At 44.3% G+C, this 132,500-nt stretch overlaps 11 non-coding genes and 1 pseudogene across 11 annotated transcripts; 9 read left to right on the top strand and 3 right to left on the bottom strand.

Annotated features, from left to right (window-relative positions):
- Nucleotides 1-4,625: 4,625 nt before the first annotated feature.
- Nucleotides 4,626-4,741, bottom strand: LOC149436444 (U2 spliceosomal RNA; annotated as a pseudogene).
- A 39,948-nt stretch (nucleotides 4,742-44,689) lies between these two features.
- Nucleotides 44,690-44,760, top strand: TRNAG-GCC (transfer RNA glycine (anticodon GCC)). The gene has a single exon. It is a non-coding gene; the product is annotated as a tRNA-Gly (tRNA).
- Nucleotides 44,761-49,941: 5,181 nt separating this feature from the next.
- TRNAR-UCU (transfer RNA arginine (anticodon UCU)) lies at nucleotides 49,942-50,026 on the bottom strand. The gene is given in 2 exon segments: nucleotides 49,942-49,977; nucleotides 49,990-50,026. It is a non-coding gene; the product is annotated as a tRNA-Arg (tRNA).
- Nucleotides 50,027-59,992: 9,966 nt separating this feature from the next.
- Nucleotides 59,993-60,063, top strand: TRNAG-GCC (transfer RNA glycine (anticodon GCC)). Its single transcript has one exon. It is a non-coding gene; the product is annotated as a tRNA-Gly (tRNA).
- A 465-nt stretch (nucleotides 60,064-60,528) lies between these two features.
- TRNAG-GCC (transfer RNA glycine (anticodon GCC)) lies at nucleotides 60,529-60,599 on the top strand. Its single transcript has one exon. It is a non-coding gene; the product is annotated as a tRNA-Gly (tRNA).
- A 21,644-nt stretch (nucleotides 60,600-82,243) lies between these two features.
- On the top strand, nucleotides 82,244-82,317 carry TRNAT-AGU (transfer RNA threonine (anticodon AGU)). The gene has a single exon. It is a non-coding gene; the product is annotated as a tRNA-Thr (tRNA).
- Nucleotides 82,318-90,067: 7,750 nt separating this feature from the next.
- TRNAG-GCC (transfer RNA glycine (anticodon GCC)) lies at nucleotides 90,068-90,138 on the top strand. Its single transcript has one exon. It is a non-coding gene; the product is annotated as a tRNA-Gly (tRNA).
- A 2,380-nt stretch (nucleotides 90,139-92,518) lies between these two features.
- TRNAG-GCC (transfer RNA glycine (anticodon GCC)) lies at nucleotides 92,519-92,589 on the top strand. Its single transcript has one exon. It is a non-coding gene; the product is annotated as a tRNA-Gly (tRNA).
- Nucleotides 92,590-95,253: 2,664 nt separating this feature from the next.
- TRNAG-GCC (transfer RNA glycine (anticodon GCC)) lies at nucleotides 95,254-95,324 on the top strand. The gene has a single exon. It is a non-coding gene; the product is annotated as a tRNA-Gly (tRNA).
- Nucleotides 95,325-97,949: 2,625 nt separating this feature from the next.
- TRNAG-GCC (transfer RNA glycine (anticodon GCC)) lies at nucleotides 97,950-98,020 on the top strand. Its single transcript has one exon. It is a non-coding gene; the product is annotated as a tRNA-Gly (tRNA).
- Nucleotides 98,021-107,062: 9,042 nt separating this feature from the next.
- On the bottom strand, nucleotides 107,063-107,133 carry TRNAG-GCC (transfer RNA glycine (anticodon GCC)). The gene has a single exon. It is a non-coding gene; the product is annotated as a tRNA-Gly (tRNA).
- Nucleotides 107,134-120,696: 13,563 nt separating this feature from the next.
- Nucleotides 120,697-120,770, top strand: TRNAT-AGU (transfer RNA threonine (anticodon AGU)). The gene has a single exon. It is a non-coding gene; the product is annotated as a tRNA-Thr (tRNA).
- The last annotated feature ends 11,730 nt before the right edge of the window (nucleotides 120,771-132,500 follow it).

Raw genomic sequence — 132,500 nt, forward strand, 5'->3', positions numbered from 1 at the left:
ATGGAGATCATATCCCCCCCCCCCTTATTATACATGGAGATCATATCCCCCCCCTTATTATACATGGAGATCATATCCCCCCTCAATCTCCTCTTCTCAATGAGATAATAAATTCAGTTCCTCTAATCTTTCCTCATAGCTGATCTCCTCCATGCCTCTTATCAGTTTGGTTGCCCTTCTCTGTACTTTCTCCAGTTCCCCAATGTTCATTTTGTGAATTGGTGCCCAAAACTGAACTGCATATTCCTGATGAGGTGTTACTAATGATTTGTACCGGGGAAATGATCTCTCTCTGGAGTCTATACCTCTTTTAATACAATAGAGGATTTTGCTAGCTTTAGAACCCACAGCTTGGCATTGCATGCCATTATCAAGCTTGTGATCTACAGAACTCCCAGATCCTTCACCATTGATTCCCCCAGATGTACCCCCCCCCCCAGTATGTATGATGCATGCATATTCTTAGCCCCCAAGTGCAGAAACCTTACATTTATCAACATTAAACCTCATTTGTCTACGAAGAATAGGTTTTTTTTTGTCTGTGTCCTCATTGGATAGACAGGAACCAAATGAACATTTTCACTGAAGTTGGGTTTTAAAGGTTATGCATTACTATTTCTACATGCTTAAAGGGTCAGTTTGGCTGGGCTTTCCCCTTAAAAATCAAGGCAAGGAATATATTATCTGTCTGCAGTCACAGAGGCCTGCCTACACATAACCATCATAGGAATGTCTATGAAAGATGCCATACATGCAACGGTAACATTTTCTTTGTGGCAACAAGTAGACCTCAGATTGTTCTATCAAATGTTGGAAATTTTATTTGCAAACTTGACAAAAAGTTGACTTTAAGATTCTAAACTAACCAGCTTGATTTATGATAGCACATTTAATATGGAGAGGCTACCGGCTAACCCAACATGAAGAGGAATCATGAAGAAAGCCATGGCTGAGCTCTACATCTAAAAATGTTAGTAGCCAGACTGTCATACTGGCTTTAATACTTTATGTCAGAGAAAATTGACTCATCCCAGGGCCACAATGTACTGGAGCTACATGGTGGTCAGGTTAGTAGTATTTTCTGAGGGGATAGCAATGGCACCAGATTTTTGGGAAAGGTTCATGTCGAAATAAATTAACCCTTGCAGTGGCCTGTCCCTCACCTGGCATTGCAAGTGTTTGTCAAGTCTAAGAGCAGAGAAGCAAGGACAAAATGCTTACCCAATTCTTCATTCCAGCAGGCTCCCCCAAGCGATGAGACCAGTCCCCTATAACACCTCTGTAGGCTGTTACTTCCTCCAGTCACATTCCAGTCCCCAAAACGTACAATACAGGGACATTAAACATGTATTGTATATGACGATGCTGAGGCTCTGCCCGAAGACTGGAGCTTCGGGGGGAGAAGAAGAGTGCTAGAGATGACCAGAGCCCGGTAGTGAAAGCCTCTGATGAAATCCCCTAGACATAATGTTCCATTAACCAGTGGTGTGTTAGGTTTCGTGCTGCCCTAGGCAACACAAAAATTGGCTCCCCACCCCATGGAGATACCTTGACACCAACCAACACCCCCCTCCCCTACAAAGAGAGCCTGACCTTGACCGACAACACCCCAGCCCCACCCGAGAGAGCTTTCCACTACCACTGCCCCTCCATACACTGGCAACCACCACCCCGGCAAGAGAGAAGACACTCACCCTCAACTTTGGACATCCCCGGGAACAAGAGTCAGGCTCTGCCTACACCATCTAGCAGTCCCTCTTCCACCTGGTCTCCACGCTGCCCGTGTCCCTTCTTCCTTTACTTCTTTCAGGGGATGGCGCTGCCCCCCTGAAAAATGCTGCTGTCCCCCTGAAAAAATGCCATCCTAGGCAAATGCCTTGTTTGCCTTGTGGTAAATACACCCCTGCCATTAACTCTTGTAGTGCAGGGGGGCCTACTGCAAGAGTGGAATTTTTTTACTCTCATGGAACTAAGCTTTAAAACGACAAACGCATAAATCAAATTATTACAGACGACAAAAGTAGACAAATGACATGAAAGGATAAACTTTGTTCTCTGTTGCCTCTTGCCAGCTGAAAAAAGTTTTCAGGCAAAAATCCTTACTCTTTCAACGTGATAACCAGCACACAGATATGAGTTCGTTGGATAACCTGTTCTTAAAACATGGACAAGCCACAGAGTTTTCCTGCCCTTTGTGGATATAACAGCTTCCACTCTTCTGGAGTCTTTTCACAAAATTATGGAACCTGTCTGAGAATTTGTGCTCATTCAGCCAAAATGTCATTTATGAGGTCAGGTACAGATGTTGGATGAGAAGACCTGGCCTTCCAATCAGGGGCGGACTGACAACTCATGGGGCCCCTGTGTCCTTGCCCAAACTCAAAAAGCCTATGAAAAAAAGGTACCAGAGGCATCTCATGGGGCCCCCTACTGACCCCAGACCCTCGGGCAGTGCCGAGTTTCCAAATGGTAAGTCCGCCTCTGCTTCCAATTTATCTGAAGGATGTTCAGTAGGGTTGAGGTTGGCACTGTGAAGATCAATCAAGTGCCTCCACACGAAACTCATCAAAACATGTCGTTATGGATCTGGCATTGTGCACAGGGGCACAGTCATGCAGGAACAGGATGGGCCTTCCACAAACGATTACCACAAGGTTGGAAGCACACCATTATCTAAAATGTTTTAGTATGCTGTAGTATTACCACCAGGGGCAGACTGACAACTCATGGGGCCCCCGGGCAACAGGGGGATCATGGGGCCCCTGTGTCCTTGCCCAAACTCAAAGCCTATATAAAAAAAAAAAAAAAAAAAAGTACCAGGGGCATCTCATGGGGCCCCCTACTGACCCCGGGCCCTCGGGCAGTGCCCGAGTTTCCAAATTGTCAGTCCGCCCCTGAACAACACCCTTCACTGGTAACACCTGAACTCTATAATTTGGAAGGGTGTGTCTGGTGCAATTTGAGCCCCTACAAAATGAATGGGCTCAAAACGCACTGCAAAGAACCACATGCAATTTTAACTGGAATGTGGTGCAATACCTGTCCGAATCACATGCATTTTCACTGAAGATGTGGTGTGATTTCATCCATTCATTTTGTATGGCATTGGTTTTAGGTATCAGAGCATTTGCACGAGTACAAGTACTTGTGCAAATGCTCAGTATTGGCACAGATATCGGTAACGGGGCAACCCTAATTTTTACTCTTACCCTACAAGAATTAAACAAACAGTAAGGGCTTGAGTACACAAGGCATTTGGAAAACTCTTCTGAACGATCAAAACTGACTGCTGGACAACGTAGGTTAAAAAAACGTCTGTTTAGCCACATTTGTATACCGCATTTACGTTCAGAAGCATTTTTTTTTAAAGATGACCTCAGGAGACCTTCCCAAATGCCCAGAATGCACTGAAAAAAAAAATTGTAAAAAATGAACTATTTCAGACATTTTGAGAGAAATAGAGAGCAGAAGCAGAGAGCAGTATGTGTTGAGATGACCTGTATTTTCTGGTTGTATTCACTATGGATCCCATCATGAGCATAATGCGGCGCGTTCTACCATTGTTTCCTTCACACAAAACCTGGAATTAACTGCGCTGGTGTACCGGGTCCAATTTGACTACATGGAAAACGCTTTGCATGCATTTCAGATGAGGAAGAAAAGGCTCTGGACAGCATCTGGACATGGAACAGTTAAAAACCGCTTCTAAACGCAAACGCTTATAAACATGGTCAACCGCGTTTACATGCATTTATAAGCGTTGTGTTTCAAACACCAGTAAAATCTACTTTTTTTTTTTTTAAGTCCGCAAACGTGCAACTATAACGAAAAAACCTGTAAGTGTTCACAAAAAATGTGCAAGTGCAAAACACCACACGAAAAAGTGCACTTAGGGGTGTGTTTGTCCTACCCCCGGAAGGGTTGGACCGTTCACCCGATCCCCCGGGGCACAAAGCTCCTGACAGGGACAAGGTTCCCATTTGGTCCTCCTGGCCAAAAGGCCTGGTGGACCACCGTTCCTTATTCCCAGCCGAAGCCGAACATCCAGTACTAGGCAAGGGGGTTCTCCCGAAGAGAAAACCCCCTAGGGATCAGGGGAGGAAGGAACCGTATGGCCACACATCCTCCCCCTAGACTTCAGGTAAGGCCCGAGGACCCACACCCTCCGTGAAAAACACACACATAAGAACAGAAAAAGTGACAAAACGTGGGAGTGATTAAATAAATAAAAAATAAAAAAAGTGGTACCGTGCCGAATAGTGCACAGACCAGGCCCTGAGGCCTGTAGCAAAAATTGCCCCGGACTTAGCCAAAAGACCTGGTCCTTAGGGAGCTGTGCAAAGAGAAGTGAAAAACAGTGGCCATGTGTCATCTTCACACCGTGGGGTCCCACACCCAAGTGTTACTAGTGACACCCCTGAGAGCGTCTTCCCCAGGGGGCACTGAGTTTGCGGACTTTTTGCGTCCCCAGCCCCAGGCCAGACCAAGGTAGATCCGTCCAAATCAGGAGGTACTGGGTCTTTCCAGCTTTCCCAGAGGAATTACTCCCAAGGTCCCAGAGCGTATCGTGGCGCCCCCTGGTTTCTGTCCCTCCGGTCCAGCCTTCCGGACCCCCATCATACCAGTGAGGGTACTATACAACAACCATCCCCGCAAAGCTAGAATGGTCGGGAGCACCCCCACTGGACACTGATAAGAACAGATACTACACTTGATCTTAGCCAAAAGGCCGAGAAGCGAAGTAAAATCTACTACTGAACGCAAGTTTGGTGCCTTCAAAAAGACGACTGGAAACTCAACTGCCTGTAAATGAAGATGTGTACATGGCAGGGGCGGACTGACAACTCATGGGGCCCCCGGGCAATAGGGGATCATGGGGCCTGTGTCCTTGCCCACACTCAAACCACACCCAAAAAAGCCTATAAAAAGCTACCAGGGGCACTTCATGGGGCCCCCTACTGAACACGGGCTCTCGGGCAGTGCCTGAGTGTTCGAATAGTCAGTCCACCCCTGGTACATGGACACATAGGAAAACATTAGGGAAAGTTCAGGGGCTGCTGGAAAAAAAAAAAAAAATGCTCAACAGCTCCTGAATGTCAGTTTATCAGCTGCAGTGTACATGAGCCCTAAATCAGCTCACTTTATGTAAAGAAAGGTTGTAAATAGTCTAGCAAATTTAGAACAATCTGATTTTTACCACAAATAAAAATTGGGGTATAATCCTTAATGTTATTAATGTTAGATCACACAAAGTGATGGGCAATGCCATTTTCAATTTTTGATATAGATTTTTTATATAGATATCATTTGCAATTTGGGCAGTGCTATTTTTTACAGTCATCTACATCTCCTTGGTTTAATTCAATCTTTAAACAAAAAAAAAAACGGTCCTGTCTATGATCATCCTCAGAGAACTAATAATGGATGGAGCTTTTTCAAAAATAAAGTTTGGAAGGATTTTACAATTATTTTTTTTAATAATTGTGTTCAGAAAAGAAAGATGATCAATTGTATTTTTTTCTTAGAAGTAATTTATAGCTGGAAGTTTTAGGCACAGAACCCCAGAAAAGAAGGTTTAGATGTTTCAGACAGTATTAGGTTTCTGTTTATGCTGGGCTGAGGGAACATCCCAAAGAGGACTTCAATGGAAGGAATACTAGGAAGTTACCTGTGTATATGAAATTCTCTCAGGTCAAAAATCAACCTCAGACCAGGGGCAGACTGACCATTTGGAAACTCAGGCACTACCCGAGGGCCCCATGAGATGCCCCTGGTACCTTTTTCATAGGCTTTTTCGAGTTTGGGAAAGGACACAGGGGCCCCTTGATGCCCTATTGCCCGGGGACCCCATGAGTTGTCAGTCTGACCCTGCCTCAGTATTACATCTGGATTATCAGCAGTTCAACTTCGCTAGATGAATTTTGGTTCATTTACCCTAAGGAAGGTTATGAAGGGATTGGATCCTTCTCATTCAGTGGTTTTGAGATCTTAAAAAACATTATGCCCATAACATGCATTACCACAATGCAACACCGTGAATCTGGCCTTAGTAAACCCATAGACCAGCCTTCCTCAACCAGGGTTCCTCCTAAAATTTGCTAGAGGTTTGAGCAGAGAGCAGTAGAGAAATGATCTCCTACCTACATTGACCACTAATGTTAGAGGAACACCACCATTTTTACTGTATGCATTTCTTTTGTTACTTTTATTAATTTAATTTCAAGTTTTTTACTATAAATCATGTTGTGCAGAGCAGGAGGATATTAAAACTGCACAGGATGTCAAATATGCTAGGAATGCCATTTAATTTTTCTATTAAAAAAAAAAAAAAAAAAAAAGGTTCTACGAGTTTGGGGATCACACTAAAGTGAACTTTAGGTATAAGTGTTTTTAACAGGGGTTTCCACAGAAAACATTACAAAATGTTCCTTTTGGGCAAAAAGGTTGAAAAGGCCTGTCATAGATAATTCGGTGACAATCTAGTTTCCACGTGGTAGCACAATGAGCTTGAACGCAAGGAATAAAATGATCAAGAAAAAAAAAAGAATACTTTGCTCAGTTGCTATCGAGTCCTTTGGCGATGGGACTGTCTTCATTTGGCCTCGCTCCCTCCTAAATTGCCTTAAATGGAAATGCTTGTAGACTAATGAATGGCCTAGGAAACATTGCATGACAGTTGTATAGTCAGTGTATTCATGTCCAACCAGGGGTGGACTGACCATTTGGAAACTCGGGCACTGCCCGAGGGCCCGGGGTCAGTAGGGGGCCCCATGAAATGCCCCTGGTACCTTTTTCATAGGCTTTTTTGAGTTTGGGCAAAGACACAGGGGGCCCATGATCCCCTATTGTCCGGGGGCCCCATGAGTTGTCAGTCCACCCCTGTGTCCAACTATTCTCTGTCTTTGACCTGCATTTTCATTCAAGGCAGAGCACAGGGAAGCCATGACAACAGTGCAGACATACTGCCAAATGCATCCACTGTGGTTGGTCATGTCATCTGTGATGTCAGTTGACCAAGTGCAGGGGACACAAAGGAAGTTCCAAGCCCTCAGTAGCTTTTGTGGGCTGAGGCCATCAACTAGTGCTAGGACAGAGTCCTTTGGCACTCAAGGCAAAAAGCCCCCCCCCCCCCCCCCACCTCCGTCCTCCACCACCATGACCTGTGAAACTACCTGTAACGGAACCAGACAGAGACAGCACTTGGGTATTTCCGTTAGAATCCAGCTTCCCTGTCCGGACACAAATCCCTGGACACCACCGCTGATCATGCAGGAAATAGACAGCACCAGACGCTTCTGAAGACAGGAAGTCAACTGCTTTATTTTTACACAAACACAAGATATATACACTGGGCGGGGAAATACAACCAGGAACAGGAAACACATCAGCAGGCCGACCCATCAGGAGAAGGGCTGCTGATAACACCCCCCACCAAACCAAGACACAATGGGATGCAGCACATGGCAGTGAATGACCAACCCCAACACCAATACACAAACATTACATCCCATAATAGTTTGCTAGAACAATGGGATGCAGCCGCATGGCAGAGAACAATAAACGCCCACACCAATATTAGAACATTTCACCCTGTCCCCTAACAGGCACAGGGTGACTGAAACATAAGAGGGATTTGGGAAGATACAGGGGTCCCCCCACCCCCAGAAGTCACTCCCGTCACACTCTCCGCACCGTAAATTGCAGGCTCTGCCCTTGTTGCACCCCACTCTCTGAAATTCCCAAGGCAGTCATCTGTTCTGGCCCAGCCCCGCCAGCAACTCTTAGAGGACCAGTAATGTTTGCGCTGAGTGGGCAGTAGAGGTGTAGGACTGTTTGCATTTGGGGGCACTAGAGATTAGGGTGTTTTGAACTGGAGGGCAGTACGGGGAGGCACTGTTTGCTCTGGGTAGGCAATTAAGGTGGAGAACTGTTTGCAATGGGGGCACTAGAGAAAGGGGACTATTTGCACTGGGGGCAGTAAGGTAGGGCCCCTTTTATATTGTAGCCCATCCCCAACACCAGTGTTGGGTGTTTTGTGCCCATCATCCCAGGACTTGAATCTAATTCCAGAACCCACATTGATATGAAGGGTCAATCCCTAAAAAGTGGAATATCACTTTGACACTTAAATCGTCTGACATCAGATGCATCAAAGATAATCTAACAGCAAGATCTCTGCAGTTGAGTTTCCATGCCTGCCACGGCCATTATGACCAGAATCTTTATTATTTTTCTTTGTATTTAATTTGCAGTGAAAAACGAAATGGGACTACCTAAAGCTAAGCAGGAGTTCATGAATAGTGCCAATTTTAGGTGGATTGGCAGTAAAGCTAATCTACCTCCATGTTTGGTGTGAAACAAGGCTACTGAATGTGAAAGCAATGCAAGGCAGTGAAAGGCTTTCAACACATAAAATAACCAGATTTTACTAGGGGCTCCCACTTTCCCGCTTGGGAAAGAGCTAAGAATCTCTCAACTGTACGTCAGTACTATTAATACTATTGAATCTTATTTTGCAGATTGATTTTATATTTGTTTCTATATTTGTATGAAATCCGCTCAGTTTGAAAACCAGACTGAGATTTTCAACAAGAAAGCCAAACTTGCACACTCACTTTCAAGACATCTACTGCACACAGATGCAGCCCTTTGCTTGCCTTTATCCAGCTCTTGAGGCACCATTTATCCAGCTGACACCAATGATGGGGCACCATGCCTCCCACTGACCATCAATGGGGAACTGTTCCTCCCACAAAAACCAATGCTGGGGCATGGTATACTTCCACTGGCTACAGTCTGCCCCCCTCAAAGCCTGAAGGCCACTAAATTGGCTTTGTTTAGGAAGTGTGGAGACCCCTGTCCTAGGTAAAGGGGACTTATGGGTGAAAACTGGCCTACGTCCCCCTTGCTGCTGCTATTAAAATAATAGCGGAAAGCCCCAAAAAAATGAAACTTTTTCCTGGAGCTCATGATTGCCCACTGCCTATTTTTAAGAACAGGCTTTGACTGATTGCCTTTGCCAGCACCTGTGCTTTGCTGAGAGGCCACAGAGGCAGCTCCAGAAGAAAGGCACGTATTTTGGCAGTCAGACTTTAATTTTGTTTGACAGTGGATAGCTTTTTGACCTTAGATTCACCCTTAGACCCCTTATCTCTGTCAGCAGAGAGGTAGGAGCCAAGTCCATCTTGTGAGCAGGGGCATGCTGACAACTCATGGGGCCCCCGGGCAATAGGGGGATCATGGGGCCCCAGTGTCCTTGCCCAAACAAAAAAGCCTAAAAAAAAAAAAAAAAAAAAAAAAAAAAGGTACCAGGGACATCTCATGTGGCCCCCTACTGACCCCTGGGCCCTCGGGCAGTGCCCGAGTTTCCAAATGGTCAGTCCGCCCCTGGTTGTGAGCCATCCAGGTCTATTTTAGCACAGCAGCCCTAAGAAGAATAACTTACTGAGTTTGTATACAGCTCCCCTGCTGGCTGCAAAGAGTAAGTTCAATTCAGAGGTGATATTTTACATTAGATTAAAAAAATATTTTTCCAAATTGTATTTTTTAGAGCTGAAAACGTGACAAAGAAAGGAAATAATTTAATATAATTTGCTTTAAAGGCAGATGTATACTAAAACTACCACATTTAGTTTACATGACCTGGCAACACAATGCCATGACACTCAATATTACAGCACCCCTCACATTTGTGTAAATATTTGATTCCCTATTTTCATGCGACAACACTGAAGAATTACACTTTGCTACAATGTGATGTAGTCAGTGTACAGCTTGTATAACATGGAAATTTCTGTCCCCTCAAAATAACTCAACACACCGCCATTAATGTCTAAACCGCTGGCAACAAAAGTGAGTCCACCCCTAAGTGACAAGGTTCAAATTGGGCCCAATTAGCCATTTTCCCTTCCCGATGTCATGTGACTCCTTAGTGTGACAAGGTCTCAGGTGTGAATGGGGAGCAGGTGTGTTAAATTTGGTGTTATCGCTCTCACTCTTTCATACTGGTCACTGGAAGTTCAACATGGCACCTCATGGCAAAGAACTCTGAGGATCTGAAAAAAAGAATTGTTGCTCTACATCAGTGTTTCTCAACTCCAGTCCTCATGGACCCCCAACAGGTCATGTTTTCAGGATTTCCATTATTTTGCACAGGTGATTTGATCAGTTTCACTGCCTTAGTAATTACCACAGCTGTTTCATCTGAGGGAAATCCTGAAAACATGACCTGTTGTGGGTCCATGAGGACTGGAGTTGAGAAACACTGCTCTACATAAAGATGGCCTAGGCTATAAGAAGATTGCCAAGACCCTAAAACTGAGCTGCAGCACGGTGGCCAAGACCATACAGCGGTGTAACAGGACAGGTTCCACTCAGAACAGGCCTCGCCATGGTCCACCAAAGAAGTTGAGTGCACATGCTCAGCGTCATATCCAGAGGTTGTCTTTGGGAAATAGACGTATGAGTGCTGCCAGCATTGCGGCAGAGGTTGAAGGGGTGTGGGGGGGGGGGGGGGGGGTGTTAGCCTGTCAGAGCTCAGACCATACGCCGCACACTGCATCAAATTGATCTGCATGGCTGTCATCTCAGAAGGAAGCCTCTTCTAAAGATGATGCACAAGAAAGCCACAAACAGTTTGCTGAAGACAAGTAGACTAAAGACATGGATTACTGGAACCATGTCCTGTGGTCTGATGACACCAAGATCAACTGATTAGGTTCAGATGGTGTCAAGCATGTGTGGCGGCAACCAGGTGAGGAGTACAAAGAAAAGTGCGTCTTGTCTACAGTCAACCATGGTGGTGGGAGTGTCATGGTCTGGGGCTGCATGAGTGCTGCCGGCACTGGGGAGCTACAGTTCATTGAGGGAACCATGAATGCCAACATGTACTGTAACATACTGAAGCAGAGCATGATCCCCTCCCTTCAGAGACTGGGCCGCAGGGCAGTATTCCAACATAACGACCCCAAACACCTCCAAGACAACCACTACCTTGCTAAAGAAGCTGAGGGTAAAGGTGATGGACTGGCCAAGCGTGTCTCCAGACCTAAACCCTATTGAGCATCTGTGGGGCATCCTCAAACAGAAGGTGGAGGAGCGCAAGGTCTCTAATATCCACCAGCTCCGTGATGTTGTCATGGAGGAGTGGAAGAGGACTCCAGTGGCAACCTGCGAAGCTCTGGTGAACTCCATGCCCCAGAGGGTTTATGTAAAGCAGCAATTCTTTTTTTCAGATCCTCAGAGAGTTCTTTGCCATGAGGTGCCATGTTGAACTTCCAGTGACCAGTATGAGAGAGTGAAAGCAACACCAAATGTAACCCACCCGCTCCCCATTCACACCTGAGACCTTGTAACACTAATGAGTCACATGACACCGGAGAGGGAAAATGGCCAATTGGGCCCAATTTGGACCTTGTCACTTAGGGGTGGACTCACTTTTGTTGCCAGCGGTTTAGACATTAATGGCGGTGTGTTGAGTTATTTTGAGGGGACAGCAAATTTCCATGTTATACAAGCTGTACACCGACTACGTCACATAGTAGCAAAAGTGTCATTTCTTCAGCGTTGTCACATGAAAAGATAGAATCAAATATTTACAAAAATGTCTTTTGTACTCACTTGTCTTTGGACTCACTTCTGGGAGATGCTATATACACACAAAAATGAAAAAATGATTACTTTAAGCAGAACTAGTTTCACTGCAACGCTCTGAGCAGGTAGGTATTTTTTATTAAAATAAAAGAATAAATCCACGCTATGGCCCAAACAAATACAAACAGCAGCTGACACTATACCCATCAGGTACAAAACAATATAGAAAGAAACAAAGTGCAGCCCCTGATGACGTCACTCGTGATGAAACGCATAGGGAAGAGCAGGACACCTGCTACCAGGCATGTATGCCATGTCACGGCCATATTGGAAGCTGGCAGGTTGGAAGTCTTTGCACTAGTAAAACTCTGTATGTTCTGCAGATCTTTGTAAGTGCATTTACCTAAATAAAGCTCATTTTAATTATGGATTTACACCGAGATCTACTTTTCTTCTGTCCTATGTGTGATGTGAATTGCTGGTCTTATTTATGTGGAGATAGTGGTGTAAACAAACGGCCCTGCTGTGTTGGGATATTATACCTGACATCTATCCCATTGGTTTAGAGACTGCGGAGGCTGGTGGCAGAAAGTGGGAGGGGCTATATGTAAAGAAAGTGCTTTTAGACTACTTAGTTTATTGGGGTCACATTTCATCCGGTAATCCTTACCTACACAGAGTATGGTATACTGGTACATGGCTCTCTGGATCTGGACACTTTATTTTAGGGACCAATTAAGTAAAAAGGGACTAATGCTCCTTTCTGTAAATTAAGGACTTTCTTCCATACCTCCACTGGAAGTTTAAAGGAACATCCCACATGGAATAAAAATATATTTGAAATAAATTTTAAAAATATTCTTCCCAAATATATTGCCATATATTTGAAATGCTACAATTTTGGCCATATTCAATATATTTCAACACACACCATGTTGAAATGCATTTATTACACAGTATATGAAAAATATTTTTAAAGATGCATTTCAAATATACTGTATGTTTTTAAAAATACAAATCTACATTTTTGGAATGCATTTATAAATATATGTAAAAATATATGTTAAAATGACTTTTTACATGTTAAAAAAACCTGAAGAATTTGTTTAAAAAATGTATGTTTTTAAATATAGTCTTCTGAATATATGTCATTAACATATTTTACATACATTTGTAAATGCATTCCAAAAATGTAGATTCATATTTTTAAAGACACAGTATATTTGAAATTTATTTTAAAAATACTTTTCATAACTTTTGTAATACAAATGCATTAATATATATATATATATATATATATATATATATATATATATATATATATATATATATATAATATGGCCAAAATTGTAGTCTCAAACATGGCAATATATTTGGGAAGAATATTTTTAAAAGACATTTAATATATTTTGCTTCCATATGGGATTGTACAGCTTCTGAAGTGATTTGCACCATTGTTGTACTGTTTGCAAGAAAAAGGTAAAGAATGAAAAATGTGCACTTTCAGAAGTATTTGCACATTGATGTTCTTAGTTATATGTAATATATTTAGAAGGTCAAATGTTTGAAAATGTAATTATGACAGATGATTTGTTCATTACTATTGAATCATTGATGATATTTATACTGTTTGCACTTAAGTGTGGTTTTTGGTTCATATACTCAAGGTCACAAAACCAGGTATCTGCTCCCCCCTAATAGGTGCCAAATATGGCAGTGGAGGGGGGGGTTAGGGAAACAAGCGGAGCTTTCACTTTTAGGTGGAACTCCACTTTAAGGAGAGTATTTATGACTTTAGTTCTTTAAAGTGCATGCAATCCCTGACAATGCTCTTCTCCTATTTTCTCCCTTTTGGTCTGCCAAGTATACCATTAAAAAAGTGTTGTTATTTATATCCGTTTTATAAGTGCAGAAAATAAAAAACTCTTGATTTTGGTAAAAATCTTGGGATCTGAAAACTCTGTGCTGTCTGCCTTTGTACAAAGAAGGGCTATGGAGATGAGGAGGGGGAAGAAAGATGATGAAGGGTTATGGAGATATGGCGGAGATCAAGAGGAGCCATGCAGATAAGGATGGGGGAGCAAGATGAAAAGGGGTTGTGGAGATGGGGTTATTGAGATGAAGATGGGGGAGGGAGATGAAGGGGTTATAAAGAGGAGGATGATGGGAGGAAGATGGAGGAGTTACAGAGATGGCTTTAGATAAGAGGAGCAGGAGAGAGGTTATGGAGATGAGGATGGGGAAGGGAGATGGGTTATGAAGATGAGGAGCGGGAGCAGGAACGGTTATGGAGATGAGGACCAGGCAGAAGGATAGGGAAAGGAGATGAGGGGGTTATGGAGATGGGGGGGGGGGGAGGGAGTTAATTAGGTTATGACGTGGAGGAGGAGGCGAGAGATGAAGAGGGATTATAGAGATTGATGAGGAGGGGTTATGGAGAAGGAGGTAAAATTAAGATAACGGGGAAGGTAAAAAAGAGTTAAGGAGAAAAGGGGGGAGATGGGTTACAGCAATGAAAATAGTGGAGGAAGATGGAGTGATTAGGGAGAGGAGGATGGCAAAAAGGACATAAGAAAGCGTTATAGAGATGAGGATGGGGAGGGAGATGAGGGGGTTATGGAGATTAGGATGGTGGAGAGAGATGAGGATGGTGGAGAGCAGAGACAGACTGACCATTTGGAAACTTGGGCACTACCCGAGGGCCCGGGGTCAGTAGGGGGCCCCATGAGATGCCCCTGGTACCTTTTTCATAGACTTTGAGTTTGGGCAAGGACACAGGGATCCCATGAGTTGTCAGTCCGCCCCTGGTGGAGAGAGATTAGGATGGTGGAAACAGATGAGGAGTGGTTATGGAGTTGAGGATGGTGGAGAGAGAGAGATGAGGGGTTATGAAGAGGATGAGGTAAAATTAAGACAAGAATGGGGGAGGGTAGAAGAGGAGAGTTAGGGCGATCAAGATGGGGGAGGGAGAGGAGGAGGGTTTATGGAGAGGAAAGGTTATGGAGAGAAGGTAAAATGAAGACAAGAATGGGGAAAGTAAAAGAAAAGAGTTATGGAGATGAGGGGGAGGGAGATGGGTTATGGTGATGAAGATTGTGGAGGGAGATGAGGATGGCAAAAGGACATAGGAAGGGGTTATGGAGATGAGGATGGTAGAGAAAGATGAGGAGGGGTTATGGAGATGAGCATGGGGTTGAGACAAGGATGGCAGAAGGAAATGGGGAACTATTATGGAGAGGATGGTGGAGAGGAAAGGATGGCAAGGGAGGTTAGGAGGGGTTATGGAGATGAGAGGTCTGTGTTCTTTGCAACCCATCAGAAATGATGTAGGCAGGGCTGACACCACATGCTTAGGAATTGAGTAATGTTGTCATGTCTAACAGGAAGTAGGAGCACATTATATTTCTGACACATCAGATATTCTACTGTACTTGCAGTGTGTTTAAAGGGATAACACATTGGGAAATGTGTATTGCAGAGATGTATGAAATATATTTTTTAACACAATTTGCTTTGACATACACCTTCATGTAACTCACTGCTTCTTATCAAGTATATCATTTCTTTTTATACCTTACTTTGGTGTTTATTTTGTGAATGCGCTTTTGGGGCACTCGGGGGGGGGGGGGGGGGGGGGCCCCGGAGCACTAGCGGGGTCCCGAAGAGAAAGATCAGGCCTGCTCTGTGCAAAACAATTGCAAAGAGCACGTAAGTATAACATGTTCGTTATTTTTTTTCTAATTATCTTTAGCATCACTTTAAGGATGCATTCACAGTTATCACTTTCTGTGCGTTTTGCTAACACAGGTATGTAAATGTGTGATGTGTTATGTATTAACATGCGTTCAGGGGCTGACTGAAAACTCATGGGGCCCCCGGGCAATAGGGGGATCATGGGGCCCGTGTCCTTGCCTACACTCAAAAAATCCTATGAAAAAAGGTACCAGGGGCATCTCATGGGGCCCCCTACTCACCCTGGGCCCTTGAACAGCACCCGAATGGTCAGTCCGCCCCTGCATGCGTTGCATCACGGCAGCCCATTCATTCTGAATGGGCTGCCAGAGCACAGGAATGAAACAGACAGTTGCAGCAATTCTTCCGATGCACCACAACACCCAGGAATGAGCAACGGTGTGTTTCAGCACTTGAAGTGTAACTAAAGGCAAAATTTTGTATAATTTGGGATATAGTGCAAAGGGACTAGAACCCCTGTCAGGTTTTTATTGCTGTCTGTGGCCCCCCATTCGGAAGATTCACCCTCTCTATTTGTCACATTTACCATTATCACTAAAAGTGAAAGATCGGCACAGGAAAAGACAGGAAATCCTCCCATGGGTGCACTAGTTCTGGTGACACCCCAGGATTTTCCCATTTTGGATGGATTTCCTCACTTCCTGTTTTGGCTATGGCACAGGAAGCATAGTGAAATCTCCCCCTAATGAGACACAGATTGGGGGAAAAAAAAAAAAAAAAAAAAAAAAAAAAAAAAAAAAAAAAAAAAAAAGAAGACAGTGGTTATAACCCCCCTTACTCTATCCATGTTATATGCTTTAACCAATGCATTAACCACCTCCCGTCCGGCCATTGTATATAAACGGCAGGACGGTGGCAGTGCAGGGTTGGGCGGTCGTTTATAAACAGCCTCCCCGTCCCCTGCTTATGTGCGCTCCCTGGGAGCGCGCAGCACCGCGATCCGGTGCCCGCTGTGTCCTCCGGAACACTGATTGTCAGATGGGACCTCTGCGAGGTCCCGATCATGTGATCACTGATTGGCCAATCAGTGATCACATGCAGAGTAGTAAGCAAGATGTCACTTCTGACATAATTGCTTACTACATGTGAAATCTGAATAATCACAGAGGTCACACGGTACAAGGCTATTCACAACAGTCTTGTACCATGTGATAAGCTGTGACCAATCACAGCACCATGGTGACACTGTACTGCTAGGGTGACTATGTAAAAAACCCCCATAAAATAAAAATGTAAAAAAGGTTTAAAAATTATAATTTTTGGTTATAAACCAATTTGGGTTATTTGTTTTTTTTTACTAAAAAGATAACGGAATATATTTTGGCCAAGATGTATAATGAAAGACTACTTCTGTCCAAAATTTTATAAGAAAAAACACTTCTCAAAAATTTTTGGACTTTCATTTACATAGCAAAAAAAAATAAAAAAAATCCTAGTGGTGGATAAATACCAACAAAATAAAGCTTTATCTGTCTCAAAAAATTCATATGGGTACAATGTTGCATGACCGCGCAATTGTCATTCAAAGTGCGATAGCGCTGAAAGTTGGCCTGGGCAGGAAGGGGGTGAAAGTGTCCGGACTGGAAGGGGTTAAGGTTGAATTCTAGGCTGATATAAGATACACAAATGAAGCTCTGTAACCAATATAGGAACCCACATGTGACCTGGTATCAGCCACTTGTAGTCCCTGTACAGCAGAGAGAAAGAAGCAGCAGAAGGAACCAGTGCATGTGCTGACAAGAAGCATGCTGATAGGAGGAGAAAGCAGAGTGACAAAGGAAAAGCAGCAAAGTGATGATCACTAACGGTCCAGTCACAGGCTGGGGGCTTTTCTGGGATGACCTGGCCTCAGAGGGAATTGGGTTGACTTCTGCTGGCCAGCACAGTGACGAATTGTGCCAGAGAAAAGTACTGTGGTGGAAATCTTTGGATTGAAGGTGAGCATTTCAGCAAAATCTGGTTGTGCATTTATCTTTTATTGGGTTATTTATTTTATCTTGTTACTTGACTGATGTATAGTGAAATTTAGGACATTGAAGAACATCAAAATAATGAAATATATGGATAGTGGCATGGGGGGGGGGGGACTGGGATGTGAATCCTATCTGTATTCCCCGTCTGCTGATCAGTGCTCTTAAATAGAAAGAATGGCTTAGAAGTGAAAATTCTCCAGGCCTTTCTAGTATGGGGAACTGTGCTGTGGAAACAGCCAGGCACACAGTCATCTCCACAACCCTGGATCAGACTGGGACTGGTGGGAAATTTTATCTCCCTCTCTCCACTTTCCCCCTCTTCCCCCCCCCCTCTCCTGTCTCCTCCCCCCCCCCCCCCCTCCTCCCCCTCTCCCTCAGTAGTGGGAAAAGTTGAGACAAGCTCTTGGAGATGTCACAAATCATGTCCACATTGGAAGATTTCCTCTCCTTTCCAGTGAAATGTTGGATTTGCGGTCACTTTCTGCATTTCAGACAATGGGCACCAATGGTCTGTATAGAGAGTGCTGTCCTTACCCCGCAGGGATAGCAATACAAACCTGCCATAGTTTCTAAACCTTGCAAAACCCAAAATAATTTTGGCTTCACATACAGTTAGATTAAGGAGTCTATTTATAAAACATTTGTTGGATAATTGTCATACATGCCGATGAAGGCGGCATGAATTTTGGCCGTATTTTCTGTAATATAACAGTTCCTATGATCCTCAGCTTCATCTAGTGGTCAAAATGCAGTATAGTTTTCCGAAATCCCTTAAAGTGATACTAAACCCACAACAGTACAATCAGTCTGTATGACGTAACGCATGCTTGTTATACTCACTGTGGAACCTAAGGGGTTAATGCTCTGCATTGTGTAAGACTGTTTGATCCTGTCTTCTCTGATCCTCCCCTTCTTCCAGAGTCTCCTGATAAGACATGTGGTGTGGAGTCACTCTGCACATGCTCAGTTTGGGGTGTACCGCCAGAGGTTTTTTTTTGTTCTTGGGAGAGTGCAAATGATCAGCAAAGAGCCAATCAGCACTGTCCAGACAGAGAGCCAGGGGTTCTGCATCCTCCTAGAGCAGAAAGAAACCACCTCCTATAAGCTTTAACCAGTGCTCTGCTGGACACTGATAGAAGTCACAAGACTGCTCTATACTGCTGAGAAAAAAGGTATTTAGCAGTTTATATTTACTAAAATAATTGCATTTCCATGTTCTGTGTACAGTGGGAGAGCGGCTACAGTGAATGCGGGGTCCGGGGAGAGCGGCTACAGTGAATGCGGGGTCCGGGGAGAGCGGCTACAGTGAATGCGGGGTCCGGGGAGAGCGGCTACAGTGAATGCGGGGTCCGGGGAGAGCGGCTACAGTGAATGCGGGGTCCGGGGAGAGCGGCTACAGTGAATGCGGGGTCCGGGGAGAGCGGCTACAGTGAATGCGGGGTCCGGGGAGAGCGGCTACAGTGAATGCGGGGTCCGGGGAGAGCGGCTACAGTGAATGCGGGGTCCGGGGAGAGCGGCTACAGTGAATGCGGGGTCCGGGGAGAGCGGCTACAGTGAATGCGGGGTCCGGGGAGAGCGGCTACAGTGAATGCGGGGTCCGGGGAGAGCGGCTACAGTGAATGCGGGGTCCGGGGAGAGCGGCTACAGTGAATGCGGGGTCCGGGGAGAGCGGCTACAGTGAATGCGGGGTCCGGGGAGAGCGGCTACAGTGAATGCGGGGTCCGGGGAGAGCGGCTACAGTGAATGCGGGGTCCGGAGCTTAGTAACAGTTTAGTGGCCAAAATGAGGTATATTTTCTCATTAGATGGATTGGGGATCATAGAAATGGACCTATTACAGAAATTTCAGCCACAATGTGCGCAGTCTGAACAAATGTGTGCGAGATTCATCCAATCATTTTATAAATAGACACCCAAGTGTGTTAGATTTAGGGTTAATCATAGGGGAGGGGCTGGTCTATCTGCAAAAATAAGTTTAAGTGCTGCTTTTAATTTGTCAGTTTTGGGGTTCATTTTTGAGTCTTAGTTCAGGGTTTAGCTTTGAGTGTTTTTTTCATAATGTTGAAAAGTATAAAAAAAAAAAACTAACCCCCCCCCCCCAAAAAAAAACCCCTTAATTTTAATACTTTTTTCACATTTAAATTTTCAGTCAGCAGGGGGCACTTTAGGCTCCTATTCACCACACTCCTTTTCTGTGCCCGATTATGGAGCTCAGGCTCACATGACACTCACGGCTGGATAAGTCGGAGCCATGGTTCCTCTGCCTCTTCAGACCAGTATCAGCTAGAGACCATCTGACAGTGACAGCTTCTTCAGGGGCCTCCATGTAGAAAACCCATCATGCTCTGTGAATCCTATGTCATGGGTGGACCACGTGTCACATTGTATCTATGATCAAAATGTTTCTAGTATTGGATGGAGTGAGGAAGATTTAGAACCCCCACCATGGTTTTAGTGCTGCATGAGTCTTTGCTGGGGAGACTCACCCTCAGGGGTGGACTGACCATTTGGAAACTCGGGCACTGCCCGAGAGCAGTAGGGGACCCCATGAGATGCCCCTGGTACCTTTTTCATAGGCTTTTGAGTTTGGGCATGGACACAGGGGCCCCATGATCCCCCATTGCCCAGGGGGCCCCATGAGTTGTCAGTCAGCCCCTGCTCACCCTCTATTTCCACCATCACCTGAGACTAAAAACGACGGGAAACCCAAAAATTAACAGGTGTCATCGGCACAGAAAAGGGAGAGGAAATCTCCCAAGAGGGCAGGGGCGGACTGACAACTTATGGGGCCCCCGGGCAATAGGGGGATCATGGGGCCAGTGTCCTTGCCCAAACTCAAAAAAGCCTATAAAAAAAAAAAAAAAAAAAAAAAAAAGTGTACCAGGGACATCTCATGGGGCCCCCTACTGACCCCGGGCCTTCGGGCGGTGCCCGAGTTTCCAAATGGTCAGTCTGCCCCTGAAGGGGGGGGACACGACACCTTTTTAGGCAAAAACTGTCTAAGGAGGGACAGTTGCCACCTAACAAGGTGTCCCCGTCCTCCTCTCCCTTTTTTGTGTCCCCAGGTTACCAAGTAGTGGGTAAAATCTCCCTCATGACCACAAAAGTTTTTATGAATAATTTTACCTTTATAATAAGTCTTTTAGCGGTCACAGTATTTGTAATTCTGTGTGGCTGTTCCTGTGATTGGCAGAGCTCTGTCACACTGCATTGTCAACTAGGTGTCACCAACATTCACTGCTGCACTTTGCAAGATTTCGGCGTTGTCAGCGGACTATGACCCCCAGTTGACATCTCTGCGGCCGTGCGACACACACACACACACACACACACACACACACACACCAAAAGTATTGGCCCCGCCCTCCAAATGTGATTCAGGTGTTCCAATCCCCTCCATGGACACAGGTGTATACAATCAAGCCCCTAGGCATGCAGACTGCTTCTACACACATTGGTGAAAGAATGGGTCGCTCTCAGGAGCTCAGTGACTCCAAGCGTGGTCCCGTGATAGGTTGCCACCTGTGCAATAAGTCCATCCGTGACATTTCCTGGCTACTAAATATTCCACGCTCAACTGTTAGTGGGATTATAACAAAGTGGAAGCAACTGGGAACAGCAACTCAGCCACCAAGTGGTAGGCCACGTCACATGACAGGGCAGGGTCAGCGCATGCTAAAGCGCACAGTGCGCAGAATTCGCCAACTGTCTGCAGAGTCAATAGCTAAAGACCTCCAAACTTGGTGTGGCCTTCAGATTAGCACAACAGTGTGTAGAGAGCTTCATGGAATGGGTTTCCATGGCCAAGCAACTGCATCCAAGCCTTACATCACCAAGTGCAATGCAAAGCGTCGGATGCCGTGGTGTAAAGCACGCCGCCACTGGACTAGAGCAATGCAGACGTGTTCTCTGGAGTAACCAATCATGCTTCTGTCTGGCAATCTGATGTGTCTGGCAGTTGCCAGGAGAATGGTACTTGCCTGACTTCCTTTTGCCAAGTGTACAGTTTGGTGGAGGGGGGATTATGGGGTGGGGCTGTTTCAGGGGTTGGGCTTGGCCCCCTACCTGAACAGGTGGGGGGCCAAGAGTTGACCTTAAGAGTTCCCTCAACTGAAGGGAACTCTTAAGGTGTCAGCATACCAAGACATTTTGGACAATTTTATGCTCCCAACTTTGTGGGAAGAGTTTGGGGATGGCCCCTTCCTGTTCCAACATGACTGCGCACCAGTGCACAAAGCAAGGTCCATAAAGACATGGAGGAGGCAGTTTGGGGTGGAGGAACTTGACTGTCCTGCACAGAGTCCTGACCTCAACCCCATAGAACACCTTTGGGATGAATTAGAGTGTAGACTGCGAGCCAGGCCTCCTCCCCCGACATCAGTACCTGATCTCACAAATGTGCTTCTGGAAGAATGGTCCAACCTTCCCATAGACACCCTCCTAAACCTTGTGGACGGCCTTCCCAGAAGAAATGAAGCTGTTATAGCTGCAAAGGGCGGGGCCAACTCAATATTGAACCCTACGGACCAAGACTGGGGGGCCATTAAAGGTCATATGCGTGTAAAGGCAGGAGGAGCAATACTTATGGCAACAGTGCGTGTATAAAAAAAATAAAAAAAAATAAAATTATATATCTATATCTATATCTATCTCTCTCATTTGCTTTTAAACATACATTTAAAAGCAAATGCAGTATTTATAATATATTATTTTTTTTATATACACACACTTTTTAATCTCCCTGACTAGTGACTGCATGGAGTCTAGACATAAACCATTTGTTGTGATAAACACACAATCAATGCAAAAAAATTGTACAGTTGATGATCGTTTGACAATTGATGAATGTCCATCACATATGTCACAGTCCCTTACATAGGTACTTTCTTCCATTCAATTGCTTACAAGGGACAATGCCCCAGACTATTACTTTGGTGGTTTTGTTTTCATTCCAACACTCATTTAAATGTATGAATTTCCAGGGCAAAAATTGCCATACTTCCTCTATTATGTGCGATTCCTATATCAGCACCACCTAGTGGCCATAATGAGTTTTTTTCTCCCCAGAAATACCAATCAGGAGAAAAACTTACTGTGGCCACTAGATGGCACTTACAATACAGAAATCACATAATACAGGAAGGTAAAAGTTTGCCCTGATTGGACAAATCCTTATCACATCCACACAACAAATGTTTTATACAAAGAAGTCAGGATTGGCATGGCAGCCAGTCACACAGTGCCAACTAGTGGCCATAATGTGTTTTTTCCAGACTTACCTCTAGCAGGAAAAATGTATTAGGAGCCACTAGATGGCACTGATGACATAAGGATCACACATTTCTATTTGAAGATCATCAGTGCCACCTAATGGCCATAATGTGTGTTCTCAGAAATACCTCAATCAGGAAAAAAGATTTATTGTGGTCACTAGCTGGCGCTGATGATACAGTATTCATAAATAATAGAGGAAGCATGGCAATGTTTGCTCTGATTGTGCGAATGTTTGATACTTAAAGGTCTTTATATAAAACATTTGTTGTGCGAACGTGACAAAGTCAGAGGACTGGCATAGCAGCCAGGCACACAATAATATGCAATATGTTTTTTTGCAGACATACCGCTATCAGGAAAAATGTATTGTGGTCACTAGATGGCCCAGGGATCACACATTCCTATTTGTAGATCAGCGCCACCTAATGGCCATAATGTGTGTTTTTCTAGAAATACCTCAATAAGGAAAAAATGTATTGTGGTCACTAGATGGCGCTGACGATACAGGAATCATACATTCCTATTTGTAGGTCATCAGTGCCACCCAATGACCATAAGGTGTGTTTTTTCCTGGAAAAAAAAAAAAAAAAAAAAGAAGTATTGTGGTCACTAGATGGCACTGATGACATAAGGATCACACATTTCTATTCATAGATCATCAGCGCCACCTAATGGTCATAATGTGTGTTTTTCCAGAAATATCTCAATAAGGAAAAAATGTATTGTGGTCACTAGATGGCGCTGATGATACAGGAATCACCTAATAGAGGACGTGCGGCAAGTTTTACTCTGATTGTCCAAATGTTTGTTTGTCACATCTGCAGAAAAAAAACGTTTTATACAAGGACTCCTAAGCAATGAAGTCAGAGGATCAGTATGGCAGCCAAGTACACAGCACCAACTAGTGGCCAGAATGCGTCTCAATCAGGAAAAAAAGGTATTGGCACCAGTAGATGGCACTGAGGACAGTGCCTATATCATTGGCGCCATCTAGTGGCTATAATGTGCGTTTTCCAGAAATATCAATGAGCAATAAAAAAAGAAAAAATGCATTGTGGCCACTAGATTGTGCTGATATAGTAGTCACACAATAGAGGCAATAGGGCAATTTTAGCCCCGATTGTACAAAACATTCCTTGTGGGGATGCGACAAATTTGCACGAAGACCCTTAAGTATTAAGCATTTGTCCTCTGCCCTATAACAGAAGTGCTGCCATGGGGCGGCAGGGCTGTGCAAAATCACGTAAAAATAAATATATATGTGATTTTGTATTTCTGGGTAGGGGGTGTGCACCGCCCTACCAGCGCCGCTATCGGTTTCTGGATATGTTAATCACCGGCGGCTGGCAATTCCCAGGAAAACACAGATCTCTATCCTGTGAGCAAGGACATGCTGCTTTGCATCTCTGCACAGCAGGTCTCCATTGTAAAACAGCACACAGTTAGCCCTTTGATCACCCCAGATGTTAACCCCTTCCTACCCAGTGCCATTAGTACAATGTCAGTGCTTTTTATTAGCACTGATCACTGCATTGGTGTCACTAGGGATGTCAGTGACACCTAGTAAATTCCCTCCAGTGTCAGCATGCCCGCCGCAGTCCTGCTATAAGTCGCCAATCACCGCCATTACTAGTATAATTAAAAAATTCAGTATATATACCGCCATCTGTAGACGCGATAGCTTTCACGTAAACCAATTAATTTACACGTATTGGGATTTTTCTTTAGCAAAGACATGGAGCAGAATACATTTTGGCCTAAATTTAGAAAGAAATTTAATTTTTTTATAGCAAAAAGTCAAATATATTTTTTTCTTCAAGATTGTCGGTTTTTTGTTTATAGCGCGCAAAAAAAAAAAAAAAGCAGAGGTGATCAAATACCACCGAAAGGACGCTCTATTTGTGGCTGTTCTCCCTGTGTGGGTTTCCTCCGGGTACTCCAGTTTCCTCCCACACTCCAAAGACATGCTCGTATGTTAATTGGATCCTCCTGTCTAAATTGTCCCTAGTATGTGTATGTATGAATGTGAGTTAGGGACCTTAGATTGTACGCCCCTTGAGGGTCAGGGACCTTAGATTGTACGCCCCTTGAGGGTCAGGGACTGATGTGAATGTACAATATATATATGTAAAGTGCTGTGTAAATTGATGGCGATATACAAGTACCTGAAATATATACTCAAGTTTCGTTTGGGTGCAGCGTTGCATGACTGCGCATTTGTCAGTTAAAGTAATGCAGCCCTGTATCACAAAAAAATGACCTGGTCAGGAAGGGGGGGGGGGGGGGGGTAATCCTCCGGATGGCAAGTGGTAAAAGTCAGACCAGCATGACAGCCAGGCAAGCAGCAATTCCAGAAGGAGGCCATAAATGACTGTCTTTCCTTGGTGTGATTTTCCTTTAAATGGATGAAAATTTACACAGCACTTTACATATATATTGTACATTCACATCAGTCCCTAACCCTCAAGGGGCGTACAATCCAAGGTCCCTCACCCTCAAGGGGCGTACAATCCAAGGTCCCTCACCCTCAAGGGGCGTACAATCCAAGGTCCCTCACCCTCAAGGGGCGTACAATCCAAGGTCCCTAACCCTCAAGGGGCGTACAATCCAAGGTCCCTAACCCTCAAGGGGCGTACAATCCAAGGTCCCTAACCCTCAAGGGGCGTACAATCCAAGGTCCCTAACTCACATTCATACATACACATACTAGGGACAATTTAGACAGGAGCCAATTCACCTACCAGCATGTCTTTGAAGTGTGGGAGGAAACCCGCACAGGCAGATCATGCAAAATCCAAGCAGGTGGTGACATGGTTGGGATTTGAACCGATAACACTAGTATTGCCAGGTAGAAGTGCTAACCACTTAGCCACTGTGCTGCCCAGACTGACTGTTGAAGACTCAGGAATAGCCACATGAATGTACAAATTAAAATCGATGTTATTCTGTCGATTTCGTTGCTGACACATTCACTCGACAAATGAATGGAGAATCTATCGCATTTAACTGAACAAAACCAAGAGCTGCTACTATAGCAGAGATATAGCCATGGGAATCCCCCGTTCCCGACAGCCTTTAGAATGGAATGAAATCCTCAGAGCCAGCAGATTGGTGTGTGCCGATTTTTTTCTAGGTACCCCTACCAGACAGCAGGGCCAGGTCTGTGACCGCACTTTTCCCCCCCAAGGAAAGGTAAGCAATACAGCTCGGTCACCCACTCAACTCAATAAAAGGAGGATCAAGTTACTGAAGAATTCATCACTCTGCTCTCCCCTAATACCAGCAAGCCCTCAGTGTTAGGCTGACAGTGTTCTGCAATGCAGTCGAGCGTGTTGGCCTGTGCAGAGGACCATAGAAAACGAATATAAAAGACACTGTAATTATTTTAATAAATAAGCAGCTGAATGAAGTGGTGCCTGTAGTTTCGATTTAAATACTCGCTTTTCAATTAAAGTAACGAAGAGTATTTTCAGTATTGTAATCATTTAAAGCTGACCTCCGGCCAGGGGCGGACTGACCATTTGGAAACTCGGGCACTACCCAAGGGCCCGGGATAAGTAGGGGGCCCCATGAGATGCCCCTGGTACCTTTTTCATAGGCTTATTTTTAGTTTGGGCAAGGACACAGGGGCCCCATGAGTTGTCAGTCCGCCCCTGCCTCCAGCCTTCCCCTCCTGTGTTGCAGTTGTACCGGCTCCTCTCCTGAACTGAAACGGCTTACTCTGATTTCACTGCACACTGAGCTTTCCATAATGTACATTGGAAGCTGCAGCAAGTCAGATAGATCCTGCCTTATTTCCTGGCTGGAGTACATCCAGCATCATCTAGCACTTTTCCTCACAGCCTGACTGTTTCTGACCTGCCCCTTTCATTAACTGGATTTCAATTCTAGCATTTATGGAGGCTCATCATCACATGTGGGTGTTATGTACAGAGGTCTGCATGCAAATACAGCCTGCCTAGGAACCCCCACCCCTCCAGACTGACATCCAACCACCAAGGCATTTTGATATTTGTACAACTCCTCGCAAGAGACATCCCACTACTTGCATCAGGCCTAAGGGCTCTGGGGAGGGGAAAAAAAAAAAAAAAAAAAGAAAAGTAGTGAGGCAGGTTGCTGTGATGTTTTCAGGAAGCTATGTACACTCCCCTGCCAGCCCCTCCCAGTCATGATCTGCCTGCATTGCATAGAGAATCACAGAGACCCAGTGATGACATCATTGGATCTAAAATAAAGCATTCAATGAAAATTAACAGGCAACCAGGCAAGGCAAAATGTAAGCAGATAAAACATCAGCTTTAAGGGAACTTTGCAAATTGTCACAAACCTGATTGCCAGTAAGCTTTAGAAGTAGGACCCTCATCTCTTCCAGGCTCCGGTTCATCCGATCTCGCCTCTGCTTCTCCACCACAGGCTTGAGGATCTATGGACAGAAAAAAAGTTAATGGAGAACACCAAAACCCCTCCCATATGGATCTATGGACAGAAGAAGTTAATAGAGAAAACCCAAACCCCTCCCGTGAGGCTCTACAGACAGAAGCTAACAGAGAACATCAAAACCCCTCCCTGAGGATCTACAGACAGAAGAAGCTAACAGAACACAAAAACCCCCCTCATGTTTTCAGCTCAGTTAAGTGTTCAAAAGCAAATCATTGAACATAGTTAATAAAGATACATTGTAGCTCGTATTGGTAATAGCTCAAGGTTCTGTATTATAACAGGTTCTCTTAGAAGGTAACAGAAGACATGTATGGCCTAGTCACACATACTTAAAGGAATTGTCCACTTTTAGACGACTTCAGTTTATCTTTCATTAACCTTTTGTCTTTTGAATAGTGTGTGAAAGGGTTAGAACCCCTGTCAGGGTTTTATCACTGTCCATGTTCCCACTGCCCTGTGTCCTGGTGACCATTTATTACTGTCTTTGTCCCCAATAGAGAGACCCACCCTATGTCTTTGTCCTGGTGACTACTGTAAAACCTCAAATTGAAAGGAAACATACCCAATGGGACAAAGGAAGTGAAATCAAATCTGACCACAGTGCCTTACTCTACCTAAAAACTACAAAAAAAAAAAAAAAAAAAAAAAAAAAAAAACTGGCTAGGGATACACTTTAAATACTTAAAGGGATCCTCCACTATGACCTCCACCAAAGCTGTCATACATGACTGTCTTAATCGTCTTTTCCATCAACATGGCTTATGATACCAAGCCCATGTATGAAACATGTACATGCGAAAGTGATTGTAAATCAAATTTTATTAAACAAAAAAAAAAAAAAAAACAAAAAAAAAAAACACATGCTATACTTGCCTGCTCTGTGTAATGGTTTTGCACAGAGCGGCCCCCAAACTTCCGGGTGCTCCCCCCCGCTCAGAGTGCCAATAATAGGGTACCACCCATCACTTAAACAGGGGGCCCAGCCAGTAGCCAGCTTCAAGTACATGTTCTATACAGGGGCGGACTGATAATTCGGTCAGGGGGCCCCATGAGAGGCTTTGTCACTGCACCTCTACCTGTTGCAGAGCACTGTTCATACTCCATCAAACTTTCCTGCAGAGCGGCCTCTGTTCACCGTACTCCCCCAATTTCCTATCAGTCCAGATTCTAGATCGGTGACATGTGATCGGTTCCCCCATCCTCCCCGGACACACAGACCCCATATGAGGATAAGGAGACAGTGGAGAGCCCAGTGTCCAGCCACAGAATAGGGAATGACCCCCCCCCCCCCCCCCCCCATCTCCTTCCCCCCCGTCTCACCCTCATTTTTCACCTCCCCTTTCACCCCCTTCTCTGTCCCCCCTTTTCCCCTCCTCTCCCCCCTCTTTCGCTCATCTCTTCCTCTCACCTGTCCCCTCTTACCTTCCTCCCACACCTCTTCCCCCCCAGGGTTGGGATCAGGGGCCTATCAGGTAGGCTGTACGGGGCCCCATAATTTCTTCTTCCTTACTAGCTGTGACTGACAGCAGCGAGAGCCAATGACTCCTGCCACTGCCTCTGAGCCAATTAGGAAGGAGAGAGTGGCGAGAGCCTCTGCTCTTGTGCACAGCGCTGTCTCACCATCGGGATCAGATACGTATAAGGGGGCCGGGGCAGGGGAGCTGCACTCCTTGTTACCTTAATATAGAGAATACATTAGGGAAGAAAAAACCCCCTTTCAGCCTTTAAAATCACTTTAAAACAGGATGGATGGCATTTTGCAGTATTACCTAACACCAAGTTTGCTGAATTGTTGTCTTAAAATGGATTAGTCCTTTAAATGGAATGTACATTATATTGTCAGGGAACATCCATTTTATATTACTGCAGTATTAACTACACTGTTTGATATGACTTTTGCCTCCATGTTTTTGGCATTGTATTGGACATAGATGGAATTGTGTAATCCACTGCAATCACTCAGTCCTCCTGCTTAAAGTGGAAGGCAAGTCAAACCCAAAGGGGAACTTATCCTTTAAACCTACCCCCACCCCCATTCTAAAGGCTATTCTATCTACCCCGTAAGAGGAAAAATGTCTGGACTTACCTATTCTGAAGTCACTCCTGCGATCTCCCCATCAGCTGGCTTCAAGGGAGAGGAGAGATCGCTGATGGCTGCAGAGCCTATGAGATGATGTCATCCATACTATGGGGCATCCATTGTTGGCTGTCCCCCCTCTACCCGGCGCTGGGACCCGATCATGTGACCAGACCGACTTCAGAATAGGTAAGTGTACACATGTACAGGGTAGGTAGGACAGGCTTAGAATTGGGGTGGGAGTAGATTTAGGATTAGTTAGGTCTTGACTGGAATTGCACTTTAAGAGGAACTTGTACACTTGTAGTCTGTCTGCCATGCTACCCAAAGACTTTAGAAGTTGCTGATCTAGAGCAAACATGTCCATAAGGAGCTTTGACTTGACAATTACTTTATTACAGGTATTTGTATAGCGCCGTCACTTTATGCAGCACTTTATATATTTATTGTACATTCACATCAGTCCCTGACCCTCAAGGGGCGTACAATCTAAGGTCCCTAACCCTCAAGGGGCGTACAATCTAAGGTCCCTAACCCTCAAGGGGGGCACAATCTAAGGTCCCTAACCCTCAAGGGGGGCGTACAATCTAAGGTCCCTAACCCTCAAGGGGGGCGTACAATCTAAGGTCCCTAACCCTCAAGGGGGGCGTACAATCTAAGGTCCCTAACCCTCAAGGGGGGCGTACAATCTAAGGTCCCTAACCCTCAAGGGGGGCGTACAATCTAAGGTCCCTAACCCTCAAGGGGGGCGTACAATCTAAGGTCCCTAACCCTCAAGGGGGGCGTACAATCTAAGGTCCCTAACCCTCAAGGGGGGCGTACAATCTAAGGTCCCTAACCCTCAAGGGGGGCGTACAATCTAAGGTCCCTAACCCTCAAGGGGGGCGTACAATCTAAGGTCCCTAACCCTCAAGGGGTGTACAATCTAAGGTCCCTAACCCTCAAGGGGTGTACAATCTAAGGTCCCTAACCCTCAAGGGGTGTACAATCTAAGGTCCCTAACCCTCAAGGGGTGTACAATCTAAGGTCCCTAACTCACATTCATACATACACATACTAGGGACAATTTAGACAGGAGCCAATTCACCTACCAGCATGTCTTTGGAGTGTGGGAAGAAACCCCAAACCTTAGTACTGCCAGGCAGAAGTATTAGCCATTTATCCACTGTGCTGCCCCCACTTTACATATATATTGTTCATTCACATCAGTCCCTAACCCTCAAGGGGTGTACAATCTAAGGTCCCTAACTCACATCCATACACATACTAGGGACAATTTAGACAGGATCCAATTCACCTACCAGCATGTCTTCAGAGTGTGGGAGGAAACCGGAGTACCCAGAAGAAACTACAAACCTTAGTACTGCCAGGAAGAAGTAGCCATTTATCCACTGTGCTGCCCCCACTTTACATATATATTGTACATTCACATCAGTCCCTAACCCTCAAGGGGCGTACAATCTAAGGTCCCTAACCCTCAAGGGGCGTACAATCTAAGGTCCCTAACCCTCAAGGGGCGTACAATCTAAGGTCCCTAACTCACATTCACACACTAAGGGCAGTTTAAACAGGATCTAATTTACCTGCCAGCATGTCTTTGGAGTGTGGAAGGAAACCGGAGTATTGGGAGGAAACCTACACAGGCAGAACATGCAAACTCCAGGCAGGTGGTGCCCGTGGTTGGGATTGTGAACCAACGACCCGAGGATTGCCAACCATTTAGCCACTGTGCTGCATTGACTTTCACTTGCTACATTCTTGTGTTATGTCAGCTATCGGTTAAGCAGTGAAACCAGCAATTTTTAAAGGACAGTTGTCAATGGTTGCGTGGTGCGTAAATTCTTTTAACACAGAGGGTTTGTTCACACCAAGTCCAGTGCGGGAATGCAGGAAAAAAATATGAGTTTTCCCACGCCACGCAAAAAACACGCTGCCTTTACAGATACGCATGAGTGCCATCAATTCATGATGGTGCATCCACGCATCTAGCAATTGCATGTGCGTTCGCTGAAATGCAACATACCAGAGTACCATTCATTTTGGTGCAGCGCAATTTAAAAAAAAAAATCTCGCCAGCAGCTTTTTTGCATAGGGAAGCCCATTGAATATAATGGGCTGCCCTAAAATGTAATGCACGGGAACATGCAAAAAAGCATTCCCGCACGTCCAGACCTCCTGGTGGGAATAAGCCAGTGAACTCCATGTGATCGCTCCTCTCTCCCCTTATCCCAATATTTAAAAAAAAAGTCAACTTCTACATACCCCTCCTCGCTCCAGCAATGTCCCCATCTTCTTCCATCCAGCGCAGCCAGTCTTCAGGCAGAGTAACAATCATATCATTCCTGTGAGCCCAGACAGTCTTTCACCCTGGGGGGTTTGCACATCATGCAGGCTGGGCTTATAGTACTCCAGGCCTAAGCAATGCTCAAAGGTCATTACCTGAGCACCACTCAGTTCAGGAAGAATGCCCACATCATGCTGCTGTGATATCACCAGAACATGAAGAAAGCAGGAAGGGAAAAAAAAAAAAAAAAGTATACTTAGAAAAATATATATATATTTTAAATTTATTGGAGGAATAGGACAAACTCAAAATGAACTATTCCCATATTTACTCTAATAGATTCATTCCTATGATCGCCAGCTCCATCTAGTGGTCAAAATGCAGTATGTTGTCATTGAGGTGGTTTAGAAGATTATACTGAATTTTGGCCACTAGATGGAGTTGATGATCACCAGCTCACAGACCTTCCACTGTGCAGTGCTGCAAAGCAGGAAGCAGAAACTGCACATTTAATATGGAAATATGGATACCCCGTGTACATTTATAATTAGAGATTATAGAACTTCTCAACTTGAAAGAACCAGGACAAGATTTCCATTAAGTTTCTATATTTTACATGTCTTAAATGAAACAACTCCAAAGAACTTTGTTCATGCATGTAGATTACCTGGTGCTATGTCCAGGCTACATGCATTATAATGGACTGTATACAGGTACTATGCCCTGACTACATGCATTATAATGGCCCTTACACCGGTACTATGCCCTGACTACATTCATTATAATGGACTTTATACAGGTACTATGCCCTGACTACATGCATTATAATTAACATTTGATGGATATATTTGGTTGTGGACACACGGGGCCCTGCATTGTCATATGTATTCAATGTTTTTTTTTTAAAGGGTATACAATTCTTTAATATAGACACCTTTATTTCTAGAATACAACAACAAAGGTTTTTTTAGCCTTAATATTTGGATTTGCGGATTCCTCCACTGATGTCACACTCACCATTGGTGACATTCCTTTGTTTAGTTCTTTTTTCCCTTAAAGTAATTGTAAAAGTTTAATTTTAATTTATATAACAAACATGTCATACCTGCTCTGTGCAATGGTTTTGCACGGAGCAGCCCCAATCCTCTTCTGGGGCCCCCTCTGCCGGCACTCTTGGCTCCTCACTCATGCAAGTTCGATCCCAAGCCGTACCATGTGCGTCTATTGACACACAAAGTGTGACTTGGCCCTGCCCCCAATCCCTTTTTTACAGGATTTGACTGACAGCAGCAGGAGCCAATGGCTGAGAGCGAGGGGAGAAGAGAGCGAGGGGAGAAGAGAGCGAGGGGAGAAGAGAGCGAGGGGAGAAGAGAGCGAGGGGAGAAGAGAGCGAGGGGAGAAGAGAGCGAGGGGAGAAGAGAGCGAGGGGAGAAGAGAGCGAGGGGAGAAGAGAGCGAGGGGAGAAGAGAGCGAGGGGAGAAGAGAGCGAGGGGAGAAGAGAGCGAGGGGAGAAGAGAGCGAGGGGAGAAGAGAGCGAGGGGAGAAGAGAGCGAGGGGAGAAGAGAGCGAGGGGAGAAGAGAGCGAGGGGAGAAGAGAGCGAGGGGAGAAGAGAGCGAGGGGAGAAGAGAGCGAGGGGAGAAGAGAGCGAGGGGAGAAGAGAGCGAGGGGAGAAGAGAGCGAGGGGAGAAGAGAGCGAGGGGAGAAGAGAGCGAGGGGAGAAGAGAGCGAGGGGAGAAGAGAGCGAGGGGAGAAGAGAGCGAGGGGAGAAGAGAGCGAGGGGAGAAGAGAGCGAGGGGAGAAGAGAGCGAGGGGAGAAGAGAGCGAGGGGAGAAGAGAGCGAGGGGAGAAGAGAGGCTACAATTGGGCACAGCACTGGATTGGGCTCAGATTCCGGTAGGGGTTTAAGGGGGGGCGGCAACATTTGAAAGGTTTTGTTTTTTACCAGAGAACGTATTGAGATAAGAACCTGTATGCTTTTATAGCCACTTTGACTTCCTGTCTTGGTGACACAGCAGGAAGGGAGAGGAAATTTCTCCCAAGTCAAGAAAAAGCCAAACAGGAGACAACAATAAGAACCCGAATAAAGTCATAACCCTTCCACACTCACATCCAAAATGAATAAATAACAAAAAAGATAAATACAAAATAAATAGAGAATAGAATTAGCAAAAAGTGAACCTGTCAGCTATTTTTAATCCTTTTAAAAGTAAATGTTCTGCCCAAAATTAAACTGAACACCATACCTGCTATCATCATTGTTAGCCAGGAAAGCCCCTCTGTGTGCCTCTCTGAAGCTAGTTTCAACAACAAGCCAGGCCAAGTTAAGCATTACTTGCTGTCCTGATTTACCATGATTATATAGTTAGTCTGGCTGAAAAAAAAAAAGTTAGAATTCTATACTCACAGTTGATACAGAGGAAGGCACAAAAAAACCCCAGCAAAGCATGATCCAATGTGCTCCTGCTGGGAAAAAATTCCTTCCTGATCCCCCGAGAGGCAATCGGATGTTCCCTGGATCAACTTTACCTATAAATGTTATATCCAGTTATATTCTGTGTATCTAAGAAAGAATCCAGGACTTTCCTACAGCAATCCACTGAGCTGGCCACAACCAACTCTTGAGGGAGTCTATTCCACATTTACAGCTCTTACCTTTCAGTGTTTGGAGATTAAATCTTTTTTCCTCCAGACGTAAAAAGCACCCCCTTGTCCTCTGTGATGACCTCAGGGGGGATAACTACACAGAGTTCACTATATGAACCACCGAGATCATATCCCCCTTATGTATTATACATGGAGATCATATCCCCCCCGGGGCGGACTGACCATTTGGAAACTCAGGCACTGCCCGAGGGCCTGAGGTCAGTAGGGGGCCCCAAGAGATGCCCCTGGTACCTTTCATAGGCTTTTTTGAGTTTGGGCAAGGACACAGGGGCCCCATGAGTTGTCAGTCCACCCCTGATCCCCCTTATGTATTCTACATGGCGATCATATCCCCCCCTTATGTATTCTACATGGCGATCATATCCCCCCCTTATGTATTCTACATGGCGATCATATCCCCCCCTTATGTATTCTACATGGCGATCATATCCCCCCCTTATGTATTCTACATGGCGATCATATCCCCCCCTTATGTATTCTACATGGCGATCATATCCCCCCCTTATGTATTCTACATGGCGATCATATCCCCCCCTTATGTATTCTACATGGCGATCATATCCCCCCCTTATGTATTCTACATGGCGATCATATCCCCCCCTTATGTATTCTACATGGCGATCATATCCCCCCCCTTATGTATTATACATGGCGATCATATCCCCCCCCTTATGTATTATACATGGCGATCATATCCCCCCCCTTATCTATTATACATGGCGATCATATCCCCCCCTTATCTATTATACATGGCGATCATATCCCCCCCTTATCTATTATACATGGCGATCATATCCCCCCCCTTATGTATTATACATGGCGATCATATCCCCCCCCTTATCTATTATACATGGCGATCATATCCCCCCCTTATCTATTATACATGGCGATCATATCCCCCCCTTATCTATTATACATGGCGATCATATCCCCCCCTTATCTATTATACATGGCGATCATATCCCCCCCTTATCTATTATACATGGCGATCATATCCCCCCCTTATCTATTATACATGGAGATCATATCCCCCCCTTATCTATTATACATGGAGATCATATCCCCCCCTTATCTATTATACATGGAGATCATATCCCCCCCTTATGTATTATACATGGAGATCATATCCCCCCTTATGTATTATACATGGAGATCATATCCCCCCTTATGTATTATACATGGAGATCATCCAGTTCCCCAATGTTTTTTGTGAATTGGTTCCCAAAACTGAACTGCATATTCCAGATGAGGTCTTACCAGGGGCGGACTGACCATTTGGAAACTCGGGTACTGCCCGAGGGCCCGGGCTCAGTAGGGGGCCCCATGAGATGCCCCTGGTACCTTTTCCATAGGCTTTGAGTTTGGGCAAGGACACAGGGGCCCCATGATCCTCTATTGCCCAGGGGATCCATGAGTTGTCAGTCCGCCCCTGGGTCTTACTAATGGGGTGGTGTTGTACATGGGAATAGCATGCAAGTTAAGTCACCAGAGGAAACTCATTTCAGAGGGGCACACAGTGGAGGGATTTCATGCCAATCGCCTGTTTGGAGAATCTCTGCAGTTTCCTTTTTAAAAGTAAAATTTCTAAAACTGGTTTTTAAACACATAAAATATATGTGTTCTCAGGAGTCAGGTATTCCAGAGTACTCAGCAAAGAACAAAAGGCTGTCAGTCTGCTTCCCACCGTATGCCTATTCTGAAAATTTTACTGAATTTTAAGTGACTCCACTTTAAGTATTTTAGGCAAAGATTCAAAGTAACAGGCTTTAGGCAATCCTTCATTACCTTTACATCCACTCCCTCCTCGGGTCATCTCCAGGGCTTTTTTTCTCAGAGAATAGGTGCAAATCACTTGTCTCCACCTCCTAGCCACCTCTGAGCATTATCCCTTGGTTCCACCCCTGAGCACTGTCCCTTGGTTCCACCCCCTACCCACCTCCCAGAAAAGCTCCTTATAGAGCTTACACAGTCAAGTATCATTTTGTGGTGCTATGAAATTTATATAAAATTTGTTAAGAAAAGCAGAAAGAAAATAGATCCCTTGCAGCCAGCAACAATAGACTCCCCAAGCGACAAAATACCACCCAGCAACAATAGACCCTCCAGCAGCAATAACAGATCTCTGAGCAGCAGCCAACACCAATTGACTCCAGCAGCCAGCAACAATAGACCCCCCTCACAATAGATCCCTCCCAGCAACAATAGACCCATCCCACAACAGTAAATCCCTCCCTCAACAGTAGACCCCCATCAGCAACAAAAGATCTCACAGCAGCAGGCAGCATCAATATACCCCTCCCACAACAGTAGAGCCCTCCGAGCAGCAATACATTCCACAACCGTAGATCCCTCTCAGCAACAATGTATCCCCCACCAGCATCAATAGACCACCATGCGACAACCGATCCCCTCCAGTGACAGATCCCTCAGCAGCCAGAATCAACAGACCTTCCAGCACATCCCAGCACCCCTTGCTATTACACACATTCAGTGCTGGAGGTGCCAAAGCTGCGTTCCCCCCCCCCCCCCCATGTTCCTGCTGATAAGAAAAGCCCTGGCCATCACCCATTGTATAGATACCCTCTGCTCTATAGTAGAAGTACTGCTACAGGGTGGCACGGCTGCCCAAAATCACATATATCTGTGATTTGCATTTCCGGGTAGGGGATGCACACGCCACCCTACCTGTGCTGCTATTGGCAGCTAGGGATGTCAATCACCAGGTTCCAGCTGATGATTCCCTGCCGACACTCAGCGATCGCCAGGTAAAGCTGACAGGGGAGAGACCTGAGTGTAAACACAGGTCTCTCTCCTGTCAGCAAGGACATGCTGCTTTGTATCTCTGCACAGCATGTCTCCCTAGTAAAACACACAGCACACAGTTCACCCTTTGATCACCCCAGATGTTAACCCCTTCCTGCCCCGTGTCATTAGTACAGTGTCAGTGCTTTTTATTAGCACTGATCACTGTATTGGAGTCACTGGGGATGTCAGTGGAAGTTAGTCAGTCCCCCCCAGTGTCAGAATGCCCAGCATAGTCCCGCTGTAAGTCGCTGATCGCCGCCATTACTAATATAACAAAAATACAAATAAAAAGCCCAGTATATATACCGCCATTTCTAGACGCTATAACTTTCACGTAAATTTACATGTATTGGGATTTTGTTTAGCATAGACATGAAGAATACATTTTAGCCTAAATGTGTGAAGAAATTTTATTTTTTTTATTGGATATGTTTTATAACAAAAAGTAAGACATATTGGGTTTTTTTAAGTTTTCAAAATTGTCGGTCCTTTTGTTTATAGTGCAAAAAAAAAAAAAAAAAAAAACCACCAATGCACAGGTGATCAAATACCACCGAAAGAAAGCTCCATTTGTGGAAAAAAAGGACACAAATTTCATTTGGGTGCAGCGTTGCACGACTGCACAATTGTCAGTTAAAGTAACGCAGCGCCGTAACACAAAGTGGACTGGTCAGGAAGGAGGGGAATCCTCTGGAGGGCAAGTGGTTAATACTGTCCCTGGATCTTCCCTATTTCATATATCAATTTATAAGTGATATTATGGTTATAAATAAGCACCAGTATGAGCTAAATCACAGCACAATCCCTGTCTGACATGATCCAAGTATTAAACTACCATTTATAGGGGTACAACTACTACACCTTAGATTGTATGCTCCTTGTGGGTGGGGACTGATGTGAATGGACAATATATCTCCTTGTGGGCGGGGACTGATGTGAATGGACAATATATAAGTGCAGGAACTCAGCCACGACCCCACACAATCCCCCTCTCCCTCACACACGTATCTGCCAAGCCACATCACATACTGGGTGTTGTCAAATTTCACTAACAATGGGAGGGTCTTAAAGGGTCATTAAAGCAGAGTTCCACTCAAAAGTGGAAGCTCCGCTTGTTTTCCTTCCCCCCCCCCCCCCCACTGCCATATTTGGCACCTTTTTGGGGGGGAGGGAGGAGCAGATAATTGGTTTTGGCAGGTACCCGCTCCCACTCTCGGCTCAGCTCACCACGGCGAAGTGAGCTGGAAGTTCGGCCCCCTCCTTGCTCCCGCAGTCTCCTAGGAACTTTCACAGGTCCCAGGAGACTGCCAGACCAATCAGGAGGAGCGGCAGGACTCGTGCGTGCGCAGTGTGCACCAGGCTGTGAAGCTGCAAGCTCTCACAGACTGGTGCCCACAGTTGAGATGTCGGTGCCGTGGAGGAGAGATGGGGAGAAGGGACACCACGGGTGAGCACACTGCTGGACTCCGGGACAGGCGAGTGTGTGTTTTTTTTTTTAAATGTCAGTGATGTGCAGAGTCCAGGGGTGCGCTACGCACAGAGTCCAGGGGTGCGCTACACACAGAGTCCAGGGGTGCGCTACACACAGAGTCCAGGGGTGCGCTACAGAGTTCTGTAACTTTACCAGAGTAAGAGGAGGTCTAGTTCTAGAATTATTGCTCTTGCTCCGACTTTGTGGTGATACCTCACATGTGTGGTTTGAACATAGTTTGAACATATGTGGGCCTACGTATGCGTTCACCACTACATGCAAGCTCGAGGGGCCAGGAGCACTTTAAACTTTTTTTTTTATTATTTATTTAATTTTTTTTTTTACACTGTCCCTTTAAAAAAAAAATTTAATAAGTTTTATTCCTATCACAAGGAATGCATGCATCCCCTGTGATAGAAATAGTTAGTGACAGGTCCTCTTTATGGAGAGATATGGGGTCAATAAGACCCCACATCTCTCCTTTATCAGGGGCGGACTGACCATTTGGGAATTCGGGCACTGTCTGAGGGCCCGAGGTCAGTAGGGGGCCCCATGAGATGCCCCTGGTACCTTTCATAGGCTTTTTTGGGTGTGGTTTGAGTGTGGGCAAGGACATAGGGGCCCCATGATCCCCTATTGCCAGGGGGCCCCATGAGCTGTCAGTCCCATCCTCTACAATGTAGAGCATTAGATTAAAAAAAGTATTGATCTAGTGCTTAAAAAAAAAAAAAAAAAAAAAAAAGAAAGAAAGAAAGACTTGTTTGCAAGTCGCCGGAACCAGAAGTCACATCCCTCCGGTCCTCCAAGGGCATAGAGATGAGTGGAGGTCATCTTTCCTCCACTTATCTCTATGCCCAGAGCTGGGATCGTTTCTCAGGTAAGGCTGAGAACCGCCGGGTAGTGGTGGGTGGCTGCAGCGGTGAGCGGGTGGCGGTTAGGGGTGGCAGCGGCGAGGGGGCGGAGTTATATTCGGCGCCTGTATCGGTGCTTATCTTCATATGGGCAGATAGGCGTGTTTTCGGCCGAAATGTTTTGGCCATGGAAATGTCGGTGCACACCTACTAATAATTATAAATATATTTAATAATTATTAATTACAAATATTAATTAATAATTATAAATATTTAAAAATCAGTTTTGTTTTGAGGAATGCTTCAAAAAAAAAAAAAATGATATTCTTATATTTCAATTATCAATATTTTCCATCCAGAAATAAAATCTAGGCAACCTACCCTGGGCTTCACCTTTTGTAAAAAAAAAACAAAAAAAAAACGTTAAAAACAATGTTTTCAATAACAATACAGCACCACTACCAAAAAAATGATTTTACACCAAAACTTGTTATTTTACAATGTGCTTTTATTAATTAAATGTATTAAGAGTACACTATTCCTGTCCTATAATGTACATTTTTTAGGTTTCCAAACTTTTTATTTCAGAATATATCTTTAGGCTGGCCATACATTATACAATTTTCTTGCACAATTTTCCTTTAGAAAACCATATAATATGAGGACAGACCTAAACGGTTTCAATTTGTATGCAAGCAGGCCGGCCCTTGCGCTACATAATTAAAGGTAAATCTAAAGAAAGTTGAACAAGAAAAATTGTATAATGTATGGCCTGCTTACCCTTTAAAACGTAAAGGACTCAGGCAGTAAGTGCGGATCCAAGGGCCCCCGTGCAATACTTGGTCACTCCATTATTGAGCATCCAGGAAAGGGGAGATTCACTGTAAGGTGGGTACTCTTATTGGACGCCCCCCTCTAACTGCGCAATCCCCCTTTTTCTGCCCCCCATCACAAGAGCATGCCTGACCAGATTGGACGAACGTAGATCTGTAGTCGATGGACCACTTGGTCTTATGCTTTATGGGTTCATGCAGTCAGATGACCCTGCAGAGCTGCTCAGGAGAAATACTAGGACAATTCTGGCGTCCTCAGCGATTGGTCATTTAATATCACATGACCAGACACAGGGGACATCCTGGAAAGGTTTCAGCAGGGTTATCAGAGTGCATGAATCTGCTCAATGCAATCTACACAGATGTGAGTATGATGGAAATAAAATGATAAGTGCCAATCTGGAGGTGATAGAAGGACCCCAGGAGCAAGGCTGCCACCTCTATGTTCCTCCACCTCTGGGACCCCTGTCCTTCCACCTCTGGGACCCCTGCTAATGAATAAGCACTGTCTTTAGCATGAAATACATTGACCTGCCAGTCCCTCACGGTATTTCCGCTGTCTGTATTGGTTTTACCTTGGTTCAATAAAGTGGATTTGGAGTGCAGCCGATCGGACGGCGTTTGTTCTCATCTATGGGACCACTGCTTTTCCTCCTCTGGGACCCCTGTTCCTCCACCTATGGGACCCCTTCTCTTCCTCCTTGTCACGGATCCACACTCCTCTGGGACCCCTGTTGCTCTACCTATAGGACGCCTGCTCCTCCACCCGTGGGACCCCTGCTCCTCCATCAATGGGCATTACTAAGAACAGAGTTGTTAAATACACTGACACATACCCGACTCCAACTCCTTGCAGTTCTAAGCCAGCCACACACCCCTGCCATGCAAACCTGTGTACATGTAAAGATGTGTAAACACAACAAAGAGCAAACAAAAGCTCAAAGAAGAAAGAAGGAAATGACCTCAAAGCAAATGCAAGCAGACAAGCCCCTATTAAGGCCTTGGAGAAATGCCCCATAAACACGCACAAACAGGGGTCCCGTGCACATCAATGCCTATGCAAAAACATTCAGTTTTCAGTGTGAAGGGGCCCTTAGTAATGAATGGTTTTAGCCATGTATTGGTGATTAATGCTTTCTATATTGCTCTATACACTGGATGAGCCTCCATGTACACATCCCGATGGACAAAACTCAGCAATTTGCCGGATTTGCCATCAATTATACCATTTATAAAGCATGGAGATCATATCATTTATAAAGCTCCACCAAAAGCTGATATTTAAATAAGATGTGGAGCCTGGCATACCGCATCACACACAGGTTTGTAGAACTTTTGGAGAGATCCGAGTCCTCGACAGTGTCCCCAATTTCTCATCAAGGAGACTCGCTTCTCTTGCTGCAGTTTATGAGGTGTAAAAAAAAAAAAAAACCGGGGGACTTTGGGAACTTAATCTGGCCATACACGGTGTCAGACTTTCGCAAAGTTTTTACCCTTGGGTAACCCTTGAAATAATTCTTAGATCTCAGGGAACCCCTGGTTAGACTAGTCTATGGGTGGTCATTGGGAAATGTCCCTTACATTGGTGGTGGTCATTGGGAAATGTCCCTTACATTGGTGGTGGTCATTGGGAAATGTCCCTTACATTGGTGGTGGTTAGTGGGGAAAGTTTCCCTTACATTGGCGGTGGTCATTGGGAAAATATCTGTTACATTGATGGCGGTCAGTGGGGAAAATGCACTTACATTGGTAATGGTCATTGGGAAAAAAAATACTCCTTTACAGGGGTGGCCAGAAGACACCCTCGTTCTGCCAAATGGCATTGGATCTGGAACTATCTGGTCAGTGGGGAAAATGCCCCATACATTGGGGGTGGTCAGTGGGGAAAATGCCCCATACATTGGGGGTGGTCAGTGGGAAAAAAAATACTCCTTTACAGGGGTGGCCAGAAGACACCCTCGTTCTACCAAATGGCATTGGATCTGGAACTATCTAGGCACCATCAAGTAGGAGATCAGTTTGCCACAGCTCAAGCAACTCCTAGCCACCCCTGGATGAGCCCTAGGGTTCCACGTAACCCTAGTTGGGAATGGGCGGACATCTATGTGGTTACTATCAGATCAGGCAGCTCCTTGCACTACATAACAGAAGGAAATTGTACAATCAGATTGCATGGTGAATGGTCACCTTTAAGCTGGGTACACATCCTACAATTGTGTTGTTCAATTTCCTTTACATTTACCTTCAACTGTGCAGTACAGGATCCCACCTGCCTGCACACAATTTAACATTGTTCAGGTTTGGCCTCCTAGTATATGGTTTTGGGAAGTCTAAAAGAAATTGAACAAAAAAACAAAACAACAAAACAAAAACCTGTATAATGTGTAGCCAGCTTTAGAGAGGTATAAAGAGACTCATCTTTCCATCTTCCTCAGATTTATTTTTTTCTAATAAACATGGATTTTACTCAACAGTCTCCTTTCGTAATTCATCCCAATAACTACGGGAAGAGTACTTTTTTTATTAAATCCAAAAAGCCAAAACTAATCTGCTGACTGTTTTTTATCTCCCCAGCCTAATACATGAATAATCTCTAAATGTAAAAATAGGAAACAAAAAGAAGTGAAAAAGACCAATTTTGAAAGCGCGGCATCTGTATCTACATCGAACAGCCTCAAGTAATCCTAGGAGTGAAACGATCAGATGTATGTCTCATGGGTTGGATCTCGTGTATTCCTTACCTTCCTGGAGGGGAAAGCTTCAGCACACTCCATATCCGGCATGACCATAGCTGCAAATACTGCCATCAGGAGCCAGCTGGAGCTTTAAATCCCCCTTCTAACCACGCCCATCTTCACACTTCAAAGGCCACGCCCCTTCCCCTCTCTGGCTCCTGGGCCTTGGCTGCCTCCTCCCTTCCATTTGGTGGACAATACCAGGGTGACATTTGTCCCCAGAGTGAAAAAGAATGAGTGCAATCAACGTTCTGCTCATCCATGTGATGAAAATTCTGGGCTGTGAAGAGAAGAGGGATATGTTCTTTAAAGAGGGATATGTCCTTGAAGGGGGGGTGTTAGCCTTAAAATTAAAATATGGGCTGTGGTATGTCTGGGAAGGTTCTTGCAGGTCATGGTATGGCTGCGAGTAGTAAGTCATGTTCAGCCGGACGGTACAGAACAGTCCAGTCGAGGGCTCATTCACTCCAGAAGGTGCGCATTCCATTTGCGCCTGCGTTTTAGGGCAGCTCAATCATTTCAATGGGCTGCCCTATGTGTATGAAATGCGCAAAAAGGTGCTGGCGTGATTTTCAAAATGCATTTGCACTGCATTTAAATTTGCATCTAGCGCACCACAATCCTTGCGCTCAGCTTGCAGTTTTGCATGCGCATTTACATGCATTCGTAGCACGTTCAGCAAAATGTGCATGAAATGCGCAAAAAGGTGCTGGCGTGATTTTTAAAATGCATATGCATTTGCACTGCGTTTAAATATGCATCTGGCACACCACAGTCCCCGCGCTCAGTGTGAAGTTTCGCATGCGCATTTACATGCATTCGTAGTACTTTTGCAAAATGTGCATGAAATGTGCAAAAAGGTGCTGGCGTGATTTTTAAAACGCATATGCATTTGCACTGCGTTTAGATTTGCATGTAGCGCACCACAGTCCCCGCGCTCAGCATGCAGTTTCGCATACGCATTTACATGCATTCATAGCACGTTCAGCAAAATGTGCATGAAATGCGCAAAAAGGTGCTGTCATGATTTTTAAAATCGCACCACACCAAAACACAGGGTGCTGTGCATTTTGAATGCACATGCGTTTGCTAGATACGTGGGGGTGTCATTAGGAATCGATGTCACCCGCATGCACATGCAAAAGGCAGCCAGGGAAAACAACTCGCAATTTTGCCCGCGTCCCCGCACTGCGCCCATCCTGAAAGTGACTACTGTAAGATGTGCAGCTAAATTGCTGAGCCTCTGAAAAGCGATCTGAATTCAGTGATACAATCTCCACACCACGAGTTTTAACTCCGTAAATGCAGCACCAATAGAAGGGGGGTTGTGGTGTGTCCCCTCCGCATTGCACCCAGGGGCGGACTGACCATTTGGAAACTTGTGCACTGCCCAAGGGCCCGGGGTCAGTAGGGGGCCCCATTAGATGCCCCTGGTACCTTTTTCATAGGCTTTTTTGAGTTTGGGCAAGGACACAGGGGCCCCATGATCCCCTATTGCCCGGGGGCCCCATGAGTTGTCAGTCCGCCCCTGATTGCACCCATTGCATTCGATGGCGGTAATACCTGACGAACACGACGAGTGCGACGATTACCAGGGACGCAAAGCATCATAACCGTTGCATGTGAACACCCTCGTCCGCTCCCTCTTCAGTAGAATTGCAGCCTAAGCCAAATTTAAAAATGCCCCCCCACATACATTCATTTTTCTTGCACATTCAGTTTCGCATGTAGTATGTTTACAGCGCATTTGCGGTGAATTTTCTTATTTCTGCGATTGGATTTTACTCCCAGACAGCTCAGAAGAATAATTTCAATTAAACTGATTGATTTTGTGTGTATCTTTTAAAAAATTCCTCCAATTAAAAAAGATTTAGGGATTATTATAAATTCTGTATATTTAATTCTTAAAATTTCCCCTTGCAGCACTCCATAAGAAGGCATTGGTGGTTCAGTGGTAGAATTCTCGCCTGCCACGCGGGAGGCCCGGGTTCGATTCCCGGCCAATGCATCAAATGTTTTGTTAATTATATGTAAAAATAGAATGATATATATATATCATATCATATATATATATACAAAAATATATATATATGTATGTATATATATATTTTTATTTATATAGAAAAAACACATAAATAAAATAAATATTTATATGCATTAGGCTTTTAGTTATAAATATATATATAAAATAACTAAAAGCCTGATGCATATAAAAATGTATTTTATTTATTTATATCAAATATATTTTTATACATATTTATATATATATATATATATATATATATATATATATATATATATATATATATTATAAACATAATTTTACTTTATTTATTTTTTTATAATTTTCTTTGAAGTCCTGAAGTTACTCTTTCCATTACCTGCATACTCAACACGGTTTAAAATGAAAAAAAAAAAAAATCACATGCGTTTCTAACTACAATCATGTATTATTATTATTATACAGTATTTATATAGCGCCAAAGGGTTTGCTCAGCGCTGTACATTATAGTGATGGATTGGGGTAGGGAGTTCCAGAGGATGGGGGAAGTCTTGGAGAAGTCCTGCAGTCAGGCGTGGGAGGAGGAGACCAGGGAGCTGGAGAGTAGGAGGTCCTGTGAGGAGCGAAGGGCACGGTAGGGTGGTATTTGGGTATCAGGTCAGTGAGGTAGTTTGGGGCAGCGTTGTGAATGGCTTTGTATGTCAGAGTTAGTAATTTGAATTGAATGTGTTGGGCAATCGGGAGCCAGTGAAGGGATTGGCAGAGGGGGGTGGCAGATGTGGAGCGGTTGGTGAAGTGGATGAGTCTAGCCCAGGGGTGGGCAAACTTTTTGACTCGAGGGCCGCAATGGGTTCATATATTGGACCCGGGGGCCGGACCAAGAGTAGATGAATGATGTGTATGTGTCATCCATAGTAAGTATAGTAATATTCCCCCATAGTAAGCATAGTAATTAATCCCCCATATAGTAATTCATCCCCCATAGTAATTCATCCCCCATAGTAATTCATCCCCCATATAGTAATTCATCCCCCATATAGTAATTCATCCCCCATAGTAATTCATCCCCCATATAGAAATTCATCCCCCATATAGTAATTCATCCCCCATATAGTAATTCATCCCCCATATAGTAATTCATCCCCCATAGTAATTCATCCCCCATATAGTAATTCATCCCCCATATAGTAATTCATCCCCCATATAGTAATTCATCCCCCATAGTAATTCATCCCCCATATAGAAATTCATCCCCCATATAGTAATTCATCCCCCATATAGTAATTCATCCCCCATATAGTAATTCATCCCCCATAGTAATTCATCCCCCATATAGTAATTCATCCCCCATATAGTAATTCATCCCCCATATAGTAATTCATCCCCCCTATAGTAATTCATTCCCCATATTAATTCATCTCCCATATTAAGTCCCCAGGTCCCCCCTGTGTCAATTCACTTACCTTTGCTCCGCGCGTTCCTCTCGCCGTGTTCCCGCGCCGTTCCGGGGTAGCATGAAAATCTGTCTCCTATGAGGATCTGTCCCCCTCGACGTATCTGCGCATGTGCCAGTTTCAGGCATTAGCAGCCAATCGGCAATCTCCGGCACATGCGCAGATACGTCGAGGGGGACAGATTTTCATGCTACACCGGTCTTCAGGGCGTACTGTGAGAGGAGCCTAGCGGGAGCCTAGCTCCGCGGGCCGGATTAAAAGGTCCGCCGGGCTGTATACGGCCCGCGGGCCGTAGTTTGCCCATTGATGTGCTAGCCGCTGAGCTCAGGATAGACTGGAGTGGGGATAGCCTGTGTTGGGGTAAGCCAGTGAGAAGGGAGTTGCAGTAGTCCAGGCGTGACATGATGAGGGAGTGTACGAGTAGTTTATTAGTGTCTGGGGTGAGGAACGTCGTCGGCATAGAGGTGATAGTTGAAGCCGTGGGAGTGTATCAGTTGGCCAAGGGAGGAGGTGTAGATGGAGAAGAGGAGGGGCCCGAGGATAGAGCCTTGGGGGACCCCAACAGAGAGGGGGAGAGAGGGGGAGGTGACAGCGTTATAGGTAACACTGAAGGAGCGTTGTGACAGGTAGGATGAGAGCCAGGAGAGAGCAGAGTCTCTGATGCCGAGGGAGTGTAGTTTCTTGATGAGGAGGGGGTGGTCGACTGTGTCGAAGGCCGCGGAGAGGTCGAGGAGTAGGAGCACTGAGTAGTGGCCATTAGCTTTGGCGGTTAGCAGGTCGTTAGTGATTTTAAGTAGGGCGGTTTCGGTGGAATGTAGGGGATGGAAGCCAGACTGTAGGGGGTCAAGGAGGTTGTTGTCGGTGAGGTGGGAACTCAGGCGATTGTAGGCCAGGCGCTCAAGGAGCATGGAAGTAAATGGCAGCAGGGAGATGGGTCTAAGGTTGTTTAGGTCAGTGGGGTCAAGGGAGGGTTTTTTGAGTATGGGGGTGATGTGTGCGTGCTTTAGGGGGGAGGGGAATGCGCCAGTAGAGAGAGAGAGATTGAAGATGTGGGTGAGGGAGCGAATGATGGAGAAGGGGGTGACTGGAGGAGCTGTGAGGGGATAGGGTCCAGGGGGCAAGTAGTGAGGCGGGCTTCAGTGAAGACCTTAGTGACCTCCTCAGTGGTAGCAGGGCTGAAGGAGCGGAGTGTTGGGGAGGTTATAGTGTGGGGGGCGTTAGGTGTGGTGGGGGGCAGTGCGGTTGCGAGGTCAGAGGAGGGGAGAGTTGAGGGGGTGATGGAGGGAGGGAGGCTAGGTGAGGAGGTAGATTGTGAATTGACAATGTCCTTACGGATTGCGTCAATCTTGTTTTGTAAATGATTGGCAATCTCGAGGGCGGTGAGTGAGGTGCTGGGTGGAGGTGGGGGGGAGAAAGAGAGTAGGGAGTTGAAAGTGGAGAAGATCCGGCGAGGACAGGTGGAGAGGGTGTTGATGAGGGTTACGCTTGCTTGGTGGCGTGGAGGGAGGTGGTGTAGGTGAGGAAGGCGAATTTGTAGAGAGAGAACTCTCGAAGGGATCTGGTTTTGCGCCATAATCGCTCCAGCGCGTGACTACGTTGTTTGAGACATTTTGTATGGTCGTTCTGCCAGGGTTGAAGCGGTCGGGTCTGATGTTACGTGTGGTTAGGGGTGCCAGGGAGTTGAGGGCATCCGACAGTGAGTCATTGTACTCAGTAGTGGCCAGGGTAGGGCATGACAGTGGGAGGATACTGTCGTACAGACGGTCAGCTGCCGAGTGGAGAGGGGCCGGGTTCAGGTTGCGGAGGTTACGGCTGGTGATGGTTTGACGCTTTGGGGGGGTGGGAGTTAGAGGAGGGGGAGATGGAAAACGTGAAGAGGTGGTGGTCAGAGAGGGGGAAGGGTGTGTTAGTGAAGTTGTGGAGGGTGCAGAGATGGGAGAAAACGAGGTCCAGGGTGTTCCCATCGGTGTGGGTGGAGGACTGTGTGCACTGTGTGAGCGCGAAAGAGGAGGTTAGGAGGAGGAGTTGGGAAGTAGCCGGGTTGTTGACGTTGATGGGGATATTGAAATCCCCAAGGATGATGGTCCTTAGCTCAGAGGAGAGGAAGAAGGGAAGCCAGGCGGCAAAGTCGTCCAGGAAGAGGGATACGGGTCCAGGAGGCCGATAGATCACCGCAATCCTCAGGGGGGTGGGAGAGAAGAGCCGGATGCAGTGGGCCTTGAAGGAGGAGAAGGATAGAGAGGGGGGGTTAGGGAGGACCTGGAATGTGCTCAGCGGTGACAGGAGCATGCCTACCCTCCGCCTCTGCGACCACTTGGTCTGGGTGAGTGGGTCCAGACGGTGTGGGTGAGTGGGTCCAGACGATGTGGGTGAGTGGGTCCAGATGGTGTGGGTGAGTGGGTCCAGACGGTGTGGGTGAGTGGGTCCAGACGATGTGGGTGAGTGGGTCCAGACGGTGTGGGTGAGTGGGTCCAGACGGTGTGGGTGAGTGGGTCCAGACGATGTGGGTGAGTGGGTCCAGACGGTGTGGGTGAGTGGGTCCAGACGGTGTGGGTGAGTGGGTCCAGACGGTGTGGGTGAGTGGGTCCAGATGTCATATAACTGCAGTCTTTGTCAGCACCAGTCCTATCACCAGGGAGCTGTCAGGGCATCATCCTTTTTTTTTTTTTTATATAGAAAAAAATACATAAATAAAATACATATTTATATGCATCGGGCTTTTAGTTATTTTATATATAAAATAACTAAAAGCCTGATGCATATAAAAATGTATTTTATTCATTTATATCATATATATTTTTATATATATTTTTATATATATATTATTATAAACATAATTTTACTTTATTAATTTTTTTTTTTATAATTTTCTTCGAAGTCCTGAAGTTACTCCTTCGATATATATATAAAATAACTAAAAGCCTGATGCATATAAAAATTTATTTTATTTATCTATTTATATCATATATATTTTTATATATACATATACATATATATATATTTATTATTATTATTATAAAAAGAATTTTACTTTATTTATTTATTTTTTTAATAATTTTCTTCGAAGTCCTGAAGTTACTCCTTCCATTACCTGCATACTCAACACGGTTTAAAATGAAAAAAAAATTAAAAATCACATGCGTTTCTAACTACAATCGATGTCGTACAACTGCAGTCTTTGTCAGCACCAGTCCTATCACTAGGGAGCTGTCAGGGCATCATCCTTTTTTTTTTTATTTATATAGAAAAAAATACATAAATAAAATAAATATTTATATGCATCGGGCTTTTAGTTATTATATATATATAAAATAACTAAAAGCCTGATGCATATAAAAATGTATTTTATTTATTTATATCATATATATATATATATATATATATATATATATATTTATTTATTATTATTATTAGAAAAATAATTTTACTTTATTTATTTTTTTATAATTTTCTTTAAAGTCCTGAAGTTACTCCTTCCATTACTTGCATACTCAACACGGTTTAAAATGGAAAAAAATAAAAAATCACATGCTTTTCTAACTACAATCATGTCATATATCTGCAGAGTCAGCACCAGTCCTATCACTGGGGAGCTGTCAGGGTATCATCCTGTGTCTGTAAACAGCAGGGTTACATTGTTACAGTTCAATATATATGTTTATGCCTTTGGTTACAGTGTAGCAAAACAAAGGTAAAAAAAAAAATTTTAATTGCAAGGAAGTAGTTCAAAAAGCGACTCTGGTGGGACTCGAACCCACAACCTTTGAATCTCTTCACCAGCTAGAAGTCCAATGCGCTATCCATTGCGCCACAGAGCCACGTGTCCTAACAGGCAGCAATGTCGCTGATGAGGAGGGTCTTATAGATGCAATGCCTCCTGGTGGAGTCTGAATACATAATATGACCAGGACAGAGCATACAGGGAGCTGACAGTCCTACAATGGATGGAGGGTGAGTCAAAGCAATGAGATTACAACACTGCATTCATCAGGCTACAATACTAACTAGTCTTTGAATTAAAATAATAATACAGAAAATAATAATAATAAAGAAATAAATAGAAAAAAAGTAAAAAAAAAAGTAGTCTTTGAATTAAAATAATAATACAAAAAATAATAATAATAAAGAAATAAATAGAAAAAAGTAAAAAAAAAAAAAGTAGTCTTTGAATTAAAATAATAATACAAAAAATAATAATAATAAAGAAATAAATAGAAAAAAGTAAAACAAAAAAAGTAGTCTTTGAATTAAAATAATAATACAAAAATAATAATAATAAAAAAATAAATAGAAAAAAGTAAAAAAAAAAAAAGTAGTCTTTGAATTAAAATAATAATACAAAAAAAAAAAAAAAAAAAAAATAGAAAAAAGTTTAAAAAAAAAGTAGTCTTTGAATTAAAATAATAATACAAAAAATAATAATAATAAAGAAATAAATAGAAAAAAGTAAAAAAAAAAAAAGTAGTCTTTGAATTAAAATAATAATAATAAAGAAATAAATAGAAAAAAGTAAAACAAAAAAAGTAGTCTTTGAATTAAAATAATAATACAAAAATAATAATAATAAAAAAATAAATAGAAAAAAGTAAAAAAAAAAAGTAGTCTTTGAATTAAAATAATACAAAAAAAAAAATAATAAAAAAAAATAGAAAAAAGTTTAAAAAAAAAGTAGTCTTTGAATTAAAATAATAATACAAAAAATAAAAATAATAAAAAAATAAATAGAAAAATGTTAAAAAAAAGTAGTCTTTGAATTAAAATAATAATACAAAAAATAATAATAAAAAAATAAATAGAAAAAAAGTAAAAAAAAAAAGTAGTCTTTGAATTAAAATAATAATACAAAAAATAATAATAATAAAAAATAATTAAATAAAAAAAAGTAAAAAAAAAGTAATGAATAATAATACACATATTCAAATATAATCCCCTACAGCTCCAGCGACGCACCCATATGTCCCTAAAGGATGATGCCTGCAGGTGCGCTCTCTCTCTCTCTCTCTCTATATATTTTTTTTTAAAACTATTATTATTATACAGGATATATATGGTTTCCTTTATGTCTCAGGTGTGATGGTGGGAACAGAAGTGTGTCAGTGAAGTGTGTCCAGCTCAGGGTGTGAACTTGGCGCCTGTCCATTCATTTGTAGATCTCTCACATCCTGTGAAGAGGAAGCCCAAGGCAGCCCCCCTCCCCCACCCCTCAGGGGAGAAGCACACTTCTTTCAGTATTGACACCTCACATACAGGAACATTGTTTTCTTTTGATATGTTTTAAAAGTTTTTTTTTTTTTGTCCCCCCTCCCCCACCCCTCAGGGGAGAAGCACACTTCTTTCAGTATTGACACCTCACATACAGGAACATTGTTTTCTTTTGATATGTTTTAAAAGTTTTTTTTTTTTTTGTCAAGTAAAAGGATATTCACTTTAATTAAAATGTACCCCTGATCTTTCCAAGTTTACCCTTTAGAAAAAAATAACCTGAAGAAAAGAAAGCTAATGCAGACATCACATTTACAGAGTTGTATGAAAATGCAAGGACTGCTTATTTTGCAACACCATGCTTAAATAATAAATGCTCAGCGAAAGCAAAAAAAGAAAATTAAAGAAATATGAAGAAAAAAAACTCAAATCACACTCTGGGTTTCATTGGGCTCCCAAGGTGAGGGTTATGACAATGGAGATTCAGGATCCTGGGAAAGTGTAGGACCCCAAATCCAGAGATAATAACTTCCGGCATAATACTGGAGAGTCTTCTCATGAGATACAGGAAATCTCCAAAAAAAGACACAGACAACAGAAAAATAACTAAATGATAATTTTACCTTTCCTACTCTATTCAAATCAAAACAAAAAATATGGCAAAAATGTGGCACTTTAAAATGGCTGTAGTTAGACTTATCAAAGACTGTAGTGACTGAGTGTATATACACTATATTGTCAAAAGTATTGTCCCCGCCCTCCAAATCATGTGATTCAGGTGTTCCAATCCCCTCCATGGCCACAGGTGTATACAATCAAGCCCCTAGGCATGCAGACTGCTTCTACACACATTGGTGAAAGAATGGGTCGCTCTCAGGAGCTCAGTGACTCCAAGCGTGGTCCCGTGATAGGTGGCCACCTGGGCAATAAGTCCATCCGTGGCATTTCCTGGCTACTAAATATTCCACGCTCAACTGTTAGTGGGATTATAACAAAGTGGAAGCAACTGGGAACAACAGCCACTCAGCCACCAAGTGGTAGGCCACGTCACATGACAGGGCGGGGTCAGCGCATGCTGAAGTGCACAGTGCGCAGAAGTCGCCAACTGTCTGCACAGTCAATAGCTAAAGACCTCCAAACTTTGTGTGGCCTTCAGATGAGCCCAACAACAGTGCATAGAGAGCTTCATGGAATGGGTTTCCATGGCTGAGCAGCTGCATCCAAGCCTTACACCACCAAGTGCAATGCGTTGTCAGATGCCGTGGTGTAAAGCACGCCGTCACTGGACTCTAGAGCAGTGGAGACGTGTTCTCTGGAGTGACAAATCACACTTCTCTGTCTGGCAAATCCGATGGGTTTGGCGGTTGCCAGGAGAATGGTACTTGCCTGACTGCATTATGCCAAGTGTAAAGTTTGGTGGAGGGGGGATTATGGTGTGGGGTTGTTTTTCAGGGGTTGGACTTGGCCCCCTAATTCCACTGAAGGGAACTCTTAAGGTGTCAGCATACCAAGACATTTTGGAGAATTTCATGCTCCCAACTTTGTGGGAAGAGTTTGGAGATGGCCCCTTCCTGTTCCAACATGACTGAGCACCAGTGCACAAAGCAAGGTCCATAAAGACATGGAGGAGCCAGTTTGGGGTGGAGGAACTTGACTGGCCTGCACAGAGTCCTGACCTCAACCCCATAAAACACTTTTGGGATTAATTAGAGCAGAGACTGCGAGCCAGGCCTCCTCCCCCGACATCAGTGCCTGACTTCACAAATGTGCTTCTGGAAGAATGGTCCAACCTTCCCATAGACACCCTCCTAAACCTTGTGGATGGCCTTCCCAGAAGAGTTGAAGCTGTTATAGCTGCAAAGGGCGGGGCCAACTCAACATGGAACCCTCCGGACTAAGACTGGGGGGCATTAAAGTTCATGTGCGTGGAAAGGCCGGCCGACCAATACTTTAGGCAATATACTGTGTGTATACAGTGAGGAACAGAAGTATTTGAACACCCTGCGATTTTGCAAGTTCTCCCACTTAGAAATCACGGAGGGGTCTGACATTCCCACTCTGAGAGACAGAATTTAAAAAAACATTCAGGAAATCACATTGTATGATTTGTAAAGAATTTATTTGTCTTGCACTGCTGAACAGAAGTATTTGAACACCTAAGAAACAGAAAGAATTCTGGCTCTCAAAGACCTGTTACTGTGCCTTTAAAAAGTCCACCTCTACTCCACTCATTAATCTAACTTAGCAGCACCTGTCTGAGCTCTTTAAAGACACCTGACCTCCCCACAGTCAGTCAGATGCCAACTACTACCATGGGCAAGACCAAAGAGCTGTCAAAAGACACCAGACACAAAATTGTGGATCTCCACAAGGCTGGAAAGGGCTACGGGGCAATTGCCAAGCAGCTTGGTGAAAATAGATCAACTGTTGGAGCAATTGTTAGAAAATGGAAGAGGCTAAAGACGACTGTCAGTCTCCCTCGGACTGGGGCTCCATGCAAGATCTCACCTCGTGGGGTATCACTGATGATAAGAAAGGTGAGGAATCAGCCCAGAACTACAAGGGAGGAGCTGGTCAATGACATGAAGAGAGCTGGGACCACAGTTTCAAAGGTCACTGTCGGTAGAACACTACGCCGTCATGGTTTCAAATCATGCATTGCACGGAAGGTTCCCCTGCTCAAGTCATCACATGTCCAGGCCCGTCTGAAGTTTGCCAATGACCATCTGGATGATCCAGAGGAGGCATGGGAGAAAGTCATGTGGTCAGAGGAGACCAAAGTAGAACTTTTTGGTATAAACTTCACTCGGTGTGTTTGGAGGAAAAAGAAGGATGAGTTGCATCCCAAGAACACCATCCCTACTGTGAAGCATGGGGGTGGTAACATCATGCTTTGGGGGTGCTTTTCTGCGAAGGGGACAGGACGACTGCACTGTATTAAGGAGAGGATGAATGGGGCCATTTATTGTGAGATTTTGAGCAACAACCTCCTTCCCTCAGTCAGAGCATTGAAGATGGGTCGTGGCTGGGTCTTCCAACATGACAACGACCCGAAGCACACAGCCAGGATAACCAAGGAGTGGCTCCGTAAGAAGCATATCAAGGTTCTGGAGTGGCCTAGCCAGTCTCCAGACCTAAATCCAATAGAACATCTTTGGAGGGAGCTGAAACTCCATGTTGCTCAGCGACAGCCCCGAAACCTGACAGATCTAGAGGAGATCTGTGTGGAGGAGTCGGCCAAAATCCCTGTTGCAGTGCAAACCTGGTCAGGAACTACAGGAAACGTCCGACCTCTGTAATTGCAAACAAAGGCTTCTGTACCAAATATTAACACGGATTTTCTCAGGTGTTCAAATACTTCTGTTCATCCGTGCAAGACAAATACATTCTTTACAAATCATACAATGTGATTTCCGGAATTTTTTTTTTAAATTCTGTCTCTCAGAGTGGGAATGCCCCTACAATGTGAATGTCAGACCCCTCCATGATTTCTAAGTGGGAGAACTTGCAAAATCACAGGGGGTTCAAATACTTCTGTTCCTCAGTGTAGATCTATCTATCTATAGATATATATAGATATATCTATATACAGTCATGGCCGAAATTGTTGGCACCCTTGATATTTTTCCTGAAAATCAAGTATTTCACACAAAAAAGGTATTGCATTAACACATGTTTTGCTATACACATGTTTATTCCCTTTGTATGTATTGGAACAAATATAAAACAGAGGCAGAAAAGCAAATATGACATAATGTCACACAAAACCCCAAAAATGGGCTGGACAAAAGTATTGGCACCCTTAACTTAATATTTGGTTGCACACCCTTTGGAAAACATAACTGAAATCAGTCGCTTCCTATAACCATCAATAAGCTTCTGACACCTCTCACCCGGAATTTTGGACCACTCTTCCTTTGCAAACAGCTCCAGGTCTCTCTTATTGGAAGGACACCTTTTCCCAACAGCAATTTTAAGATCTCTCCACAGGTGTTCAATGGGATTTAGATCTGGGCTCATTGCTGGCCACTTCAGAACTCTCCAGCGCTTCTTTGCCATCCATTTCTGAGTGCTTTTTGACGTATGTTTGGGGTCATTGTCCTGCTGGAAGACCCAGGATCTTGGACGCAAACCCAGCTTTCTGACACTGGGCCCTACAGTGCGACCCAAAATCCTTTGGTAATCCTCAGATTTCATGATGCCTTGCACACAGTCAAGGCACCCAGTGCCAGAGGCAGCAAAACAACCCCAAAACATCATTGAACCTCCACCATATTTTACCGTAGGTACTGTGTTTTGTTCTTTGTAGGCCTCATTCCGTTTTCGGTAAACAGTAGAATGATGTGCTTTACCGAAAAGCTCTATCTTGGTCTCATCTGTCCACAAGACGTTTTCCCAGAAGGCTTTTGGCTTACTCAAGTACATTTTGGCAAACTGTAGTCTTGCTTTTTTATGTCTCTGTGTCAGCAGTGGGGTCCTCCTGGGTCTCCTGCCATAGCGTTTCATTTCATTTAAATGTCGACGGATAGTTCGCGCTGACACTGATGCTCCCTGAGCCTGCAGGACAGCTTGAATGTCTTTGGAACATGTTTGGGGCTGCTTATCCACCATCCGGACTATTCTGCGTTGCAATCTTTCATCAATTTTCCTCATCCGTCCACGACCAGGGAGATTAGCTACAGTGCCATGGGTTGCAAACTTCTTGATAATGTTGCGCACTGTGGACAAAGGCAAATCTAGTTCTCTGGAGATGGACTTGTAACCTTGAGATTGTTGATATTTTGCCACAATTTTGGTTCTCAGGTCCTCAGACAGTTCTCGTCTCCTCTTTCTGTTGTCCATGCTTAGTGTGGCACAGACAGACACACAATGCAAAGGTTAAGTGAACGTCTCTCCTTTTTATCTGCTTTCAGGTGTGATTTCTATATTGCCCACACCTGTTACTTGCCCCAGGTGAGTTTACAGGAGCATCACATGCTTGTAACATTCTTATTTATCCGCAGTTGTGAAAGGGTGCCAATACTTTTGTCCAGCCCATTTTTGGAGGTTTGTGTGACATTATGTCGAATTTGCTTTCTTTCCTCCCTTTTTTTGTTTTGTCCCAATACACACAAAGGGAATAAACATGTGTATAGCAAAACATGTGTTAATGCAATACGTTTCGTGAGAAATACATGATTTCCTGGAGAAATATCAAGGGTGCCAACAATTTCGGCCATGACTGTATATATAGATATATACACTAAATGCTACTAAAACGCTCCTAAGAGCTTTTTTTATCCAGCAATTTTTCCAGCATTTTTTTCGGCTTAAACCCCCCCCCCCCCCACTAGTGTGCATGGATCCTATAGCACAGATAAATTATTGCAGCACTTTACTAAACATTCTCATGGGTCTCTGCACTCAAGGAGCTCACATTTTCAATTTTCTTACTAACTGCCTCCTAAGTATACTACCCAACAGACACCTTCTAAAACCTACTACAGATCTTACTAACCACCTCCTGAGTATACTACCCAACTGACATTTCTAAGATCTACTACAGATCTTACTAACCACCTCCTGAGTATACTACCCAACAGACACCTTCTAAAACCTACTACAGATCTTACTAACCACCTACTAAGTATACTACCCAACAGACACCTTCTAAAACCTACTACAGATCGTACTAACCACCTCCAGAGTATACTACCCAACAGACACCTTGCTGAGTGTAGTACCCAACCAACATTTCTAAGATCTTACTAACCATCTCCTGAGTATAATACCCACCAGACATTTCGAAGACCTACTACAGATCCTACTGATCATATCCTGAGTAGAGTACCCAACAGACACCTTCTAAAACCTACTACAGATCTTACTAACCACCTACTGAGTATACTACCCAAAATACACCTTCTAAAACCTACTACAGATCTTACAAACCACCTACTGAGTATACTACCCAACAGACACCTTCTAAAACCTACTACAGATCTTACTAACCACCTACTGAGTATACTACCCAACACACACCTTTTAAAACCTACTACAGATCTTACTAACCACCTACTGAGTATACTACCCAACAGACACCTTCTAAAACCTACTACAGATCTTACTAACCACCTACTGAGTATACTACCCAACAGACACCTTCCTGAGTGTAGTACCCAACCAACATTTCTAAGATCTTAATAACCACCTCCTGAGTATAATACCCACCAGACATTTCTAAGACCTACTACAGATCCTACTGATCATATCCTGAGTAGAGTACCTAACAGACACACTTCTAAAATCCACTACAGATCTTACTAACCACTTCCTGAATATACTACTCAACAAACACCTTTGAAAACCTATTACAGACCTTACTAACTAGCTCCTGAGTATACTACTCAACAGACACCTTCTAAAATCTACTACAGATCTTACTAACCACCTCCTGAGTATACTACCCAACAGACACCTTCTAAAACCTAATACAGATCGTACTTACCACCTCCTGAGTATCCTCCCCAACAGACACTTTTTAAAACCTACTACAGATCTTACTAACCACCTCCTGAGTATACTACCCAACTGACATTTCTAAGATCTACTACAGATCTTACTAACCACCTCCTAAGTATACTACCCAACAGACACACTTCTGAAACTACCACTGTTCTCACTAACCACTCCCTGAGAATAGTACCCATCAGACATTTCTAAGATCTACTACAGATCTTACTAACCACCTCCTGAGTATACTACCCAATAGACACCTTCTAAAACCTACTACAGATCTTACTAACCACCTACTGAGTATACTACCCAAAAGACACCTTCTAAAACCTACTACAGATCTTACTAACCACCTCCTGAGTATACTACCCAACAGACACCTTGCTGAGTGTAGTACCCAACCAACATTTCTAAGATCTTACTAACCACCTCCTGAGTATAGTACCCACCAGACATTTCTAAGACCTACTACAGATCCTACTGATCATATCCTGAGTAGAGTACCTAACAGACACACTTCTAAAATCCACTACAGATCTTACTAACCACCTCCTGAGTATACTACTCAACAGACACCTTTGAAAACCTATTACAGACCTTACTAACTAGCTCCTGAGTATACTACTCAACAGACACCTTCTAAAACCTACTACAGATCTTACTAACCACCTGCTGAGTATACTACCCAACAGACACCTTCTAAAACCTACTACAGATCTTACTAACCACCTCCTGAGTATACGACCCAACAGACACCTTCTCAAACCTACTACAGATCTTACTAACCACCTCCTGAGTATACTACCCAAAAGACACCTTCTCAAACCTACTACAGATCTTACTAACCACCTCCTGAGTATACTACCCAACAGACACCTTCTAAAACCTACTACAGATCTTACTTACCACGTCCTGAGTATACTACCCAACAGACACCTTCTCAAACCTACTACAGATCTTGCTAACCACCTCCTGAGTATACTACCCAACAGACACCTTCTAAAACCTACTACAGATCGTACTAACCACCTACTGAGTATACTACCCAACAGACACCTTCCTTAGTGTAGTACCCAACCAACATTTCTAAGATCTTACTAACCACCTCCTGAGTATAGTACCCACCAAACATTTCTAAGACCTACTACAGATCCTACTGATCATATCCTGAGTAGAGTACCTAACAGACACACGTCTGAAATCCACTACAGATCTTACTAACCACCTGCTGAGTATACTACCCAACAGACACCTTCTAAAACCTACTATAGATCTTACTAACCACCTCCTGAGTATACTACCCAACAGACACCTTCTAAAACCTACTACAGATCGTACTAACCACCTACTGAGTATACTACCCAAAAGACACCTTCTAAAACCTACTACAGATCTTACTAACCACCTACTGAGTATACTACCCAACAGACACCTTCCTGAGTGTAGTACCCAACCAACATTTTTAAGATCTTACTAACCACCTCCTGAGTATACTACCCAACAGACACCTTCTAAAACCTACTATAGATCTTACTAACCACCTACTGAGTATACTACCCAACAGACACCTTCTAAAACCTACTGCAGATCGTACTAACCACCTATTGAGTATACTACCCAAAAGACACCTTCTAAAACCTACTACATATCTTACTAACCACCTCCTGAGTATACTACCCAACAGACACCTTCTAAAACCTACTACAGATCGTACTTACCGTCTCTTACTGGGTGTTTTTATAATTTTGTCCAATATTTGTAAAAGCAGGAAATCGGCTATACTGAAATCTGCAGACAAGAGCAGGGGCGGACTGACAACTCATGGGGCCCCTGGGCAATAGGGGATCATGGGGCCCCTGTGTCCTTGCCCAAACTCAAAAAAGCCTATGAAAAAGGTACCAGGGGCATCTCATGGGGCCCCCTACTGAGTCCGGGCCCTCGGGCAGTGCCCGAGTTTCCAAATGGTGAGTCTGCCCCTGGACAAGAGTACTATAGGGGGGGACTGGACAGGCAATGAAATGTCAGGAAATACTTGCACACATGTCACTTTCCTTGAGATTCCATAGGCAAACCAGCTCTTCAGCGAAGCATTGGTGGTTCAGTGGTAGAATTCTCGCCTGCCACGCGGGAGGCCCGGGTTCGATTCCCGGCCAATGCAAGCAGATTTTTTTTTTCTTGCATTATAGACATCATTAGACTCCAGTAAGAAATAAGCAGATTACTGATCAATACGAAGTATATGAATTGCGCATTAATGGGTGCAATATGATTGTTCAATTCTGTAAGGTCATCAGAGTTTCCAGTGTGTCAGGAATGATCCTGAAACAAGAGGAGATAATAGAGGTCAGCAGAGTTGTACCCATTACATGGTCATTATTCCGAAGAGCTTGCAATCGCATCGGAGGCATTGTAATGAATCACACAAGGGTGAGCTTGACTGAAGAGCTGACAATCTTTCTTGAGGCGTTTAACCCAAAAGGGTCCATTTCGTATGGAGGAAAAAAGGCTGCAAAGAATTTATAGATGCAGTACATATTTATAACTCATAAATTGATGGAACTTAAAGGGTTTGTACCAAATTCTGCAGCACGATCTCAGAGGGAGTCTTTCTTCTAGCAGCAAGGCATTGGTGGTTCAGTGGTAGAATTCTCGCCTGCCACGCGGGAGGCCCGGGTTCGATTCCCGGCCAATGCAGCAATGTTTTCTTATTTTTTAATAAAAAATAAGAAAAAAGAATAAACAATAAAAAACATATATATGTATGTATATACATATAATCTAAAAGCCCGCTGTGTATATATACAGTCAGGTCCATAAATATTGGGACATCGACACAATTCTAACATTTTTGGCTCTATACACCACCACAATGGATATCAAATGAAACGAACAAGATGTGCTTTAACTGCAGACTGCCAGCTTTAATTTGAGGGTATTTACATCCAAATCAGGTGAACGGTGTAGGAATTACAACAGTTTGCATATGTGCCTCTCACTTGTTAAGGGACCAAAAGTAATGGGACAATTGGCTTCTCAGCTGTTCCATGGCCAGGTGTGTGTTATTCCCTCATTATCCCAATTACAATGAGCAGATAAAAGGTCCAGAGTTCATTTCAAGTGTGCTATTTGCATTTGGAATCTGTTGCTGTCAACTCTCAAGATGAGATTGTACATTATAGGCATGGTATAAATTTGACACAGGTGCAAGGCAGATGTGGTTCAGATGAGGTAAAGGTTCAGCATAATGCAGTATAGGGTTGATATAGGTGCAGGGGCATCCCTTGGCAGGTGTGGGGGGTGCGCGGCGCACCGGGTGACACCGACCGCACAGGGTGACACCGGACCCGTTCCATGAAAAGGCAAGTTGTAAAGCAAGCCGATGATCCCCGCAGGATAGATCGGAGCTCTGGATTGAGCATAATGGATCGGAGTCCGATCCATTATGCTCCCCAATCCGGAGATCCCATCCATCCTGCGGGGATCGTCGGCTTGCTTTACAACTTACCTTTTAGTGGAGTGGGTCCGGTGTCACCCCGGATAGGTTGCATGCCGACGATCCCCGCAGGATGGTTTGGATCGGAGCATAATGGATCAGAATCCGATCCATTGGCGGACTGACAACTTATGGGGCCTCCGGGCAATAGGGGATCATGGGGCCCCTGTGTCCTTGGCCACACTCAAAAAAGCCTATAAAAAAGGTACCAGGGGCATTTCATGGGGCCCCCTAATGACCCGGGCCCTCGGGCAGTGCCCGGGTGCTCGAATGGTCAGTCCGCCCCTGCTCCGATCCATTATGCTCATCCTGCGGGGATTGTCGAAGGGGGTGTCACAAAGTGTTATCGCACGGGGTGACACCAACCTTAGGGATGCCCCAGTATAGGTGCAGTCTAAGTTTGGAATAAGAGCCGTATATAGTGCAGTATCGGCAATGGGCAAATGGCCCTCTCACCTGTCCCCAGGGGTGATCTCGCATTGTAGAGGGGGGCCTCCTCAGTCTCTCCCCAAAAGCCTCCGGTGATCAGCGGTGGGAAGCAGAGGGTGAGTGGCCACTCTAGTCTCCCAGGTGCTGTGATGTGGGAGATGCTGTGCTGCCCCCGGATGTCCTTGCTCCCAGTTTCAGGCTTGGATCTCCACTGGTATAGTCTCCCGCTCACCGGCGAATATTCAGACATAGGTATCGCTCTCACTCCCGCAGTGCTAAGAGGAAGAACCTTCTCTCCGCTCCACCTACTGTACAGTGCCGATTGTGATGTGAAGTGAACAGAGACTATCTGCCACATGATATGACTGCCATCTCAAACTACAACTTCCAGGATTCTCAGGACTCTGCATAGAAGTCTATGGGTTTGCTCGGCTTAAGTTCTCTCCCTGCTGGCCAGAGGAGAATAGTGCAGCATAACTTCGATATCTCAGTAGAGGGCGAGAAGAGTAAAGGCAACGCCTCCTCCTCCATTTTGCTGTAGCCCAGCGCCTAGCTACATATATTTTCATCTTGATATACTCCTTATCTAAAAAATGATCAGGGGCCACAGCAAACACCATGTAACCGAAAAGGAACCCTTTGGCTTCCAGTGGTGTGTACAATACATTGTGAGCAGCGGTTGTGGTGGGGGACTTTACATGACCTCCTGCTGCTCTGCCCACTCTCCTCCTCTTCCCCCGCCTCTCTGACACAAAGGGGTTGGCTTACTAAAACTGCAGATTGCAAAAATCTGATGCAGCTGTGCCTGGGAGCCAATCAGCTTCTAACTTCAGCTTGTTCAATGAAGACAATAAAACCTGGAAGCTGATTGGTTTCTATGCAGAGCGGCACCAGATTTTGCACTCTCCAGCTTTAGTAAATCAACCCAAAACTGTCTACTGTTTACTGTGATTTCAGTTTCTGAATAAACAGGAATCCCCTGTACAGAGCACCTCCTGTTCATTCATTCAGAGCAGAGAAAATAGCAAAATTTAATTGTGAAAAAAAAAACATTAGGGGTCTGTTTAGATCCCTGATATTTCACCAAACCCCGACATGGCTGTAATACAATAGAAATACAAATAAAATAAAATAGTGAAAAAATTGTAAAAATTAAATTGTGAAAAAACAACCCATCAGGGGTCTGTTTAGACCCCTGATATTTCAGCAAAGTCCCCCTACCCTAACAGGGCTGTACAAAAAATAAATACAAATAAAAAAAAATAGTAAAAAAAATAAAAAAATTAAATTGGGAAAAAAACCATCTGTTTAGACCCCTGATTTTTAACCAAAGCCCCCCCCCCACCCCAACAGGGCTGTAAAAAATAGAAATAAAAATACAATAAAAGTGTAAAAAAATATTTAAAAAATAAAAATTGTGAAAGCAAAACAAAACAGCAGGGATCTGTTTAGACCCCTGATATTTCACCAAAGCCCCCCTACCCCAACAGGGCTGTAATAAAATAGAAATAAAATAGTAAACAAAATTTGTAAAAATTAAATTGTGAAAAAAAAACATCAGGGGTTTATTTAGACCCCTGATATTTCACCAAAACCCCCCTACCCCAACAGGGCTGTAATAAAATAGAAATAAAATAAAATAGAAAAAAAAATTGTAAAAATTAAATTGTGAAAAAACAACCCATCAGGGGTCTGTTTAGAACCCTGATATTTCAGCAAAATATCATATTTCACCAAAATAGCATCATTAAAGGACCTGAATGGGGGGATTGAGGGTTTCTGGCTTCACCGGATAAAGAGGGGGAAAAAATTGGGTTGTCACCAGAACAGGAATAGAGGGGAAATCTTCCAATGGGGACACTGGAGTTGTTTGCATGTCCATTATCCTATAAGGAATGGAACTTTAATTTTCTGGATTTGGGATGGATGTGAGCCCGGGGTCAGTAGGGGGCCCCATGACATGCCCTTGGTACCTTTTTCATAGGCTTTTTTAAGTTTGGGCAAGGACACAGGGGCCCCATGATCCCCTATTGCCCGGGGGCCCCATGAGTTGTCAGTCCGCCCCTGGATGTCAGACATGGAAACCAGTCAGTGTGTTCCTTTTATTCACAGGGGCAGGCTGACCATTTGGAAACTCGGGCACTGCCCGAGGGCCCGGGGTCAGTAGGGGGCCCCATGAGATGCCCCTGGTACCTTTTTCATAGGCTTTTTTGAGTTTGAGCAAGGACACAGGGGCCCCATGATCCCCTATTGCCCGGGGGCCCCATGAGTTGTCAGTCTGCCCCTGGTTATACATCATAAAAAGTGCATCCAAGCAGGGGCGTCCCTAGCAGGGGCGGACTGACCATTCGTACACTCGAGCACTGCCCGAGGGCCCAGGCTTAGTAGGGGGCCCCATGAGATGCCCCTGGTACCTTTCATTGGCGTTTTTGAGTTTGGGCAAGGACACAGGGTCTCCATGATCCCCTATTGCCCGGGGGCCCCATGAGTTGTCAGTCCGCCCCTGGTCCCTAGGTTTGGTGTCACCCGCTGCGGTAACACTTGGTGACACCCCCTCCGACGATCCTCGCAGAATGGATTGGATCTGCGGATTGAGCATAATGGATCGGACTCCGATCCATTATGCTCCCCAATCCGCAGATCCGATCCATCCTGCGGGGATCGTCGGCTTGCTTTACAACTTTCCTTTTCGTGGATTGGGTCCGGTGTCACCCTGTGCGGTAGGTGTCACCCCCCCTCACCTGCCTAGGGACGCCCCTGCATCCAAAACCCGGGAACACTGAGCATGTCTCTATTCTGGTTACTGTATGTACCAGGGGTGGACTGACCATTTGGAAACTCGGGCACTGCCTGAGGGCCTGGGGTCAGTAGGGGGCCCCATGAGATGCCCCTGGTACCTTTTTCATAGGCTTTTTTGGGTTTGGGCAAGGACACAGGGGCCCCATGATCCCCTATTGCCCGGGGGCCCCATGAGTTGTCAGTCCACCCCTGGTCCCTAGGGTTGGTGTCACCCGCTGTGGTAACACTTGGTGACACCCCCTCCGACGATCCCTGCAGGATGGATTGGATCTGCGGATTGAGCATAATGGATGGGACCCCAATCCGCAGATCCGATCCGTCCTGCAGGGATCGTCGGCTTGCTTTACAACTTACCTTTTCGTGGAGCGGGTCCGGTGTCACCCCGTGTGGTAGGTGTCACCCCCCCCCCTCACCTGCCTAGGGACGCCCCTGCATCCAAAACCTGGGAACACTGAGCATGTCTCTATGCTGGTTACTGTATGTACCAGGGGCAGACTGACCATTTGGAAACTTGGGCACTGCCCGAGGGCCCGGGGTCAGTAGGGGGCCCCATGAGATGCCCCTGGTACCTTTTTCATAGGCTTTTTTGAGTTTGGGCAAGGACACAGGGGCCCCATGATTTCCTATTGCCCGGGGGCCCCATGAGTTGTCAGTCCGCCCCTGGTATGTACTGTACTATGCAGGCTGTATGGGGGGGGGGGGAGGGCTGCCACATCATCGTCTGCATTCTCCAAGCTGCCTGTATAACGCGTCCAGATGAGGGGCGTTCATGCAGGAGGTGCGGGGGATGGGCACACAACTCTGGCGACTTTGACAAGATCTGGGTGAAGTTACTGACAGCCGCAGGACTGCGAGGATTCCACACCAATCTATTCTGCACCCAATAACGCAAGGATTGTTTTTCGAGGTTAACTAATCGACTTGCAGCATACAAAGAAGGTTTTGGCATTTGCGCAAAAGTCATTAAAAAAAAAATTGTGTATAATTTGTAATATGTAAGAAATGTCAGTTTTGCTTTTTTTGGGGCACATGTAAAATTGCCGAACAGGCGAATCTACAGGAAAATGGCCTTCGGGCGCTTTCACGCTGCTCTGCTGAAAAATGCGCTAAAAACACGTATGTGTTTTCGGTGCGTTTTTTTTTTTAGGTTTCTGTCTCCCAGCATGCATCTGTGAAACGTGGACTCAACACTGTTTTTGGTGTGTTTTCCATTCATTTCAAAGGGGAGGTGCGTTTTCAGCTTTCAGCGTGATCACACTTTGAATGACAATTGCGCGATCATGCGACACTGTACCCATATGAATTTTGTAGCATTTTTTTATACAGATAAAACTTTATTTTGGCGGTATTTATTCACCACTGGGATTTTAATTTTGTTTGCTATATAAATGAAAATGTCCAAAAATTAAAAAAAAAGTGTTTTTCTTATAAAATTTTGCAAATAAATAATCATTCTTCATAAATCTTGGCCAAAATTTATTCAGTTATCTTTTTAGTAAAAGAAAAAACCCAACATAGTTTATAACCAAAAACTATAATTTTTCAAAAAAATTTTTTACATTTTTATTTTATTTTTTTATATTATTATTTTTTGGGTTTTTTTTTTACATACTGTCACCCTAGCAGTACACCATAGTGACACTGTACCAGGGGCTGACTGACCATTTAAGCGCTCGGGCACTGCCCGAGGGCCTGGGGTCAGTAGGGGACCCCATGAGATGCCCCTGGTACCTTTTATTGGCTTTTTCATAGGCTTTTTTGGGTGTGGGCGAAGACACAGGGCCCCATGATCCCCTATTGCCCGGGTGCCCCGTGAGTTGTCAGTCCGCCCCTGCACTATACTACTTGTGGGGAGTGATGAAAATTTTTTTTTTACACTGATTGCTTTTACACCCATAAAGGCTGTAAAAGCAACCATTTCTCCTTCTCTTTGGCTGCATTCTTGCAGCCATTGAGAAATACTGTGTGAGCTGTGATTGGTCATAGCTTGTCACATGGTACAAGACTGTTGTGACTAGCCCTGTACCATGTGATCTCTGTGATCATTCACAGATTTCACACGTAGTAAGCAATGATGTCACAAGTGACATCTTGCTTACTACTTTGCATGTGATCACTGATTGGCCAATCAGCGATCACATGATCGGGACCTCGCACAGAGGTCCCGTACAACGATCAGTGTTCCACTGTGCGGGCACTGGATCGCGGTGCTGTGTGCTCCCAGGGAGCGCGCACAAGCAGGGTGCGGGGAGGACGTTTATAAACGGCCACCCGCCCCTGCAGTGCCACCGTCTGGCCGTTTATATACAACAGCCGGATGGGAAGTGGTTTTAAAGGAGAGCCTTGTAGTTTACGGACTTGTACATAGTTCCTAAGGAGTTTGTCCATAAAGTTCAGTTTCCTCCTTCATCCCATACACCCTTCAGCTTCATCCAAGTTCGAAACCCCTTAATAAATTCACGAAACCAAGCTTGAGGACTGTTTACTGTCTCCAGTGTGCCGGTGTGGAAGAAAATGCATGTTGCCTGGCCCTGCAGAGCTGTAGGGGGACCCAAAACTCAGCAACTCCTAAGGGGGTAGTGATGCATGAGAATATTCAACCAGATGGGAAACATTCGACCAGCAAGGAACATGGCCTATAGCTCTGCTATGTGTGGGGGGATTCCTGACCCCCCACTGACAGCTATTGCAGAGAGGACACTGCCAGGGGCAGACTGATGATTCGGGAACTCGGGGCCTGGGGTCAGTAGGGGGCCCCATGAGATGCCCCTGGTAAATTTGATAAGAGTATGAAGGTTGTAAAAAAGGTATGTTGTTATAAGTCCTGTATACTACATTTGGTAGTGTGCCAACATAATACACATTAACCCAGCCTTTCTCAACCTTTTCAACACAGAGGAACCCTAAAATAACTTTCCAATCTCAGGGAACCCCTCCTAAAAAAACTATGTCTACACCTGATGATACATTAGTGTGATAGTCAGTGGAAAGAATGCTCCTTACACTTGTGGTCATTGGGAAGAATTTCACCCTTAGAGATAGCTAAATAAATGATTGGTTTCATTGGGAACTTATCTGAGAGGCAGAAGTTGCTCATTGCTGAAGGAACTCCTAGCAACCTTGAAAGAACTCTAGGGTCCCACTGAATCCTGGTTGAGAGACCCTGCATTACCCATACATTTTTCTGGGAACAAGCCCTTACAGCAGTTTAGAAAACAAGCCCAAGCCTGGAAAAGTTCTCACTTCCTAAATTAGAATTGGTCATAGGTGATTCCAAGTCACCACCCTTCCAAGGCCTCTTTGATGTCCCAAGTTCTCCTGTAGTTCTCTTGGCTCTGACTCTTCCTAGTATTGTGGTCACACTTTACAGAGGTACAGAGAGGCATGATAAGAGTGAGGAGGTTGTAAAAAAGGTATGTTGTTATAAGTCCTGCATACTACATTTAAGTTTTTTGACTTGCAATCTGCATGGTAGTGTGCCAACACAATACACATTAACCCAGACTTTCTCAACCTTTTCAACACAGAGGAACCCTAAAATAACTTTCCAAACTCAGGGAACCCATGCTAAAAATTACTATGTCTACACCTGATGATACAGTAGTGTGGTGGCCAATGGGAAGAATGCTCCTTACACTTGTGGTCATTGGGAAGAATTTCCCCCTTACAGATAGCTAAAAATATGATTGGTTTCATTGGGAACTTATCTGAGAGGCAGAAGTTGCTCATTGCTGAAGGAACTCCTAGCAACTTCTGAAAGAACCCTAGTGTTCCTGGTTGCGAAACCCTACATTAACCCATACATTCTTCTGGGAACAAGCCCTTACAGCAGTTTAGAAAACAAGCCCTAGTCTGGAAAAGTTCTCCCTCTCTAAATTAGAATTGGTCATTGGTGGTTCCAAGTGTCCACCCTTCCAAGGTCTCTTTGATGTCCCAAGTTCCCCTGTAATTCCCATGGCCCTGACTCCTCCTATTGCTATCATAACAGTTCACAAAGGTACAGGTTGGTGTGACAAGAGTGGGGAGGTTGTACTAGGGTGTGTTTCAATAGGTCCCACATGATACATTTGGGTGTATTAACTTGCAACCTTCTGTTCCAGTCAATTCCTTCAAAAACGCAACACAATTCATGGCAAAGTGTGTCAACACAACACACATTAACCCATTACATTCTTGTGGGAATGAGACCTTACTGTAGTTTAGAAAACAAGTCCTAGCTCGGGAAAGTTCTCACTCCATGAGTTAGAAATGGTTATAAGTGGCTTCAAGTCCCTAACCATCCAAGGTCTCTTTGATGTTCCAAGTTCCCCTGTCATTCCCATGGCCCTGACTCCTCCTAGTGCTATGCTAACACTTCACAAAGGTACAGGTTGGTGTGACAAGAGTGGGGAGGTTGTACTAGGGTGTGTTTCAATAGGTCCCACATGCTACATTTGGTGTATTAACTTGAAACCTTCTGTTCCAGTCAATTGCTTCAAAAACGCAACTCAATTCATGGCAAAGTGTGTCAACACAACACACATTAACCCATAACATTCTTGTGGGAATGAGACCTTACTGTAGTTTAGAAAAAAAGTCCTAGCTCGGGAAAGTTCTCACTCCATAAGTTAGAAATGGTTATAAGTGGCTGCAAGTCCCTAACCTTCCAAGGTCTCTTTGATGGCCTAAGTTCACCTTTAGTTCCCATGGTCCTGAATCCCCCCTAGTGCGGTAGTCAGTGGTGTATTTAGGTTTTGTGCTTCCCTAGGCAACACAAAAATTGTCTGCCCCCATGGACAGCGACCAACACAACCCCCCGTTCCCCCTCCCACGGAAAGAGAATGACATTGACCAACAACACCCCTGCCTCCCATCCGGGAGAGCATTCCACTACCCCCACCTTCTGGTGATGGAGAGAAACTCATCTTCACAGATCCAGACATTCCCAGGAACGAGAGCCAGGCTCTACGTACACCATCAAGCAGCCCGCAGCCTCTCTCAGATCCCACCTGGTTCCCATGGTGCACGTGTCCTTTATTTCCTCCCTTCTTCTGGGGGGAGGTGCTGCCCCCCTGAAAAATGCCGCCCTAGGCAAGTGCCTTGTTTGCCTTGTGGTAAATAAACCCCTGGCTGTAGTCACACTTCACAGAGGTACAGGTCCGTATGACAAGAGTGGGAAGGCTGTAATAAGGTGTGTTGTGATAAGTCCAGCATGCAATATTTAAGTGTATTGATCTGCAAACTTCCATTCCAGTCATTTCCTTCAAAAGCACAACATAATTCATTGTAAAGTGTATCAACGCAACATGCATTAACCCATACATTCTGGTGGAAATGAGCTCTAACTGTTGTTTAGAAAACAAGTCCCATCCTGGGAAAGTTCTCACTCCATCAGTTAAAATTGGTCATAGGAAGCTCAAAGTCTCCAACCTTCCAAATTCTGTTTGATGTCCAAGGTCCCACCTTAGCTCCCATGGCCCTGACTCCTCCTAGTGCTGTGGTCATAGAAGTGTGGAGAGGTGTGATAAGAGTGAAAAGGTGACAAAAAACACAAATCACAACTCATAAAACCATGCATTTTTGTACATGGGGGGCGCAGTCATGCTGGAAAGGAGAGGACTTTCCTCAAACTGTTATCATAAGGGTGCATGTGTACAATTGTCTAAAATGTCTTTGTATGATCTAGAATTACCAATACCTTCACTAGAAACACCTGGGCTCAGTCATTTGAAGGAGGTACACATACATTTGGCCTCATAGTGTAGCTCGAACAAGTTGGATTGGATAAAGACCACCTCTGTCTATGAACATCTTAGCTGAACAACCTTTAGAAGCCTGCAGCACTAAGGTTTATGTCCCTTTTCCTTCACAGGCACTTCCAAAATAGTTATGTAATCACAATGCAAGGGCATAAAAAAACCTGTAGTTTTCAACAGAGTCTTTTCCCCATTAATATGTTGTGTCGCAGTAGAGTGGAAAAAGTCCTTTACGATCCCGTTGACTTGCCTATTAACATTCGAGTCAATTCTTTTAAAAACAAAACACAGGGCATGCATTAACCTGTACATTCTATTTGAATTGAGTTCTTGCTGAAATTTAGAAGACTCCACTTTCTGCCACATCTGTCCCCCGACCCTCCTTCTTCTCCCTCACTATCCTCATAATTGACCTCGCCTTTTTCTTTTTTCTCTTCCCTGTAGACTCTTTTCTCCTTTTTTTCTGTTTGGGTTTATACTTTTGGTTTCACTGAGTTTCCTATCCTGGGAAAGTTCTCACTTCATAATTTAGAATTGGTCATACATGGCTTTGGCTTTAAGTCTCCAACCTTCCAAGGTCTCTTTGATGTCCAAATTTCCCCTGTAGTTCTCCTGGTGCTGACTCCTCCCAGTGATGTGGGCACACTCCACAGAAGTATGGAGAGGTGTGATAAGAGTGGGGAGGTGACAAAAGCACACTTCACAATTGTCCTCACACAAGTTATTATGTTCTCACAAAACAATGAAGTGTTTTGGTCTGCAAACCCAGGATTGCTGGGAAAGGTGAGTATCTTAATCCACGATTTCAAGTTCCAAAGTAAGTCTTGTTCCTCTAATTTCTTGATTTGGGATAAAAGCGTGACAGAACATCTACCTCATAGTACTCTGAAACTAACTACAGCTGATAACTGCAGGTTGTTGAAAAATACAATATGCCCAACTTAGAGTATAAAAGCAAAGGCAGGAAAAACACACTGGACTTCCATTGCATACAATACAATTTAGTAGGATGATGTATAGTAGAAAAGAAAGGAATGGCAAATATTTGGGAAATCAAATACAATTTGACACTTTATGGCAGGGAACCAACCTTAAACCCCAACTCCTGGATATTAGCAATTCCCTCCCACCTCCTTTAACTAATAACTGGTCTGAAAAAAAAATCCAGATGCCCATTTTACTTATCCAAAGCCATGGTCATGTGACAATCCTTATCTCTTCTTCTGTATATTTCCTGGAGTCCTTCTGCAATGTCCACTCCTTGAACAATGTGGACATCTCCTGTTGGTGGAGGTGACACTTTTAGTAGCCAGGTCCTCTCTCATAGGTTTCTGACTCATGATAACACATGGGGGGCAGTGAGGGGACCAATGTCCAAGAAGATGACAATCAGAGCACAATGTATGGTTCGCAAGGTAATTTGGAGAAAGGTCCCCTTACACTGATAGTCAGTGAGAGAATGGCCCTATTACACCAGTAGTCATTAGGTAGAATGCTCATTACATGGGTGACCATTGGGAGAAGTGCCCACTTGCAATGACAGTTTGTAAGAAAGACCCACCTACATTAGTAGTCAGTGGAAAAAATGCTTCTTACATTGATGGTCAGTGGGAAGAATGCCCTCTTACAATGGTGGTCAGTGAGAGGAATGTTCCTTACAATGATGGCCAGTGGGAAGAATGTTCCTCAAAATGATGGTCAGTGGGGGGAATGTTCCTTACATTGATGGTCAGTGGGAAGAATTCCCTTTTACAATGGTGGTCAGTGGGAGGAATATTCCTTACATTGATGGTCAGTGGGAGGAATGTTCCTTACAATAATGTTCAGTGGGGGGAATGTTCCTTACAATGATGGTCAGGGGGGAATGTTCCTTACAATGATGGTCTATGGGGGGAATGTTCCTTACATTGATGGTCAGTGGGAGGAATGTTCCTTACAATAATGTTCAGTGGGGGGAATGTTCCTTACAATGATGGTTGGGGGGGGGAGATGTTCCTTACAATGATGGTCAGTGGGGGGAATGTTCCTTACATTGATGGTCAGTGGAAAGAGTGCCCCTTACATTGATGGACAGTGGGAAGAATTCTCCTTACATTGATGGTCAGTGGAAAGAGTGCCCCTTACATTGGGGGTCAGTGGGAAGAATGCTCCTTGCATTGTTGGTTAATGGAAGGAATGTTCCATTCATTGGTGGTCAGTAGGAAGAATGTTCACTACATTGGTAGTCAGTGCGAAGAATGTTTCTTACATCTTAAATAGAAACCAACATTCAAGTGCATTTTGGGAATAATTTCCATAAACCTTACAAAACTTTGCAAAATCTTCATCAAAAATAGTGTAGCACTACCCCCTTAGGCGTTACTAAAGTTTTGGGTCCCCCTATAGTCCTGCATAGCCAGGCAACACACATTTCCACATAGATTTGCATCCAGGAGTCAGTAACCAGTCTTTGAGCTTGTTTTTGTGATTTTACTAGATGAATTGAATTCGGATGCGTTAAAAGGTGTACAGGATGCCCAAAAGATCTGAGAAACTGAGGACAACTTCTTGAACTTTGTACAAGTGGATACAGCAACAGTCTTTTCTGGAGAGCTAGCCAGTGTCTCCTGTAGTACCACCCCAGACCCCAGATGCTCCTCTACCTGGCTGCCTGGAGGAATCCCTGAGCAGGGGATCCAGTGTCTGCCCCTTTAAGAAATAAGACAGTCCCGCGCGGAGAGTAATTTGGTTTTCCACCAGAGTGCTCCTTCCCCTATCTGGCCCAGGAGGTGCAGGTCTACTCCCTCAGTTCTTCTCCCGTGTTGCTGGTGGGTTCCCTGTCTGTCAGGTGGTCCTCTCTCAGGGAGCAGATGAAGTCCCGAGCTTTTCTCCTTCCAAGGTCCTCTGCCTGTAGGTGAGTACCTCTCCATCTCTCCCCCTCACAGACTCCTGCCTCAAGCCTCACATCCTCTCTATCTTCCACCCGAACTCTCCTGCAACTGAGCAGGCTCAGTTAATCTTAGAGGCTGTCCTGGCCCCTTACCAAGCCTCCTGTTGGGCACTGGCCAGGATCCTCTAAGGGTACAGACGAGACACTCCTCAAATCTGCCAACTGCTTCTAGACCTTTCTCCAAAGTTCTAAAGCAGGGGGAAATTCCAGAGGGCTAGTCTGCAGAGCTTCTCAGCTCTAACTCAAATTTGACCCTGCTAGCTATCACACCCCTGCTGCTATTCAGCCCTCCTAGCTCACAATTGTACTAAAGTTCCCCCGAGCTAACCAAGAGGATGCTATATTTGTAAGATCAGGTATTGATGTTGGACAAGACGATATGGCTTGCATGGTGTTCCATCTCATCTCACTGTGTTCCAGTTCATTTGACTGTGCGCAGTGAAATCCGAGTAAGAAAAGTTGTTCAACAGACCATTTAATAGTACCATCATAGATTTGATAAATTTTGTAAGAAAAGCCTGAAATTGGCAGGCCACTGTATTGAATTCTACGTTTGATCTTGGAATGTACATGCGCATTACAATAAGTACAATGATTCCCAAATGAAAACCAGATTTGCAGTTATCATTTCTTCCCTTCCAGAGACATTTTCCACCCTTTTTCATTTTTCCTCATCACTGTGGTTGAAAAGATTGTTGATTCAAACCCATTAACTGCTAACTTCCACCCAACATTCTTTGACTGAAAAATTAAAGGAGTCAGGTCGAAACATGTTGGCCAAATAGCATCTGCATCCAATCAGGCGCAGCCGTCGTTAGGAAATTCTGAGAGCCAATGGTGCCAGCTGTCAGAATACAACAGCAGCAGCGGGAGATCCGTCCATTTGTGTATTGATCTATGGAGCAATCAGTTCAATCTTTTTTTTTTTTGTTCAGCTCGTGTATGGCCAGCTATGACTGGCTCCTGCACCATGTTCCAGGTCTCCAACCAGGCCTGAACCATGTCTACAGTCTTTGATCAAGCCTCGCAGCGTGTCCGCAGTCTCTTTCCATCTACAAATGTATTTACATTTTTATTGGCATGATAATAAATGTTTTTAATTTGACATTTATTGGTACACTGCTACTTTGTAATGAACAAGCCTGCTTCTCATTGTATATTGTATGGATCTGGACCTGGTCCACTGCACCGTAACTAAGAACAAGCTATTCATCTATTGTTACCATAAACTGGATCAGTGAGCACGTGTGTCTAACATATCATACAGGGATGGGGAATGTGCCACATCATCCCTGTGTATTACATAAGCTCAGCACTTTGTTTCTTTCGCTCACCCTGGACTGCTGCTCTTATACAAAGTAACATTTATAGATCCATAAGATATCTCATGGGTCCTATTAGGATTACTTCGAAAGGCAACGAAGCAAAATGTCCAGTAGATTGCACTCTTCAGATTAGGTCATTTACACGGTTTGGCAGTTTGTAGTCTGTCGTGTTATATGAGCTTTACGTCACAATGTGATCTGCCGCTCAGGCCAAAGTCTACTGCACCCAGCAGATGTGTATTAAAGTAGAACTCCAGTCAGCCATAAAACACCAATAATGTGCCTCCTCCCAACCCCATCCCTCCGATAGCAAGGGTTAAACTCCAACATCTGAAACAAACTTTGCAGTGTCCCCCCTTTCAGCATTGCAAGGGTTAAATGGTTTGGGGGTTCTTTTCTAGGGAGAAGGCATACCTCCCCCAAACACAAGTCCCCTCCCTCTTCCCCATTTCCCCCTTCCATACGCAAACCCTCCTCCCCTCCCAACACAAATACTATCCCTCCCAAATGCCCCACCTAGTACAAATCCTCCTCCCCTCCCTCTTCCCCAATTCCCCCTCCCCACGCAAACCCTCTTCCCCTCCCAACACAAATACTATCCTTCCCAAATGCCCCATCTAGTACAAATTCTCTTCCCCTCCCTCTTCCCCAATTCCCCCTCCCCACGCAAACCCTCTTCCCCTCTGAACACAAATACTATCTCTCCCAAATACCCCATGTAGTACAAATCCTCTTCCCCTCCCTCTTCCCCAATTCCCCTTCCCTACGTAAATACTCTTCCTCTCCCAACACAAATACTATCCCTTCCAAATGCCCCATCTAGTACAAATCCTCCTCCCCTCTCTCTTCCCCAATTCCCTTTCCCTACACAAATACTCTTCCCCTCCCAACACAAATACTATCCCTCCCAAATGCCCCATCTAGTACAAATCCTCCTCCCCTCCCTCTTCCTCAATTCCCCCTCCCCACGTAAACCCTCTTCCCCTCCCAACACAAATATTACCCCTCCCAAATGCCCCATCTAGTACAAATCCTCCTCCTCTTCCCCAATTCCCCTTTCATACGCAAATACTCTTCCCCTCCCAGCACAATTACTATCCCTTCCAAATGCCCCACCTAGTACAAATCCTCCTCCCCTCCGTCTTCCCCAATTCCCCTTTCCTATGCAAATATTCTTCCCCTCCCAGCACAAATACTATCCCTTCCAAATGCCCCACCTAGTACAAATCATCCCCCCCTTCCTCTTCCCCAATTCCCCTTCCATACGCAAATACTCTTCCCCTCCCAACACAAATACTATCCCTCCCAAATGCCCCACCTAGTACAAATCCTCCTCCCCTCCCTCTTCCCCAATTCCCCCTCCCCACGCAAACCCTCTTCCCCTACCAACACAAATACTATCCCTCCCAAATGCCCCATCTAATACAAATCCTCTTCCCCTCCCTCTTCCACAATTTCCCCTCCCCACGCAAACCCTCTTCCCCTCTGAACACAAATACTATCCCTCCCAAATGCCCCATCTAGTACAAATCCTCCTCCCCTCTCTCTTCAGCAATTCCCGTTCCCTATGTAAATACTCTTCCCCTCCCAACACAAATGCTATCCTTTCCAAATGCCCCACCTAGTACAAATCCTCCTCCCCTCCCTCTTCCCCAATTCCCCCTCCCCACGCAATCCCTCTTCCCCTACCAACACAAATATTATCCCTCTCAAATGCCCCATCTAGTACAAATCCTCCTCCCCTCCCTCTTCCCCAATTCTTCCTCCCAATGCAAACTCTCTTCCCCTCTGAACACAAATACTATCCCTCCCAAATACCCCATCTAGTACAAATCCTCCTCCCCTCTTTCTCCAGTTCCAATTCCTACGCAAATACTCTTCCCCTCCCAACACAGATACTATCCCTCCCAAATGCCCCATCTAGTACAAATCCTTCTCCCCTCCTTCTTCCCCAATTCCCCTTTCCTACGCAAATACTCTTCCCCTCCCAACACAAATACTATCCCTCCCAAATCTAGTACAAATCCTCCTCCCCCCTAAACCTCCTCCCAGAAGATATCCCCCACCCCCCCTGACAGCACAAATCCCGCACCTGAAAAAAAACTTCTTCTCCCATCACAAATTCCCTTCCTTTTTCTAGCAAAAATCCTCTTCCCTTCCAACACAAATCCCCCCTCCCAGCACAAATCATATTCTACTTCCCAAATCTTCCCTTCCAACATAAGTCCTCTTCTAGCACAAATCCTATGCCCCTTCTAACACAAATGCCCCCTCCCAACGCAAATCCTTTTCTGCTCCTCAAATCTCCCCTCCCAGCACTAATCTGTCCCCTCCCCCTTCCAACACATATCCCCCCCTCCAAATTCCCCCTCCCAGCATAAATTCTTTTTCTACTCCCCAAATTCCCTCTCTCAGCATAAATCTTCTTCTACCACAAATCCTCTGCCCCTTCTAACACAAATCCCTTTCCCAGCACAAATCCTTTTCTACTCCCTAAATCTCCCCTCCCAGCACAAATCTGTCCCCTCCCCCTTCCAACACATATTCCCCCATTCCAAATCCCCCCTCCAAGCACAAATCCTTTTCAACTCCCCAAATTTCCTCTCCCAGCACAAATCCTTTTCTACTCCCCAAATCTCCCCTCCCGACACAAATCTGTCCCCTCCCCCTTCCAACACATATTCCCCCCTCCAAATCCCCCCTCCCAGCACTAATCCTTTTCGACTACCCAAATTCCCTCTCCCAGCAGAAATCTGCCCCCTCCACCCCTTCCAACACATATTTCCCCCATCAAATCCCTCCTCCCAGCACAAATCTGTCCCCTCACCCCTCCAAGGGTGAGTTTTAGATTTTCCTGGAGTTCTGCTTTAATGATCATTTATTCCGGTGGGGGAAGGGGAAGGAGAAGAAAATAAATTATCTTATGCCTCATTCTCACATTCTTCCTCCCCACCATACAACTGGTTCTACAAAACCCTTACTCCTTACTATTTGTGCGGCTGTCACCCCATCTCCAATGTCATCATAAAGAATGCAGAACTGGCAGATTCTGCATTGTACATAAGGAAGGCAAGGCCCTGGTCACGTTGCAGGATCGGAAGAGAGCTCAAATTGAAAAATTGCTCAAACTGGAGTGCCTGGCTGGAGAGGGAGGGGCGCAGCTGGCTCCAGCTCTCAGCTGCATGCTGAGAGGAGGAGCCAGCTGCCAACCAGGCAGCCGGGTGAATCCCGACAATGTTGTTGAGATCCTTCCAGCTGAAGGATCCTCAGCTGAGAGTGGGCAATAGCCTGTTATTAGCTGACTCTGGATCACATGAGAACAAAAGTAAGTACACTCCGGTGACCCACAAGAGAATTATGACTAAAAAAGCTTTGGTCATACTTCTCTTTTAAAAACTATAAGGAGACACTACACTGACCACATTGTTAGGGAGTACGTCACTGATCACCAGTGTAAAGGAGAACTACGCTAACAATGTAAGAGAGAGCTACACTAAACACCAATGTAAGGGGGAACTACACTGATCACCAGTGTAAAGGAGAACTACGCTAATTAACAATGTAAGAGAGCGCTACACTGACCACCAATGTAAGGGGGAACTACACTGACCACCAATGTAAGGGGGAACTACACTGACCACCAATGTAAAGGGGAGCTACACTGAACACCAATCTAAGGGGGAACTACACCGACCACCAATGTGAGGGAGAACTACACTGACCACCAATGTAAGGGGAAACTACACTGACCACCAATGTAAGGGGGAACTACACTGACCACCAATGTAAGGGAGAACTAAACTGAACACCAATGTAAGGGGGAACTACACTGACCACCAATGTATGGGAACACTACACTGAACACCAATGTAAGGGGGAACTACACTAAACACCAATGTAAGGGGGAACTACACTAACCACCAATGTAAGAGGGAACTACACTGACCACCAATGTAAGGGGGAACTACACTGACCACCAATGTATGGGAACACTACACTGACCACCAATGTAAGGGGGAGCTACACTGACCACCAATGTAATGGGGAACTACACTAACCACCAATGTAAGGGGGAACTACACTGACCACCAATGTAAGGGGGAAAGTGTGCTAGGACAATTGTAGAACATTGCTATCAGCACTAGGGTGGAAAGTGTGCTAGGACAATTGTAGAACATTGCTATCACCACTAGGGAGGAAAGTGTGCTAGGACAAATGTAGAACATTGTTATCACCACTAGTGTGGAAAGTGTGCTAGGACAAATGTAGAACATTGCTATCAGCACCAAGGAGGAACGTGTGCTAGGACAAATGTAGAACATTGCTATCAGCACCAAGGAGGAACGTGTGCTAGGACAATTGTAGAACATTGCTATCACCACTAGTGTGGAAAGTGTGCTAGGACAAATGTAGAACATTGCTATCAGCACCAAGGAGGAACATGTGCTAGGACAAATGTAGAACATTGCTATCAGCACCAAGGAGGAACGTGTGCTAGGACAATTGTAGAACATTGCTATCAGCACCAAGGAGGAACGTGTGCTAGGACAATTGTAGAACATTGCTATCAGCACCAAGGAGGAACGTGTGCTAGGGCAATTGTAGAACATTGCTATCAGCACCAAGGAGGAACGTGTGCTAGGGCAATTGTAGAACATTGCTATCAGCTCTAGGGTGGAAAGTGTGCTAGGACAATTGTAGAACATTGCTATCAGCACCAAAGAGGAACATGTGCTAGGACAATTGTAGAACATTGCTATCAGCTCTAGGGTTGAAAGTGTGCTAGGACAATTGTAGAACATTGCTATCAGCACTAGGGAGGAACGTGTGCTAGGACAATTGTAGAACATTGCTATCAGCACTAGGGTGGAAAGTGTGCTAGGACAATTGTAGAACATTGCTATCAGCACTAGGGAGGAAAGTGTGCTAGGACAAATGTAGAACATTGTTATCAGCACTAGTGTGGAAAGTGTGCTAGGACAATTGTAGAACATTGCTATCAGCACTAGGGTGGAAAGTGTGCTAGGACAATTGTAATGTTTATTTCTTTCTCTTCATTACTCTTGTGACACCTCTCCATATCTCTGCCAAGTGTGACCACCAGAGCAGTTGGAGCCAAAACCATGAGAACTCTAGAGTTGAGAATTTCTCAGAGGAATTAACACACAACTGCCAAAAAAGTGAGCCAATGTCCCCTTCATTTATTGTCCTGTGATGGTCAAGAAGGTTTGTAGTTAAGGGAGAGAGGTGCCACCTCCACCATGCTGTCTACCATTGTTTTTGACACCTCTAGAGTCTTTGATGTCTCATCTACAGGTCTATAACTCCCAGAATGAGACACACAGAAGAATTCCCAGAGACAGCAGAGGACACACATTTAATGATCTGCAGGAGGAATGCCAGGAGTAAAACAAATTACTGCTTTCAGATGAAGCTCATGGTTACGTTTTTTGTTTTTCAATAAATTTCTTTTAATTAAATTTTCACATCACAGTGCAAAATATCCACTATAATAGTGTGAGATGAGGAGATGACATAAACAAAGGGGGAAAAGGGAAAAAAACAATATGGCGGAGGTTGGGGTTGCAGTGATGGTTAAGTGAAGTTTGTGAATCAAAGTTTACTAGTGAAAATGTAAGAAGAAATCTTTGGTAAACAATATGGGGGGGGATTTACTAAAACTGGAGCACTCAGAATCTGGTGCAGCTGTGCATGGGAGCCAATCAGCTTCTAACTTCAGCTTGTTAAATGAAGCTTTGACAATAAAACCTGGAAGCTGATTGGTTTCTGTGCAGAGCTGCACCAGATTTTGTATTCCTCAGTGTTAGTAAATCAACCCCTATATCTTCATATCCAAGTGCTAAATTTTGCAAAATAAATATTTTAATGAATTTGTTAAAAAGGTATTGTTTTTGTGAATTGGCGATTTTTGAAATAAATACTGCATGAGTTATTTTACGGCAATAATTACTGCAGTATTTATCTCTTTGTGAATTGACCCCACTATGTCTGCTATGGATGTTAGGAGACCTTTAGAGGGATCTGTGTGACTTTTTTAAAATAAAAATGAGGCCAGCAGGGAAATATCATTTGAATACAAAGCTTCCTCTTATTGGCTGGAGTGGAGGAGTGAGCAGATGTTGTCACGGCCACCGTCTCAGCGAAACAGAAGAAGCTTTGTTTTCTTTAATAGAATACAACACTTTCTGTGAATGGCAGAGAAGCGCTCATCTGAACTTGATTTTGTTTCAAAGTCCCCATCCTGCTGCCAGTTTGACACAAAGAAACTCTTTAACCACTTCCAGACCGGACACTTTCACCCCCTTCCCCCCCAGGCCAATTTTCAGCTTTTAGTGCTATCACACTTTGAATGACAATTGCGCGGTCATGCAACACTGTACCCATATGAATTTTGTAGCATTTTTTTGAGACAGATAAAGCTTTATTTTGGTGGTATTTATTCACCGCTGGGATTTTTTATTTTTTTGGCTATGTAAATTAAACATCCAAAAATGTTGAAAAAGTGTTTTTCTTATACAATTTTGCAAATAAATAATATTTCATCATAAATCTTGGCCAAAATTTATTCTGTTATATTTTTAGTAAAAAAAAATAACCCAAATTAGTTATAACCAAAAATTATAATTTTTAAACATTTTATTTTACATTTGTTTTATTTTTTTATATTATTTATTATTTATTTATTTTTTTACATACTGTCACCCTAGCAGTACAGTGACACTGTACTACTTGTGGGGGGTGATGAAGATTTTTTTTTTTTTTTTTACACTGATTGCTTTTACACCCATAAAGGCTGTAAAAGCAATCATTTCTCTTTCTCTCTAGCTGCATTCTTGCAGCCATTGAGAACTACTGAGTGAGCTGTGATTGGTCACAGCTTGTCACATGGTACAAGGCTGTTGTGAATAGCCCTGTACCATGTGACCTCTGTGATCATTCACAGATTTCATACGTAGTAAGCAATGATGTCAGAAGTGACATCATTGCTTACTACTCTGCATGTGATCACTGATTGGCCAATCAGTGATCACATGATTGAGATCTCGTACAGAGGTCCTGTTCGACGATCGGTGTTCCACTGTGTCCGGAGGACACAGACGGCACCGGATCGCGGTGCTGCGCGCTCCCAGGAAGCACGCACAAGCAGGGTGCAGGGAGATCACTTATAAATGGCCACCCGACCCTGCACTGCCACCGTCTGGCCGTTTATATATAACGTCCAGATGGGAGGTGGTTAAAATCACAGTAACCCCCGGTTCACATATGTGCGTTCCTGCGGGCCACGTCATTTGAATGGACTCCCGTGCCCTGGGACACGCAGGGAAGAAGTCCCTGCACATCTTTGGAAACCGCAGCCCGCACAGGAACCTCGGTTCCTAGTGTGGTTGCGATTTCCAGTGCGGCGGTGTGTCAATAGAATTAATGGCACCCGCCAGCGGATCTGAATTCTTCTGCATATTTTTGTGAGGCTCCGCAGCGGCACCACCCGCACATATGTGAACCTAGCCTAAACATGGAGCATAGAACATCACGGCACTTGAACATGTAGTTATCATTGGTATGTACACCATGGATTAAATGACCACATGACCACCTCTGCAGTGTGAGGCGCTGTGGCTTAGTTGGTTAAAGCGCCTGTCTAGTAAACAGGAGATCCTGAGTTCGAATCTCAGCAGTGCCTAATGCTTTTATACATCTTCTTAATAACAAATCTATCAAAAAGAGAAACATATTAAGCATACCAGAAGATTTTGCCATTTGCCCATCCTTACAATATTGCTGTGACCATGAACAAGTGATAGGAAGAGGAGTTGCGCCCCAATAGGACAGGGGTCTCCAAACTTTTCAAAGGGCCAGTATACTGTCCTTCAGACTTTAAGAGGGCTGGATTAGGGCCAGTGCTGATAGAAAATGTTCTGGTCCCAACATCAATGAGAATAAACATGTCTTCAGGGTTGTTGGTCAGTTGTAGGAGGAGTAGTGCCCCACCATTGGTATTAGTGGGAAGAATAGTACACCATCATTGGTTTCATGGGAAGAATTACTGCCCCATTGTTGGTCTCAGTGGAAGGAATAATGACCCAAGGGTAGCAAAGCACCGCATCCGGCCCTCTGGCCTCGGTTTGGAGACCTCTGCAATAGGACCTGGGGAGGTCTTGGTGGATTGGGGGCACCACTGTGTCCTTCAGACTTTAGGAGGGCTAATACCAATGGTTAGAGGGCTGGATTTGGACCAATGATGATATAAAATGTCCTGGTCCCAGCATCAATGAGAATACACATGGCTTCAGGGTTGTTGGTCAGTAGGAGGAGGAGTAATGCCCCACCATTGGTATTAGTGGGAAGAATAGTACACCATCATTGGTTTCATGGGAAGAAGTACTGCCCAGTGGTGTATTTAGATTTTGTGCTGGCCTAGGCAACACAAAAATTGGCCCCCACAGGAGACCCTGACAGTGACCAACACCCCCCCCCCCACGAAGAGTGCCTGACATTGACCAACAACACCCCAGCCCCCCCCCACCAGAGAGAGCCTTCCACTACCATCTCCCCCATACCCTAGCAACCCCCCCCCGATGAGAGAGAAGACACTCACTTTCACAGCTCCGGACATCCCCGAGAACAAGAGTCGGGCTCTGCATACACCATCAAGCATCCCGCAGCCTCTCTCAGATCCCACCTGGTCCCCGTGCTGCTTGTGTCTCTCCTTTCATCCCTTCTTTAAGGGGGCAGAGCTGCCCCCCTGAAGAATGCTGCTGCCCCCCTGAAAGATGCTGCCCTAGGCAAATTCCTTGTTTGCCTTGTGGTAAATACGCCCCTGGTACTGCCCCATTGTTGGTCTCAGTGGGAGGAATAGTGCCCAAGGGTAGCAAAGGGCCACATCCGGCCCTCTGGCCTCGGTTTGGAGACCTCTGCAATAGGACCTGGGGAGGTCTTGGTGGATTGGGGGCACCACTGCATCCTTCAGACTTTAGGAGGGCCAGATTAGGGCCAATGATGATATAAAATGTCCCGGTCCCAGCATCAATGAGAATAAACATGGCCTCAGGGTTGTTGGTCAGTAGGAGAAGTAGTGCCCCACCATTGGCATTAGTGGGAAGAATAGTACACCATCATTGGTTTCGTGGGAAGAAGTACTGCCCCATTGTTGGTCTCAGTGGGAGGAATAGTGCCCCAAGAGAAGCACAGGGCCACATCCGGCCCTCTGGCCTCAGTTTGGAGACCTCTGCAATAGGACCTTGGGAGGTCTTGGTGGATTGGGGGCACCACTGCGTCCTTCCGACTTTAGGAGGGCCGCATTAGGGCCAAAGACGATATAAAATGTCCTGGTCCCAGCAGCAATGAGAATAAACAGGGCCTCAGGGTTGAACAATGCTGCTGCCCCCCTGAAAGATGCCGCCCTAGGCAAATGCCTTGTTTGCCTTGTGGTAAATACGCCCCTGGCACTGCCCCATTGTTGGTCTCAGTGGGAGGAATAGTGCCCCAAGCGAAGCAAAGGGCCACATCCGGCCCTCAGACCGCAGTTTGGAGACCTCTGCAAAAGGAATTGGGGAGGTCTTGATGGCTTGTGTGTACGCTCCAGTGCCACTGCTCTATGTGTCCATAAGATCCCCGCTCTCTTCTCATTGGCTCACTGACAGCAGTGGGAGGCAATGGGCTCATGCTGCTGTCTCATCCAATGAGTAGGGAGAGTCCCCATACAGCCGGGGCTAGCGCTGGATCGGAGAGGGCTCAGGTAAGGATTGGGGGAGTGGGGTCTTGAGGGGCTGCTACACACAGAAGGTTTTTTACCTTCATGTATTCTAAAACCTTGAGCCTTTTGAACCTTTGAACTTTTGAAAAGCAGATATGTATGAATTATTTTGGGAGAATAAGGATTATCGTTTAGTGCCACCTTCATATCAAAGGAGATCGAATGCAAACAGCATTCACGTTTCGGAACTATTTCCTATTTATGTTATGGCTGATTGTAGCTCCACCCCATCCTTAAGCCCAATTTATGGGCATTCCTGAATGAGGCTCCGTTCTCACTTGTGCGACTTGCCATGCAACTTGCAACATGTAAATTCGCATGACAAGTCGGAACCCATTTATTTCAATGGCACCTCTTCCAATTTATGCAACTAAAGTCGCAGTGTCTTTAAAAAAAGTTCCTGCATTACTTTTATGTGACTTTCTTGCGACCTGAATGCCATAGAGTGTAATCAGTCACAATGAATTCGCATGAAAGCTGCACTGCAAAGTCGCACTGGAAATTGCGCAACTTGAGGGTGGCACCAGTGTGAACGGAGCCTGAACAATCATTGCTGCACAATGCAGGGGCCAGATCTGTGTGGACAACAGACTCAAGAAGCAGAATAAGGCTCCATGTACACGGGACACTTCTGAATGATGGAAACTGACTGCTGGAAAATGTAGGTTAAAAAACGTCTGTTTAGCTGTGTTTGCAAACCGCGTTTACGAGCGTTTGCGTTTAGAAGCGTTTTTTAAAGATAACCTCAGGAGACCTTCCAAAATGCCCCGAATGCACTGAAAAACAGTAAAAAATTAACTATATCAGACATTTTGAGAGAAATAGAGAGAGCAGAAGCAGAGAGAGCAGTATTTGTTGAGATTGGCTGTCTTTTTTTTCTTTTTTTGTGGTGTTTGGATGTTCCGGCTCATTTCTGTGCAGAAATTATTGCAGCAGCGTCTAACATATTTTCTTTCATGCGAAACCTCAAAGTACGGTGTACCGGGTCCATCTGAGTACCGGGAAAACGTTTCGCATGCATTTTTCATGATGAAAAAAGGCTCTGGACACCATCTGGAAATGGAAGAGTTAAAAACATTTTCCAAATGCAAACGCTTATAAACGCGGTTAGCTGCATTTACAAGCTTTTGGAGTTTGATAAAAGCTACTCCTGAACGCAAGTTTGGTGAGTTAAAAAAATATGACTGTAAACTCAACTGCCTGTAAACGACTGTAAAGGACGATGTGTACATGGACACAGAGGAAAACATTAGGGAGAGTTCAGGGGCTGCTGAAAAAAACGCTGAACAGCTCCTAAACGTGAGTTTATCAGCTGCAGTGTACATGAGCCCAAGGCCTTATGCATACAGGACTTTTTTTTTCCTCTCCTTTGCTCCTGGGAAGAAAAAAAGCAGCTTAAAAAATGTGCCTAAAGCCTGATTTTGCAAACATGTTTAGGTGTGTTTAGGCACATCGAACATTTGGGTGCAGGGGCGGACTGACAACCCATGGGGCCCCCGGGCAGTAGGGGATCATGGGTCCCCTGTGTCCTTGCCCAAACTCAAAAAAGCCTATGAAAGGTACCAGGGGCATCTCATGGGGCCCCCTACTGACCCCGGGCCCTCAGGCAGTGCCCGAGTTTCCAAATGGTCAGTCCGCCCCTGTTTGGGTGTTCATTCATTCCCTTGGCCGGAATATTCATGTATTCTGGCCAATGTAATTAATGAACACTCAAGTGCTAATTGCATTTTGGCGCATATATAAACGCATGAAAAGTCCAAATAATTCAGTCCACGTGAAGTTAATTCATCATCATATTTATATTCCATGAATTAACTTCACGTGGTGATCACAAAAAAGGACTGAATTATCTGGACTTTTCATGTGTTTATATATTTTAAAAACTATTTGTTTGAGTTTAAGCACTGCATTAATATTTTATAATCTTCTAGATTGTAAGCTCGAAAGAGCAGGGCCCTCGATCCCCTCATGTTCTGCATTGTATTGGTATTGTTCTGTCACATGTTCTGTCCCCCTTTGTAATGTACAGCGCTGAGCGAACTATCGGCGCTTTATAAATACTGTACAATAATAAAAAAACAATATAGGATATTATTTCGATATTTTCGGTATACTGAATATACCAGTGATGGCGAACCTTTTTGATCCCGAGTGCCCAAACTGCAACCCAAAACCAACTTATTTCTTTCAAAGTGCCAACACTGCAATGAAACCTGAATATCGAGCTTTTGGTTTAGAAAAAACAACTCGTACAGTAGTGCAAACTAATTAACAGTACAGGGATGACCAGAGACTGCGGACACAGTACAGGGATGACCAGAGACTGCGGACACAGTACAGGAGATGACCAGAGACTGCGGACACAGTACAGGGATGACCAGAGACTGCGGACACAGTACAGGGATGTCCAGAGACTGCGGACACAGTACAGGGATGACCAGAGACTGCAGACACAGTACAGGAGATGACCAGAGACTGCGGACACAGTACAGGAGATGACCAGAGACTGCGGACACAGTACAGGAGATGACCAGAGACTGCGGACACAGTACAGGAGATGACCAGAGACTGCAGACACAGTACAGGAGATGACCAGAGACTGCGGACAGTACAGGGATGACCAGAGACTGCGGACAGTACAGGAGATGACCAGAGACTGCGGACACAGTACAGGGATGACCAGAGACTGCGGACAGTACAGGGATGACCAGAGACTGCGGACAGTACAGGAGATGACCAGAGACTGCGGACACAGTACAGGAGATGACCAGAGACTGCGGACAGTACAGGGATGACCAGAGACTGCGGACACAGTACAGGAGATGACCAGAGACTGCGGACACAGTACAGGAGATGACCAGAGACTGCGGACACAGTACAGGAGATGACCAGAGACTGCGAACAGTACAGAAGATGACCAGAGACTGCGGACAGTACAGGGATGACCAGAGACTGCGGACACAGTACAGGAGATGACCAGAGACTGCGGACAGTACAGGGATGACCAGAGACTGCGGACACAGTACAGGGATGACCAGAGACTGCGGACACAGTACAGGAGATGACCAGAGACTGCGGACAGTACAGGGATGACCAGAGACTGCGGACACAGTACAGGAGATGACCAGAGACTGCGGACACAGTACAGGGATGACCAGAGACTGCGGACACAGTACAGGGATGACCAGAGACTGCGGACACAGTACAGGAGATGACCAGAGACTGCGGACAGTACAGGAGATGACCAGAGACTGCGGACACAGTACAGGGATGACCAGAGACTGCGGACAGTACAGGAGATGACCAGAGACTGCGGACACAGTACAGGAGATGACCAGAGACTGCGGACACAGTACAGGGATGACCAGAGCCTGCGGACAGTACAGGAGATGACCAGAGATTGCGGACAGTACAGGGATGACCAGAGACTGCGGACACAGTACAGGGATGACCAGAGACTGCGGACACAGTACAGGGATGACCAGAGACTGCGGACAGTACAGGAGATGACCAGAGACTGCGGACACAGTACAGGAGATGACCAGAGACTGCGGACACAGTACAGGAGATGACCAGAGACTGCAAACAGTACAGGAGATGACCAGAGACTGCGGACAGTACAGGGATGACCAGAGACTGCGGACACAGTACAGGAGATGACCAGAGACTGCAAACAGTACAGGAGATGACCAGAGACTGCGGACAGTACAGGGATGACCAGAGACTGCGGACAGTACAGGGATGACCAGAGACTGCGGACACAGTACTGGGATGACCAGAGACTGCGGACACAGTACAGGAGATGACCAGAGACTGCGGACACAGTACAGGGATGACCAGAGACTGCGGACAGTACAGGAGATGACCAGAGACTGCGGACAGTACAGGAGATGACCAGAGACTGCGGACACAGTACAGGAGATGACCAGAGACTGCGGACACAGTACAGGAGATGACCACAGACTGCGAACAGTACAGAAGATGACCAGAGACTGCGGACACAGTACAGGGATGACCAGAGACTGCAGACACAGTACAGGGATGACCAGAGACTGCGGACACAGTACAGGGATGACCAGAGACTGCGGACAGTACAGGAGATGACCATAGACTGCGGACACAGTACAGGAGATGACCAAAGACTGCAAACAGTACAGGAGATGACCAGAGACTGCGGACAGTACAGGGATGACCAGAGACTGCGGACACAGTACAGGAGATGACCAGAGACTGCAAACAGTACAGGAGATGACCAGAGACTGCGGACAGTACAGGGATGACCAGAGACTGCGGACAGTACAGGGATGACCAGAGACTGCAGACACAGTACTGGGATGACCAGAGACTGCGGACACAGTACAGGAGATGACCAGAGACTGCGGACACAGTACAGGGATGACCAGAGACTGCGGACAGTACAGGAGATGACCAGAGACTGCGGACAGTACAGGAGATGACCAGAGACTGCGGACACAGTACAGGAGATGACCAGAGACTGCGGACACAGTACAGGAGATGACCAGAGACTGCGAACAGTACAGAAGATGACCAGAGACTGCGGACAGTACAGGAGATGACCAGAGACTGCGGACACAGTACAGGGATGACCAGAGACTGCGGACAGTACAGGGATGACCAGAGACTGCGGACACAGTACAGGAGATGACCAGAGACTGCGGACAGTACAGGAGATGACCAGGGACTTCGGACACAGTACAGGAGATGACCAGAGACTGCGAACAGTACAGAAGATGACCAGAGACTGCGGACAGTACAGGAGATGACCAGAGACTGCGGACAGTACAGGGATGACCAGAGACTGCGGACACAGTACAGGGATGACCAGAGACTGCGGACACAGTACAGGAGATGACCAGAGACTGCGGACATAGTACAGGAGATGACCAGAGACTGTGGACACAGTACAGGAGATGACCAGAGACTGCGGACACAGTACAGGGATGACCAGTGACTGCGGACAGTACAGGGATGACCAGAGACTGCGGAAAGTACAGGAGATGACCAGAGACTGCGGACAGTACAGGAGATGACCAGGGACTGCGGACAGTACAGGGATGACCAGAGACTGCGGACATAGTACAGGGATGACCAGTGACTGCGGACAGTACAGGGATGACCAGAGACTGCGGACAGCACAGGGATGACCAGAGACTGCGGACAGCACAGGGATGACCAGAGACTGCGGACAGTACAGAGATGACTGCTGACCTTTGGGGAGGTGGGGAGCGGGTACTTGAATTTGACAGGTACCCGCTCTTACTTCCGCAGAGTTTTTTTTTTTTATCTTACCTGTTCCTTTATCCAGCCGCGCGTTGTCTTCCCGGCTTCTGTAGTGTGGGCGCTCATCGGACAGCCGGATGCCCAGTGCGCATGCGCGAGAAGCGCTGCGCTTTGTGATTGGTCCGGCGGCTTCTGGGATCTGTCATGTGTCCCAGGTACCGCCTTACCATTCACAAAGAGCACTGCTTCTTGTGCATGCGCACTTGGGACCCGGCTGTCACGCACACTACAGCCGGGAAGACAGCGCGCCGCTGGATTCTCCTGGCGTGCCCACAGATAAGGCTCGGCGTGCCGGCTGTGGCACGCGTGCCACGGGTTCGCCATCACTGGAATATACTATCTAATTTTGTACTGTCCGGCCCTGGCCCACAGAAATGCATTGGTGGTTCAGTGGTAGAATTCTCGCCTGCCACGCGGGAGGCCCGGGTTCGATTCCCGGCTAATGCAGTGTGTTTTGCATCTTGGACTAATCAATCCAAAACTAAAGAGTGTTATGAAATTAAAAAAAGGTTTATCTCAAAGGTTTTTCTTTTGTTTTTATTTAGACCAGTGCTTTCTAATAAACATCCTGGTCCTCATGGTATTCATTGGACAAAATCAACAATAAACCTTCAATAAACACCCAGTGGTGGTCTATTCACTTTGCTAACTTTCTACAGCTGCTGCTATTATATATTTGTAAGTATTCTTTCATAATAGAAGCCATGTTCTGTCTCTCCAATCTAAGCATTGAAAGTGTGATCTCTGCAACTTACAGTTGTGATGAGATAGCGATAACTCCAATCTTAGGTGAATAACACAGGCAGTGACTCGATCCAGATGATACCTTGTAGATCTTGTGAAGTTTATTCCATAAACTGAGAGAATCTTACAACAATGAACATCGGATAGGTCAAAAGATCATAATGTGATCTGCTTCATGACATGAGGTTTGAAGCTGAAATGCATTACTGGGAAAAATGAACAAAAGGGGTGGGGCTATCTATACAGCATGAACTAAACCAAAGGAAGGGGAGGAGCAGAGACAAAATACAGAGAACACTTAAAGGCATATGACAGTCATGTGAAACATGACAAGACGTATTACAATGTACTTGTTTAGCTTGATAGAAACAAAATGTCTAGATTAATGCCACAACAATGTCTTTGTTGTGGCATTAATCTAGCGCCCAGTTGCACTAATGCATTGTGGGAAGGTGTGAGCTATCACATGCGCTACGGCAATGCAAAGCAAAGTACATGGCATGCATTATTTTTTTTTGGGGGGGTGCCATACATTTTGAATGCAATAAATCAACACACAGTAGTGTGTAGAATGGAGTTGTGTTCTGAAGAAAGGTTCACATCCAAAGTTCGGTACTTTAGGGTGCATTGGATGCATGTCCATATAAACAGACGGTCCATAGGAATATTGGCTGATTGTGTTCATCTAATTCCCCAGTGCCTGGCCCTAGGGGTGTATGTGGCCCTTTGGTATGTATTGTGTGGTCCTCTGCCAGTGATGGAATAACATTCATACCAACTTCTGCTAGTTAAATGTATTGTTTTTGTTTTGCCCAGTTTTTCTGTTTTTGTCCAATGGTGTAACAATAGCAATCAGGGCTTCTGGTCATCATGGCCAGCACTGAAATTAAAGCTGTTTTAAACCCCAAACCCAACATTTTCTTTTTTCTATTTTAGGCTTTTCTCCATAATTGTCACCTGGTGATCTGGCCAGAATGTCTGTTACTTTACAGCTTCCTTTAACAGATCAAGCTGCCCAGCAAAAGTGGCAGTTAGAAGGTTGACAAAGCATTTAAAGTGGCAAGAAAAAGTAATTTAACCCTTTGGGATTAACTGGTTTTCCTCATGTAAACCTCAACAATAGACACACAGAGTGGGGTTTATTTACTAAAACTGTTTCACTCAGAATCTCATGCACCTGCGCAGTGGTGTATTTAGGTTATGTGCTGCCCTAGGCAACAAAAAAATTGTGCACTCCCCAATGAGAGAGAGAGAGAGTTCAATGAGTGTGTTTGTGTATATGATTCTCTCTCTCTCTCTCCCCCTTCCCTCTCTCCCCCTTCCCTCTCTCCCTCTCCCTCTTCCCTCTCCCTCTTCCCTCTCACTCTTCCCTCTCACTACCTCTTACTCTTTCCTCTCTCACTCTTCCCTCTCTCTACCTCTCACTCTTTCCTCTCACTCTTTCCTCTCACTCTTCCTTCTCACTCCTCCCTCTCACTCCTCCCTCTCACTCCTCCCTCTCACTCTTCCCTTTCTATCCCTCTCACTATTCCCTCTCTCTCTTCTCTCTCACTCTACACTATCTCTCTTCCCTCTCACTCTCCCCTCTCACTCTTCCCTCTCTCTTCCCTCTCAATTTTCCCTCTCACTCTTCCCTCTCACTCTTCCCTCTCTTTCTCCCCTCTCTCTCTCCCCTCTCTTTCTCCCTCTCACTCTTCCCTCAATTTTCCATCTCTCTCTTCCCTCTCTCTCCCTCTCACTATATTCATTTATTCTGGCAAATGGAATGAATGAACACTCAAGTGCTAACTGCATTTTGGTGCATTTAGTATTTTTTCTGGTGTTGTGTTTTTTTTCAACCTCCAAACATTCCTCTTGTAATACGCCTGTAAATTCCTAGGGGTGCATGGCCACAAACATACTAACATAGAGGCGCATTTAGAGGCTGAGAAAAAGAAATGTCAAATGCCTGTAAAAGCATTTTTTCTTGTACATCCAGTGTGCATGAAACCTAAGAATCTGAGAAATTTGCACATACAGCAGGACTGTATACTGAATATACTATCTAATTTTGTACTGTCCAGCAGCAGCAGCTTGCAAAAATGCATTGGTGGTTCAGTGGTAGAATTCTCGCCTGCCACGCGGGAGGCCCGGGTTCGATTCCCGGCCAATGCAATGTGTTTTGCATCGTGGACTAATCAATCCAAAACTTAAAAGAGTGCTATGAAAATAAAAAAATTTTTATTTCAAAGGTATTACTATTATTTTTTTTTTTAGAACAGTGCTTTCTAATAAACATTCTGGTCCTCGTGGTATTCATTGGACAACATCAACAATAAACCTTCAATAAACACCCAGTGGTGGTCTATTCACTTTCCTAACTTTCTACAGCTGCTGCTTTTATATATTTGTAAGTATTCTTTCATAATAGAAGCCATGTTCTGTCTCTCCAATCTAAGCATTAAAAGTGTGATCTCTGTAACTTACAGTTGTGATGAGATAGCGATAACTCCAATCTTAGTTGAATAACACAGGCAGTGACTCGATCCAGACGACACCTTGTAGATCTTGTGAAGTCTATTTCATAAACTGAGAGACTCTTACAACAACGGACATCGGATAGGTCAAAAGATCATAATGTGATCTGCTTCATGACATGAGGTTTGAAGCTGAGGTGCATTACTGGGAAAAATGAACAAAAGGGTGGAGCTATCTATACAGCATGAACTAATCCAGAGGAAAGGGAGGAGCAGAGACAAAATACAGAGAACACTTAAAGGCATATGACAGTCATATGAAACATGACAAGACGTATTAAAATTTACTTGTTTAGCTTGATAGAAACAAAATGTCTTTGTTGTGGCATTAATCTAGCGCCCAGTTGCACTAATGCATTGTGGGAAGGAGTGAGCTATCACATGCGCTACGGGAATGCAAAGCAAAGTACATGGCATGCATTATTTTTTTTGGGGGGGTGCCATACATTTTGAATGCAATAAATCAACACACAGTAGTGTGTAGAATGGAGTTGTGTTCTGAAAAAAGGGTCACATCCAAATTTCGGTACTTTAGGGTGCATTGGATGCATGTCCATAGAAACAGACGGTCCATAGGAATATTGGCTGATTGTGTTCATCTAATTCCCCAGTGCCTGGCCCTAGGGGCGTATGTGGCCCTTTGGTATGTATTGTGTGGTCCTCTGCCAGTGATGGAATAACATTCATACCAACTTCTGCTAGTTAAATGTATTGTTTTTGTTTTGCCCAGTTTTTCTGTTTTTGTCCAATGGTGTAACAATAGCAATCAGGGCTTCTGGTCATCATGGCCAGCACTGAAATTAAAGCTGTTTTAAACCCCAAACCCAACATTTTCTGTTTTCTATTTTAGGCTTTTCTCCATAATTTTCACCTGGTGATCTGGCCAGAATGTCTGTTACTTTACAGCTTCCTTTAACAGATCAAGCTGCCCAGCAAAAGTGGCAGTTAGAGGGTTGAGACAAAACATTTATAGTGGCAAGAAAAAGTAATTTAACCCTTTGGGATTAACTGGTTTTCCTCATGTAAACCTCAACAATAGACACACAGAGTGGGGTTTATTTACTAAAACTGTTCACTCAGAATCTCATGCACCTGCGCAGTGGTGTATTTAGGTTATGTGCTGTCCTAGGCAACACAAACATTGTGCGCCCCCCAATGAGAGAGCGAGAGAGTTCAATGAGTGTGTTTGTGTATATGATTCTCTCTCTCCCCCTTCCCTCTCTCTTCCCTCTCTCCCTCTTCCCTCTCTCTACCTCTCACTCTTTCCTCTCTCTCTCTTCCCTCTCACTCTTCCCTCTCACTGTTCCCTCTCACTCTTCCCTCTCTCTACCTCACTCTTTCCTCTCTCTCTTTCCTCTCACTCTTCCCTCTCTATCCCTCTCACTCTCCCCTCTCACTCCTCCCTCTCACTCCTCCCTCTCACTCTTCCCTCTCTCTCTTCCCTCTCTCTCTTCCCTCTCACTCCTCCCTCTCACTCTTCCCTCTCTATCCATCTCACTGTCCCCTCTCACTCCTCCCTCTCACTCTTCCCTCTCTCTCTTCCCTCTCTCTCTTCCCTCTCACTCCTCCCTCTCACTCCTCCCTCTCACTCTTCCCTCTCTATCCCTCTCACTCTTCCCACTCACTCTTCCCTCTCTCTCTTCCCTCTCACTCTACACTATCTCTCTTCCCTCTCACTTTTCCCTCTCTCTCTCTCTCTCTCCCTCTCACTCTCCCCTCTCCCTCTCTCTCTTCCCTCTCACTCTTCCCTCTCAAATTTCCCTCTCAAATTTCCCTCTCTCTCCCTCTCACTCTTCCCTCTCACTCTTCCCTCTCTCTCTTCCCTCTCACTCTTCCCTCTCCCCTCTCTCTCTTCCCTCTCTCTCTTCCCTCTCAAATTTCCCTCACTCTTCCCTCTCACTCTTTCCTCTCTCTCTCCCCTCTCTCTCTTCCCTCTCTTTCTCCTTCTCTCTCCCTCTCACTATATTCATTTATTCTGGCAAATGGAATGAATGAACACTCAAGTGCTAATTGCATTTTGGCGCATTCAGTATTTTTTCTGGTGTTGTGTTTTTTTTCAACCTCCATACATTCCTCTTCTAATACGCCTGTAAATTCCTAGGGGTGCATGGCCATAAACATACTAACATAGAGGCGCATTTAGAGGCTGATAAAAATAAATGTCAAATGCCTGTAAAAGCATTTTTTCTTGTACATCCAGTGTGCATGAAGCCTAAGAATCTGAGAAATTTGCACATACAGCAGGACTGTATACTGAATATACTATCTAATTTTATACTGTTCAGCCCTGGCCCACAGAAATGCATTGGTGGTTCAGTGGTAGAATTCTCGCCTGCCACGCGGGAGGCCCGGGTTCGATTCCCGGCCAATGCAATGTGTTTTGCATCTTGGACTAATCAATCCAAAACTTAAGCTATGAAATTAAAAAAAGGTTTATCTCAAAGGTTTTTTTTTTGTTTTTATTTAGAACAGTGCTTTCTAATAAACATTCTGGTCCTCGTGGTATTCATTGGACAACATCAACAATAAACATTCAATAAACACCCAGTGGTGGTCTATTCACTTTGCTAACTTTCTACAGCTGCTGCTATTATATATTTGTAAGTATTCTTTCATAATAGAAGCCATGTTCTGTCTCTCCAATCTAAGCATTGAAAGTGTGATCTCTGTAACTTACAGTTATGATGAGATAGCGATAACTCCAATCTTAGGTGAATAACACAGGCAGTGACTCGATCCAGATGATACCTTGTAGATCTTGTGAAGTCTATTTCATAAACTGAGAGACTCTTACAACAACGGACATCGGATAGGTCAAAAGATCATAATGTGATCTGCTTCATGACATGAGGTTTGAAGCTGAGGTGCATTACTGGGAAAAATGAACAAAAGGGTGGAGCTATCTATACAGCATGAACTAATCCAGAGGAAAGGGAGGAGCAGAGACAAAATACAGAGAACACTTAAAGGCATATGACAGTCATATGAAACATGACAAGACGTATTAAAATTTACTTGTTTAGCTTGATAGAAACAAAATGTCTTTGTTGTGGCATTAATCTAGCGCCCAGTTGCACTAATGCATTGTGGGAAGGAGTGAGCTATCACATGCGCTACGGGAATGCAAAGCAAAGTACATGGCATGCATTATTTTTTTTGGGGGGTGCCATACATTTTGAATGCAATAAATCAACACACAGTAGTGTGTAGAATGGAGTTGTGTTCTGAAAAAAGGGTCACATCCAAATTTCGGTACTTTAGGGTGCATTGGATGCATGTCCATAGAAACAGACGGTCCATAGGAATATTGGCTGATTGTGTTCATCTAATTCCCCAGTGCCTGGCCCTAGGGGCGTATGTGGCCCTTTGGTATGTATTGTGTGGTCCTCTGCCAGTGATGGAATAACATTCATACCAGCTTCTGCTAGATAAATGTTTTGTTTTTGTTTTGCCCAGTTTTTCTGTTTTTGTCCAATGGTGTAACAAGAGCAATCAGGGCTTCTGGTCATCATGGCCAGCACTGAAATTAAAGCTGTTTTAAACCCCAAACCCAACATTTTCTGTTTTCTATTTTAGGCTTTTCTCCATAATTTTCACCTGGTGATCTGGCCAGAATGTCTGTTACTTTACAGCTTCCTTTAACAGATCAAGCTGCCCAGCAAAAGTGGCAGTTAGAGGGTTGAGACAAAACATTTATAGTGGCAAGAAAAAGTAATTTAACCCTTTGGGATTAACTGGTTTTCCTCATGTAAACCTCAACAATAGACACACAGAGTGGGGTTTATTTACTAAAACTGTTCACTCAGAATCTCATGCACCTGCGCAGTGGTGTATTTAGGTTATGTGCTGTCCTAGGCAACACAAACATTGTGCGCCCCCCAATGAGAGAGCGAGAGAGTTCAATGAGTGTGTTTGTGTATATGATTCTCTCTCTCCCCCTTCCCTCTCTCTTCCCTCTCTCCCTCTTCCCTCTCTCTACCTCTCACTCTTTCCTCTCTCTCTCTTCCCTCTCTCTCTTCCCTCTCACTCTTCCCTCTCACTCTTCCCTCTCTCTACCTCACTCTTTCCTCTCTCTCTTTCCTCTCACTCTTCCCTCTCTATCCCTCTCACTCCTCCCTCTCACTCCTCCCTCTCACTCTTCCCTCTCTCTCTTCCCTCTCTCTCTTCCCTCTCACTCCTCCCTCTCACTCTTCCCTCTCTATCCATCTCACTGTCCCCTCTCACTCCTCCTTCTCACTCTTCCCTCTCTCTCTTCCCTCTCTCTCTTCCCTCTCACTCCTCCCTCTCACTCCTCCCTCTCACTCTTCCCTCTCTATCCCTCTCACTCTTCCCACTCACTCTTCCCTCTCTCTCTTCCCTCTCACTCTACACTATCTCTCTTCCCTCTCACTTTTCCCTCTCTCTCTCTCTCCCTCTCACTCTCCCCTCTCCCTCTCTCTCTTCCCTCTCACTCTTCCCTCTCAAATTTCCCTCTCTCTCCCTCTCACTCTTCCCTCTCACTCTTCCCTCTCTCTCTTCCCTCTCACTCTTCCCTCTCCCCTCTCTCTCTTCCCTCTCTCTCTTCCCTCTCAAATTTCCCTCACTCTTCCCTCTCACTCTTTCCTCTCTCTCTCCCCTCTCTCTCTTCCCTCTCTTTCTCCTTCTCTCTCCCTCTCACTATATTCATTTATTCTGGCAAATGGAATGAATGAACACTCAAGTGCTAATTGCATTTTGGCGCATTCAGTATTTTTTCTGGTGTTGTGTTTTTTTTCAACCTCCATACATTCCTCTTCTAATACGCCTGTAAATTCCTAGGGGTGCATGGCCATAAACATACTAACATAGAGGCGCATTTAGAGGCTGATAAAAATAAATGTCAAATGCCTGTAAAAGCATTTTTTCTTGTACATCCAGTGTGCATGAAGCCTAAGAATCTGAGAAATTTGCACATACAGCAGGACTGTATACTGAATATACTATCTAATTTTGTACTGTCCAGCCCTGGCCCACAGAAATGCATTGGTGGTTCAGTGGTAGAATTCTCGCCTGCCACGCGGGAGGCCCGGGTTCGATTCCCGGCCAATGCAATGTGTTTTGCATCTTGGACTAATCAATCCAAAACTTAAGCTATGAAATTAAAAAAAGGTTTATCTCAAAGGTTTTTTTTTTGTTTTTATTTAGAACAGTGCTTTCTAATAAACATTCTGGTCCTCGTGGTATTCATTGGACAATATCAACAATAAACATTCAATAAACACCCAGTGGTGGTCTATTCACTTTGCTAACTTTCTACAGCTGCTGCTATTATATATTTGTAAGTATTCTTTCATAATAGAAGCCATGTTCTGTCTCTCCAATCTAAGCATTGAAAGTGTGCTCTCTGTAACTTACAGTTATGATGAGATAGCGATAACTCCAATCTTAGGTGAATAACACAGGCAGTGACTCAATCCAGATGATACCTTGTAGATCTTGTGAAGTTTATTCCATAAACTGAGAGAATCTTACAACAATGAACATCGGATAGGTCAAAAGATCATAATGTGATCTGCTTCATGACATGAGGTTTGAAGCTGAAATGCATTACTGGGAAAAATGAACAAAAGGGGTGGGGCTATCTATACAGCATGAACTAAACCAAAGGAAGGGGAGGAGCAGAGACAAAATACAGAGAACACTTAAAGGCATATGACAGTTATGTGAAACATGACAAGACGTATTACAATTTACTTGTTTAGCTTGATAGAAACAAAATGTCTTTGTTGTGGCATTAATCCAGCGCCCAGTTGCACTAATGCATTGTGGGAAGGCGTGAGCTATCACATGCGCTACGGCAATGCAAAGCAAAGTAAAGTACATGGCATGCATTATTTTTTTTTTTTGGGGGGGGGTGCCATACATTTTGAATGTAATAAATCAACACACAGTAGTGTGTAGAATGGAGTTGTGTTCTGAAGAAAGGGTCACATCCAAATTTCGGTACTTTAGGGTGCATTGGATGCATGTCCATAGAAACAGACGGTCCATAGGAATATTGGCTGATTGTGTTCATCTAATTCCCCAGTGCCTGGCCCTAGGGGCGTATGTGGCCCTTTGGTATGTATTGTGTGGTCCTCTGCCAGTGATGGAATAACATTCATACCAGCTTCTGCTAGATAAATGTTTTGTTTTTGTTTTGCCCAGTTTTTCTGTTTTTGTCCAATGGTGTAACAAGAGCAATCAGGGCTTCTGGTCATCATGGCCAGCACTGAAATTAAAGCTGTTTTAAACCCCAAACCCAACATTTTCTGTTTTCTATTTTAGGCTTTTCTCCATAATTTTCACCTGGTGATCTGGCCAGAATGTCTGTTACTTTACAGCTTCCTCTAACAGACCAAACTGTCCAGCAAAAGTGGCAGTTAGAAGGTTGAGACAAAACATTTATAGTGGCAAGAAAAAGTAATTTAACCCTTTGGGATTAACTGGTTTTCCTCATGTAAACCTCAACAATAGACACACAGAGTGGGGTTTATTTACTAAAACTGGTTCACTCAGAATCTCATGCACCTGCGCAGTGGTGTATTTAGGTTATGTGCTGCCCTAGGCAACACAAAAATTGTGCGCCCCCCAATGAGAGAGAGAGAGTTCAATGAGTGTGTTTGTGTATATGACTCTCTCTAACTCTTCCCCCCTTCTCTCTCTCTCTCTCTCCCCCTTCCCTCTCTCACTCTTCCCCCTCTCTCTCTTCCCTCTCACTCTTCCCTCTCACTCTTCCCTCTCTCTACCTCTCACTCTTCCCTCTCTCTATTCCCTCTCACTCTTCCCTCTCACTCTCCCCTCTCAGTCCTCCCTCTCACGCTTCTCTCTCTCTCCCCTCTCACTCTTCCCTCTCTCTCTTCCCTCTCACTCCTCCCTCTCACTCTTCCCACTCACTCTTCCCACTCACTCTTCCCTCTCTCTCTTCCCTCTCACTCCTCCCTCTCACTCTTCCCACTCACTCTTCCCACTCACTCTTCCCTCTCTCTCTACACTCTCTCTCTTCCCTCTCACTTTTCCCTCTCTCTCCCTCTCATTCTTCCCTCTCTCTCTTCCCTCTCCCCTCTCACTCTTCCCACTCACTCTTCCCTCTCTTTCTACACTCTCTCTCTTCCCTCTCACTTTTCCCTCTCTCTCCCTCTCACTCTCCCCTCTCACTCTTCCCTCTCACTCTTCTCTCTCTCTTCCCTCTCTCTCCCCTCTCTTTCTCCCTCTCACTCTTCCCTCTCAATTTTCCCTCTCACTCTTCCCTCTCACTATATTCATTTATTCTGGCAAATGGAATGAATGAACACTCAAGTGCTAACTGCATTTTGGTGCATTTAGTATTTTTTCTGGTGTTTTTTTTCAACCTCCATACATTCCTCTTGTAATACGCCTGTACATTCCTAGGTGTGCATGGCCATAAACATACTAACATAGAGGCGCATTTAGAGGCTGAGAAAAATAAATGTCAAATGCCTGTAAAAGCATTTTTTCTTGTACATCCAGTGTGCATGAAGCCTAAGAATCTGAGAAATTTGCACATACAGCAGGACTGTATACTGAATATACTATCTAATTTTATTCTGTTCAGCAGCAGCACCAAACAGAAATGCATTGGTGGTTCAGTAGTAGAATTCTCGCCTGCCACGCGGGAGGCCCGGGTTCGATTCCCGGCCAATGCAATGTGTTTTACATCTTGGAATAATCAATCCAAAACTTAAGAGTGCTATGAAAATAAAAAAATGTTTATTTCAAAAGTATTTTTTATTTTTTTTAGAACAGTGCTTTCTAATAAACATTCTGGTCCTCATGGTATTCATTGGACAACATCAACAATAAACCTTCAATAAACACCCAGTGGTGGTCTATTCACTTTGCTTTCTACAGCTGCTGCTATTATATATTTGTAAGTATTCTTTCATAATAGAAGCCATGTTCTGTCTCTCCAATCTAAGCATTGAAAGTGTGATCTCTGCAACTTACAGTTGTGATGAGATAGCGATAACTCCAATCTTAGGTGAATAACACAGGCAGTGACTCGATCCAGACGACACCTTGTAGATCTTGTGAAGTTTATTCCATAAACTGAGAGAATCTTACAACAATGAACATGAACAATGAACAATGAACAATGAACAATAGGCCAAAAGATCATAATGTGATCTGCTTCATGACATGAGGCTTGAAACTGAAGTGCATTACTGGGAAAGGGGTGGGGCTATCTATACAGGATGAACTAAAACCAAAGGAAAGGGAGGAGCAGAGACAAAATACAGAGAACACTTAAAGGCATATGACAGTCATGTGAAACATGACAAGACGTATTAAACTTTCTTGTTTAGCTTGATAGAAACAAAATGTCTTTGTTGTGGCATAAATCTAGCGCCCAGTTGCACTAATGCATTGTGGGAAGGCGTGAGCTATCACATGCGCTACGGCAATGCAAAGCAAAGCAAAGTAAGTGGCATGCATTATTTTATTTTTTTTGGGGGGGGGGGGGTGCCATACATTTTGAATGCAATAAATCAACACACAGTAGTGTGTAGAATGGAGTTGTGTTCTGAAAAAAGGTTCACATCCAAATTTCGGTACTTTAGGGTGCATTGGATGCATGTCCATATAAACAGACGGTCCATATGAATATTGGCTGATTGTGTTCATCTAATTCCCCAGTGCCTGGCCCTAGGGGCGTATGTGGCCCTTTGGTATGTATTGTGTGGTCCTCTGCCAGCGATGGAATAACATTCATACCAGCTTCTGATAGTTACCGTATTTTTCGCTCCATAAGACGCACTTTTTTCCCCCAAAAAAAGGGGGGAAAATGTCAGTGCGTCTTATGGAGCGAATGTAAAGAGGCCGGTCCGGTATTTCTGCCGCCACCATGTCAGAATACCGGGCCGGCCGCTCAGCTGTTGTCTCCTGCAAGGCCTTACCTGTTCCTCGCTCCAGCGCTGCACAGTCTTCCCGCACCGGCTTCTGTGACAGCCGGGTGCCCACTGCGCATGTGCTGCGCTTTGTGAATGATCCGGTGTCTTCTGGGACACATGACAGGTCCCAGAAGGCGCCGGGCCATTCACAAAGCACAGCGCTTCTCGCGCATGCGCAGTGGGCACCCGGCTGTCACAGAAGCCGGCCCGGGAAGAAGAGCGAAGGACAACTCTGCGGAAGTGGAAGCGGGTACCTGTCAAATTCAGGTACCCGCTCCCCCTCCCTCCCCAAAGGTCAGCAGTCTCTGGTCATTCCCTGCACTGTCTGCAGTCTCTGGTCATTCCCTGCAATGTCTGCAGTCTCTGGTCATTCCCTGCACTGTCAGCAGTCTCTGGTCATCCCTGTACTGTCTGCAGTCTCTGGTCATCCCTGTACTGTCTGCAGTCTCTGGTCATCCCAGTACTGTCTGCAGTCTCTGGTCATCCCAGTACTGTCTGCAGTCTCTGGTCATCTCCTGTACTGTGTCCGCAGTCTCTGGTCATCTCCTGTACTGTCTCCAGTCTCTGGTCATCTCCTGTACTGTCTGCAGTCTCAGGTCATGCCCTGCACTGTCTGCAGTCTCTGGTCATTCCCTGCACTGTCAGCAGTCTCTGGTCATTCCCTGCACTGTGTCCGCAGTCTCTGGTCATCTCCTGCTCTGTGTCCGCAGTCTCTGGTCATCTCCTGCACTGTGTCCGCAGTCTCTGGTCATCTCCTGCACTGTGTCCGCAGTCTCTGGTCATCTCCTGCACTGTGTCCGCAGTCTCTGGTCATCTCCTGCACTTTGTCCGCAGTCTCTGGTCATCTCCTGCACTGTGTCCGCAGTCTCTGGTCATCTCCTGCACTGTGTCCGCAGTCTCTGGTCATCTCCTGTACTGTGTCTGCAGTCTCTGGTCATCTCCTGTACTATGTCTGCAGTCTCTGGTCATCTCCTGTACTATGTCCGCAGTCTCTGGTCATCTCCTGCACTTTGTCCGCAGTCTCTGGTCATCTCCTGTACTATGTCTGCAGTCTCTGGTCATCTCCTGTACTGTCCGCAGTCTCTGGTCATCCCCTGTACTGTGTCTGCAGTCTCTGGTCATCTCCTGTACTGTCTGCAGTCTCTGGTCATCTCCTGTACTGTCTGCAGTCTCTGGTCATCTCCTGTACTGTGTCCGCAGTCTCTGGTCTTCTCCTGTACTGTGTCCGCAGTCTCTGGTCATCCCCTGTACTGTGTCTGCAGTCCATTGGATCAGAATATTTTTTTTTCTTGTTTTTCGCCTCAAAAACCTAGGCGCGTCTTATGGTCAGGTGCATTTTATGGAGCGAAAAATACGGTAAATGGTTTTTGTTTTTTTCTTGCCCAGCTTTTCTATTTTTGCCCAATGGTGTAACAATAGCAATCAGGGCTTCTGGTCATCATGGCCAGCACTGAAATTAAAGCTGTTTTAAACCCCAAACCCAATATTTTCTACTTTCTATTTTAGGCTTTTCTCCATAATTTTCACCTGGTGATCTGACCAGAATGAATAACACAAAAAACAGTGCAAAAATTAAATAAATAAAAATAATCACAAATAAATAAATGTCCGTGCAAAAATATATATATAATATTTCAAACATAAGTCCTTATTTTCCCAAAAGGATTTTCAAGACAATGTTCCAAAATGTGCTTCCACCTAATCACCACGTGAAAAATAATATTGACCGCACTCACCAGATGGAGGTGAGTAATAAGCCTCATAGGATATAAGGGATCCTATAGCCCCTCAGGAGGAACTCAAATCGCCTTCACCCTGCTTAGATACAGCAATCGACTCCGCTCTACTTCTCCATGGAATCCTCAATAGTGTGCAAGGAAAGAAAGGCTACATAGTGTAATACTGCCACTCAATACCATATAAATCCATAGAATAAGGACACTCACATGTTTCAATAAAATAACAGGCCTTGTTTAATAGCCTCAAAGGCTTCAAAGGAACAAGTTTCCAAATTGTAAATACAGGGATCTCACGCTTTAAGAATCACTGTAGAGGATGACCAGCTTTCCACCTCAAAAATGGCCGCTTGAACCGCAAAAGTCGGCGTGCGTTCCAAATACCGGAAGTGGCGTAGGCCAAGATGACGGCAGACCGGAAGTGCGTCAACGCGTTTCGCCCCACCCACAGGGCGTTCTCAAGACCTTATTAGGAGGCTTATTACTCACCTCCATCTGGTGAGTGCGGTCAATATTATTTTTCACGTGGTGATTAGGTGGAAGCACATAAGGACTTATGTTTGAAATATTATATATATATTTTTGCACGGACATTTATTTATTTGTGATTATTTTTATTTATTTAATTTTTGCGCTGTTTTTTGTGTTATTCATTATTGGTGGTTTTCACTGGTGCACAGCTGCATAATTGTATACTTTCTTTGATTGGCGCTGGGATTTTTTAGTTTGATCTGACCAGAATGTCTGTTACTTTAGAGCTTCCTTTAACAGACCAAGCTGTCCAGAAAAAGTTGCAGTTAGAAGGTTGACAAAGCATTTACAGTGGCAAATTACATCATCAATCTTGTCTCCAAATATCACCCAAACTGTCCTCTCCGCTCCTCCCACGACCTCCTGCTCTCTAGCTCCCTTGTCTCCTCCTCCCATGCTCATCTCCAGGACTTTTCCAGAGCCTCCCCCATCCTCTGGAATTCTCTACCCAATATGTTCGACTATCACCTACTCTGCCTACTTTTAGGTGATCTCTGAAAACCTCTCTCTTCCGGGAAGCCTATCCTTCCCTCAGCTAATAACCAAATCTTCTATCAACCCTATCAGGCCATCCCCCACAGTTACTACCTTTTGTACCACTAGCCCCTCCCTCCTGGAATTGTAAGCTCCAAGGATCAGGGCCCTCCTAACCCTCTTGTATTGAACTGTATTGTTGCTGTATTGTCTCCCGTTATATTGTAAAGTGCTGAGCAAACTGTTGGTGCTATATAAATCCTGTATAATAATAATAATATATAAATCCTGTATAATAATAATATAGAAATCCTGTATAATAATAATATATAAATCCTGTATAATAATAATATATAACTCCTGTATAATAATAATAATATATAAATCCTGTATAATAATAATATATAAATCCTGTATAATAATAATATATAAATCCTGTATAATAATAATAATATATAAATCCTGTATAATAATAATAATATTATATAAATCCTGTATAATAATAATATATAAATCCGTATAATAACAATAATAATATATATCCTGTATAATAATAATATATAAATCCTGTATAATAATAATAATAATAATATATAAATCCTGTATAATAACAATATATAAATCCGTATAATAACAATAATAATATATATCCTGTATAATAATAATATATAAATCCTGTATAATAATAATAATATTATATAAATCCTGTATAATAATAATATATAAATCCTGTATAATAATAATAATAATATATAAATCCTGTATAATAATAATAATATATAAATCCTGTATAATAATAATATATAAATCCTGTATAATAATAATAATATATAAATCCTGTATAATAAAAATAATAATAATAATATTTACTTGCTTTAACCTTTTTTTAACCCCTTGCCCTCCTGAAGATTTACCCCCCTTCCTGACCAGGCCATTTTGTTGTGTTACGGCACTGCAATATTTTAACTGACAATTGCGCGGTCGTGCAACGCTGCACCCAAATGAAATTTACATCCTTTTTTCCCCCAAATTGAGCTTTCTTTCGGTGGAATTTGATCGCCTGTGTGTTTTTTATTTTTTGCGCTATAAAAAAAAAGACCGACAATTTTGAGAAAAAAAACCTATATTTTTTGACTTGTTGCTATTAAACATGTCCATCAAAAAAATTTAAAAAATCTAATTTTGTCATAAATTTAAACCAAAATGTATTCTGCTCCATGTCTTTGCTAAAATAAATCCCAATACACATAAATGAATTGGTTTACGTGAATGTTAGTGTCTACAAATGGCGGTATAAATACTGGAATTTTTTTTTTCATTTTCACTAGTAGTGGCAGCGATCAGCGACTTATAGTGGGACTGCGGCGGGCATTCTGACACTGGAGGGGAACTGATTTGGTGTCACTAACATCCCCAGTGACACCAATACAGTAAGTAGTGCTTAAGAAAAGCACTGACACTGTACCAATGGCACTGGGCAGGAAGGGGTTAACATGAGGGGCGATCAAAGGGTTAACTGTGTGCTGTGTGTATTTTACTAGGGGGCAGTGTCTGTGTGCCTCACTGTAATCACACTGCTCTGGATGGCTGTTCTGTGCACAGTCATCCAGAGCAGTGTTCCCCAGCTGACAGGGAGGAGGACTGTTAGTAAGCAAAACAGTCGTCCTCCACGTCGGTGATCGTCGGAAATCACCGGGCACAGGCGAATTACCGGCCGGGACCCGTTGATTGACAGCCGTGGCCGTGAACGTGATTTTGTGTACACCCGTGCCACCCTGTAGCAGTATTTCTGCTATAGGGCAGACAGGAAGTGGTTAAACATTTATTTTGTTATTTCCTGGTTTTCACGCCTAGGGAAAAAATTTCACACATCACAGGAGAAATCAGGAATTCGGGTGGGGGAGAGGGCTTTTCTAAGCTAAGCACACCCTCCCGCCTGCATGCCTGAACAAAGGGCAGATGGATTCCAGGAAGTAATTGTTACATGAATCATCTGCCCTTAATTAAGATGGCCACTGCCAGAAATGCTAGGGGGCTGTTTTTAAAAGTGATTTCTCAGCCAAATAAAGCATGGAGACATGGATGAATGGGGAAGTTTGCTTTGGATATTACAAATCAATTGAATAACGTTTTTGTTTGCAGCGCTCAGATACAGCGCAGTTCCACTTTAGGCTGTAGCTGATTGTCAGCTCTTCTGAATAGCATGCTCTGCTGCAATTCTATACAAGTTTTCACTGTGCTTGCAAATCCTTCAGAAATACCATCCAGAATTATTTTGCTATTAGGCTTTTCTCTATCTAAAGAGTTAAAGGGTAATGTAGTGAGCTATGCACATAGCCCCTGTCTTATGTACATATTTGGCAGAGTTTGTGTACATCTGAGTCAATGATGACTTTTTCTTCTACAGTTATGAGCCACAAACTTTTAATATGTAGCAACTTGATGGGGGGAAAAATTCTTTTGCATTGGCCGGGAATCGAACCCGGGCCTCCCGCGTGGCAGGCGAGAATTCTACCACTGAACCACCAATGCATCTATGAAGTGAGCTGTTTGTGATCTGTAAATTATATCAGATAACCACTTCAAGTTGGACACTTTCCCCCCCTTCTAGTCCAGACACTTTCCCCCCCTTCCAGTCCGGACACTTTCCCCCCCTTCCAGTCGGGACACTTTCACCCCCTTCCAGTCTGGACACTTTCACCCCCTTCCAGTCGGGACACTTTCCCCCCCTTCCAGTCTATACACTTTCACCCCCTTCCAGTCTATACACTTTCACCCCCTTCCAGTCTGGACACTTTCAACCCCTTCCAGTCTGAACTTTCACCCCCTTCCAGTCGGGACACTTTCACCCCCTTCCAGTCTGGACACTTTGACCCCCTTTCAGTCTGGACACTTTCCCCCCCTTCCAGTCCGGACACTTTCCCCCCCTTCCAGTCTATACACTTTCACCCCCTTCCAGTCTATACACTTTCACCCCCTTCCAGTCTGAACACTTTCACCCCCTTCCAGTCTGAACATTTTCACCCCATTCCAGTCTGAACATTTTCACCCCCTTCCAGTCTGAACACTTTCACCCCCTTCCAGTCCGGACACTTTCGCACCGTTAGTGGGTTAATTGGTCGGCCATTTTTCAGGGTTTTGCACATTGTTTTTATCGGTCATGTTGGAAAATTTGCGGCCGATTTTGACAATCGGCTGATTTTCCCGGCAAGGATGGGCAAATCAGCCGATCGTTTTACCGATAAAAAATCTTGCGCATGAGCCGTGACCTGAAAGGAATAATAATAATATGAATAATAATATGAATAATAATAATAATAATAATAATAAAAAGAAGAAGTCCGCTATTATATTTTATATGAAAAAGTCCTGCGGTTGCAACAAAGTCCGCTATTAATGTCTTGCGGTTGCAACAAATGTATCCATTTGTATCCAAATAAAAACATTGTAATCCAAATAATGTATTTGTATTGCTGTCACATTGTATGGTGTGCTCCCCAGTCTCTGCAAGGGACAGAAGTTATGTTGTTAATGCCGGCCATAGACGGGTTGAACATCGGCCGATTTTTTTTAACATTGGTGGTAACGTTGACTGACTTAACGACCGATTTTTAGTTTTTTTTAAATTTCAGATGATTTTCGACCCGTCTATGGCCTGCATAATAGAATAATCCAATGGGTCATCAATCATCAGGATTATCCCACAAACTTTCTAGCAGGTACACAGCGATATGGATCAGATTTTGGGACTATTACAATGAAGAATATATTTGGATAAATTAACTGACACTAAAGAGGATTCATGATTTATATTTTTGGACTTTCAAGGGTGAAATTGTGACTTTTAAGTGTCAATATATAGGATATTAATTTATTCACAAGTTTGTTACTATTTTTGGATACAGATTTTGCCTTTATCATATAGTCAGTACATCAGAACTGATCAAATTTCATATACCGTACCGTAGCTTGTAGACTTTGTAACTTTCACACAGAATAAATGGTATACACTAATTTGGGTTATTTGTACCAAAGAAATGTAGCAGTATAAAATTTGGCCTAAAATTTTGCAAAACATAAAAAAAAACCCCAGTGGTGATTATATACCAACAAAAGACAGATCTATCTGTCACTAAAGAATTATAAAAATGTTATTTGGGTACAGTGTTGCATGAATAATATTTTTTTTTCAAAATGTTTGGTCTTTTTTTATTTACATGGCATAAAAATCCAGTGGTGATCAAATACCACCAAAAGAAAACTCTACCTGTCTAAAAGAAAGGATAACATTTTCATAAGGTACAGTGTTGCATGACTGAGTAATTGGCATTCAAAGTGTGAGAGTGCTGAAACCTGGCCTGGACAGGAATGGGGTGAAAGTGCCCGGTATTGATGTGGCTAAAGAGCATAAAAATTTTTTAATTTGGATACTTTTTGTGTCCTGGATGGACTTACAAACAGAGGAACATTTCTCAATCTGAGGATAAGCATCTGAATGGGAAAACATTCTCAATTGTCATTGAGGGCAACTGGAACTTGAGGTGTCAGGGCTTCAACTAGTATAAACAAGTTTCTCTATGGGAAGTCTCTTTGAAGTTCTCAGATCTACCATTGGAGTTATATGGGCCCTCTTCCCCAGAGGTGTCAGACAGAAGTGTGGACATTTCCTCATTGTTGTCACCTAGGCACACTTCCCAAGGACACACTTTCAGTGACACACTTCTCTCTTTTTCATATGGGACTGTTTGATCTTCTGTCCAACTGGTCTCCAACCCTCACCTAAGAGGACTCAGAGGACAGTGGTCACTTCTTTGTGGATCTTTCCATATGTTTTACTTGTGTACAGTTGATTTACATGATTGTGATTCTGGGGTAAATGAATATCTCTATTTGTGCTGATGCACCAAAACAAACACCTGAGGGTAACATTAGATCGTCATACCAATCTTCCTTTCCTGGGTGGAAATCAAATATTTTTTGGGACAGCCCTGAATAACTATTGTCAAGAGAAATGTGGTTGGGAAGATTAAACAAACCTCAGGTTATCTGCTCCTTCACTGCCTAAACAATCACACTTACTCAGATGGTTCATGTTCATTATCAATGGACCAAAAGATCAATATAAGCTGGTTGGTTACACAGTTAGTCTGGCTGAAAAAAGACAAAAGTCCATCCAGTTCAACCAAACAAACAAAACAAAAAAAAAGTTATAATCCTATACCCACCATTGATCCAGAGGAAGGCAAAAAGAAACCCAGCAAAGCATGATCCAATTTGCTCCTTGGGAAAAAATTCCTTCCCGATCCCCCGAGAGGCAATCAGATATTCCCTGGATTAACTTTACCTATAAATGTTATATCCAGTTATATTCTGTGTATCCAAGAAAGAATCCAGGACTTTCCTACAGCAATCCACTGAGCTGGCCACAACCAACTCTTGAGGGAGTCTATTCCACATTCTCACAGCTCTCACTGTGAAGAAACCTTTCCGTGTTTGGAGATTAAATCTCTTTTCCTCCAGACATAAAGAGCGCCCCCTTGTCCTCTGTGATGACCTCAGGGGGAATAACTACACCGAGTTCACTATATGAACCACTGATGTATTTATACATGGAGATCATATCCCCCCCTATGTATTATACATGGAGATCATATCCCCCCTTATGTATTATACATGGAAATCATATCCCCCCTTATGTATTATACATGGTGATCATATCCCCCCTTATGTATTATACATGGAGATCATATCCCCCCTTATGTATTATACATGGCGATCATATCCCCCCTTATGTATTATACATGGAGATCATATCCCCCCTTATGTATTATACATGGAAATCATATCCCCCCTTATGTATTATACATGGCAATCATATCCCCCTTATGTATTATACATGGAGATCATATCCCCCCCTTATGTATTATACATGGTGATCATATCCCCCCCCTTATGTATTATACATGGAGATCATATCCCCCCTTATGTATTATACATGGAGATCATATCCCCCTTATGTATTATACATGGAGATCATATCCCCCTTATGTATTATACATGATGATCATATCCCCCTTATGTATTATACATGGAGATCATATCCCCCTTATGTATTATACATGGAGATCACATCCCCCCTTATGTATTATACATGGAGATCATATCCCCCCCTTATGTATTATACATGGAGATCATATCCCCCTTATGTATTATACATGGAGATCATACCCCCCTTATGTATTATACATGGAGATCATATCCCCCCTTATGTATTATACATGGTGATCATATCCCCCTTATGTATTATACATGGAGATCATATCCCCCCCTTATGTATTATACATGGAGATCATATCCCCCCCTTATGTATTATACATGGAGATCATATCCCCCCCTTATGTATTATACATGGAGATCATATCCCCCTTATGTATTATACATGGTGATCATATCCCCCCTTATGTATTATACATGGTGATCATATCCCCCCTTATGTATTATACATGGTGATCATATCCCCCCTTATGTATTATACATGGAGATCATATCCCCCCTTATGTATTATACATGGAGATCATATCCCTCCTTATGTATTATACATGGTGATCATATCCCCCCTTATGTATTATACATGGAGATCATATCCCCCCTTATGTATTATACATGGAGATCATATCCCCCTTATGTATTATACATGGAGATCATATCCCCCTTATGTATTATACATGGAGATCATATCCCCCTTATGTATTAAACATGGTGATCATATCCCCCTTATGTATTATACACGGTGATCATATCCCCCCTTATGTATTATACATGGAGATCATATCCCCCTTATGTATTATACATGGAGATCATATCCCCCCTTATGTATTATACACGGTGATCATATCCCCCCTTATGTATTATACATGGAGATCATATCCCCCCCTTATGTATTATACATGGTGATCATATCCCCCCTTATGTATTATACATGGAGATCATATCCCCCCTTATGTATTATACATGGAGATCATATCCCCCTTATGTATTATACATGGAGATCATATCCCCCCTTATGTATTATACATGGAGATCATATCCCCCCTTATGTATTATACATGGAGATCATATCCCCCCTTATGTATTATACATGGAGATCATATCCCCCTTATGTATTATACATGGAGATCATATCCCCCCTTATGTATTATACATGGAGATCATATCCCCCTTATGTATTATACATGGAGATCATACCCCCCCTTATGTATTATACATGGAGATCATATCCCCCTTATGTATTATACATGGAGATCATATCCCCCCCTTATGTATTATACATGGAGATCATATCCCCCTTATGTATTATACATGGAGATCGTATCCCCCCTTATGTATTATACATGGAGATCATATCCCCCCTTATGTATTATACATGGAGATCGTATCCCCCCTTATGTATTATACATGGAGATCATATCCCCCTTATGTATTATACATGGAGATCATATCCCCCCTTATGTATTATACATGGAGATCATATCCCCCCTTATGTATTATACATGGAGATCATATCCCCCCGTATGTATTATACATGGAGATCATATCCCCCTTATGTATTATACATGGAGATCATATCCCCCCTTATGTATTATACATGGTGATCATATCCCCCCTTATGTATTATACATGGTGATCATATCCCCCCTTATGTATTATACATGGTGATAATATCCCCCCTTATGTATTATACATGGTGATCATATCCCCCTTAATCTCCTCTTCTCAAGAGAGAATAAATTCAGTTCCTCTAATCTTTCCTCATAGCTGATCTCCTCCATGCCTCTTGGTTGCCCTTCTCTGTACTTTCTCCAGTTCCCCAATGTTCTTTTTGTGAATTGGTGCCCAAAACTGAACTGCATATTCCAGATGAGGTGTTACTAATGATTTGTACCGGGGTACACGATATGGTTGATGTATGCATACCCATCCATTTACTAATGTCTACATCCAATGGTCAAAGCATATCTAAATCCAAATGTAATATGTTGCAGCTTACCACTCCTTGGTGACCGTATAATTTTTTTTTTTAGGACTATTATATTCAGGTGATCCTGCCAGTACCATGGTTTCTGTTCTAAGGTGACAATATTCAGTCAATGTACTGCATCTACAGTATATATGAGGAACATCATCAAACTAGAGCAAGAAGTGTGCTAGGACTTCACAACGTCTCCCCTTATTTTTTTCTCCACAACATAAGGGGCAGACATTCCTGCTAATAGACTTCCTGGTAACATTATTTGAGAGGACATTGCAGAGCACACAGGACACGGAACATACTTAATCCTGGATGAGCCAGAAGATGAAGAAAATGGGACTTTAACCCCTCGCCTACCGGGCACTTATACCCCCTTCCTGCCCAGGACAATTTCCAGCTTTCAGCGCTGTCACACTTTGAATGACAATTGCACAGTCATGCAACACTGTACTCATATGAAATTTTTATCATTTTTTTAAGACAGATAGAGCTTTCTTTTGATGGTATTTAATCACCTCTGGGATTTTTATTTTTTCTTAAACAAACCAAAAACAACTGAAAATTTTGAAAATGTTTTTCTTAGTTTTTGTTATACAATTTTGTAAATAAGTGATTTTTCTCCTTCACTGATCTGCGCTAATGAGGCTGCAGTGATGGGCACTGATAGGCTGCACTGATGGACACTGATAGGTGGCACTGATGGGCAGTGATGGGCACTGATGAGGAGCCACTGGTAGGTTGCACTGATGGGCAATGACAGGCATCACTGATGGGCACTGAAAAGCAGCACTGATACATGACACTGATACATGACAATGATACATGGCACTGATAGGCGGCACTGATAGACAGCAGTGACTGGCACCGATAGGTGGCACTGACTGGCACTGATAGGCGGCACTGACTGGCACTGATAGGCGACACTGACTGGCACTGATAGGTGGCACTGATTGGCAGCAATAGGTGGCACTGACTGGCACTGATGGGTGACATTGAAAGGCAGCTCAGATGGGCACTGATATGTGGCATTGATGTGCACTGGCATGCACTGATATGTGGCATTGATGGGCACTGGCACGTGGCACTGATGAGCACTGACAGGTGGCACTTCTGGGGCCACACTGATCATCAGGGCACACTGATCATCAGTGCCCTAATGATCAGTGTACATGTCCCCTCCACGGAAAGCCGATTACCGGCTCTCCTCTCCTCTGTCAGCGTGACAGCTCGTGAGGAGAGAAATGCCGATAACCGGCATTTCCGTGTTTACATGTGATCAGCTGTGATTGGACACAGCTGATCACATGACCGAGCCGACATCTTCGGCTCTTTCTGTGATCCGAAAATGTCGGCCGTTTTTCTTAATTTTAAGAGATTTTGAAAATCGTCCAAGCTGGAAAATCCTGGGACGATTTGTTAGATCGGTAGATTTTCGCAGTAATTTATGGTCAAATCGGTTGTTCTTCTGGTCGATTTGACAATAAATTGACTATGAAGAAAAAGAATAAATAGAAGAAATAGATTTTGCAGGAGAAGAAGAAATAGAATATCAAGAAGAATAGAAGAAAAGAGAAGAAGATGAAATAGATTTTGCAGAAGAAGACGGAGAAGAAAAAAAGTTGCAACATTGTATCTATTTGTATGCATTTCGGATACAGATGTTTCTATTCAAGTACAAATAGATACAATGTTGTTTCTCTTCTTCTGCACAATCTATTTCCTCTGTCAAATATAATAGCGGGTCTCTATGCAGGGACACTGCTATTATATTAGTTGACGGCAGTAGACAATTAATTAGTGTCAACGTCGGCCATCTGAACGATCGATTTACGACTTAAAAAAAACGGCCGATTTTCCCCACATCTATGGCCTGCTTAAGAAGCAGTAAGTCATCAAGGAGGATGTTCTGCATAGTTTTCAGCATTAGGTCAATGATCATGGTTGGACCTGTTTTTATATATAACCATGGATGCCAGGTATTTCAGACTGATGTTGCTTCTCTTTCGGTATGCTAGTAAGTTTCTCATGTGTTGAACCCTTGCCTCACTACAGGGGTGATTTTGAATTTGAATTTGAGTTCTGTTTTAACCTAATCCTATAAGGCTACGTTCACACTAGCCTTGTGTGCAGGTGGCAGAGAGGCGTTTGGGAAGCGTTTTTACCGCTTCCCAAACGCCTCTGCCAATTCTGCACATTACAGCACATGGTGCTGTTCTAACGGGAGCGTTTGCGTCGCGGCAAAACGGACGCCTCTGGACGAGTCAGGAGGCGTTGAAGCCTCCTATTCTCGTCTATGGTGCCGCTCCGCAAGCGCCCGGCCGGCGTTTGTGATGTGGTTGCGACGTGGTTGCGGGGCGTTTGCGGAGCGGTAACACCACTCAAACTGCATTATAGGCGTTTGTGGGGCGTTATTAATGCTCGGCAAACGCCTAGCAACTTCCGCTAAACCGTGCATGCGGCGTTTGCGGAGCGTTAAAAAACGCTCAGCAAACGCCGGACCAACGCTTGCCAAACGCTATAGGGGCGTTTGGCAAGCGTTGGCAAAACAGCCAAGTGTGAACGAGCCCTAACTCTACATCTGAATGTAATAATTTTCATGTCAACAATTAGCGAGAACAAAATCCTTCCAGAAAATCATGGAGCTAAGTGACAGTGCCATAAAAGTCCACAAAAGTCCAGGATCCAATGTACTATGCTGAAAACTACTGATCCATCTACATAGGGGGTCCAAAGAGGATTGTTTGAATAGTAAAATTTTTAAACCTTTCTACACTAATTGCATAAAAAGGCATTTATTCCATGGTTAGTAGTGTCCAGGGGCGGACTGACCATTTGGAAACAGGGCACTGCCCGAGGGCCCGGGGTCAGTAGGGGGCCCCATGAGATGCCCTGGTACCTTTTTCATAGGCTTTTTTGAGTTTGGGCAAGGACACAGGGGCCCCATGATCCCCTATTGCTCAGAGGCCCCATGAGTTGTCAGTCCGCCCCAGGTAGTGTCTGGTGATGTGGGGACTTTACAATTTCTTTGGAGGCACCAAAAGGCAACAGGGCAGGTTTGTCTCTAAAGTGTGTCTTTCCTGTGCTTGCCCCATTACCATTCAGAGGTGACATCTTCTCCATCCTTGGAGGGTCCTTGTTACCTTTACACAAGGCTGTGGGACAAGCTCAGCTCAACAGTTCCCGGTCACAGTGAGTCTAAAGGAGTGTTGAGGAGAATTTAGGTTGTTTACAGCTCTAATTTGGCACATACAAGTTTAGGATAGAGAGTGGTACACATTAACATACCTCCCAACCAGGGGTGGATTGACAACTCATGGGGCCCCCGGGCAATAGGAGATCATGGAGCCCCTGTGTCCTTACCCAAACTCAAAAAAGCCTATGAAAAAAGGTACCAGGGGCATCTCATGGGGCCCCCTACTGACCCCAGGCCCTCGGGCAGTGCCCGAGTTTCCAAATGGTCAGTCCGCCCCTGCTCCCAACTGTCCCTGATTTTGCTGGACTGTCCCTGTTTGGATCAAAGTCCCTCTGCCCCTCTTTCCTCCTCATTTGTCCCTCATTTTGATCTGATCTTTATAGTTGTATATAAAATGCACTATTTATCTTTCAAAAAGTGTTTCACAGAGCTAAACCTTTCATCCAATTTCTAAATTGTTGCATTTGTAAACTCCATAAGCCAGTATAAAGGAATAGTAGGGATAAAAAAAAGCACTTGAAGGTGAAACTAATTTTTTTTTGCCTAATTGTCTTTTAAAGGGGCGTGGCAGGGGCCTTTGTCTGCATACATTTGCTAATTGGTGTCCCTCATTCCCATCTCAAAAAGTTGGGAGGTATGCATTAAAACCAAATAAGTGTGGTCATGTGACTATGACTTCTATGTGAGCTTATTGAACATTCCTTTCCAAAACATGGGCATTAATATAGATTTCCCCCCCCCCCCCCCACTTTGCTGCTCTAATACTTTCCACTCTACTAATGAGGCTTTAGGCCTGGTTCACACCAATGGGTTTTTTATTGCTTTTTGCAGAATCGCACTATGGTCCATTTAGCATGGTTTTGAACATGTTCACATCTATCTGTTCTTGTGTTTATGGAAAGGGTCAGGGGCTTTTTTCAAATGCAAAAAAGCAGCATTTTTTCTACAATAGCGTTCAATGGAGACACTGCTGAAACTCACATAATGCATTTTTGCTGCGTTTTTGCAGCGTTTTGCATTTTTATTCTGCCCTGCAGCAAAAACATTTCCCCTTTAACAAAAAAAACCCAAAAAAGCTGAAAAAACGCAAAACACAGTAAAAATGCGGCAAAAAAGCGTGTCTAAAAAGCAAAGTGAAATACAAAAAGCATTGCAAAAATGGATCAAAAGCAAACTACATTGGTGTGAACCAGGCCTTTGGAATGTGTCTAAGGGAATATGTGCCCATTAATGCCTTGTTCACACTAGTGTAGATGGTGCAGCCTTTGTTTGCATGGGCAGGGCAGCCCATTCATTTACCTGCATTTCATGCACTGTTTCCAAAATGCATCTGCCCTGCGAGATGAGATGTGTGGGGGTGCTATCAGGGGCGGACTGACCATTTGGAAACTCGGGCACTGCCCGAGGGCCTGGGGTCAGTAGGGGGCCCCATGAGATACCTTTTTCACAGGTTTTTTTGAGTTTGGGCAAGGACGCAGGGGCCCCATGATCCCCTATTGCCCGGGGGCCCCATGAGTTGTCAGTCCGCCCCTGGGTGCTATTCATTCTGCATCTTGCAAGAAAAACGGGATGTGGCTGTGGGTATTTGCGACAGTAGGAATGAACCTAGCCTTAGCCAAAGGAACATTTGTGAAGTCAAGTGCTGGTGTTGGATAAGAAGACCTGGCCTGCAATAGGCATTCCAAATAATTGCAAAGGTCTTCAATAGAGATGAAGTCAGAGCTCTATGGTGGCTATGTCTAAAAGGAGCTGGCTTTGTGTACAGGGGCACAGTCATGCTGGAACAAAAAAAGAGTCATTCCAAAATTGTTGCCACAACCTTGAAATGTGTAATATTTCCTAATCTAATCTAATCTAAAATTAGCTGGATCAAAAGACACAAATGGATATTCCAAATACCACCCAAACAGTACTCTCCACTCCTCACAAGACCTCCTACTCTTTAGCTCCCTTGTCTCCTTCTCCCATGCTCGTCTCCAGGACTTCTCCAGAGCTTCTCTAGAGCTTCTCCCATTATCTGGAACTCTCTACCCCTCCTACCATTATCTGTCGCCTACTCTGCTCACTTTTAGGCAATCTCTGAAAACCCATCTCTTCAGGGAAGCCTAACCTGCCCTCAGCTAATAATGGAATCTTCTACTCTTCCTACCAGTCCATCCCCCACAGTTACTACCTTTTGTACCACTAGCCCCTCCCTCCTAGATTGTAAGCTCCCAGGATCAGGGCTCTCCTATCCCTTTTGTATTGAACTGTATTATTGCTGTATTGTCTCCTGTTATATTGTAAAGCGCTGAGCAAACTGTTGGTGCTATATAAATCCTGTATAATAATAATATATAAATCCTGTATAATAATAATAATAATATATAAATCCTGTATAATAATAATATATAAATCCTGTATAGTAATAATAATAATATATAAATCCTGTATAATAATAATAATAATATATAAATCCTGTATAATAATAATAATATATATATAAATCCTGTATAATAATAATAATAATATATAAATCCTGTATTATAATAATAATATATAAATCCTGTATAATAATAATAATATATAAATCCTGTATAATAATAATATATAAATCCTGTATAATAATAATAATAATATATAAATCCTGTATAATAATAATAATAATAATATATAAATCCTGTATAATAATAATAATAATGCCTTCCAAGGTTCATGGAAAGAAATAGTGGAGCATCAATTTGACAGTCAAGTAACTAGCATGTTCAGAGGGAGGTTAAAAATGGAAGCCTACCCAAATCTTTCCTAAAAGGCTTTCTACTGGGCATTACTTTAAAAGTACAACTCATTTACACATTCACTGATAAGCCAGTATTAGGGTTCAATGTGAGCTGTTTTGGAAAACATGAAAAATATCTTCACTTAGGGACATTTGTATATAATAATCCAAATTAGAACATCTATCTTTAGGCAACTGAAAGTCAGTAACATAGAATATAGCCCGTAGCTATTCTAGTCTACACTTTTAAACTACAAGTATGAAGTAATTGACCATAAACCATCCCCAATGCTCTGCTTGGACTCTCCATGTCCAGGAGCCAGAGATTCCAGTCCTTTCCAAAGGTTTGTGTGAAATTAGCAACTTCAAACAATAGAGATGCTGTGAATTTAATTGGATGATGGTGCATTTATTTGGAAGTGTGTCCATGAGAAAGACACACTTTTGGAGAGTCAAATGTCTTGTTACCTTTTGATGTCCGGAACAAAGACTTTTCAGTCATCCAGTCCTCCAAATTTGTCACATTCCTAAATTAAGGCTTTAGCCCAGAGACTTCTTTTTTGATTGGTGGGATCTACAGACATCAGATAATATTTAATGTAACTGGGCAGATTGAAACAATTGGTTATTGGTATGTCCCACATAATTATGGCAAATGACCCCTAGATGATTGGGTTGGAGTTTTTTTGTTACCATTCACTAATGTCTTCCTTCAAGAGATACTAGCATCTAGGGGGTGTCTGTAGATTTATTTGCCTTTTTTATCTCTTAGACACAATATATATTAATGCCCAGTCTATGTTCTATGGTTGTGAATGTCAGCATACCCATGTCTGTGGTTAGTCTCAAGCTGGCCTTAGAGGAGACAATGGTACATAGAGAAGTGCTAGCATGGTCTTTCCACCTCAAGATGTCTTCTGGCATGGCTTTACCTCCAATCAGGAGTGCTCTGGTTGCACAAGCATTGTAGGCAGTGTCTACGTTGGCTTAACCTATTGACAATTAGAGAAAAAAAGAACTTATACTTATAGGAACTTTTAAGGGATCATGTTTTAAGACCTGATGTAGGGATAGGAGAGTGTAAATGTCACCCGCTGAGTGCCTCTCATAAATTATTGGTAGAAACCTGTAGTGGCCACATATCTTTTAAAGCTTTTTGCTGAATAACACATACCGATTATATCTCTGGTGTAATAAACCTCCCATTATCATGGCCCCAATATTAGTTTGGAATTTTAGCGAATAATGCATCAAAACACAACAGTTCTTTGTAGCTATTTAAAAACATAATAGATTGCATGGAAACCATTTTGGCAAAATTTGGCTAGATTCTGACCACCACTGTAAGTGGGTATTCTTCCCACGGGCCACCAGTATAAGGGATGTTTTTTCCACTGACCCCCGAAAGAATCAGTATTAGCAGGGATTCCTCAAAATCCAGAAATTATCTCAAGGGTTACTCTGAGACAAAAAGACTGACATAGACTATAGATTTCATAATAATAGCTTTAAAGGTACAAGTATGTAAAAATAAACGTGTTACTCTAATTTACACACATTGTCAGAGGCGTATTTACCACAAGCCAAACAAGGCACTTGCCTAGGACGGCATTTTTTCAGGGGGGAAGCACCTCCCCTCAGAAGAAGGGATAAAAGAAGGGACATGCGCACCATGGGAACCAGATGGGATCTCAAAGAGGCTGCTTGATGGTATATGTAGAGCTTGGTTCTCGTTCCTGGAGATGTGAAGATGAGCGTCTCTCTATCGCTGGGGGGGTAGCAAAAGGCTCTACCTTGTGGGGGGCAGGGGCGGTCTGACCATTTGGAAACTCGGGCACTGCCCGAGGGCCTGGGGTCAGTAGGGGGCCCCATGAGATGCCCCTGGTACCTTTTTCATAGGCTTTTTTGAGTTTGGGCAAGGACACAGGGGCCCCGTGATCCCCTATTGCCCGGGGGCCCCATGAATTGTCAGTCCGCCCCTGGGCAGGGGTGTTGTTGGTCAATGTCAGTCTCTATCCACGGGAGGGGGTGTTCTGTTGGTTGGTATCCATGGGGGCAGACAATTTTGTGTCACCTAGAGCAGCATAAAACCTAAATACACCAAGGTGTATATATGGCGCTGTGGCTTAGTTGGTTAAAGCGCCTGTCTAGTAAACAGGAGATCCTGAGTTCAAATCTCAGCAGTGCCTTGCTTTTTCTAGAGTTTCATGAGAACAATTTTTCACATAAAGGAAATTACCAACCTATTCCCATTGTCAAGATGTCTGGTCAGACCAGAAATAGGCATTTCACACTATTGAAAAATCAGACGGCCATTGTGGTGTGAAGGAAACTCTTTCTTTCCCCTTGTCTTGCATATTACATGATGTGAGACACAGAACTAAGAGAGAAAGTTTTCTCATTCACTCCCCAGTAGCACCCAATCTAAAAGTAGTTTTGCCAAAAACAGTCCATAATTATTATCATTTACAAGATTAATATAGTGCCAACAGTTTGCCAGTACTCTACAATAAAAAGGGAGACAGTGTGATTACAATGCAGTTCATTGCAGAAGGAATAGGAGAGCCCTGCTCATGGAGCTTACAATCTAAATGGAGGGAGAGGTGGTACAAAAGATAAAAGCTGCAGGGGATAATCTGATGGAGGTGACCAAAGTATAGTTTTTAGGTAGAGATAGGTTAGTCTTCTCTAAATAAATGGGTTTTCAAGGATCGCCTTAAGGTGGACTGGGTAAAAGCTGACCAGACATACTGGGGTAAGGAGGGAGAGGTTCTGGAGAAGTCCTGGAGACAAGCATGAGAGGAGGTAACAAGGGAGCTAGAGAACAGGAGATCTTGGGAGGAGTGGAAAGCACGATTTGGGTGATATCTGCAGATGAGGTTGGTGATATAGCTTGGGTCAATGTTGAGAATGGCTTTGTATGCTGTGGTTAGTATTTTGAATTGTATACATTGGGCTAGCAGAAGTCTGTGAAGAGATTGGCAGAGAGGGGCAGCAGCTGTGGATCAGTTGATTAGGTGTGTAGATCTAGCAGCAGCATTCATAATAGACTGAAGAGGGATAGCCTGTGTAAAGGTTGGCCAGTGAGGAGGGAGCTTTGGTAGTCAAGGCAGGAGATAACCAGGTAGTGAATAAGTTGTTTTGTGGTGTTGTTAGTCAGAAAGGGAGGAATTTTGGAAATGTTGCAGAGGTTAAGTCGACAAGATTTAGCCAACGATTGGATTGATAGGTCAGAATCCAGGATCACACCTAGAACCCTAATGTGTGGGACCTATAATTTTGTTATCGATCTCACTGGTAAAGTCATTAGGGGGGATCAGGAAGGAGAAAATATTACAAGCTCAGTTTTAGACAGATTGAGTTTGAGGAAATGGTGTGACATGCATACTGATAAGTCGCTCAGGTATTCTGTGATACGTAAAGAGACTGAGGGGGTGAGCATGGGAGTAGAGAGATAGATCTGGGTGTAGTCAGAGTAGAGGTGGTATTGGAAGCTGTGGGAGGTTATCAACTGGCCCAGGGATGGTGTAGAAAGAGAATTGGAGGGGACCAAGGACCAGGGGCGGACTGACAACTCATTGGGCCCCCGGGCAATAGGGGATCATGGGGCCCTGTGTCCTTGCCCAAACTCAAAAAAGCCTATGAAAAAGGTACCAGGGGCATCTCATGGGGCCCCCTACTGACCCCGGGCCCTCGGGCAGTGCCAGAGTTTCCAAACGGTCAGTCCGCCCCTGCCAAGGACAGACCCTTGGAGTACCACAACAGAAAGAGGAAGAGAAGTGTAGGAGATAGAGTTGTACGTGATATTGAAGGTGCACTGCGATTGGTAGGATGACAGGTGCTGAAGGCAGCGGAAGAGTCTAAGATTATGAGTATAGAGTAATGGCTGTTGGTTTTAGCAATTAGTAGGTCTTTAGTGAGTATTAGAAGGGTAGTTTCAGTGGAATGTTGCAGGCAGAAGCCAGACTGTAGAGGTCGAGAAGGCTGTTATCAGTGAGATAGTGACTCAAATGATTGTGGACAAGGCATTCAAGAAGCTTGGAGGTAAACAGAAACAGGGAGATGGATCTCAAGTTTTTCAAACAGGTGGGGTCCAGTGAGAATTTTTTGAGTATGGGGGTAACCAGCGCATGTTGAGAAGGGAGGGAAAGGTGCCAGTGTAGGGGAAGAGACTGAAGATGTTAGGGGACAGGGTCCAGAGGACAGGTGGTGAGATGGGCCTCAGAATTTTATATTTTCATCACAGAAAGAAAATAATGACAGTGAAAAAATTTAAACAAACATGTATAGCTACACAGCCCTAAAAATACATTGAGATTTTATCATGTAATGCATCAAAAATACTTCAGATCTAAATACATATTTGTCACTATTTAAAAACACATTGGATTGCTTGGAAACTACTATGGGATATTTGGCTGATAGGTTTATTCTGAGCACCACTGTAGGGGGCATTGTATCCACTAGCCATCCCCAATCAATTGGTTCCCGGCAGGGATTTCCCAAGACCCAAAAATTCAAGGTTAATGTGTGACAAAAAGGTTGAGAAAGTCTGATATAGACTATAGAGTTCACAATAAAAGCTGAAAACAGCAATGTAAAAATGACATTCGATCATAGTTACACACATTGTCATCAGCCTTTGGCTTAGTTGGGTAAAGTGCCTGTCTAGGCAAACAGGAGATCCTGAGTACAAATCTCAGCAGTGTCTACTTATTCTAGATTTTCAAAAGAGAAATTTTATGTGTAGGAAAGTAAAAATCTGTTCCCATTCTCAAAAAGGTAGAACCAGGAATAGGAATTAAACAATATAAAAAAATTGGAAGGCTATTGGGGTGTGAAGGAAATTCCTTCTCTTTTTTTGTTCCCCTTTTATTGCATCATAATATTACAAGCAGAGACAAAGGGTTTCCTTCACCCTCCAGTAGGCACCCAATCTAATAGCAGATTTAAATTTTTTAATGCAAAGTGTCATCATACATGTATAATACACTACAACTGATACAAGCAAAGGGCCACAATGGGTCACCAATGGGCCACCAATGGGTCCTGATCCTGGTTGCAACCTCCACACTAGCCTTGATTTAATTTGGCAAGGGGCATGTCTGTCTACATACCTGTTTTGCCCTGTTTGCATCTGTATGGTCTTTGCATATGTAGGTGGCATGTGACACAGAAAATATCTTCATCCCATTCTTTCCAAGGGTTGGAAGCCTGCTCTGTGGACTCCATCTAGCCTTGTGGACCAGAAATTTTAAGTATATATACAGAAACTCTGAATTCAAATGAACTGTGGAAATATACCGTATTTTTTCGCTCCATAAGACGCACTTTTTTCCCCCCTATGGAGCGAATATTGAGCGGCCGGTCCGGTATTTCCACCACTGCCGTGTCAGAATACAGGGCCGGCCGCTCAGCTCTGCAGAGGGACCTTACCTGTTCCTCTATCCAGCGCCGCGCTGTCTTCCCGGCTTCTGTAGTGTGGGCTTGACAGTCGGGTGCCCAGTGCGCATGAGCAAGAAGCGGTGCGCTTTGTGAATGGTAAGGCGGCACCTGGAACACATGACAGATCCGAGAAGCCGCCGGACCAATCACAAAGCGCAGCGCTTCTCGCTCATGCGCACTGGGCACCCGACTGTCAAGCCCACACTACAGAAGCCGGGAAGACAGCGCGGTGCTGGATAGAGGAACAGGTAAGGTCCCACTGCAGAGCAGACACTAACCAAAGAACAACTCCGCGTAAGTAAGAGCGGGTAACTGTCAAATTCAGGTACCCGCTCCCTCCTCCCCCCTCCCCAAAGGTCAGCAGTCATCTCCTGTGCTTTCCCCAGTCTCTGGTCCATCCCCTGTACCGTGTCCGCAGTCTCTGGTCCATCCCCTGTACCGTGTCCGCAGTCTCTGGTCCATCCCCTGTACGGTGTCCGCAGTCTCTGGTCCATCCCCTGTACCGTGTCCGCAGTCTCTGGTCCATCCCCTGTACCGTGTCCGCAGTCTCTGGTCCATCCCCTGTACCGTGTCCGCAGTCTCTGGTCCATCTCCTGTACCGTGTCCGCAGTCTCTGGTCACCTCCTGTACTATGTCCGCAGTCCATTGGTTTAGAATATTTTTTTCCTGTTTTCTGCCTCTAAAACCTAGGTGCGTCTTATGGTCAGGTGCGTCTTATGGAGTGAAAAATACGGTAAGTGATAATTGATCTAGGAGGGCAAACAACTCATGGTCCTAATTTCCAAGCTGCAATAATTTTTTGCTTCTGGTATTCCGTTAGCTCAGCAGTCTCCAAACTGTGGCCCGGGGGCCAGATGCGGCCCTTTGCTTGCCTTTATCCGGCCCTTGGGGCACTATTCCTCCTACTGATATTAATAATGAGGCATAATTCCTGCCCCTGACACCAACAATGGGACACTATTCCTACCGCTGACACCTATAATGAGGTACTTTTCCTCTCATGATGGCAGGACATTTTTTACTCCCACGGGCAATACTCCAGCCCCTCTAAAGTCTCAAGGACAGTAAATTGGCCTTTGTTTAGAACCTTTGGAGACCAGATCAGCAGATAGTGCCCCATTTTAAAAATTCACCGGTGTACGAGACACTGGGAACTCTAGACCTGTAGATGAAGCATCAAAGACTCTAGAGGCATAAGAATTATATAAAAGCAACATGGCGGTGAGGGATCCTCTCTCCCTTGGCCACACATCTTTTTCACCATCCCATAACAATAAATAAAGGTGACATTGCCTCAGTATTTGGCAGTTTTGTGTTAATTCTATACAGTATTCTGGGAAACACTCAACTCCAGAGTTCTCATGGTTTTGGCTCCAACTGGTCTAGTGGTCACACTTGGCGGAGGTATGGAGAAGTGTCACAAAAATATAAAAGTGAAAGGAACAAATGTCTCCATTGTCCTAGCACACTTTTCACCCTAGTGCTGATAGTAATAGCCTCTTCCCAGTAAACAGTGTACAGCTCATTAATCTTGTAAGAAGACATTTTGAACCTAAAGTTCAGCTTAATACCACATTGTCAGAAGGAAAGAGTTTAAATTAGGGGTGAGTGTAATCGAGAGTTTCATGTCCCAAAATGTATATACAATTAGGAGATCTTGGCAAAATTGTGCTACTTTGGTGAAATGTTTTGGAGTCAATAGGCATGGCAAAGTCAATGTGATGTTGGTTGCTGTCATTCACGGTTACAAATGGGGCTTTTACCAATTACTGTCTGTGTCCAGGGCCAATCATTGCAGTTAATTATTCCATGTGAGATCACAGCAGCTGTGATTATCTGTGGGAGCTGTCAACCTCCCATTTCTTTCAATCCTGTTGCCCCCACTGGCTCACTCACATGTGATTGGTAATGGCACGTGCTATCCTGTTATCAGTGCAATGGGCGTAAAATGGCTCCAGAGAATTACAGAAGCTCATTTCAGCTATCCTGGATATGTTCTTGTGCCAAATAACAGTCCAATATTGTACATTTGACTTCAGAACGAAAATAACCACAGTGAAAAAGTTAAATAAAATATATATTGACCAATATTCAATATATATACTGTATATCTATCTATATATCTATATATAGTTATATCTATATATATCTATATATATATATATACAGATAAGATAGAAGGAAAACACTCCCCACACCGCAATAAACCCTAATGCACTATAAAACAGAAGCGTTTTAAGTTTGCAGCGCTCCTTCAGCGTTACCTATAATGCTGCCTCCTCCTCTTCACTCCCTCTTTCTGTAGGGGTCCCTCAAGGTTCAGTTCTTGGACCCCTTCTCTTCTCCATCTACACCTCCTCCCTTGGTCACTTTATAAACTTCCATGGCTTTAACCTCTCTGGCGGTATTCCTGAGTGTAGCTCGGGGTAAATTTTCAGTACCAAAAGTGGTAACCCCGAGCTACACTCGGGCTTACCATGCAGCGTTGCATAGGGATTCCCCACAGAGCTTACCTTGTCCTTCGCTCCCGCGATGCGTCCCCTGCAGCGTCTCCGGCCATCTCCTCCGGCTAATGCCGGCATCTTGCTTCTGTGTTCTGGTCCCTGTGACATCGGGACGTACGGGCGCCGGAACCGGTGGCAAATTTGAAATGTAAAAAAAATGTAATTTTTTTAAAAATGATTATTACATAGTAAAACATTCCTGTATCAAACCATTTCACATACATTTTGTCCCGAGTGCTTTGTCCGGCGCCCTGCCTGCATTTTTACTGTTCTTTCTGCCTGGAAACTGAGAAACGTCCATGGCATCCAAAAAGCGTCCCTTTAGGTCAGGCGCGGTTTTAGACCGGCTAGAGAACAGCGATAGTAAATCAGAACCACTTGCAGAATTGAGTGATAATGATTCGTGGGGGAAATTCATCATCAGACACTGAAAACGATTCTGCGACTGAGCTCAGCGATGTGCGAACTTGGCGCTCTATTTCAAATTTCAGTGTTTTTGGTTTGATTATATTATTGAATTAAATTTATTATTATTATATTATTTTTTATGAATATTTATTAAATTATAATTTATGATTTTGTGTTTCAAGTTTTATCATACCCGGGATGTTTACTAGACTCTTGTTCGGACAGATTTCAGTGAGTTATTCCTAAAAATGACAGGCCTACAATAAAAAAACTACATATTTCAATGCAAAATAATGGTACCGCTTTCAGCACCAAAAATATGAAATAATCAGACCGCCAGGGAGGTTATGTACCATCGCTATGCTGATGACACACAAATCTATCTTTCTACCCCTCACCTCACCCCTTCAGTCTCCTCTCGCATTACTAACCTACTAAGCGACATATCGGCATGGATGTCACTCCACTTCCTCAAACTCAATCTTTCCAAACCTGAGCTCTTTGTATTCCCCCCAGCCCGTTCCCCTCCCCTGACTTCTCTATCAAGATCAATAACACAACCATCCGTCCCTCCCCTCATGCCAGGGTACTAAGTGTAATGATAGACTCCCATCTGTCCTTTCAGCCCCAAATCCAATCACTGTCCAAATCTTGTAGACTTCACCTCCGCAACATCTCCAAGATACGCCCGTTCCTAACCTCGGAAACCACTAAGCAACTTATTCACTCCCTGGTTATCTCTCGCCTTGACTATTGTAACTCCCTCCTCATTGGCCGACCTCATCGCAGGCTATCCCCTGTTCAGTCTATCATGAATGCTGCTGCCAGACTCATCCACCTTACTAACCGTTCTGTATCTGCCATCCCTCTCTGCCAATCCCTCCACTGGCCTCCACTCAATGTCCTCCATCCCTCTCTGCCAATCCCTCCACTGACCTCCACTCAATGTCCTCCATCCCTCTCTGCCAATCCCTCCACTGACCTCCACTCAGTGTCCTCCATCCCTCTCTGCCAATCCCTCCAATGACCTCCACTCAGTGTCCTCCATCCCTCTCTGCCAATCCCTCCACTGGCCCCCACTCAATGTCCTCCATCCCTCTCTGCCAATCCCTCCACTGGCTTCCCATTGCCCAACGGATAAAATTCAAAACATTAACAATAACGTATAAAGCCATTTATAACTCTGCCCCAAATGACATCAACTATCTTGTCTCCAAATATCACCCAAACCGTCCTCTCTGCTCCTCACAGAACCTCCTGCTCTCTAGCTCCCTTGTCTCCTCCTCCCATGCTTGTCTCCAGGACTTTTCCAGAGCTTCCCCCATCCTCTGGAACTCTCTACCCCAATTTATCAGACTATCGCCTACTCTGCTCACTTTTAGGCAATCTCTGAAAACCTATCTCTTCAAGGAAGCCTATCCTGCCCTCAGCTAATAATGGCATCTTCTACTCTTCCAACCAGTCCATCCCCCACAGTTACTACCTTTTGTACCACTAGCCCCTCCCTCCTAGATTGTAAGCTCCAAGGATCAGGGCCCTCCTATCCCTCTTGTATTGAACTGTATGTTTGCTGTATTGTCTCCCATTATATTGTAAAGCGCTGAGCAAACTGTTGGCGCTCTATAAATCCTGTATAATAATAAAGTTTGAGACTAAGCAGCTCAATATGAGACAGGATGATTGGCTACTGCTGGTCACACGACAACTTTTTTTACTACAATTTATCAGTGCAATCTTTTACCATCAATAGATGCAAAACTTGATTTCCCTTCCTCCAACTGCTGCTTGTTCCCGTATGAGCTCTAACTCACAGGCTTGGTGCTTGCACAGAGTTTCCTACTTTCCTCTTCAGGTTAATGTAGTAGCAGGGTTGCACATAGGCAAGTGCATATGCCAGATCAGGGGCGGACTGACAACTCATGGGGCCCCGGGCAATAGGGGATCATGGGGCCCCTGTGTCCTTGCCCAAACTCAAAAAAGCCTATGAAAAAGGTACCAGGGGCATCTCATGGGGCCCCCTACTGACTCCGGGCCCTCGAGCAGTGCCCGAGTTTCCAAATGGTCAGTCCGCCCCTGTACCAGATAATAATCCAAAATGTAATGGTGACCATCTTCAAATTCTCAAATAAACATATTCTGAATTGAAACGCTAAATTCATTTGGAAGTAGTATGTATACAATACAGAGCAACTACTAATAACTATTTTAGTTCTCCTCAGTTCCTTATCTTAACTTGGTTGATTATTTTTTGTTGTTTAATTGCAAATAAATTGTGATGTAAAAATGTGTCTCAGGCTAGGCAGAAGATACACTTTTTACCTCATTCTATACCAACTGGTAACACATTGTTTTTGTATGTTCTGTCTCATGAAGACCTTCTGAATCTTGGTCCATATCTGTCCATTCTGTAACAATACTTGTATTTTGTATCGAAAAAAATGTTTGAATACAAAATGTACAGTATTGGCAGTGACTACACCACTCACATTTTTGTAAATATTTGATTCTATCTTTTCATGTGACAACACTGAAGAAATGACACTTTGCTACAATGTGACGTAGTCAGTGTACAGCTTGTATAACATGTAAATTTGCTGTCCCCTCAAAATAACTCAACACACCGCCATTAATGTCTAAACCGCTGGCAACAAAAGTGAGTCAGGGGTGGACTGACCATTTGGAAACTCGAGCACTGCCCGAGGGCCCGGGTCAGTAGGGGGCCCCATGAGATGCCCCTGGTACCTTTTTCATATGCTTTTTTGAGCTTGGGCAAGGACACAGGGGCCCCATGATCCCCTATTGAGGGCCTGAGGTCAGTAGGGGGCCCCATGAGATGCCCCTGGTACCTTTTTCATAGGCTTTTTTGAGTTTGGGCAAGGACACAGGGGCCCCATGGTCCTCTTGCCAGGGGGCCCCATGAGTTGTCAGTCCGCCCCTGAAGTGAGTACACCCCTAAGTGACAATGTCCACATTGGGCCCAATTAACCATTTTTCCTCCCGGTGTCATGTGACTTGTTAGTCTTACAAGGTCTAAGATATGAATGGGGAGCAGGTGTGTTAAATTTGGTGTTATCGCTCTCACTCTCTCATACTGGTCACTGGAAGTTCAGCATGGCACCTCATGGCAAAGAACTCTCTGAGGATCTGAAAAAAAGAATTGTTGCTCTACATGAAGATGGCTTGGGCTATAGGAAGATTGCCAAGACCCTGAAACTGAGCTGCAGCACGGTGGCCAAGACCATACAGTGGTTTAACAGGACAGGTTCCACTCAGAACAGGCCTCGCCATGGTTGACCAAAGAAGTTGAGTGCACGTGCTCAGCGTCATATCCAGAGGTTGTCTTTGGGAAATAGACGTATGAGTGCTGCCAGCATTGCTGCAGAGGTTGAAGGGGGGGGGGGGGTCAGCCTGTCAGTGCTCAGACTATACGCCGCACACTGCATCAAATTGGTCTGCATGGCTTTCGTCCCAGAAGGAAGCCTCTTCTAAAGATGATGCACAAGATAATAAAATATTTACAAAAATGTGAGGGGTGGACTCACTTCTGTGAGATACTGTATGTGTGAGATACACAGCAGAGGTGATTACCTTCTAGCAGTGGTGTATGTAGGTTTAGTACTGCCCTAGGCAGCACAAAAATCCTGTGCCCCCCACCCCAATGAAAGAGAGAGAGAGAGATAGTTCGTACAGCCCTGACCTCCACAGCCAGAGATCACCAGATCCATGATCAGGAAAGCCCAGGTAAGCTCAGCCAGTTATCCATACATCCCCGGGAACCACAGTTGGGCTCTGCCATCCTCCTGCAGCCTGCAGCATGCTCTTTTGGATCCCATGTGGTAGAGCGGAGCTCATGCAGTGCCTCACTGGGTCCCCATCCTCACATGTGCCCCTTCTTCTGGGGGCGCCGCTGCCCCCCTTCCTGAAAAATGATGCCCAAGGCAAACTCCTTGTGGTAAATACGCCCCTGCTTTCTACGTTACAAACAGATCTTCCCCTAACCCTAAAAGAGAAGTATGTAATTTTTTTTTAAAATCATATTTACCTCGGTGGATTCAACATCAGTCTGATGCGGTGTCTGTCCCCCCGCTGGGTCTAAGGGTGAGTCTAAGGCTGACTGCGGACTTCTCACCGCCGCTGTGAGCAGAGAGCGGTGACTGTCAGTCACCACTCTCTGCTCTGCTCCCCTAATCCCACGCTTTGCCCACTGGAGCACTGGGCTGTGGAGGGGACGGGAGTGGCTGGCTCAGGCTCTCAGTGGACCACTGTTGAAAAGGGGCGTATTTACCACAAGGCAAACAAGGTATTTGCCTAGGGTGGAATTTTGCAGGGGGGCAGCACCACCCACCAGGAAGAAGGGACAGAAGAAGGGACACATGCGGCTTGGGGACCAGGTGGGATCTGAGAGAGGCTGTGGGATGCTTGACTCTCATTCCTGGGGATGTCCAGAGCTGTGAATGTGAGTGTCTTTCTCTCTCTTGCTGAGAGGGGAGTGGCTGGGGGTATGGGGGCGATGGTAGTGGAAGGCTCTCTCGGGTGGGGGGGGAAGGGGTGTTGTTGGTCAATGTCAGGCTGTCTCGGGGGGGGGGGTGAATTTTGTGTTGCCTAGGGCAGCACAAAACCTAAATACACCACTGCTGTGATCCAAAGGAGAAATATAGCCAAAAGAGCTTCCACGGTACTTCTCCTTTAATGTTCCTCTAGAGTTCCTCAGGGTTATTTTAACTGTTACCAATTTCATTTACTAGTGCCTGCATAGATTCATGGCCAACACCACTTGGCAGAGCCGGCTGCAGGACACCAATGTTCTTTTTGCTGTTTCTAAGGGTGTCATGCAGACCACCACTGTCAGGGAGGATTCTTTCACTGGCCACCAATGTGAGAGGCATTCCTCTGCACTAGTTTTAGCAGGAATTCTGCAAGACTTGATCATTTTAGATCCTAGATTGTAAGCTCTGAGGAGCAGGGTACCCTCCTATCCAGGGGCGGACTGACCATTTGGAAACTCAGGCACTGCCCGAGGGCCCGGGGTCAGTAGGGGGCCCCATGAGATGCCCCTGGTACCTTTTTCATAGGCTTTTTTGAGTTTCGGCAAGGACACAGGGGCCCCATGATCCCCTATTGCCCGGGGGCCCCATGAGTTGTCAGTCCGCCCCCGCTCCTATCCCTCTTGTATTGAACTATATCGTTGCTGTATTGTCTCCCGTTATATTGTAAAGTGCTGAGCAAACTGTTGGCGCCATAAATCCTATAATAATAATAATTTATTTTAAAGGGTTACTCTTGGACAGAAAGATCAAGAAATGCTCACAGAGACTATTGACTTCACAATTTATAGCCACAAACATACTGCTGTGCTGCAATAAACATGTCACCTATACCATGGCATCCTTCAAGTGGCGCTGTGGCTCTTAGACACAATATATATTAATGCTCAGCCTATGTTCTCTGGTTGTTGTTACATTTTTTTGTTACCATTCACTAATGTCTTCCTTCAAGAGATACTAGTATCTAGGGGGTATCTGTAGATCTACAGCAGAAAACCTACAAGTGTGAAGTAATTGA

This window comes from Staurois parvus, unplaced genomic scaffold (genome assembly GCF_062004578.1).
Source record: "Staurois parvus isolate SC_StPar_1 unplaced genomic scaffold, SC_StPar_1.0 ptg001352l, whole genome shotgun sequence".
NCBI lineage: Eukaryota > Metazoa > Chordata > Amphibia > Anura > Ranidae > Staurois > Staurois parvus.